Raw genomic sequence first — 144179 nt, 5'->3', positions numbered from 1 at the left:
ATGGCCTGAAGTTGCACCAGGGTAAGTTTGGGTTGGATATCAGGAAAAAATCAGGAGCATCCTCCTTGAAGCTATGTTTATATCTGTTTTTCAGTTTCTTTTTAGGAAAAGAATTCATGTTTTCACCCAAGGGAAACCTTGCTCAGCTGTCAATAGTATTAGAGTAATTTCCTCATTAAGTAAGAACATAGCCTGGTGAGGATCCTTTGTAAGTCAATAACTACTTAGCTAAAATTAAATAAGTTATTTAGTTAATATCTTAGTAAAATGTGGATTTAATATCTGAGGTGTTCAGTAATGGGATTACTGTTCATTGCAGTGCCAAACAGTTCAAGATACATGAGCAAAATTTCATCAGTGTAATGTTCAGTAAACATTACTACATAATATTTGCAGGGCATTCCAAGTTGCAGTATGATGCAGAACAGGAGAGCACTTACCAGTCCAGCAATTTGTTTTATATCTGCAGATCTAATCATGCTTTATTACTCAAGACTCAAAGTAGATGGAAAATATAAATTAAGAGATTAGAGTCTGAAGAAAACTAAAAAAAGAAAGAAAAAATAGTTGATCACAATTTATGTCCCAGAACAATAATATCCAGAGAACAGTTAGAGGAGTTATTTAAATGCATTATTCCATGAAAAAAAAAGCATAAGTAAACATTCTCTTGCACTTCTCAAACCAGTTCCTACAGCAAGCTCACTTGATGTCATTTTGGCGCAATTACCAGGAAAGCCAAGAAGGAAAGTAATATATAGATCTAAAATATTACCACTTTTTGTATTCAAAAAGCATGACTTAAAGAAGAGACACATGAGAAAATTACTGATTGCTTTTAAATACAGACATTGAATTCCGCTTCATCTCTGTTCCAAGGGAACTGAATATAGAATTAGCAAAAATGATCTTAAGTTCTCTTTTTAAAGTTTTATTCTGTGAGCTTTTTAACAGATGTTTGAACAATTCATTTATTTTTTCTTTGTGAACTTGCAGTTGGGAGGTGGTAGAATAACTTGATTATAATTTCTGCAGTATCTAATAACACATGATGCTTTTCTCTGGTACAAAATATATGTCTGTTTTCTTTATAAGTCAAAAGAAAAAAAGTCTAGTAACTGGTTGTAGCCAAGGTATGATTTACTACTCTGCCGGCATTTAACATTAAAAAATAGAAGTCATCTGTCCAAGTCTTAGAACTCATGACACTTCTGTGTTTTTGTTCATAATCCATACACTGCAAAATACTTTTATTTTGTTGCTGTTGTTTTTTTGTAATTGTTTTTAAATCCTCATCAGCACTGGTTAAAAAAAAAAAAAAAAGAAAAAAGAAAAGTTGTTAAAATGTAATACATTAAGTTAAATACTTTTTTCCTTAGCTTTTGGTGTGTATCAATTATATGGCTCAGTACAATTAACAGTTATTTTAGAAGGCAGAAAAGATTATACTACAGTGACAATTAAAAAAAAAAAAATGCAGAAAAAAAGCACAAATCGAATCTAAATGCCACTGTACAATTATATAATATAATACTTGCTTCAGGAATTTATGTTGTAAAATATTACTTTTAAAAAAGAATAATCAGCACTGCTTTTGATTAACAAATTAAGTCCAAAACCCAGTTTGCTTGCAGTACACCTCAGAAAATCAACTTTCTTGTTTTTGAGAAGCAGTTCTCTGACTTATCTTTCCACGGATGGTTTTATTTTGTTCTCATTTTCTACTGTGGTTAAAATACAATAGGAAAAACAATTTATGAGAACAAATTATAGAGACTGCAACAGCTATATTTTCCATCACCAACTGGCTTCTCTTGTCCTTATAAGTTAGACAGCAAAAAGATAAGCAATAGAATTAAAATGAATAAATCCTTTGTTGACTTCACAAAAAATATAATGATTGTATCATTATGAAAATGGTGCTTCTTTTCAAAGTGTCACACATAATTGTGCATAGCCAGAGTTAAATGAACCAGTAAATGAATTGGTGTTAATAATTATATTGAATATGCATGCAATTTCAAGTATTAACTAATAAAAATGATTGATAAGTCTTAGATAATTATATTTAAGAATATGAAAGAAGTTTTAACAAAATGTGACTCGTAGCTTTTTAGAGAAGTTAATTAAATACTTGTTAAACATAAGAATAATTTATTATATCACTGGCCTTTTATGAATAAAATAAAATAAAAAGGAAATAATCTACAATTTTTAATATGCTGGAGTGTCACAAGCCTGTAAACATAAATCTCGAGTCTTTAAAGTTGTTCCTCTCTTCAGTCTATACTATCAATCTAATTCCTGAAATATTTTATGATTTGACATTCTGTAATATACAATAACAGATTTGCCTTTAATTCTCATTACAGGCATATTAGAAGAAAGGGAAGGGAAAGGAAAGAAGGAATAACATTAATTTAAAATATGCTGGAATTCAAAACAATTTTCATGGCTTCTGACCTTTGATACTTTAATTATCCTGAGATACTTTAAAAGAGGAATGACAATTCTTTATATTGCATTTATTTATTTATTTAATAGATTTGATCTGGTAGAGAGTAGAATATTTTGATCATGTGATCATAATAAATGGGAAGGAAGGAAGGAAGGAAGGAAGGAAGGAAGGAAGGAAGGAAGGAAGGAAGGAAGGAAGGAAGGAAGGAAGGAAGGAAGGAAGGAAGGAAGGAAGGAAGGAAGGAAGGAAGGAAGGAAGGAAGGAAGGAAGGAAGGAAGGAAGGAAGGAAGGAAGGAAGGAAGGAAGGAAGGAAGGAAGGAAGGAAGGAGTAACCATAAGTTTTAGAGCTAAAAGAACACATACATTTTCTAAGTGTTCGACAATAGTTATGCCAGTAAAACCATCATCGCACATTCAGTACCATCCTGTTTACATCAATTTTGCTGACTAATAGCAATAGTACTCAAAGGCAGGCAGCAGTTCTCATCAACTTACCAAATGCAGATGAAGGAATATTTATAGAAAACTGTTCATCTCTCAGTCAGGAACTGTATTTCATCCTTTATAAATAAATAAATTTATTAATATTTATAAAAATATAATTGATATTTAGAAATATAGAAATATATTGATAGAAATTCCAAATATTGAAACGATACAGATAATCAGTTTTACACTGCGTGTCACCTCAATCAAATACCTGGAAAGGACTCAAAAATTCTCAGCACAGTATGTTTTCTCACCTTAACAGGTCTTCACGTTCTGTGAATTGTACTAAGTATTTTAAAATAACATCCATCACACAGGTTGCTGAAACAAAGATGTAGGAAAAAGAAACAAGAAAAGAAAAAAAAAAAAAAGAAGAAAGAAAAAAATAGAAAAAAAAAAAAAGAAGAAAAAAGAAAGAAACAAGAAACAAGAAACAAGAAACAAGAAAAAAGAAAAAAGAAAAAAGAAAAAAGAAAAAAGAAAAAAGAAAAAAGAAAAAAGAAAAAAGAAAAAAGAAAAAAGAAAAAAGAAAAAGAGTCGACAGCAGTTAATCAGTCAAAAAGAGCAACTCAGACTTACTGGAAAGCAGTAGTAAGGATGAGCAAAACAGTAAAGAGGATTTGCCAGAAGATGCCCTGGTAACAGAATTTTTTTGTAACCTGTAGGATATTTCAGATTTGAAGACAGTAACAGAATGGTAAATCATGAAATGTGATAAACACACCAATAATTAAATTCATAGAGACTCAGTGTCCCCTAGTCTCTTTTCTTTTTTGGAGAATGAATCTGTTCTTTAATTAGACCTGGAATTTATGTTCTGTCAAACAGATAGCTAACAAGGGTACCACTTTAGTAATGTATATTAGTATGTATGTAGAATATATATATAATGCATATAACAAAATATGTTTTTATATACATATATACATATGACAAAATAAATATATAAAATATATAGTATGTGTAAAATATATAGTACAGTAAAAGTATTCTATTATTCTTACTCATTAACATATATCTAGATTGCAGCAACTAATTGCGTACATATCTTGGGCAAGTTACATATGGATGGATAACAAAACTGTTTTATCTCATCAATCAACAAAAAGCCTGTGCCACTGAGTTTAGTGGAACTATTTCAAATGTGACAGCTCAGAGGATTGAAAGCACTTCAAGTAATTTTAGCATTCAACAGTTCTCTCCTGTTTAACTGTATGCATTTAGAAGAAAGGCAAAAAAAATTGTAGTTCATTTAAACCAATAAAACTTTTAATAACTTTACATATGTATAAACTAAGTTGACCTGATCAGGTATTTTTGTATAAACTTACACAATGTCTATTGTAGTTCCATTTATCTGATAATGTCTTTGTTATATATCTTTGTAGTTTACATTGTTATTATTTACTATTTACAGTACAAGGCCACAGATCCTTCATTTTATTACGTGCTCTACAGAACATAAATTGAAATAATAATATTGTTGTTTTATGATAGTTTGTATCCTAAGCAAGCCCAGTATTTTTTAACAGAAATAGCTGTACAGATTCTGTAAAGAGGTTATATACCATATGGACTGAAGGGAAATTTGTTGCTCTTAGAATAAACTCTGAACAACGGCATGAAAACGTATTTATCATTTTGAAGTAAGATCAAGGACAGCTCTGTGGAGAACATTTTTTTCTTTTCTCATAGCAGTGCATAATGAAAAGGATTTGCATTGTTAGTGTATGAAATGTCTCTACAAATCAGCTTGAGAGCAGATCTCCATACAAGTCACAAACAAAATGCAGGTTAAGGAACTGTAGGTACTGTAAAAACTTTTCAGGCCTGTGCTTTGACCTATAAAAAGTATCTGACCTTAAAATTTACCAGCATTATAAATGAATTATTGCCAGAATTATGTCATTAAGCAAAGTGTTGACATATGACCATATTTAACTTTCAACAGACTTCTCACTGTGCAGTTTTTGCTTTTACTTTTCCTTTTCTTCCCTCTTACTTTGACAAAGCATGAGAGTGAAATGTTAACATGAGTCTTGGAAGTTCAATTTCCACCTTGTATAATGGTTTTGGCTCAGTGGTGACATATACTTGGCACTATTCTACTTACTCAGTGTTAATCATATTTTCCTTCAGCTTATCTTCAAAGATTTCATCTGTCTTATACGTTTAATATTTCTGGTTTCAAAGTCATTTTTATTGTCTTATTTTTTAAGTTCTTCGTTGTTGGTTACTTAATTTTTTAACATGGTTAAACAGGATTTTAGAAAGCATATCCCAAAAGAAAGCTAATCTGTATAGTATGAAGTTCACCTTCAAAGTATATTTGATTACACTGTACTTCTTGTCACAGAACATAAAGAATTAAGGTCAAAATGACTAAATTGTATTCCAATCAGGATTCCTGATATAAAGTCCATCATCATTTCTAGAAGTAGTTAGCAAAGCAAAGAGGAATTCAGAAAGGCAACTTTCAGACAAAGCCTTTTATGAAGTACTGTACCAGTAGAGTGCAGAGTAATTTTGATCTCACCCAGGATCCTATAGGAAATTAAGTACCTTTAATTTTGACATGATGCATGATCGTTTGAAATAGAGTGCAGAAATTCTTAAGTATCTATGCACATAGCACTTTGTAAACAAGAAGTATAGCCAGAAAGTCTGGTCTGTTTCTGGAAACAATCTCCAGGCTCATTGTTTGTCTGAATTTCAACCACTACAAAGAAAGCACATTTATTATTAAGTAACACCCCATTGAATTCCAGATTCAAGGATGCCTACTGCGTATAAAAATCATGAAAATTAGATATAGAGACAAAGGAATATATAATTCACATTGGAAAATGACAAGAGGATCACATGTAACTAATAAATAATCATATGTACATAGGCAAAGGAATATTTCACTCATGGTACGCAAAATAATTATTTGCCAATAATTTAGCATCAGTATGCCAGAAATCTAGGTGCCTCCTTATTTGTGTTTGAAACATATAGTTTTCTTCATTAAAGATGAAAAAGAGCCTGCACACTCCACTTGGAAAGAACTGCACCAGCAGATGTGGTCCACTTTTTCACAGATGCTATAGCAGCATTGTTCCTAGGAAAATGTTGACCATACATTGCATCTTTTATCTACCCAAACAGAAGGCACCAAATCTGAACTACAGTGTGGGTGTTGTGGGACAGTCCAGCCAAGACTGGCAATGTGCTTTATAGTCTTCAGGCTGGTATGATTCCTGGGATTACCATATTGCAAGAGAAAGGTTGTCTTATTCTCTGGTCTGACAGGGGAAGTGCAAGACTTCAGTTTAGCCAGCATTGCTACATAGAAGTCAGAGTTGATGGTCTGGAATCCAGAAGGATCACTTTCCTAACTAAAAGTGTGTGTCACTTTACCTGCTAAGGGCTATGTCTTAAACTTTTTCTTTGATGGGGAATTCATGTTGCCACTCCACTGACTGCCATTTTGACTCTGGCTTATAGTTGTATCAGTACATCTCATCACTGGTAATGATGCAATCCAGAAAACTGTCACCTTCATTGTCGTATTTGTTCAATAAGTTCTGATAAACTTGCATATGGTCTTCTTTATGTTCCTCTATGAGCATTCATGGGACCCACTGGAACAAACTGCATCATTCCAACATTGTCACCATTGACTCCAAAGCACTGAAGCCAAAATTCAGCCCCATACACTATTCCCTGGTCATAATCCACTGATTGAGAAAGATTGGGAAGAGCTGATTGAGATGTTCTTCATTTGATTGTGTGACAGCTGTGTATTTCCATCTGGAATGTAGTTTGTCTTTCACATCGCTATTGGCACTGCTGGAACACACCACCATCTCATTGTGCTCACATCCATTTTTTGGTTTTGTAGGGAAAGAAATGTTGGTTTTGCATAATAGTAAGATGTTATAACTGTAGAAAGTCCAAAGAGGTACCGTGGACCTCTGATACCAGATAAACTTCTGCTTGCAGAAATGAAGATATGCATTTTTGAGTAACATAAGAAGATCATAGAATCATAGAATCACTTAGGTTGGAAAAGACCTTAAAGATCATCAAAGTCCAGCCATGACCTAACCATACTACCCTAACCAACAACCCTCTACTAAATCATGTCTCTGAGCAACTAACAACTCTCTGCTAAAACATGTCCCTAAGCAAATCATGTCTCTGAGATGTATTGGTACAAACTGGTTCTGCGGTTTGAATGATATCCAGAGGGGAAGGTTAACTATGAGAGCTTATAGCAGCATACCATAAAAAAAAAGCTAAAAGGAAACGGGGAGAATAGGGTGGGGTTAACCAAGCAGTAAACAGAGGCAGTACATCTGCTAAGAGAATTAGAAGCTTTAGTCAAACACAGGAACAAGCTGCTAAGATCTATGATTGATGCCCCATACCTGTGTCCAAGTGTCCAAGACACAGCTGGACAGTGTCAATAATAATAATAATCTTTAATGTTTGGTTAGATCTGAAGAGGCCAGGCATTTGGACTAGATGATCTTCATAGCAGTCTTCCAAATGAACTATTCTATGCTGTTATAGAAACAAAAATCACCATTTTAGTCCATTTTACATTTTCCAAATCTGCCACTGAAAAGAATGTAGAAGGTAGATCATAGACAATAATGACAGAATACAATATAAGGCAGTGCTAAATTTTGATCACTGTGATTTGTAGGATCTAAGTCATTATTCAGCCAAGTGATTGGTACCTACAAAAATGTCAGTAAATCCCAAAAATTTCATCTATTTTTCTTAAAAAAAAAGAATATATGGTTTGTAGCCAGCAGTTGCTAGTGTTTTATTTTTAAATCTTTGGTTAAAATCATTCAGACAGGAATCTGGCAGTGCAAGTAATATTGTTTAATTTGCATCAGTATTGTATCTTTTTACTACTTTTCTTTCTCTTAAAACTTCTCAATTCAAAAATGTATCAACTATTTAATTATATTATGGCCACAGATGCAACTTTTTTAATAATTTGGAGGCATGTGAGAACAATACCAGCTATCAGAAAATCAAGATGTGAGATTAAAAAAAATTCCCTGCGATACATTTCACTCACAAAACTTTTTCTGTTAGGCAGTCTCAGGGTTTAGAATTCTAAAACAATCTGTCCAACTGTGCACCATTTATAGAGCAATCATATTGCTGTTTTCTCTAACAGTGCCTCATGATACTTCTTTAATTACAGGTCTGTAAATGTGTTTGGGACCAATCAACTGACAGCAATCTTAGGTGGATAACTCAGAATTAAAAAGACAATGTAATACATATTCTGTTACGTTTTATTCAGACAAGTCATTATATCAGGTGGTAAGTACTGAATATCATGCAAAATCTACTCTGACACTGCCCAGACAAATAAAAAAGTCATGACAAAAATGAAGTAATAAATGAAGCACCGTTCATTTATTGCATTATATACATTAATAGCTCCATTTATATAACATACAAGGCCAAGCTTATCGGATAATGTCACTCATCTTCTGAATTCATTTGGCAAAAGATATATGTATTTTTCAATTTTGACATATTTTCATCAGTTCTACATGTAGAAAAAGAGAGAAGTGTTTGAAAATAGCAGATGGACTTTCTTTATGGAGTGGTTCATGCATATGTGAATCAATGATATGTATATAATCACACATTCTATAGATCTTTTACCAACCTTTCAGTGCTTTACAAAATATTTTGGATCAAGTTAATTCTAGGAATGACTGTGTTAATATCCAGAGTCACATCTAGGTTGAACTGACCCTTTCTACTCTCCCCAGCACCAGTCATTTGAAATCTTAAGAAGCTATTTTCCTAATCTCAGAGCTCTTTGAATCCTGTATGTGACTCCATTTCTCAGAGTAATTGTATCATATTCCACTGACTAATATTCTTTGTAATGATTGTTGTTATATAGTAAGTCCAATAATCCCTTGGTAATTGTATATGGTACTGTAATTCACTTAGTCACAAATGTACTTGTTTCACTGTAATAAATAAAAAATTTACATGGCTCGTATGTGTGGAAGATACTTAAATAGTTCAGCTTTGTGCCACTCTAATCCGTATTTGACCAAAAATATTCACCTACAACTTCTTTGCACACAAACAAGGAATTATTTCCCCAAAAGCCTATTTAAAAGGACCACATTGACCAGGATTATAAAACAAGCTATTCTTTTGAATGAAAAATCTGAAACTTTTAACAGTCTTTCTATTTGAGCTACTCCCCAGAAAACAGACATTTCACTATAATTATAACTTATTTGAAAGTCCTTTCAAATCCAACTAGACAAGCTGAAAAACAGTTACAGCCTTGATCTAAGTCTACGAAGTAATGCTTCATGAAATATAATTTTACTGTTTTGTGCTGACTTTGATCCCTTGCCAGCCATGTCTTTCCTGACCTGTGAACTCCATTTTTTGCATGTGTGTTTGCATGTGTGTTGCCAGAAATAGAGAGAGAGAGAGAGAAGAAGAGAAAGATTAAGAAAGCAATACATCAAGAGGAAATGTGGGGGGGCAAGGAGGGAAGAAGAATAAAAATGCACCCATTGAAATTCGCAGAGAAAGAGGCAGTTATTAGTGATGTGTTCTACAGGAAACTGTGTGGAGATGGTCATGGGCAATATATTCTAAGGGGCTTTACTTGAGTAGGGGGCTTGAAACTCAACCATTCTGTAATTCTGTAATCCTTTTTCTACCTCAGTACTTATGTTATCAAGAAATTGTCCTGGGAAATCCTCCACAGGAGGTGTTCTTGTTGTGTGCTCAGGTCTTCATAGTATTTTTTGAAGTATTAATTTGCTACATGCAGTATTTCCCATTTTATACATATGTTTGGTTAAAAAAACCACAGTTACTGTTAGTGTCAGCTAACAGTAAGGAACTATATAAGTTATATATTCAGGTAAAAGATGAAAAAAATCCAAAAATAAAACATAAGCAGAAATTAGTTGAAGAATCAATTGCTATTCTAGAAGGTATGATCTGTATCTCTCTACAGGGCAGTAAAGGAAAACAAGAAAAATATTTAAATTATTGCCTAATTGGTTATTTATAATGGCCTCAAATCCCAATAGTTGTATAATTTCTGAAGAATTATGGGATATTTATAACTTGTTTAGCTTTAAGACTTGAAAGATTCCTACATAGTTTTTTTGTTGCTTTTTTTTTTTTTTTTTCAAGGCAAAAGATATCTTATAGCTCTACGTTACCAGAGAACTTTGTAAAGGAAAGGGAATGTTCTAGTTTGACCTGTTAAAGAATCATTATGAAGTTCTCAGATTTTAATTTTGTTTTTATGAAGGAAACATTTCAGAAAGTATGAAGGGTTCACTTGTCTCTCTATAAAGAAAATCTTCTTAAGACAGAACAAAAGGTTTGCTGTATAAGAGTACAGAATGTCCTACTCTCCACCCCATTGACTTTAACTAAAACCACTTCAGTTTCTGAAACCTTGGGAAAAGGATTTTTATTACAACTATGCTTCCTCTTTAACTTTTTGCGTTCTCCAATTATCATGTCTATTTGTGCATGAAAATAATTTAAATAAATCAAAGTCTTGGATCTAATTGCCATCTTCAACTACTTAGTGGTGAGTTACAAAGTTTTCAGAGAAGCGTCATGAAGAACAAAAGGCAACGATTTGTTGAAAAGGCAACTGAAGCAAAATAATTTCCACTAAATACAAGGAAAAGAAATTTCCTTCTGGAAATTCTTAAGCACTAGGATGGAACAAGTTGCCCAACGAGGTTGTAAAATATCCATCCTGAGGTGGAGGTATTGAGCAATTTGATCTATTTATAAAATGAATAGTACTTTGATGAGTTCCCTTCCAACCTAAAACCTTCAGTGCATTAATGAGAATCAACAGTCTAAATAACCCTAGTGGCCATTTTGCTAATATTCTCATAAAAATGTTGCCTTCCTTCACTTATAAGACTGCAAGAGCTCAGTCCTACTCCTAAGGAGGAATAACCACATGCATCACTGCAGGTCAGGGGATGACCTAATGGAAAAGAGCTCTCCAGAGAAGAACCTAGGAATACTGGTAGAAAAAAGGTTGGCCATGAGTCAATGGTATACTGTGGACATGAAGGTCAATGGAATCCTGCGGTGCAATACAAGAATTACATCACTGAATTTATTGTCTTTTTTTTTTTTTTCTTTTTACATAAACCACATTTCTATTCATGTCCCATATCATCAAATGTTAGATGTAATTATTTCCATGTCATTCTTTTAGTAACATAGCCTATGCAAACTTAGTTAACTCAGTAAAAGACAAAGACAGAAATCATTCAGCTTATCAAGTAACCATTGATACAGTAACACAGCTAGTATAAGTAGGTTTCCCAGACTTTACGCTTGTATAGCATTACTTCATTCTGAAATAACACTGTTATGTTCAACATTATAAAAATCCCTACAACAGACAACATGTCAGAATAATTTGTACCTAAGATTTGTATTTATTTCTCACGGGAAGCCTGGTTGACTATACCAGAGGCTTTGAAAATCTGCTCTATTCTCCACATTTTGATATCAATGCTGAAATTCATATTAATGTTTTAGTTCAGACCATTTTAAGAATCTATATGCTAAACCTTGATTGAAAACATTTCGTTGAAAGAACTGTGAGACTCAACAGCAGTTCACAAGGCTACTTGTGATTAAACATCTGTCAGTCATGCACCATCTTAAAAGCTGTCTAATAAAAGTGTATCCCAGAGAAATCTAGAAACAAAGGCAGCACTTTCCTCTTGTTCTAGGTACGGCACAATGGCTGAAGTGAGAAACGTGGCCTTATGCCCAGAAGAGTTATTTTTCCATATCTTATACCTTCAGAATACAATTCCATAAGCATCTTCCAAGTCTGGCTTATTGATGCAATTCCCTGCATAACAGCAATCAAGAGGATTCAACCTCATGTTAGAGCTGGACGGTGGCAAGAATATGCATATAATACGTAGACAAAACATATTTCATTTAGGGAAAACAAATATAGAGAAATTTGTGGTTTTGCTTTATGAGCTGTTGTTTTTTGTTTTTTTCTTTCACAAGAAGCAAATTCCTAATGAAAAGAAATCTCAATTTTCTTGTATACTGAGTTATAGATGAACAACATGGCTCTGGTAGTGGATATTAATATGGAGCTGGACTGGAAAGTTCATCAACTTTTGCCTTCTTCGTACTCCAGGTATTCCAGATGGAATAGTAATAATCTTTACCTTTTAAATTCTGTCATTCCAATCTTCTGAAGTTTTCAAATTCAAAACTAATTCAGGCAAATAAACTTTCATAAGATTGTTTAATCCTGAAACAGCAATGGCTATCCGCCATCAAGAAAGGAGTTTTGCAAGTATAAGACATTTCCAGAAGAATCCTTGCAGCCTTTGAATTTTAGAGTAATGGATAAGTTTAGTTATTGAAGAAATGTAAAGTATAGGGAGAGGGGGAAGGAAAAGAAGAATCTTATTGTGTGGAAGACAACTTCATAAAACACAGAATACAAATTCAAGCTTGAAAGGATGACCACTAGCTGCAATTCAGTGACAGACAGGAATGGCTTGAGAATGCAAACAAAACAAAACAAAACAAACAAAAAAACTTGGGTACAATAAGGTTATAACGGTATCATGGAATCATATGATTGCTTGGGTTGGAAAAGACCATAAAGCCAAATAAGTTTCAGCCCCTGCTGTGGGTAAGGCTGTAGCCCACTACATCAGGTTGTTCTCATCCAACCTGGCCTTGAACACCTCCAGAGATGGGGGTCAAACACAGCTTCTCTTGACAATCTGCTCCAGTGTCTCACCATCCTCTAAGTGAAGAATTTGCTTCCTAATATCTAACCTAAATCTCTCCTGATTTAGTCTTATCACTACCAATCTGTGCAAAAAGTCTTCCTCCCTCCTGTTTATAAGCTCCTTTTAAATACTAAAATGCTGTAACGAGGTCTTCCCAAAGCCTTTTCATCTCCTAGCTGAACAAAACCAAGTTAATCAGATCTTCTTCATAAGAAAGGTTCTTCCATGACTCTCCTCTGCACCCACTCTAACAGCTCCACATAATTCTTGTCCTGGGTCCTCCTTACCTGGATGCAGTACTCCAGTGGGGCCTTACAAGGGCAAAGTAGAAGAGACAATCATCTCCTTCAACCTGTTGGTCACCTCTCATCTTATGCAGCCTAAGTTTACACATTATAGAGAAAAATTATAAACAGAGAAAAATGTTATTTAAAGGAAAATTACTAAGTAATAAGAGTTATAAGAATCAGTCATCATTCTAAGAAAGAAGAAACTCAAATGAAACAGACTTTTACCTCACAGACAAAATAATAATAATAATCAAAGCTATCTAATACCAACAGCTAAATGATTGCTGAAGGATTTTGGCATCTTGGCCTTGCCCAAGCTCGTAAGAATCAGTAAAACATTCCCAGAGGAAAAAAAAAAAATTATGAAAGGTAAATCCCACATAAAAAGGAGGAAATAAGGCAGAATGTGGGAAGCAAAGAGAAGCATAGCAACTGTAGGTTTGCTGATGATGTGGTCTGAACAGATATGTACTTCTTTGGGCAAGGAACTGGCTACAGGGCTGTGCCCAGCAGGTCATGGTGAATGGAGTGAAGTCCAGCTGGCAATCCGTTTCAAGTGGTGTCCCCCAAGGGTCGGTACTGGGGCCCATCCTGTTTAATATCTTTATTGATGACCTAGATGAGGGCATTGAGTGCACCCTCAGTAAGTTTGCAGATGACACCAAGCTGGGAGGTGGTGTCAATCTGCCTGAGGGTAGGGAGGCCCTTCAGAGGGATTTAGACAGGCTGGACCACTGGGCTAAGGTGAATGGGATGAGGTTCAACAAGGCCAAGTGTCGGGTCCTGCACTTTGGGCACAACAACCCCATTCAGCGTTATAGGCTTGGGGATGAGTGGCTGGATGAGAGTGAAGAAGAGAAGGACCTGGGGGCATTGGTTGATGCTCGGCTGAACATGAGCCAACAGTGTGCCCAGGTGGCCAAGAGGGCCAACGGCATCCTGGCCTGTATTAGAAACAGTGTGGCCAGCAGGAGCAGGGAGGTGATCATCCCCCTCTATTCAGCACTGGTGAGACCGCACCTCGAGTACTGTGTTCAGGTTTGAGCTCCTCACTACAGGAAAGATGTTGAGGTCCTGGAGCATGTCCAGAGAAGGGCAACAAAACTGGTGAGGGGTCTGGAGCACAAGTCTTATGAGGAGCAGCTGAGGGAGCTGGGATTGTTCAGTCTGGAGAAGAGGAGGCTCAGGGGAGACCTCATTGCACTCTACAACTTCCTGAAGGGAGGTTGTGGTGAAGAGGGATTTGGCCTCTTCTCCCATGCAACACGGGGTAATGGCCACAAGTTGTATCAGAGGAGGTTTAGATTAGACATAAGGAAGAACTGTTTCTCTCAGAGAGCAGTCAGGCACTGGAATGGCCTGCCCAGAGAGGTGGTGGAGTCGCCGTCCCTGGCAGTGTTCAAGAGGCGTCTGGACGACGTGCTGCATGATATGGTTTAGTGCTTGTGGTGGCAATGGTGATAAGGAGACGGTTGGACTAGATGATCTTGTAGATCGTTTCCAACCTTGTGATTCTATGATTCTATGATATAATCTTATAAATAAAAGACTGTCATGCTTGAAGGTTAAATACACTAGTTCTATGCTCAAATTATGCTTATGATATAATCAGAACTACTAGTAAGTGTCAGATACTGTATTTCACAGAGGGTCACACCAGTATGTCAGGCACTGACAAAGCACAAAACTAAAGGTGTGATGTGACCATGTCCTGACACTGCGCTATGCTGATAATCAGTGAAGAATCATATCCTCTCTGACTTACCCCTTCATATCCACATTTCTCTCCACTATAACTCTAAATAAACTTGGATTTGTAGAAGAAAGGGGAACTACAGTGCAGTTTCACAAAATCTGAGGTATGGACCATCAGTAGATCAGGACATTCTAGTGAGAAAAAGATCAATTTATCTGTTCCCTAGAATTAGTAGATTTCAGTGAGATCTCTGATTGAGCATTTAAAAGCCCTGTTAAAAGAAAGGAGAAGTTTAAAATGTAATGATTCATTTTGTTTCAGCAAGCCATAGTTGTATCTGGAAAAAGCAGAAAAATAATGATGATAACAGCTGGTGTTGAAACATTTAATGTTTGCAGTAGTTCTCAGTTCATTCAGGTAGATGAGGCTTAGGCAGGGGAGGATAACCACAGAGATACAATACAGAGATTTGAGAAGTGCTGCTCATTACATAGAAATGAAACATCAGCAATGCGTTTCTAAGCAGAGAGCATAGCAAACAGAAAATATAGAAGTGCTCATGTGTGAAGAGCTAATGTAACAATTCAGGGACAAACTGAATTCTTGATAGCATCAGATCATGATTAGAATCTGGAACAAAACAGCCAAAAGGTGAAATTAATGTAAGATTCTGATTTAACTCCTGACCAGCAATTACAATTTGTCTGGCAAAGTTACATAGATTAGACAAACTCGTGGACTTCAGACTGTGCCTGGAGAGTTACAGACATGACAGAGAATCCAAAATACTGCAAGTAAGGACACCTGAGGCAGAAAAGCATCCAAAGGTCAAAGTCAGAATCTATTGAAACTAGAACATGATGTTTCACACGCTGTGGTAAACAGCTGGAGTCAGCTGAAACAACTAAGCCCCAGGATATGGCAAAACCAGAACTAATAGACTTACTGCCATCTGACAGCAGTTATCTTTATTTTTCAAAGGAACCACCCTCCTCACTCCCACATTGTCCCAGGACTGCATGCAGGGCATCTCTAAGATTAAATCTCACATTCCTATTTGGTTGTAATTGGCTTCTGGGTCATGCAGATTTTAATTTTTACATTGTGCTAAGTTATATGTTAACTACTGGGTTGCTAGATGTTTAGCTAGAAACAAAAGGTAGAGGAGAATGCATAATGGAGAAGTTCTTATGCAAGCTAGATAAAACTAGTTTTTAATGTGGTATCAATTCAGAAAAGACAAAGCAGTTACAATTTACTTCCTGAAAAATCCCAGATTTAACTGCTTTAATTCTCAGTGAGTTGATTGCTTTCTATTCATGTAACTGAAGGGGAAATTTTTCCTATAAAGAAAGTGAGGTGTTGCATAATGGGCAGAACTGGATGGAATGTGTTAGTAGAGCATTTTTAGGGTCCCTGTCTGGAGAACTAAAATATCTATATTAATTGGCTAGTCTCTATCCTTGAACCTTCTACTCCTTCAAGAATCTCAGAACATCCTATCAAAGCTGTGAGTTGAAAGGATCCATTTAAGTAATTTCCTTTAGGATGTTGCATTCAGAATTCACAAAGAATGTGAAAACTTTGACTTTGATTCTCATTTTAAAAAAAAAAAAAAAAAAAAAAAAAGGAAAATTGAACTCCCAAGTTTCCCATTTCCCAAGAAAATGCTGAAGTGTTTAAATGACTTGGCCACAGCAGAAAAGGTAGAAGAACAATACAGTTTCAGCGTATATTTCTCACACGATATCACCATGTGACAGTAGGATGTACTTAGATCTGTAAAACAGCCAGATCAGATAGGTTTTTAAAAACCAGGAAAGGCATACACTGACAAAAATTCCCTTTGATAGTCCAGGAGGATTGCTTGCATACCTTTTTCTTTTTCTTCTTCCTGCAATCATATTTGAAATGAAATGGGTATCTGAGTAAACTTAGAAGTACTGAAGGTCTTCCTTCAATCCTGTGTAAATTCTTGAAGCCTGAGATCTGTCAAATTTTCTATGGGCATGATGAGGAATATTACATAGAATAATAAATTCTCATGCAAGGCACACAGCATTATAAATATTCTTGAGCAGTATAAACACATATAGTCAATCTATTTGTCTTCCAAATAGCTTATAGACTTTGATATGTATTGGAAATCACAGTAATTTTTTTTTTTTTTTTTTTTTTTTTTTTTTTTTTTTTTTTGCTATTATATTACAGTATTTGGAGAAAGACAAAACATTTAAAAATATGACCTCTCTAAATAGATACAAATTCATTTCTAAAAAAAATTAGAAAGCTGTTATAGGAAGACAAGACTATATATGAAAAGTAAATATATCATAATAGTTATACATATCAATTACAAGATGTATGAGGAAGCTACAGTCTTTATGCAAAAGAGATACTCTGCTCTATAGTTTCAAAACGAGTACATTTTTAACTTTCATTTTGGATAGCTTTTATCATATTCACACTTCCCTACATTGCTCAGAAATAATGAATAACTTCAAAAGGTTATATTTTTAGTTGAAAAGACTTTCAAGTGAATTTAAATGTGAAAGAAAAAAAGAAAGGAAAAAAAAAAAGAAGTGAGAAAGAGAAAATTGTAGAAAAGAGGAAAATGTATAGCAAAACTAAAACAGAATTGCCTCTAGCAAATGCTTGTTTTCTAATATGGTATACAATGCACAAAGGTATACAACAGCAGTTTTGATACCTACGAAAACTGCACAGAAGTATAGTAAACACCACATAATAGAAAAAGAACCAGTAGCAACTGGAGTTGTCAGCTGACACAAAGAAACAAAACAACACTTACTAGTGTCTCAGAAGAGTAGATAGCTTGAGTCAAATACCAAGAAACATGTTTCCCCATAAGCAAATTTCAGACAGTCGAATCCACACTCCTGATGCCAGTTTACAGTTGCTTTTAGATTTGTTTCCATTATTAAAACAGACCATTTTTACACAGTCTTGGTCTCTCATAAATTATTCCTACAAACACACATTAACAATTTTGAGTTATTTGCATAGTAATACCCTATACATAAATAATTATTTGCAAGGTCAGACCACTGAACTAGGTTAGAACATTACCCTCTGCTCACAAGCAGAAACTTAGCATACTACAAAGAGTTAAATGAGCTCGTCATTTGTGAAGAATAATGTCTCAAATCCACATGTAATACAGAAAATCCTCTTAATATTACTAAGTATGTCTGCTTACATGTTTTCATGTATATATCTAAAGCACTATGTATACTTTTTAACTTCTGGGTAACATAATCCTGATCACAAGATTGATTGCTTGAACAACACTAGTATTGGAAATCAGCATGGCCTACAGTGAATAATTTGTGGTCAATCTGAGATGTGAAATGACAGGATTTAAAGAGCAACCATTTAAAAATCAAGAACTGCATGAAGAAATATTTTGAAGTTAACATTTTTATGTCCTACAATTAAGTACAGGGGAATAATGAAAGAGTAATTTTTCAGATAGTTGAATTATTGCTAATGCTTTGTTCTCTAAAGTTTTGCTGATTTACTTATTTTCAGACAGAATAATAAAAAGTGCAGGGGTTGGAAGGGACGGGAAGAAATCATGAAGCTCAACCCCCTCCTGAAGCAGATTCCCTCGTATATTCAGTGCAAAATATTTTGGGGAGTTTTTTACTCTAATAAAAATGAAAGGCATAATTTCACTTGAGTGTGCTTAAAGAATAAACACAGAATGTCTGTTCAAGCATGGAAAGTGACAAAAATAGAAAGAAAATTTTAATAAGTCTCACAGATAGGCATGTAGACTGGTCTTGAGTATCTCCATAGGAGACTCCACAACTTCTTTGGGCAACCTGTTCCAATACTCCATTACTCTTAACGTAAATAAGTTCTTCTGCATATTTGTATGGAACTTACTATGTACAAGTTCTAGGCCATTACTCCTTGTCCTGTCACTACACTGAGAAGAGCCTGGCCTCATCCATTTGCCTCCCACCTCCATTTAGTTATTTGTAAGCAAGAATAAGATCCCCTCTCTTTCTTCTTTACTCCAGGCTGAACAGACCCAGGTTACTCAGCCTTTCCTCACAAGGAGATGTTCTCCAGGTCCTTTATCATCTTTGTGGGCCTTCATTGGACTCCTTCCAGGAGATCTCTGTCTTTTTTGAACTGAATCCTAGGATTTTTCTCCGATGGGTGTAGCATAGTAGCAAACTTAAAACTGTCAAAAGGTCTGCAGAACTTTTGAACCAGGTCTGTCTGAAAGCAGACCACCATATAAAACAAACTAAATAGATTTTCGTCTATGCTTAATTACCTGAAGGAAGACAGAACAGATGAATTTTAACAAGGAACATGATTTCAACAAAGAAAATTATGTTTCTTCACTATGGAACCAAGGTATAATTAAAATAAGGAAGGTACTACAAGTTGTAACAAAATAAATCAAATTGCATGTAGCTGCAGATATGTGTATAACATCTCCCATAGTGTTACCAAAACAGTGTTCTTTGGGTCAGATGGATGCGAACAGGACAGGATGTGGCCCTCCAAGTTCAAGCAGAAAAATATTGCAGACCTGTTGCTGTAAATTGTAACTAGCAATAAAAGCAGCAGACCTGTCCAGGCTAGAGAAGAAATTACCTATAAAAGTCTGCTAAAATGTCTGGAAAACACAGAACCATATTTTTCACAGCAAGGAAAATACAATGAAATATAGACAACATTCTACAAATTTCTTCAGGAATGTGTCTTGAGTGTCAAACCATAGCACTTTTTGGCAATTCATTATTTAGTAAGAAACAACTAATCATGAATAAGTGCTGAATATGTGATCCTGAAACTGGCTGTAAATTGTAGCTCTTTGGTGTCATGACAATACCAAACGCTTCCAGTAACAGCAACCAGCTATATCATTTAGTGATATTTCTAGACCGTGGGATAAAATTCTTCTTTTGCACTGATGACCTGCATAAGTCTGCACATACCCTCTACTTTGAGCTCTTTTTTTTAGAGCATTTTGTCCTGAGCTTACCACTGAAGTACTAATTACAAAGAAGAGATACTTTCCACTATGTTATTCATCTATTAGCCTTGGACATAAACTAAAGTCACCACCTGACAGACCACTTTTTAGTCACTGCTATAATTGGTGATTTTCTGTTTTGCCTGCTGCACGGTTCAATTAGATTGTTACTGTTATTACTCCATTGTAAAGGCAGTACTGCTCTTTCACTTGCAAGACACATCATGCTTTATTCTTGAAACTTTTATGTAATGTGAAAAAAAAATTTACCTTTCCTTTTTGTTTGTTTCTATGTTCAGGATAGTTTTCCAGTAGTGAAGGTTGCTTGCTTTGTTTAAATATAACCCTGACCACTGACTAATGCAAATGAATATATAAAGAGAGACACAAATTCAAGAAATAAACTCTATGACAGCAGCATACTGATAGACAGTTTCAGATACTCAGAAATTTGTTGACTCTGCATCTAAGGATAGGTAGTTTTATTCATGATAAAAGTATGCATGATTCATCCAAGGATACAATTGCTCCAGTAAAAAGGGGCCAAAGACTTTTAAGAATTGTACCTCTAGTTCACAGATTTTTAGGATGTGATTGAGTTCTTTCTAAAATGAGTAATCTATTCCTCTATCCTGGCCTGAGATAGTGGATATTTTCTCCTACAAAATATGAGGTAGAATTACTGAAACCATTTGTATTCATATGAGGTCTATCTTACCTTTTATTTAGCTCATGAACTTCTAGTTGTTGCTGACATTAAAAAGCCAGAAGAGGTAATGTTTTTAGGCCAATAAGTGTAATTATCACTCGGATCATAAAATGTAGTGATAGATGATACAAACTAAAAAATAAAAATCATTTTCTCCTACTGTCTGTCAAGGATTCTGAGGAATAACATTCATTACAACTTAGAATTCTCAGGAATTTGGAGATTCATGATTCTGAAGTGATATAGGACAGAAACCATTACAGTATATTCTTATACACATTATACTGCATTTGATGTGTATGTAAACATTTTCTTTTTTTCATAACAGAATAGTGTTACTGCAGCATTACAGATCTGAGTGATTTTTTCTGCTACAATGAAGACTGTTTCTACAAATGTGATTTTTTATAGTGTCTTATCTAAACATGCATTTACATAGCTATTTTATTTAAGTAGTTCCTTAGGTAAGTATACAATATTAAAAAGAATATTCAGAATGGAAAAGTGTTAAATATTCTTGCTATCTAAAAATCAGAGATAGAAGCAGTCACTGTTCCAAATGTTGGAAGGCAATAAGATTACAAAAATGATCACATATTTCTGTTTAGTAATTACTGTACTTTCCTGAAAAGAATATGTTGCAGAGGTAATGCTGGACAGTTTCAATGGCATGCCTCGATTTCCACTGTTACTCTCTTTTATGTAGTACAATGTTGATGATATCAATTTATCAGAAGAGGATGATGATACATTTTCTAAAATATTACATACATTCCAAAACCTGATCTATGATGAAATACATTGGGATCTTCTAATGAAAAGGTGAAAAGAAAAGTTACACAAATACCCACTGGGATGATACACTGTGTGTGATAATAGCATAAGCCTTGGTCTCAGGGACACTGCTGAGCATTTCTTGTGAATCTAACATAAAATCAGCATCATTCATATCAATGGCAGTAGGCTCTGGACTTACAACCTCAAGTGTTACAACCTCACAGCTATGACCAGAGAAATAGATAATTTTCTTCTACTATCTGCTAACATAATTAAATGAGACATAAAGCCTGCTTAGGTTCGGGTTCATGCTGGGGATGGCCATGCGCTATAGACACATTGCCATTCATGTGTATAATACAGGACCAGGGAACTCTTCTTAATTCCCAGATCTGCATGTTTCCATGCTGTTTCCAGTGCCCAGCTGGTTTGGTACTGGTGCAGATCTCCATCTCCCATCCATTATCCTACATTCATAATGAGAGCTTCAAGTTCTGATTTCCACAGAGCAATAAATAAGTGAGTGGAGAAGTGGGACCTGTGGCAAGATCTGAACAGATGCAGGATATGGAGAGGGGGTATCCCACTGCCATACATCCCAGTGCATTCCTGTAACTAGATTCAGATTATCTTGGGTATCCTTTCATTGTATTAAGCACTGTTCATTAAATTCCCATTGAAGTTGTAAACAACCTGTCACATCTAAATGGTTATCATTCTCTTTGTTATTACCCTAAAATAACAGCTTAGAAAACCCAGAAACTGATGAAAATTAATCATTGTTAAAGTTCAGTTTTGGATATCTACCTCAGCTAAGTCAAATTTATATTATCCTAGTCTGTATGTACAAACTGGAGAACCAGATTATTTTTTCCTCTCTGGTATATTGGAAAGGATTGTCAAACTATTGTAAAAAGAGGAGATAATGTTCTCATAGGTTTAATGATTCTTCCAGTGTATATCTCATTTTAGACAAGGTTGGATTTTCTGTTGTTGTATATAAACATAGACATAATAATAATAATAATTTTAAAAAACAGATTATGTTTTCTAATTTCTCATCTATTTGATGCAATTATTTACAAGCTTCAGAGTTTATATCAGAACTGTAGCATAAAAGTCACCAGGCATATATTCTTGTGTTTATATAAATAAGCACACGCACGTATATATTAGAAAAATAGAACAGGGAAATAGATAAGTGTAATGAGTTTATAATGATTTTACTTTTAGTGTACATTATTCCTTGTTTACGTACATAGTTAACACAATATCTTCACAGATCTCAATGATTTTGTATATTTTAGCACATCATTTTTTTCAGTTTATTAATCTTTACTATTTCTTTTCTTTTTTTTTTTTTTTTTTAATTAGTAAAGCTCATTTCACTCCCTCAAGGAACATGAGTGCATTTCAAGTGACCAGTCACAATAATTATAGCTAGCAATCCAGAGAAGTATATATATCTTGTTCACACAGTGACATGATAAATTAGAAATTAGTAGCTCTTTGGGTATGTATGATGTCCCAGATTCTATTACTTTAGAGATGCTACAGTGTAGGTATCTACATCTGTTTCCCATTACAGCCAATGAGAGAGAAACACTGATTTAAGATGCAGCACAACTGACCTGTTTTAGGTAACTAGCTCAGGACAGTGCTTTGAAATACTCCTTAGAAATTCCCATTTCTTCTGGATGATTCACGCTATCTTGCACATTCTCACATTTAATTAGTTGGATTTCACTCTAAGGTATTCCCTACACAGTGTCTGCAGTGCAAAACAGCCATAAACTCTAAAGCAGATGTCCCCGTGATAATGATCCTTTTCCCAAGCAGTACAGAAACACACAACTTCTCCATAATTTTCTCAGCATCATGGGAATGGCTAGGTGAAGCAGGTATGACTAGTTAATGACTAGACCATTAGTATTATGTTCAGTGGGGACTGTAGTTCTTTCTAACCAACTGTTTAGATTTTTGGCATGCCAAAATTAATCTTTATAAAATTACATGATAAAATCGGTAAGTTTTTTAACCTCTCAATAGAACATCCCAAGAATTATGGTCTACAAGATGTACTATTCCTCATACTTTTCTATTCCTGTCTCCATAGATCTTTAAACCTCCATTTAACATGATAACAACAGGATGTTGTTAAACTTACACTATATATAAGCCTGAAGGAAAGGAGTAGAGCTGAGAGTTTGGCTCTTTCAGGCGCAAAGAAAACCATTCTGAGCCTAGAGAATTCACAATTTGCTAACACTTATTAGACAATCCTACAATATTGGGCAATTATGGAACCAGTTCCATTACAATGTGGAGATTCCCTTCTCATTCTTTGACAGAGGATTTGTAGCAATTTACCTTCTCAGAAGTGTCCATTGTAAGTGATCATAAGGGTCTGGAGATATCTTCTGATGTGTTTTCAGTCAGACAGTGGATTTCAGAGATGGTCAGGCTGTCAAATATACACCCATCTACAGCAATTCCCGTGCTTACATAAAGATAGATCCTCAGGTGGCAAAAAGGTCTTCTGGATTCAGCTGAGTCTCTTAGCTATCTCTACATCCTAAGAGACAAATCTCACTCTGAATTCTGAGTCCCACTTCATGTTCATTAAGGGAAGACACAGTGGAAATTTATGGAATTCTTAACTTCAATCTATCTCATTCTCCCCATGTCTTGATACACTATAATTTATTCCTACAACATAAGATAATCATTGGCAAGGCTGGTTGAGTAATGTAAATTTTTATTTCCATTATTTGAGAATATCTGGATGGAAAGGCAATCAAGAAAGAAGCAGCTTTTATTCCTGGTTTATCGGGTCTCTTAAAATTTGAATATTTGCTCTTGATGGAAGATGTTTAAATTAAGAAAAAATATTTTAAAAATATACCTATTCAGCACAAATTTTTCATAGAAAGAACTGTTACAAGATCATGAACGCAAAAGTAGTTGTCTTTAATCTGGAATTCCATGTTTTACGTTCCTGTAGGTAAAAGGGTTAAATATACTTGTCCTCCACTTATGAATGAGTAATTTATATGGCTTTCCAGTCTCTTATGGGGGATGACATGAGGATATGATAAATACTCAACATAAACTCAACATTCCCCAAAACAGGAAAAGATAAAAATCCAAATTGAAACTATCTGCACTACCAAGTGCCTTGAGTCTTAAGAAACAAGAGGAGATCCTAAGGATTACAATGATCTCTTTTTCGGATGTATTCGAGATAATGAAAGGAAATATTACTTACAGTTGTTTTTTTTGTGTTTTTTTTTTTTTTGTTTTTTTAAAGAAAGAAGTAAAGAACTTTGCTGAGGACAATTCTGCAGATAAATTTATTGGGGAAAGAAAAAAGGAAAAAAAAAAAAAAAAGGAAAATAAGAACTTAAGAACAAAAGAAGTGCTTTGTTGTTGTTCTTGTTCGTGCATTTGTTCTTAGAGTAAAATTATAACTGTGAGAAAATAGAACAAAATATATCTGTGTAACTGGGGCAAAAACATGATGAAGTCCAAAAAGCTAAAAGGCCAAAACATAGAAGAAAGAAAGAAATATACAAAGATGTTGTCAGATAAAGGAAAGCTATTTCTGCAATATCACCAGGACTGTGCTCAAAAATCAGTTGAGACACTGTGAGAAATGATAAGAGATGCAAGAATAGCTATGGGTTGCTGATTGGAGAAGTGTCAAATGAGGCAGGAGTGATGAAATGTACTTCTATTGGTAATGAAGAAGAGACAAACTCTTATTTTCAAGCTTCTGATGAGAAATAACGGAAAAGTATTATGATAAGATACAGCAGCACTCCCTTAAAGCACAGAGTAATTCAGTCAGATTCCTCTCTGGAATACATTTCTGTTGAGTCAAACCATGATCTCTGCAAAATTTTCTTATTTCTTTATTTTATGGAAAAATCCCCGATCTGTGTATGATTTGTGAAAGGATACTGATGATTTTTTGATTACCTTCTGTGAGTTTAAGACAGCAATGGGACATAGGGTTAGCCAAATATATTCCACTTTGATCAGACTCCTAGTTAACAACACAAAAGGTCTGAATAATATAAGAAAGCTTTAATTCTCTACATAGACAGTTTTTGGACAAAACATAAAGTTACCTCACTATTAATCTACTATAATGATTTGACATCTTAGGGTTATTTTAAGTTTCATAAAATGAGGGAAATTGTAGGCATTAGAAACTCTAATGCTTTGCAAATGTATGAAAGAGTACAAAATGGCACAATATATGCTGCTTTCAGTATTTCTTACCCATACAGACTGTCCATGAAGTATGCTGACCTATCCAGATGCTCCCCAATCCTGACATAATAATTCTAAGTAGACTTGCAGAAGAATGGAAAAGAGCCAATTTAAATCATTTTTATTCCTAGATCGCACAATTTTTCTTAGTTGTTGTAATGTCCCATCCAAATTGAGGTCACATATCCTAGAGAATTACTGCAGCATGATAACAGGTTACATCAGCTAATTTCTGTCTTAAATCATAACTCATGATATTGTGGGTTTTACTAGGGTAACCACAAAGAACTCTGCTGAAAGGAACACTTAAAAGAGGAGAATCTTTAGCTTTGTTCTTCTGTATGATATTTTCTAGACAAATCCAGTGGAATTTATTCATATGGTGTGTGAAGCAATCTGTAGAGAGTCTTTTTGTCGTCTTTGATAAGTTACATGTTCGAAATAGAATATCAAGTAGTTTGTTGGGATCGTTGATCAGTGACAAGGTATCTTTTTTTTCTGCTTGGAGCCCTAATTTCTACCAGATAATAAAAGAGATGCACTCTTAACACTCCCTCCTACAAATTCTGTCTTTGAGTTCATAAATCTACATAGACTAAGCTGAGTGGATTTTGCTATATCAGGGAAAAGGTGAATTATTTGGCCTTGAAACATTACTTTTTCTTTCTTGTTTGCCTGCAGAGAGAATAGTGTCACTTCATGAGGACAGTACAAAAGAAATAATTTCGGGAGACACCTTGTCATTTACAAGTAGAAGAACTCACACTTAGTTTAGCTGCAGGTCACAGTGTCTCTGTTGAAATCCCTAATACATTAGATACAAAAGCACCTCTCCATCAATTACCTACCAGATTACTCCATGCCTCTCTTCAACATCAGCAGCAGGTAATTGAATATTTCCCGCTTTTAAAATAATTTCCCAGTTATTTATTTTAAAAGGCAAAAAGACATTTACTTTTTATATTTGCTCAGTTTTTTTTTTGAAGACAATGGAAGTTACGCTCACCTACACAAATGTTAAATTTGAGATCTTCAGATTTCTAAGATTTTTACACTTGCTCTTTTCAAGACACACATGCAATGTAATTAAAATTTACTGATTCAAGAGAATTCATACATTTTTTCTTTTTCAACTTGTACTTTCATTTGTGTTCCTAGCCAAACTTTGTCAAAATTAAATGTCTTTTTTACTTGTAGAAGAGATATTAGACTACACAGGAAAGGGATAAGTTTATGTAGAATGAAATCATCTCCTGTCAGGTCTCATCAACTCCAGACTATAGACAAGGCTTGTACAGGACCATTGACCAATCAAGTATATTTTGGATAAGACTGTCTTTTCTTGGAGCTGTGTGACTAATCTATTTCTCCTAAATACAGAAGAACACTATTTCATCTTTGAAATCTCTCCTTGCTATCGTGTTTCTATTCACTGTGAATTGGTGGGTAAGAAGCTGGACGTGAGCCAGCAGTGTGTACTTGCAGCCCTGAAGGCCAACTATATCCTGGGCTGCGTTAAAAAAGAGGTGGCCAGCAGAGAGAGGGAGGTGATTTTCCTCTCTACTCAGCTCTTGTGAGGCCTCATCTGGAGTACTGCATCCAGGCCTGGGATCCCCAGCACAAGGAAGATGCAGAGCTCTTGGAATGGGTCCAGAGGAGGGCCACTAAGATGATCAGAGAGGTGGAGCATCTCTCCTATGAGGAAAGCTTGAGGGAACAGGGCTTATCTAGCTTAGAAAAGAGAAGGCTCCAGGGAGACCTCATTGGGGCCTTCCAATACTTGAAGGAAGTATATAAACAGGAGGGGGAATAGCTGTTTACGAGGATGGATAGTGATAGGACGTAGGAGAATGGTTTTAAACTGGGACAGGGTAGATTTAGGTTAGAAATTAGGAGGAAGTTTTTCACCCAGAGGATGATGAAGCACTGAAACAGTTTGCCCAAGGAGGTTATGGATGCTCCATCCCTGGAGGTGTTCAAGGCCAGACTGGATGTAGCTCTGGGCAGCCTGGTCTGGTGGTTGGTGACCCTTCCATGGCAGGGGGGTTGAAACTAGATGATGTTTGAAGTCCTTTTTAACCCAGGCTGTTCTATGATTCTATGAATCACAAGAGGCAAAATAAACAAACGTTTAATTAGCTACCACTTCTTAATCCTCTGTGCAATCTGCACTATATTTTCACTACTTTATCCAGAAGCATTCCATTTGAAATCCATCTTACTTAATAAATAAAAATGTAAGTACTTGCTTTGGAAATTTCTCTCTATCAATTTTGAAAAGTAGAAAAGACTGCAATCCTTAGCTTTTTTATAGGGCTCAACTGAACAGCCCCCTGATCCAGAAATAATAATCATGACAGATTGCTTAGAGTGCCATCCTGTATTTCTTGTTTCTTTTTCGTTGTTGTTTTTTTTTTGTTTTGTTTTTATACTGCCTCAGTTTTACTGTTTTCATTCCCTTTTGTGCAAATGGACAGAAAAAACATTTCATTGATGCTTGTCACTCTTGCAAAGCTGCGGTTTTGTTCACTGGCATAAGAATTCACAAATATATTTTAGTTTTTTTGTACCCTTTGGACTACCTGTCACTGTCAGCAGAACAAATAGAAACAAGGATAAAATGCAAAACAAACTTCAGTATATAGATAAAACAGGTGGGATAAAGCCAGAAATCTCTACTTTTGCAACAGGACTGAAGTGTAACTTAGTTCTCAGAATTAAAACGATAACATTAAGTCTGGATCTGTCATAAATTTAATTGTTACCGCAAGAGAGGAATCTTGTAATCTCTTCTTAAAAGAGCTCACAGACTATTCTAACCTCTGCTGTTTGTATAGTTCCATGTGTAGTAAGACATCTTTCTCCACGGTCAAGCTAAGAGTTGAGCTAGGTTGTGGAAATTGCCTGAATGGAAAAAATAACCCTTCAAAAGTAAAAAGCAGGTAAGACTGAAGGTGGGACTAGAAGCAATTTCCACCGTTGTTACTACTGAAGATCAGTATGTTACCATTTAGAAGAAATGGAAGATCATACTCTAATGAAGTCCAGAAATGAAAAAAAAAAAAAAAAAAGGATACATTTATGTATCTTCAGTAGAATATGAGAAACACTAAGCTGAAGTAACTCTATCAATCTCCATCTCCAACTGCTGTTTACTGTTATTACGAATATGACCAGATGGAGAATCTACTCATACACTCATACAGAAATGAATTGTAGCTGAAAGTGAGGGCAAAATCCTTCCCTAAGGAAAAAAAAAACAAAAAAAAACAGAAGCTATTTCCGACTTTTTCTAAGATTTCCTAAGATAAAGATCCTATTAATTATGTTTTTTCTTAGCTGAGCCGTTATCATTTGGGCATTTTACTTGTTTGAACTTTGTCTCACTATTTAAACAATTAAAATGAAGAGGACTTTCCTCAGTTTTGAATTTTCTTACACATATCCTCTGCCTTAAGCAGGGAATGAAAATAAATATATAATAACTTGGCTTAAACCCAAGTCAAGAGATTTTTTCTTGCTCTTTCAGTCGTGGTTTTATGCATTTTCCTTTACTGCTAATATTTCTAAAGCCCAGGACAGGTACAATTCTGTGGCTGAGTAAAAGACCCCCTACAGTACTTAGGGATGCAATGAAAATGTAATGGGATTTCTCTAAAACTGTCAAGTTATACACCTCACTGACATATTAACAAGGATCAACCTTTTTCTGCATTGGTAGACAGCTAACTGCATTATTACTTCATTACGAGGCAAAGGAGAAAGTAACAGTTTAAAGTTTGGGGTCAAGTGAAATCTATCTGAGGTTCTACGGGTAATTAGATTAGGTTACAAGAGTCAAGCGAATACTCATTAGTTGCAGGATGAATACTCAGCATGTATGTAGAAATGCACATTTCTGATAGTTCCAAACTTGACCAGTATTGATGTACCAATCACATTACAGTTACTACCAAGGAATAATTGATTTGTAATAATCTTTAAAATATACCATCAAAACTTTCTGAAGTAACTCCTTTAGAAATCTAATAGAATTAACCCTACTTTCTGCCTGTGTTATTGCTGACCTTTCCCTGACATTTTTTTTTAAACTATTTACATTACATTACTGAAATCTGTAATAGTTGACATAATCTTATTATGTAACATCATTCAATTTTGTACAGTGCATGATTGGCATATATATGTCTGCAACCTTTATATCTCAACTCTGAATCATAAGACTTTTAGAAGTCTGAAAGGGATTTTCCAGAACACTGCATAATACATTGTTGTAATTTCTACTGGATTGCATTTACTTAGCATCAGACATTTCTCATCTCTCCCAGTCATTATCATTTTGTACCAAATGCTTATACAGATTTCATGTTATATGACAAAATTTCCCTCCTTTACATAGTGTCTTATGTAAAGAATTCAGAACCAAATAGTACAGAAATGGCTGCATAAAATTAAATAGAAATGACCGTGTAGATAAGATAGGTTTTCCTTTTTCAGGAGTTGGAAATAGATTAATCAGTTCCATAGTCATTGCTGACTTCAGCAGTCTCTTGTCGAGTTCCAGTCATTTTCATGGGCTGCCTAGCCCTTCACACATGCTAAGCCAAAGTAATAATTAAAAAAGTCTTCTTAATGCTTAGAAGACATGTGGACATCCCTTCAACTCTTCTTACCAATTGATGGAACTGAATGAAAATGTAGTCTCACCACAAAGCCAGATCTTTTCCCATTGTTTTAGACAGCAACAAAATAAAATGGAATAGATGTTTTTGTTTCCCATTCTTTCTTAGGAGTTCCATTTTAAATCTTCAGATTTTTTCTAGCTTTACATATGTAGAAAACTACTTCTGAATTTGAATGTACATGTAATCAAATACACGTTGTGAAATTCCATTCCATTGAAGCCAATTAAGGTTTAGTCATAGAATTCCATAAGACCAGCATTTTCCCTTCATCTTAACAGCAGAGGATTAATATAATTCCATCAAATATGCAGGTTAAATTTCTTTGAAGATTTAATTAAATTATGCTTTTTTAAAAAGCTATTACAATTTAAGACACAGTCATTGTTGTAAATTTTTTTTTTTTTTTTTTTTTTTAATTCCAGATCCCTTTTATTTCTTCTTTCAAATTTCTAGTACTAAAATTCTATGATTCTATGAAAAGAATTAACAATATTGGCAATCTTCTGCAGAAAAGCTTTTCTGTCTGGAAAGATGATAGACAGAAATGTTCACCTGGCCATTTTGTTCATACAGGAACCAGATGCTGAAAATTTCTTGAATATGAAAGAAGAAAAGAGGTTTGAGAAGGTAAAGTTATTTTCAAATTCCATTTCATTAAGTGAGCACATTGCATCAGAAATAAGAAGGTTGAAGGACATTTTGGAATACAAAAAAAAGAGGTCTTTTCAGTAAGGACTTTGAAAAATACATGATTCATACATTCTGGAGCAAGATATTAGCTATACATGGAAATTTTCATGTTTAGGACTATCTACAATTTTGACAGCATATTACGGTTATGAACATCATCTTGCGTCCAAGTGGTCTGTGACCAACAACTACAAGGTTAGAAATAAAGTGTCTTGGGAACAGACATACCAAATTTCAGCAACTGGATGTCAGAAAACTGTTTGCAAAATATGCCAGGAAGACAATAAATCCACTGTACAATTTTCTTTCCTACAATCTGGATGGAACCTAGCTCCTTCAAAAACTGACTCAACACAAGTTTCCTTATGTAGAAGAAGAGAAGAATCTAAGCTACCCTTTAAGTTCCTTGATTGCCTTATTTAACATACCAAAACTTTATCATTGCCTCTTAAAACAAGTTATCAATCCAGAGTTTTCAACATACCCTGCTTCAGCTACTGAAAAACAGGTCATCCACTCAGGGAGTAATGCCCTGTACAACTTGCTGCCCACATATATAGATCAATTAGCAAATTCTAAATGCTGAACACATATATCAATTCCTGTATACTCCCATTTCTTTATTATTTGAGTATCTCAAAAGAAATTATTTAGCCTCAGAATCTGTCAACATGACCTACACAAACAGTACTGTCACCATTATACTAAATGACTAATACAAAAAGAAAAGTCACATAGGATTCACCCTGGATCATGGAGACAATTACTGCACAGTAGCTTACATCTCTGCCTTTTTCCTTTTTTTTTCCCCAGATAATTAATATCCTCACATATCAATGAAATAAAAGCACAATGTGACTTTTTCTTTGTGATCAAATTTATTTTCTTTAGGTACTACAGACCCATATCAGGATGAGAAAAGTAGTCACTTTTGGTATCTGAATCAAGCTTCAAAAGAGTCCTTATTAAGAGAATGTCCTCTTCTGAGCCATGCACTTCCCATGCAGAATCCCAGCAAAGCCATAATAGAGCCCTGTTGGAGTAGAAGATATTCAGCAGCTCCTCAGGCTTCCTACTGGAGTTAATAATTTGAGACAGCATTGGTAGTACATAAAGGCATAAGAAATCCAGTATTCTCAAAGCAACTGAAAGGCCTAGAGCATGATATTGCTCCTTGTAGCCAATTAGAATATTTTTAGGGGAGAAAATAGAGATTTTAAACTCATGTTAGATTATTTATTAAAAGCAATATTTGAACTTGCACAAACATTTCTTTATATCCTATCAGTTCTTGAAATTAATTTCTTAAAATCTTTTACTCTGTGAAATAGTGGAGCTTCTTTTCGTTGTACATTGGAGTAACTGATAACCAGATCAGTCTTGTTGTCTTTATTGTAAGCAAGTCATAAATGACCATTCTTCATGGTCACATAAAATGATACATGGATATTGGCAGAAAAAGAGGTCTCTTGGCACAATCATTACTTTTTCCATTTTCTGTAGATAAACAAACCCATAAAAAAGAACTGACAGATGTTATAACCCAGGAAAATGAAAGAAAACCCCATAGTATACAAAAACTAAAGACATTTCAAATAAAGTCATACCAGGGCAATCTCTTGGAATTCACCTGTTTGTATTTCAAGATATGAAAGAAAAAAGAGCCACAGAAAAAAGTTACAGCAATAACAACTGTCCGCTAGATCAGACTGCTATCTGGTATAACAAAAGATCCAGAACACTTATTTGGGTTATACAATAAGTTTTTCTTCCATTTGAGATGCCACATTCATATAAATCAGTTCATACTAATGTCTCTTAGCTTGTAAATTACTGTTTTTTCTTTTGTTTTCTGATTTTTGCAATAGCCTACCATGTGTTTGAATTACATCCACCACTCCCTCCAAAAAAGTACACTTTTCCATACTCTGAACATGCTGTGATTTAAAATTAATTTTAAAATAACTGAAAGACTCAGGAACTGAAAGTTTTATTCTTTGTTGAAACTATGACCTCAAATTCAGCCTCAGCCACATCTGACTGTAGTTTGAAACTTCTGAAGTATCAGCACTCAGGCTGAAGCCGCTCTCAATCCAGAAGAAAAAAAAAGGCATTTCTTTGAAAATAAGCCTTTTCACAGACACATGCGCAGGCAAGGGAGATTTACCAGATTCTCTGATTTGAGAGTGGTTTCAAAAGTAGAGATTTCAAAGGCCTCATTTAATAGATACTACAGCTCAGGCTGAGGTTGAAAGTGCTGGTTTCTACATTGCTAGATATTTTAGGAACGTAAGAATTAATAATGGATTGCACTGAATAAAACACAAACAGAGAGGTTTTCCTACTTTTCCCCTGTCCTGCAGCACATGCAACTAAGGGAAACAAATGTAACTCAAATTCCTACCAATTAATTAATGTCTCATAACTTGACAACATCAAATCTTGCCATGAAGATGGAAGCTGACTTTCAGTAGTTTAAGATAAAATCTTCAAGTTCTGCAATTCTACAGTTTTCTGACTCTTGAAATCTTCAACTGAAGTGATATTTTGAAAAAGAAATATGTATGTACTTACGTATATACATTTTTTGCCTGTTTGTGCACCTCGCTCTTCTCCAATACTTCTGTCTGCCTATCAGAGCAGTAAAAGTATTCGGAAACTGACAATATGAAAATGTATTTGCAAACATAGAACTCAACAAGCAAGTTGCCTCATCCTTGTGCAGATTCCTACTGAAGCATAAAACAAATATAAATACTTTCCCTGTAAAATACACACGGTGTTATTGTAAGGTTCAATTAATGTCTTTTAAGTGTGTTAGAATGTTGAATAAATTGAACGTAAGCATAGAAGAAATGATACATACATGTTTATATGTGTTTAAAATCTCTCTCTACAGCTTTTAAACTTGACATGTTCTGGATACTTTGCAATACTTGAGCAATACAAAAGACCCATAAACCTGACTTAACCAACCAGTTAAACTATGCTAATAGGTAATTTGTAACATTGTGGTGGATGTCTTGGGTCATCAGATTAATTCAAAACTGTTGGAGTACAGAAGGGAAGACAGCCTATGAAGTAGTTGAGATCCCTTAGAACCTGATCCACAACCGACATTGGTAGTAAGATTCCTATTTGTCTTAAACTGCTGATGATAATTAGTCTAATTTAATGGAATGCATCAGCCATTTTACTTTGTACTTTAGTCTATGTATTGACCTGAAAATTTGTTTTTGTTAGCCTTTTTTTTTAAATTTATTTATTTAACAACTGGAAACTTCTGTGTGATTGTTCAATGGCACAAATTCTCACTTTTTTATCTGAATTGCTAAGACAGGGGACCTTAGCTACCACAGATTTTAAAGGTAAAGATAAAATTATGTTTTTCTTGTTGCTAACATTTCTGCAATAATGTTGTCAGGCATGTCATTGGTTACTTGCAACGATTAATGCTGCTTGAGTGATTCTCTGTTACTGATTATATACCTTGATTGATTGGAGTTTTGCAGTAGTTTCAGTGCCAAAAAGCAAAATTTTTTCCTTTCTAGTTCTTTTTTTGGTCTCTGTGTGTTGTACTAGCAACAACATCCTTTGTATAGGCATGAAAAAGCTTAGTGAAGTTGATACTGTTCTCTTCTTCCACTTATTAATCACTGGAATCCAAAAACTTCTTCAGATTACCATAGATATTACAAGACATAAGCACGCAGAATTTGTCATTCTGGTTAGGTTTTCATAGACTTCAAAAAATCAAAATTATGTTTTCTTTAATGATAACACCCATGTTCTAGCACCTCGTGTCTAATGTGTTCCCCTTATGCACATCACCTTTCTCACTTTCTCACTTTCTTCCTGCTTGTTTGATATACCTTATGTCTGCTCTGAAACTGAAGCTGACAAGTTTTGTATACTATTTGTTAACTTAGTGACACATGACTCTAACTTCATTAAAAAGGTAAATCCAACTGTCATAGCACTACTAACTTGAAGATTTTATATACGTGTGTGTGTATATATATGTGTAGGTATATATGTGTATATATAAATATACATAAAATTAAAGATACAAAACAGTGTATGTATATAGATAAATGTTATAGAAAAGCCAGACAACTGCTTGGCAGTGTTAGCTTTTAAAAAATAGTGGGGTTTTGTTTTAGTTCTGGGCAGTTGCTCAGCTGTCAATCAAAAATCTTGTTATACATGAATCTGATGTCAGATCAATATTTGACAAGAGTTTTGACTGGCAGGACAAATTGTTGGACATGGATGTAGTGCCATATCCATGTATAACAAGGTCCACGTAGAACAGCTGCCACTGATAGAATCCTGTCATTCATATACTATCATAACTGTTAGAACAGCTCTCTGAGATTTAATGCATTAAGTAAGTACATCAGAGCCTGAATTTCATACGAAACCCTAACCAAAACCCACTAAAATTTGGGAGTTCAGTTGAAGAAGTCAATCATTCTGGAGTGTCGTTGCTTTTTGGTTTATCATTACTAGAAATTATATTTATTTCTCCACTAGTATCTCTGCAATATAGAAATATGCATGTTCTGTCTTGTTCCTGTTTTAAGACATGGAAACGTGTGGAGTTTCTTTTATTGAGCTTAACCACTGAAATAATCAGCTGATTGCTATCAGTGTAGGAGGTATGGTAGCAAGAACTGAAAGGAGGATGAAAGGGATGTAAGTATCTTACATCCTCTTAAATCCTAAGTCAAATCACCGTGAAGACATGCACAAAGAACATTTAAAGTTCATCAGCTATAAAGAAACTATATGTTATGCCACATCCACTGGGTTATGTCATAATTCTATAGAATTATAGATTTCATTTATCTACCTGAGGCTTTTCCACACTACCTATCCCTATGACAACTTATCAAAGACTGTATTCTTTCTCTGAGCACAGCCCATGAAATGCTAATATCAAACTCAGCCCAATCTGCAAACATTTACATCACGCTATTAATATCTCAAACTTCCAGTGATAATGTATTCAAGCAGAATGATTTCTCAGCATGTGTATATTCAGCACACACATACAACTCTTTTCTGGTGTTAATATTGAAGTTGGTACTTTAGCCTTAAATGTGGTCTCCTTAAATTAGGCAACCTTACATCTCTCTCAGAGGCAGGACTAGTTATCTTCTGTTTCAGGTACATTTGAAATTCCCACAGCAGCTAGTGAAGTATAGTGGTATGAAAAAAAAAAGGAAACTTTTATTATCTCACGACAATACTACAAAGATTTGGATGAGAAATGAAGTATTCTTTATCTAAGCAATATTCTGAAATATATTTGGGTGCACAAATATTACTTCTGGCTCTAGAAATAAGACAATTTTGTAACACCTCTACTTTTATAGAACATTTTATTGTGACAATTATGAATTTGATCCTGAATCTTCCCATATTCTAAGACTTTAGAACTGAACTTCATCTGTGCTTCATTTCATTAAGAATACGACTGACTACACATTGTTTCCTGATGCCAAGATTTTGTTAAAAGCTGAATTGGAAAAAAGTCTTCCTTTTCATCAAAAATATGAGGATTTTCTCTGGAGTTCCTGCAAGTAACCACAGATCCTGTCAAATCTTGAAGTCTCTCACTGTACAAGGAAGCATGGCTACCAAAGTCCTATGACAAAACTAGTTCTGACTTGATGCAAGGACACTACAATGTGAGATAAAGAGAACAAGGCAATGAAAATGCTGTGATTCCATAAAGATAAAATATACAAAGCCACGTATGCCACTACATTGTGACTTTCAGTGTCAAGCCCAGATGCACTTGTATAGAAACCTCTCTGCTTTCAAAACAAAAAGAACAGGGAATTAACCTGTTACATACAATTTTCCTTAGTAGAGACCTACAGTTCTTTGTAGGATTACTTAACAGTAGCAGCAAATTCCTTGTTTATCCATATTTCTAAATTATACAATTTAACACATTCATTTTATTACCCTACTAAATTGTGGAAGATACATTGATAATCTTGTTTTCAGTTACCATACTTTGTACTTTTTCTATTTTGCTGACAGTATATTCTATTTTATGAATTGCTTTAAGTCATCTGAGCTCTATGATCCAGAGATGTTCATATTTCTTTCCTTCCCTGGTGGTAAAGTACTTTCTCTTTTTTTTTTTTTTTTTTAAATTAGTCTAGAGCTTTGCCTCTATACTCATTTGTCATTCCCTCCTGTTAGACATATCACTCCACAGGGCTCGTAACATCACCAGTAACTCAAGTTTTAAAAAAGCTATCAAAACAGATAGGCTCACAAGCCAACTCTTTGGACAATGTGATTGTAAATGGGAAAATGGCAATGAGAGGAAAACCTCCAACCTCATCTTTCTGTATTTCTGCAGGCGATTGTTTACTGCTCAACAAATATAAGACAAAATCAGTGATTTCAGTGAGAAATTTCAGCTAATCATTTCATTTATGTTAATGTTGTCCTTTGTTTGTTATTATACTAAATATTCATTACAATATTTTAAAGTAAGGATTGTTCTTCTGGTTCTAAGCTCTTGTATATTAATGGGTTTTCAGATGACTTTGAAGAGCCTGTCACTGTCCATTTCTTCTCATATAAGTTATTCTCTGGTCATGATTTAGAGCTTTGTAGTCCCTCTACTCCGTGCTGATGAGACTTCACCTGGAATACTGTGTAGAGTTCTCAGTTCAGGAAAAATGTGGAATTACTGGACTGCATTCAGAAAGGACCACAAAAATGATCCAAGGGATAGATCACCTCCTCTGCAAGAACAGGCTGGAGAAGGGAAGGCTCTTGGGGAGACCTGATAGTGGCCTTTCCGTATCTAAAGGGGACCTACAGAAAAGAAGGGGACAGGCTCTTTAGCAGTGTCTTTTTGATAAAACAAGGGGAAATTGTTTCAAAAGAAAGGAGGAGTAGTTTAGATGAGATATAAAGAATTTTTTTTTACAGTAAGGATGGTGAGGTACTGCAGCAGGTTGCCCAAGCTGGTGGTGGATACCTTGTCCTTCAAGGCATTCAATGTCCTTCAAGGCATTCAAGGGATCTGAGCAACCCGATCTAGCTGTAGATGTTTCTGTTCATTGCTGGGGATTTGGATTAGGTGACCTTGAACTGTTCATTTCTACTCAAAAGACTCTATGATTCCATGAAATGGGGAGGTTAGAATCTTCTCTCTGATGTACTAGTGAAAAAATATAGATGAAGCAAATTGTTATTAAATATATTAATATTTTTTGCTAATTTTTAACATGTTCTGGAGTGCACTAAGCGTTCCTTCAAGTAATTGAAGCCCTATTAACATGTTGAAAATTATAAAATCACAGGTGTTTGCAAACAAGCAATTGCTAAGCTAATGTATGATATTACATAGTCTTAAGAAATCAACTTTCTCATCACAAAACAGCTTCAGCTCTTCTGAATTCAAGCAACTTAATCTAACAGGAATTTCCAATTCTAAGATGTGTGATTATGACTATTTACAGAATCTGAGCCTTTTTTGAAAGCAGAAGGAATGCCTGCAGTTGCTGAAAATGAGTGTGTGAGCTTATCCTACATGTTCATAGCTTGTATGTTCCAAATAACTATGGAAAGATCCAGAAATAGTTTTTCCTCTTTACATTTTTAAGGTTACTTTTTTAGATATTTATAACCATATTCAGAGAATGGAATTCACATCATTTTACATATATAAAATGTAAATTGTCAATTCTGAACTAGACTCATACTAGAGGTGCTAAAGAGAACTTTTATTTTTGAGGTGTGAGTTAAATGTAGGCAGGCTGAGATGAATTAATCTTACGAGTAAGTATTTTTTCTCCACTGACTTTACAAACATCCTAAGCTTTTCAACCAAGACTATCAAAGGAATCCTTCCCAGACACAGAGTACCATAACGCACTGGAAAAGTGAAAGCTTAATACCAACAGGATCACATAAGCAGATAAAATTAGGTATTTAGCTTATAGTCCTTTCTTTTACCTTGTAATAACATAAAGGTTTGATTTATGCTGATCAAGATGCCTCAAAGAAAGAATCACTTATGAACAAGCTATGATTGAACAGTTGCCTTTTTGTGAGATGCAAACATCTGATTTGTTCTCATAAAATTTGTGTTCTATTTTCCTTCAAACTACAGACTTTGTTTTGATTTCTGGACTCCTACGTTCTCAATAGCTCTAACTAGGTAACTTCATTCATACATTCCCTACACTTAATCTTTGAAATCTTTAGTGGATTGGAATTACGAGCTTCAGGATGTCTAGGACTCATGTCTCTCACTTGGTGGTCATTGCTCCAGCCACTGAACTATCATGCAGACCAACAGAAGCAAGCAGCTGCTCTACTGCTAATTGTGTTTTGAAAAACTGGACTGCTCTGCCATCTTTGCGTGTCAGGCACATTCTTTTTGGTCCAACTGCTCCAAGAACATAAGCAAGGCTAAGCAGCTTCTCTAATAAGATGAATCATAAACACCTATTTCCACATAACAGTGTACTTCTGGTTGTTCATAGAAACTACATATTAGCTTACATGGTTATAAGTGTACCTAGCCAGTTACATAAGCTCAATTTTTTTTTTTAATTTTTTTTTTTTCTGATACTGAGTCCAAGAAACAGAGAAATATTAGTTAAAATCTTCATTTTCCCAAAAGAGTATGACTGATTCTGGACTGTTTACTAGGAATGATCATAGCCTCTCTTCAATTCTTAAAAAGTCTGAAAATTGTACAGGATAACATAATACAGTTTAGGAAATATTAACTATAAGTAAATAATAATAATAATAATAAGTTATTTAAACAATTATAGTGTGCTCAGGAGTCAATATCAACAGATCACAAAAGACGTTTTTGTTGTTAAATGAGGTATTGAACATGTGCACTTTTGTGATTAGATATTTTCAAAAGACAATTTTATGAGCCACCCCCTTAACTATTTTTGTATATTTTCCTGGGTAGAAAGCCAATTCCTACAGAAAAAAATTTCAAATCTCATTTCAATCAGTAGATCCAGCCCTGGAGGAGATATCAAGGCACATGTATCAGACAATATAAGACTTAAGAGCACCTATGAAGAAACTGATAATTCTTTATGATCTTAAGTCCAGTTGAAAGCCAATTGTTTTTTGACTGCTAAATTGTTTAGTTCAGCCACGGACATCTGCACACAGCCCTGAGCAGTCTGCTCTAGCTGGCACTACTTGAGCAAGTGGACTGAACTAGATGATCTCCAGAGGTCCCTTTTAAGTGATTCATTCTGTGATTCTGTGCACACTGAAGTCGGGAGGAGACATTATCAGGAAGATGAATGCAACATCAAGATTAGAAGATTCAGGATTGTGGTAAAGTCTATCATCTGAGAAGTATAGAGAATACTAACACAGTATTCAATGGGATTAATCTTAATTCAACGAGATTCAGCAGCAGCACATGACAGGAGTACAAATTTGTGTTGCTATCTCTAATTCTGTATTCCGTGTTTGTCTTATTATATTATAGGCTCTTTGGAACAAACAGCAGGTCAGTTGCCAGCAAGTTGAATATGAGTCAGCCAAAAGGGTGAACAATACTCTGGTGTGCATCAGGTCCAGCACTGCCAGAGGGGGACGGAAGAGGTTGTCCCATCCTGCTCTGCAGTGTGGCACTTCTGTTTCACCACAATATAAGAAAGACACAAAACTATTACAGAGTATCCAAAGGAGGCTTAAAAAGATGGTGATGGAGCTGGAGGGCAAGATGTATGAGGAGGGGCCTAAGTACATTGGTTCATTCAGCCTAGAGAAGAAGAGACTGAGGGGAGACCGCCTGGTGTCCTATATCTTCCTCATGAAGGGAGCAGAAGGACAAGTAGTAGTTGCTCTCTTCATTCATGATCAGTGACAGGACCAGAGGGAATGATGAGAAGCTTTGCCTATAGCTTTGTCAAGGGATGTTCAGGTCTGATATTAGAAAAACTATCTTCATTGAGATGGTGGTCAGACAGTGGGACAGATTCTTCAGATCACAGCATCAACTTGCCAGAGTTCAAGAAGCATTTTGACAATTCTCTCGGACATAGAGCTTGAATTTTGGGCGATTCTGTGTGGAGACAGAAGTTGGGTTCAGTGATTCTTGTGGGTCTCTTCCAAATTAGGATATTCTTTGATTCTCTGATTCTGACTTTGTCTTTCGGCACTACTATGATTAACACAAGTAACAGTATATTCAGATACTGAGCTTTCCAGAAAATAGACTACTTCGGTGTGATTAAAGACAGAAGACACAATTTTAAAGTCATCTGAATACTTACATTTTATTAGATGCTTTGCCAATCAATACCAGAAAAGATTTTCAACACAAGATAAACAATTTTTAGCTTCAAGTTACATTTTCAGCCAAATTTATTGTCATTGTCATGCAATATGATTACCATAGATGTTGTTACTTAGTCCATGTTTATGTCAGAACAGAGTTCTAGGACATTTTATGCAATTTGATATGTTCAATATTCAGCTGAATGGGGTTTCCAAGTTGCAGAATCTGAGACAGAATCCCTCAAAACCTGGGAAGTTTCTGATAGGTAAGTCCTTCAAAAATTTATAAACAATACTGGTGGTCTTTCCATCCCTGAAGCAAGAAGACACAACAGAAAATATCTTAGTTTCTTCTTTCAGCATCACGGTAAGTATTTTATGTACCTTCCTACAGAAAAGTATAGAATTTCATCTCAAAGGCCTGAGAAGATAAAGATAGGGGGATATTTGTTATGAAAATGAAGTATGGTATATAAAGTCCTTATCAGAGTTGTGTAAAACCTTGGAAGAAGTATGACAATACCATCCTTCTTCCTTTATCTTCAATGTTGTAAACATTTTTCAGGAATAATATTGCACAGTGGACACGGGGAATAGCAACATATTTAAGTGCAACTCATTTAAATCTATTCCACTAGGTTCTCATAGGAGCTTTAATGACCTCCACTTACACAAATGGACTGCTTAATGCAGAAGAAATTATTGTTAGCATGAATGTAAAGGAGGTTTTGACAGGCAGAGCCGTTCACAGATTCACCAGGTGACTAATAAAAATCACCTTTGTATCTGCTCTTTTGTGAGTTACCAGTGTTGCTGGAGTCAGAACAAATTAGCAGGTCATGAGGACAGAAATTCAAGCCCTAATGAAGAAATAACATTACTTCTAATATCGTACTGAGCAATGGCCTTTTTCTTGTCTATTTTCCTTGTGCAGACAAAAACAGCTGGCACCATATTTTCTCCAGGATTTTCTCCCTAACTTTTTCAGCTTTGTATTGCTTTTATCAGTAAGGCCAAAGCCTGGCACTAAGTAACTTCTCTGGAGGTGAGGAGAGATTAAAGTATATAAGAACAAAAAGGGAAATAAGATTTCTAAACATATGCACATTTTTATATATCATTTTGAACAGTCTTTGGACATAGAAATGCCTATTAACTGGGAAGAATAGGCAAAGAAGTAGACTGAATCTGAGAGAAGGAGTGAGAGAAGACAAAAACATTAAAGAGAGAGAGGAAGGAAAGAAGGAAAAGTAGATTAAAAGAGATGGAAGGGAGGGAAGGGATAGAAGAAAGGGAAGGAAAGGGAAGGAAAGGAAAAGGAAAGAAAGAGAAAGCAAATTTAGCAAAAAGAAAATGATAGTGCAATCTTAACAGCCCCAAGCACTAAAGAATTTTTTATCAATTTTAAAAAAAATTGCAGTTAAACATGGAAAGTTCAAATTAAATATTTAATGAAAAGAATATTACTTTGCTGACTGGAAAAAACTAGATAGCACAGTTAAAAATCAAAGCCCTGCTGCCTACTTATGCTTTGTCATTGCCTTAAGACTACCCACAGAGAGTATTGCTGAACTTAGATTTTGCAGGTTTTATCTTTAACTGTGAATTTCCATCCTTTGAGGCCAGTCAACCTGCTTTTCATGTTGCTTTTTAGGTGAATATTTCTAAAGCCAAACCTGCTTTTAATGGAAATGATGATAGTGTTTCTGCAGTAGCAAACAAACCGTTGCAGATAGCAGAGCACCCTTGCAAGGATGACAAGAACACATGGAAAGCAGCCAACCCAATGATCCACATGCACCTGTTAAAACTACTGAATAGAAGATAAGCAGGGAAGCAGAGCAGAGCATGGGAAATCAGCAGGTTTCCAAAAAGGTTGAAGAATACAAGCATCTTTTTCTTCTTCCTGTTTTGTTTTTTTCTTTTTTTTTTTTTTAATTTTATATTCTCTCTCAGATGTTAATAGTAACTTCAGGGAGAAAAATAATACATCAAAACTAAAGATTTCTTATATTTCACTCAGTCTGATATTTTACCTGAGGCAATGCATAGGTTGTGTGTTTTGAATGAGGCTATTATTTGACATAAGAATTGGGATTGTCCCACACAATCCTCTTTCTGATATACCTTTTTTTTTTAAAGAACAATTGTGCTGAGATATAAAATCAACATCAAAAAAGATTCCAACAGCTCTTATTCCAAAAAGAATTAGGTCCCTCCATATACTATAGTAGTGGGACTAAAGACACTATTCTGTTTTCAGAGAGCAAAACTAATCCTTGAGCCTCATCAGAGACTGGAAACCTTTGCTGTTCAAACAGTAAGCACGGAAGCAATAACCTGATGATATGAAAAAGACAATTAACTCATTAAGAACTTGGATATATGCTAGGATGTTGAAAATAACCACGAACAAAGTCTACTTTATTCTTTTAATGGAATACATATAAATGTAACCAGGAACTTCTTCTGAATGGATGCCATTTTCTTTGCAAGAAATAATATTTTGAAGATCTTCCTCTTAAATATTTTTTCACTTTATTTTTTGTTTTCCTATTTGTTTATTATCTAAATTTATTTTAAACACTTTCTCCTTCTGGACTCTGATTCCCATTCCTGGAATTTGAAGTCACTGTAGGTAATAACATGATAGCTATGGCAGTTTATTTTTTATTTCAAAAAATGTAAGTATGTGCAGTCTACTGAACAACTAAATTCCTTACAACTTTTAATGAGGAAAATGAAATGGAAAGGCAAGTAAGATAAAACTGAAGTTATTTTAATTTTGAAAAGGTTATCCAAAAATAAGTGTTCAAAACTTGCGGTTTAAAGCAATTATGAGAGGAAGCAAATGTAGTCATCTAATTGTCTTACTGCACCTACTATTTTTAATTAAAATTAGATAATTCTTATATATTTATTCTTTAAAAACAACATTATTTTCCCTCACTGCAAATGCTGAGAAATCAGTCTTTAAAAATATGTATTTTGCTTATATCCACGCTAGTAAAAAACAACCAAAGAAATGAAAAACAACAACAAAAAAAAACTGGGTTAGATCATTAGTTCAAATGTTGGCCTTCAGTTACTCTTATTTTTTAATGATAAGCATCCCTCTGGCTATGCTGACTGTCCTAGTTAATGTTCAGGCACAGGGTAGGGAACAGCACATGCCAGTAACATTTTCCATTATGGATCTAGATAGGATATTTGTTTTGCCTTGTGGATGTAATACCATGCCACTTGGGCCATACTTTATTTACTTAGAGGCAATAAATATTCCTTTGCTGCCATTCCAGAATCTGTCCTCCTACTCTCTTGTCATCTACAATACACAAATATTAATTCATCCAGTCACAACCTACCCCATCAGCTAGCTTTTGAACAAAATTTCTGGTGGAATCTGAGAGACTTGATTGCTCCAGGAACAGCCTCCAGAAAGTACAGTGGAACAAGCTCTGAATTCCTCCACTTCAAAAAGTCTGCTGGCACCATAGCAGAAGGTTCATATCTGCGAATAAACTCGTATTTTATGTACCATGCCATAAGGGATGTGTAAAATGCATCACTTCATGGCATAAAAACAAAACAAAAAATCATGTTCTGCAGGCTGAACCATAGCCATTATGCCTCCAACCTTCTTGCTCATGCACACATGCACACATGCACACATATACACACAAAAGTTTTTTATTAGATCCAAGTAATACAAGGGCAAAGTGCTTCACAGAAAGAACACTTCAGATTGCTCAAGAAAAGGCTGAATGTGAATAGAGTGAATACATCACAGAACATCATCTGATACAGAAGGCAAAAATCATTCCATGAGAACCAAGGTTTTAACACCATAGTTGTATCCTGTGCCCCCTCTTGGACTTTTTACTGTCGCAATGGGGAAGGATCACATTGCAGTGAGTGGATGTAAGCTCTTTTTTTCCTTCTGTTTTCCTTCTTTTTTTTTTTTTTTTTTTTTTCCCCCTTTGGAAAGAAGTCTTATTCTACTAAAGTAAGGAAAATCTTGTGTGCTAGATGGAAATGAGTTTCATTCACTACTAGTCCAAATTTCAACAACAATCCTAGTGCAGTGATAATTGATAAGCAATGAGAGTAAAAAAGTTCATGAAATTATTATTATTTTTTTTCAGTATGTATAGAGTCACATCAGCATTGGATATTTTTAAAATGCTGTCAGATAGATATTGACCTATTATCAGTCTTCTGAGAATTTCTCACAGCTTTTCTAATGTAGAGCACAATGTCATAATGCAAATTAATCTATCACCAGCTGGTTCTTCTTTGAAGTACCAAGTAGTTCTATAGAAAGAAGAAATAATAAAGCCTGCCATTAATGAATTTGTGTATCAATATGTTTGATTTTTTAACTTCTTCTATAATCATAGGACTTAAACTCAGTCTTTGTTAGATTTTTTAGTCTTCAGGTGACAAAACTGAGTATAATACTGAAAATTCTAATGCTTATTAATACATTATATATGAATAACTATTCTTACATAGGCTAGGGCATTTACAGAGTCTCTCTCCTTCATCATTAAGAAAACATATACGTATGTGTCAAGAAAATCTTCAACTTTTTACTGTTTTCCTCAGGACTAACTTAAGTAGAAACTCTTTCCTGAACACAGTTGATGCTGAAAAAAAAATTTTTTTTAATGTAAAATATGTTTTAAAAGACCAGGAGACTTATAAGTTAGGCAGGCAGAATGAAAGTTTTACCAATAAGGAAGTACTAGAGCTGCTCCAAAAGTAATTCCTTCTATTATATTATGTTGGCCCAGGATGTCAGAGGATGGATGTTCATGGTGTGTCAGTAGAGGCTGAACTTTCCCACAAATATTCCATTAATTTTTTTTTTTTTTTTTTTTTTTTTTGCTGTGCGACAGAAGGCAGCTGAATGGCAGCCTGATAAAATGGGATCTGACATGGAAGTGCATATGATGCAAAGGTGTATTACTGAATTTCTGAAAACTGGAACCCATTCATGTTCATCAACACTTGCTGAATACTTACGTGAGCTCAGTGAGGTGGTGCATTTCAGCAGTGGCAACTGCAACATGAAAGACAAGCCACATGCCAGACAGATTTTTATGAGCACAACATACAGGTTCACTGCTGCTAAAAACGCATGATTAATGGCGGTGGCTATGTTGAAAAATAGAGTTTAGTAGCTGAGAATTTGATCTATCAAATACTGTTATTGTATATATTGCATCTATTGCAATTCCCACAGAAATAAGTAGTAGACACTAATTTCAGAGTAGCATAGGTATACTATGCTTGTGTCCTGTTTCTTTGTTTCTCTCTTTGTTTATTCATGCCAAGAGCTGAATCCCATAAGGTTCAGTTAGGAAATATGGAAAAAAGGATAATAGTTCTATCTGTCAGAGCACTTTACTAGCATTTCTAGCTTGCAAATCCAATAAATTGTGCTAGAAACTTCATTCAAGGGGAAAAATAAGTATGGATAGCATTAATGAAAGGACTGTATTTGCTAATATCCTGAGAAATAGTAAATGCCTTAACTACATTTTCAGAGATAATATAAAATATTGATCCAGCCTTTTATAAGACCATAAAATGGTGTTTATTCACATATACACAGAAAACTGAGTTATCTGAGGGAAAACTATAAACATGATTTGATGTTCAGATGTGAACATAAGAATCCAAAGATTTTAAGGCTTTATATCCAGTTTTCCAGTTCTCAAGGGAATTCAGGTATGGAAAGATAACCTTGGGAAAGGAGATCAGATATTGTGGTGGAAGGAAGCTTCAGAAGGATTAAATCAATCTCACTAAAGTGCTTCAGCTGAGATACTAAAATGGATTAGCAGAGGCCTGCAATCAACACGTTTTGAGGTGTACTCTACCTAAACTATTTTAGCTTCATCTTATCTGTCAGTCATTGCTCCTTAAAGCCATGTTTTGTCTTCTAAGAACCATCCCAGTAGAGAATTTAAGATAATGAATAAAACCACAGTTTAAATTATTCTTAAACTAGCATGAAATTAAAGAAGTTATCAACTCATTTGTACCTTAGCAATATCCACTCTCACCTGTGTGCAGTCTTTCTCAAAGTTCTGAAATACCTTGCACTCCTATGAAAATGTATTAGACTAGTTTGCCTTATATTGTCCACTGCTCCAATTCGTTGCAGATGTGAAAGTACCTTGCTCATTGTGCACCACCTGCAATATTTTTGCCTTCCAGAGATGTTATAAGCTTCATGACTAAAATTTACTTTTGCACATAGACGGTTTACTGATCTTGTTTTTTGTTATCTTTTTTATCACATCCTATGCATTTCCTTCATGATTTTTTTCCTCAGCCTAGCTGGCATTTCTTGAATATTTCATTGACCATTCTTAGCATTGTCAATAACAGTTCTACTATTTCCTTTGCAAAGGAGGTTTCTATCTCCATTCACCTCTTCATTTTCTTTTCTGGAAGTTATAATAAGAAGAATTAATTTGCACTAAGATACACTATGGTTTGGTTTCCTTCCAATCTGTTTGCATGACTTTTCTTTTATCTCCTCAGATCCACTGTACTGATCACTAAAGGCACTACTGAAGTAATTCTCACATCTCTGTGAGAAGCAGAAAAGCGCTGTTCCACAACCATAGGGGCAGAGGTAAGGAAAAAGAGTACTGAATACAGTCTTCCTGATGCTTCAAGTTGGTGATAGATACAGCTGCTCTTCTTTCCTCCGACACGAATGTTTCTAGCCAATAACACCATATTCTTTTATATCTTTCAGGTTGGGGATCAGGCTGAAAGTAGGTAATATGAAAATAAATAAGGTAAGATGAAATAAAGCTGGAAAAAATAATGAATGAGTCATTTATAGTTTGAGTTGTTAGGATTGAGAATTGAACATACTGAGATAAGTATTCACATTTTCAATAGAAACTGTCCACAATTTGAGAACAAGTGAGGTTACACATGTACATTATGTAGATATATCTAATTTGGAATTATATTTGCTACCTTCATTAGTAATATATAGCTGTGGTCATTAAGCAAATGGGACACCCAACTATTTGCCCTCCAAATCATGTTTTCTGAAACCCTCTATTAAATTTTATTTGATCACAGTTATCCCAGCAAAAGCATGTATGAGAACAAGGCTGCAGAAAGGCTGATCATGTCTGTACAAGTTGCTGTCACACTAATGATCACATTCTGTAAGCTTATTAGCTTTGCCATCTCAGCAGTGACTCCAAACTGAGATAGATAAACCTCAGAACTGATACAGTGGACTCCTTCTAAGTGCAAACTCCCCTTAAAAAAAAAAAAAAAAAAAAAGACAAAATTTTCCTGATTAATGTAACAAAGATCTACCTTTTTACACTTTTAATCAATGAAATTAGAAATTAGATCATAGTGAAATTAAATCAAGACAATACAAATGAGGCCCAGATTATGTTAGTGTTAAAACACCAAACACAGGCACATATTCAGTAATCAGTATTCTGAGTCTGCTAGGACTCCAGGATTACATTTATCAAAGACAAATGGATCGTAATGATATAGAGAAAAAGAGGCAGACAGGAAGGTGATGAACTTCAGTTCACTCTTAAGTTCCCTATAAAATACAATAGGAGAACTTGTCAGCTCATACTGGGATATTCAACACCCATGACCTGCAACATAGAGAAAACTAACTGGTTTTAAATGATATGAGAAATGTATATTAAAATATAGTCCATACTCTGGAACCGCATTCACCACGAGAAGTTTGGGAGAAGGAACATACTGCATTTTGAAATACTTGCCTGGTTCATTCTGTTTAAAACAAAGTACTCGGAGACAAAAAGGTAAACAAAAGGCAGATGGAAAAGAAAAAACTCCGCTCTTCAATACAAAACAAGATAAAATAGGGGAGACTATGCACCTTCCGTGGTTTGCAGGCTATATGCTAGTATCTTTTGCCTTTTCACAAGTTCATAGGAACTTGCAGGAAGGAAATGAATTTTTTACTCTGATTAGTGAAGCCATTAATCTCTGGGGAACAAACACACAAACAAACAAAACAAAGCATGATTCATTGAACTACAGAGAAGGAGTAAAACACTTAAGCCTGTGTTAGTGCATTAAATCATGGGTCCTCATCCCTGTTCCATGGACTGGACCTGTATTTTAACCAATGTGCATTTAATGTAGAAGGCACATTGACTGACAGTGCTGAGATGTGTAGCACTCATTGTGGAAAATACCTCAAAAAAAAATTATAGAATATAAAAAGGCTCCAGAGCCCGGAAATGGGAAGGAAATTCATGACAAGCATTAAATTGTCTTCTCCTTCATCTGCTATTTGTCTGAGGGAAAACAAACAAGGAAATAGTAAAGAAATTATGTAAATTCAAGAGACTAAATGCATAAGCAAAGTAAAAATTGTTTATTTCCAACTAGTAACTAGTTCACTGTTTTCAGTATTTGCTGTTAAGTGTTTCACCTACCTCCTTTGGGATTTGCTTCCTGTAGACAAGCCATTGTCCATTATTAGACACAAGAAAGAATAATCTTCCACTCCTAGGTCAGATTCCAAATCCTGACCTCATTTCTGAGATCAATGCATTTATTTTTTATGAAATTGAATGGAATATTTTTGCTGTTAGTTCTTAGTTTCATTCTCTCTCTCTTAGAATTTGAATTTGTCAGAAAAAGGTTGACATAATCATGAATAATTCCCACTGGGAGAACTACTGACATTCACTATGGCTTTCTATTCTAAGAGACTTTTCCCTTTTTCTTTTCATTGTTAAAAAAATAAAAATAAAAAATAAAAAAGTATCCTTTTTATCCCAAGAGATGCTTATTTGATTGGTGTATTCAAGAAAGGGTTGCAAATAACTGCCCACAGAAGCTCCATCTCTCACAAATGAGAGATTTTTGTATTACGTAAATATGTAGTGTGATGTTGAATCTTATTTGTGGTTGGATATTGCCAATTGTTATGAAACTTCTTTTTAAAAAATTTGAAAAAGTCTCCCAGAGGTTACGATTTTGAAGATTCAGTATTAATGAATTTTGACAGACCCCTGGTTATAGAAGACTGTTGCTTTTTCCTGTTATGTTGAACAAAAATAATAGAGTATGTTGACAATTTAGACATGAGGAGTTAAAATCAGCTTGCGTAAAAATTGGTGGGGATCAGCAGAAAGAATAACTTCTGCTACAACACAAGAGAAACTCAGTGGGGCTAATACAACATAATTTCCTTCTACTTATATAGCCTTTTTTTTTGTCCTTTAATGCTATTTTCCATACAAATTGGTGTTAACTTTGAGATGCCCTTACTTTTCACAATGGGCACTGGAAAAACTAGCTACTGGCAGTTTTGGTAACAGCACAAGGACACACGGATGAGAAGAATAATCAAAAATGCCACCACTCTAATTAGACTGAATAGAAAATACTTCTGCAGGCCAGAAAGGTTGGAAATAACTTTCTAGAAAGTTTCAGAAAATGTAGTCAATTTAACTTCATAAAAAACTAATGCATGTATCTACTCATGCTTCATCTATACAAGTAAATAAAACACAATAAAACATAATATTGTATGGCACAGGGGGGGCAACTGGCATGAAATAGTCCACAACCACACTAATAAACTTGTTTGTTCTCTAAAATAGGGTGCCCATATGCAAACTGTGTATTGGAGCTTGGGTCATTGGCTCATAATGATTCCCCCAGTCTTCATTTAAAAACTGTCAGTACAGTTGAAAATCTCACCAAGACCTTTTCAATAATTCAGTAGAACAGGCAGTCAAGAATATTTTCATGAAACTGTGTAATTTACTTGCTTATATACTTACCCTACTGGACAAAAGCCCTGAAGTGGTCTTGGTGGCATAAACAACAAGGTAATTTTTTCTAATTCTGGGCACTGCTTCGATAATTTCTGGAGTAGGATCAATATTTAATGAAACTTTTGTGTCTATCTGCTGCCACCAGTCTGTTCCTGGAAAACAGTTCCTGACAAAAGCCGCCTATGAACCTCTCATGTACCCCACAATGATCATAGAATCATAGAATCATAGAATCATAGAATCATAGAATGGCCTGGATTGAAAAGGACCGCAATGATCATCTAGTTTCAACCCCCCTGCTATGTGCAGGGTCACCAACCATCAGACCAGGCTGCCTAGAGCCACATCCAGCCTGGCCTTGAATGCCTCTAGGGGTGGGGCATCCACAGTCTCCTTGGGCAACCTGTTCTAGTGCGTCACCACCCTATTTGTGAAAAACTTCCTTCTCATAGCCAACCTAAACCTCCCCTGTCGCAGTTTAAGACCATTCCCCCTTGTCCTATCACTATCCTCCCTTGTAAACAGCCGTTCCCCTTTCAGTTTATACACTCCCTTCAAGAATTGGAAGGCCACAATGAGGTCTCCCTGGAGCCTTCCTTTCTCCAAGCTAAACAATCCCAGTTCCCTCAAGCTTTCCTCATAGGAGAGATGCTCCAGCCCTCTGATCATCTTAGTGGCCCTCTTCTGGACCTACTTCAAGAACTTCATGTCTTTCCTGTACTGGGGTCCCCAGGTCTGGATGCAATACTCCAGATGGGGCTTCGCAAGAGCTGAGTGGAAGGGGACAAATCACTACCATCTTCCTGCTGGCCATCCCTTTTTTAATGGAGCCCAGAACACAGTTGTCCTTCCAGGCTACAAGTGCACACTGCTGGCTCACATCCAGCTTGTCATCTACCAGGATGATCTCTCAAGGAGGTTTTCCCCCATTTTGTATAAATACCTGGAATTGCCGCAACCCAAATGCAGCACCTTGCACTTGGCCTTACTGAACCTCATTAGGTTTTCACGGGCCCACTTCTCCAGCCTGTCCAGATCCCTTTGGATGGCTTCCCTTCCTTCCAATGTATTGACTGCACCACTCAGCTTGGTGTGATCCGCAAACTTACTGAGGGTGCACTCAATGCCATCATCTATGTCACTGATGGAGATGTTGAAGAGCACCAGTCCCAAGACCGACCCCTGAGGGATACCGCTTGTGACTGGCCTCCACCCTGACTGAGAACTGTTAAGCACAACCCTTTGGCTGTGTCCATTCAGCCAATTCCTAATGATTTACTCAGTGGGCTTTGTCAGTACAAGAGTAAATTTTTTTCCAAGCATTAATCCTCATGGAATTTTCTAAACCAACATCACTTACAGAAATAAGCACTTTGAGAATTTCATTCAACTGAAAGGCAGATATTCAAAAACTAATGTGGTCCAGAAGTAGCACATCCAGAAGGTGACTGGCTCAAAAACAGATGATGTATGTATCTAAAATTATGACGCAAATATCTAAAATTAAGTGACATCTGTCTTATTACAACTATTTCTATAGGAGAGGAAATGCTGTGGAGAATGTGTGGCAAGTTGTGATATCCATCTACCTATCATTAGAGCTGACAGGCAGAAATTTTAGTAAAACCAAGAATTAAGGCTTGAAAGAGAAGAAAATGTTACCAGTGAACAAGTACTCAAAGTTAGGCAACAAACAAGGGGATTTCACTTTGCACTCCCCTAGGTGTGAAGTGTGACATCAACTTACAGGCAACAGTGGTGATGTATGCATGCATATGCCTTATATTGCTGTGTACACCACTGCAAACTTCTACCTGTAGAATTACACTTTCAACGAATGCAACCAGCAACAACAAAATGAGAACCAATGGATGTTAGGGTTCTTCCTTTTTTTTTTTTTTTTTCTTTTTTCATCTTCCTCTGATGTTTCTTGGATCAGCAAGTTTTCAGACAACACCAAGCTGTATGATGTGATTGAAAAACTGGGGGGGAAGTGGTGCCATCCAGAAGGACCTTGACAGTCTTGAGAGGTTGGCTCATGCAAAACACATAAAATTCCAAAAGGCCGAGTGTAAACAAAGTGGTGTACCTTAGCTGAGGCAGTCCCAAGCACAAGTACTGGAAAGTACTGAGAGCAACCCTGTGGAGAAGGACTTGGGGGTGTTGGTGGATGAGAAACTCGACAATGCGCACTTGCTGCCCGGAAAAACAATCATATTCTGGGCTGCATCTGAAGAATCATGACCAGCAAGCTGAAGGAGGTGATTCTGCCTCTTCTTTCTAATCTTGTGAGAATCCGCCTGGAGTACTGTGAAGGAAACAGACTTCTTGGAGTGAATCCAGAGGAGGGCCAGGAGGATGATTAGAGGGCTGGAGGACTTCTCCTTTGAAGACAGGCTGAGAGAGCTGAAGAAAATTCCATAGTGATTTTATTGCAGCCTTCAAGGGGGACTACAGGAAACATGGAGAGGGACTCCTGCTATTAGGAGGTGTATAGGACCAGCAGCAATGGTTTTATAATGAAAGAGTGTACAATGAGATTAGATACAAAGAAGAAATTTTTCACTATGAGAGAGGAGAAGAACTGGAACAGGCTGCCCATAGAAGTTGAGGATGCCTTGTCCCTGAAGATGTTTAAGGCCAGGTTGTATGGGACTTAGGCAACCTAATTTAGTTGAAAGTGATCCTGCCAATGGCAGGAGGATTGGAACTAGGTGATCTTTAAGGTTGTTTCCCACCCAGACTATTCTTTGATTCTGTGATTATTTTGTATAGGTTTTCTTTAGATAGGGCTGTGTATCAACAGTTCTCCATTGCTTCTGAAAAAAAAAAAATGGATTTAATAACTGGGTATAAAAAACATAATACAATTTAAGGAATTTGCTTCTTTGTCAAAATGACTAACCTCTGTAAATAACAAGATAACAAAAAAAGACTTCAAGAGGCTGCATTGGCATTGTGTTAATAGCTGTTATATGCTAACCTGCTTTTGGTATGCAATTACTCATGGGAAAGAGAACAGAACAGTGTTCCACTGATGTACAGTAGTGGAAGAGCAAACAAAGAAATGTGTGATGATACCATGAAACACAAGATTAAACTAGTTCATCAGTTCTTTCCTGACTGTAAGTGGGGTAGCCCAAAGCAGTAACATCTTGTCATTTAAACCTTAATTATTCACATTTTACTCTAAAATTATAACTCCTTTTCGTTTCTTCTTGGAAACGATCACTTTTCATTTGACAATACAGAGAAACTGTGATTCACTGTATGCCATCAATAGTTTGAAACATCTTTATAAGCTTAATAGAAATAATAGGAATACAGCAATTACATTTTTCTGTAGTGCAAAACAATAGTTCTAGGAGTGAGCATAACTGGAACTAATGAACTTGCAAGCTTATTCTTTAAAATAATTAATGGTGGATTTCAGATTTCATCAGCCATGAAAATCTTGTCATACACCAGTGAGTGCATCATGCATCAAATGTGAGCAGAAGGAGAAGGAGATCTTAACACAGAATAATGCAAATATTCCACGCTTTTACTAGCAAGAGGCAATCCAGCTGTCTTCTATCCATGCTTCTTTGCTCCATGATTGTGCAAGGAAGTACATCAGGAGGATGGCATCAGTTAAGTCATCTTATTGTTCACTGCAAGTTACCATAACTGCTAGGCTGTCATGAAACTTAACACAGAGACACTGACCATACCCTTCTTCTAAATGAAAGTGCCAGTCTCAGCTACATTTGTGCCATAACCAGTCTTCTCAGTCTGTTATGCATGCATACTCTGTGAATGCAACCTATATTTAATGCCTTTGCAATCTAGAAGAAAGAATGTGAAAATATGGGCTTCATCTCAACTACTTCCAATGTATTCATCTGAAATATCTGATTAGATTCCCTGTACAGTGAAGAGAGAAAATTATATAAATTTATGGCATGATTCGTTTAATCTATTTGGATTGTTTAATATAAAATGAGATTAATCTCACCCTGGACTTACCTATTTTATAGTAGTACTTTGGTAGACCATATAGGGAATCTGTCATGATTAGTTCAGATGTTGACTCTGTACTATATTTGGCTAAAGCCAATTGGAAGTAAACTTTATTGTGATTTCTGAATATCATTCAGGTTGTACTGTGCAGATTAGTCAGTTCAGTGTCCTCCTAGGTCCATGTAATGCCATGTGCCTAAGCACTGTCAAAGATAATGACACCATTTATACATGAAATTTAAATGTCACAAGCATCAGACAACAGATGACCATGAGTTTCCGGTTCTTGTATTCTGGTATCCACTTGTTACCTGTTCCATATAGTGAGCCAGACACTGACTTTTCTTCAAGATCTGGAATGCCATCAATAGGCTGTCATTTTCAAAATCCTATGAGGAAGTGTTCAAAAGATAGGTAGAAATGTTTTAATTTCCTCTGTGGCCTACAAATGTTAAAGTTACTTCAAATCAAACGTGACCACTGAAGGTGCTCTGAATAATTGAGTGTTGACTGAGTGCTGCACAAATGAGGGTAACTGTACAACACTTGATCACTAAGCCTTCAGCTAACAAGAATAACAGAAGAATGTGGTTTATCCCTGTCATGAACCTCTGCAAGAGAGAAAAGGATGTGACATAACACTTATTAGTTTTTCAGAGAATACCAAAGGAGAATTGGAAGTAAGGGCCCTAATCCAAGTGCCAAATGTAGTCCTACATTACACTGTAACTAAAATCTCCATTCTATATATATTGCACAAGATTGGTTGATGGAAAAAAGCTCATGAAGTAGAGAGAAAAGGTAGTGACAGGTTCAAGGCAGTGTTACTTAGCATAATCTCACTGTTTCTCTAACATTACTCTATGTCCAAAAAAGTAATTTCAGACCTAACTTGTCTACTTGGGTTAATTTAATTCTAACAAAAGCTCAAGATTCTTTGTCTTTTGCAGCAAGTCTAGAAAAATATATTCAGACTAGCACTTACAGAAAAGACAGAGTGTGAAGAACATGTCTTTGTATCTCTTTTCTTCACCTGAGAATGAGGACGTCATGAAAGAGGCAGCTCCCCAGGCAATTTTCAGACCTGCTTTTTCAGTAAGAACTATTTCTCGTAATTCTGGACATGCTAGCTTGACTGTGTTGAGCATTCTTCTCTGTTACAATGTGTTTTTCACTCAGTTCCAAGGAACTCATTAGTTTCTTCTCTTTTTTTCTCATATGAAGATAACACTGAACAGGCGGTTATAAAAATGTTATAAATCTATCTGTTGCCTGTTAATTTACAGGAGAATGAAAGATGAAGGTGCATAACAAAACCCCTGTATATACTTACAGTCAGGTAAGACATCCTCTAAGTACTTTATCTTCTAGCAGACTGTATTTCTCTTTCCCAAGTTAACAGAACAAAGACGTATTTTTTTATTTTATTATTAATAGCAAAGTTCAATCCACAAATGTGAGAGTGTTAAACTAGATGAATTTCGAGAAACAAGATATAATTCTTACTTTTGATGAGTCATACATTTCAAGAGAATAAGTTGCCTGTAGCTGGAATAGAACTTATCCAATGGGCCTTTTAATTTATGGCTTACATCTTATTTTTACACCTGGAAAAAGTGATCTGACCTCTAAAAAGCACATTTTCAGTATGTCCCATAAAACAGCAGGAAAGAATGCAGATTGAGAAAGCAGTTCCAGCACCTTGCTTTTTTAAAAAGCTTTTAAAGCCTGTCTTATTCATTCATCTCTTAACAATGCACACAACAGATTTTATCCTAGTTTGACTGGGAAGGCAGGAATAATGTTAAATCAATGTCAAAGTGATTGTGAATGAAATTGGAACAAAAGTTCTGATCACCTAGGATGGATTATGCTGTCTGAAATATTGAAAAAAAGAAATTACTTTAGGAAATAAATAATTGGAAAAAATAGAATTTTGTCCCTCAGTCAATTAATGCACTTCACTAGTAGCATCAACCAAATTTTACTCACTGATGAAATACCTGGAGAAAGAAAAGCAGGAGAGGAGAATATGACCACTGTGGAATTACAAAGGAATTACATTTTTGATTACGTAGCAGTACCCTAAATATTTGGCTGCCAAGGAGAAAGACAAAGGGGAGGAACAAACATTCTTAGCTAATGAATATCTATACCTATAGAGTGCTAACACTTAAATTGCTGTGAATGTCTTAAACTTTTCACAAAAGATTTGCATTTTGTTCAAGACAATCTCAAAGATGTGTACAGAATGGGAAAATAACTCATTGAGAGCAGCTCTGAAGGGAAGTACTTGGGGATTACAGTGAATGAAAAACTTAAAATACGCCAGAAGTGTGTACTTGTCACCCAGAAGGCTAACTGTACACTGCATCAAAAGAAGGGTGGCCAGCAGGGCAAGGTTTGTCCCAGGGCAAGGTTTGTCAAGATTGTCCCCCTCTACTTTACCCTCATGAGGCCCCATCTGGAGTACTGTATCCAGGCCTGCTGCTCACAGTAAAGGAAGGAAGCAGAGCTGTTGAAGTGGGCCCAGAGGAGGGTGACAAAGAAGACAAAGTGCTGAAGCACCTCTTGCATAAAGAAAAGTTGAGGGGGTTGGTCTTGTTTAGCTTGGAGAAGTGAAGACTCTGGGAGATGGGAGTAGTGGCTGACACACCAGAAGGCTGTGTTACCACTCATCAAGGCCTGAAGAAACTGGAGAGTTGGGCAAGGAGGAATCTGATGAGGTTTAACAAGAGCAAGTGTAGAGCCTTGCACCTGGGGAGGAATAATCACATGCATCAGTACAGGTTAAGGAATGACCTGCTGGAGAGGAGCTCTGCGGAGAAGGACCTGGGGGTCCTAATGGATAACGGGCTGGCCATGAGCATTGTGCCCTCATGATCAAGAAGGACAGTGGTATCCTGCAGTTCATTAAAGAGAGAGTGGCCAGCAAGTCAAGGGAGGTGATCCTCCCTTTCTACTCTGCCCTGGTGAGGCCACATTTAGAATACTGTGTTGTTATGGGCTCCCCAGTTCTAAAAAGACAGGGATCTCCTAGAAGTAGTCCAGCAGAGGGCCACGAAGATGACTAATGGCCTGGAGTATCTTCTGTATGGAGAAAGGTGAGTAATCTGGGCCTGTTCAGTCTGAGGAAAAGAAGACTGAGAGGAAATTTAATACATGTTTATAAATATCTAAAGGGAGGTGGGAGGCAAATGGATGTAGCCAGGCTCTTCTCAGTGGTGCATAGTGACAGAACAAGGAACAATAGCCTAAAACATGTACATAGGAAGTTCCATACAAATATGCAGAAGAACTTCTTTACAGAGAAGCTGATGGAGCACTGGAACAGATTGACCAAAGAGATTATGTAGTCTCCTATGGAAATATCCAAGACCTATTTGGATTCCTGCCTGTATTGTAGGGAACCTGTTTTAGCACAGGATTTGAACTTGATGATCTCATGTGGTCCTTTCCAGCCCCTGCAAGTCTGTGATTCTGTGTGATTCTGTAAGACCTCATTGTGGCCTTCCAGTACTTACACAGAGCTCATAAGCAGAAAAGAGACTGAGTTTTTACATGGTCTGATAGTGACAGGAGAAAGGGAAAAGTTTTTAATCTAAAGAAAGAAGATTTAGGATAGATATTATAAAGAAAATTTTGACTCTGAGGGTGGTGTGGCATTGGAACGTGTTGTTCAGAGGAGTTGCAGATGCTCCATCCCTGGAGGCATTCAAGTCCAGTTTGGATGATGCCCTGATCAACTGGGTGGCAACTCTGCCCCTGTCAGGGGACTGAAACCTGTTGGATTTTAAGGTCCCTTCCAAAATAAGCAGCTTTATGATTCTATGATTCTATGAATTTATATTGATTTTAGCTAGTGGGACAGTTAATGACTATATCAAAAAGACGTACAATGAAAATAATGAAATGCTTCCAAAATGTGATAAGTAAGACTTATTAGGATTTTAAAGTGTGTTAACTATTAGAATAGACAACAAGAAAAATTGTATTAATACGATTACCCTACTATCTACTACTTGTAAGCCTTATTTTATACCCTAAACAGACGTAGAAACAATTAAATATCATACTCCTTGCACCACTTACCTGAATAAGACTTGCATAATTCCCTGTAATATCAATGAAGGTCATTATCACGTATCAAAGATTCTCACAGTTTTTAGATTTCATGGTAGAAATGCCTATGGAATATTAAACATCCAAATCTTTCAACAGAAATTATCCTTATTTAATAAAACCTTTATTACCTATATCTTACGTATAAAAGAAATTACAAGCACCAAGACACATCCATAGCATAAATCCACAGCTGTACCTGCCTTCTGCAAGAGAATATTAATCAAGAAAAGTTTTAACTTTATCAAATGGAATAATGAAGAGGCCTTTTCCATTATCAATTACACAAAGCTGAACAGTGTGAATAAGACAAAATCTTAAGTCTTCAGATTTAATCAGATGTATTATTTCTCCAAGTTCATAACACTTCTGAAATACCTTAAGTTTCAAATCAAGGAACATACATTTTAAATTAGATTTACAAAATAAAATTAACATATGCCTGAATTTTCCATGTGACTGGAAAGCCATACTGACATGGCTTGTCTTAAAATATGAGTTGGAGTTATTTATGAAACAAGTCAATTTTGAGATAGTTATTCTAGTGCTATTAGTATTCAGTAAATCACATTAAAATGAACATATCAGCACATTTTGTATGAGATTTGATCTATATGTTTTCGGAAATGTGGAGTGCAATAAATGCATGCATGTACAGAAACAGGATTTAGGCCTTACAATCAAAGCAAAGAATTTTAAGAGAAAAATTTAATCCGATTTCCATTTGACATGAATTCTACCAGGCTACGCTCCTTCAGAAAAGTAACATTCATTTTGTGAATCTGGCTCTTAGAACAGTTGTAAGGGCATATCTTAGTAAAGCATTGTATTAAACCAAATTTCAAAATTCAAACTACAGTCCAGAGAACTTTAGGACAGGCTGTTTTATGAACAACTATGAATGCACATTTAACAAGCACAACACATACATAATATGGCCAAAGGCAAGTTATGCAATGCTTATTTTTACCTTGTCACAGAATATTTTAAAAAATAGCTGGACAATACTAGATCAAGATGTAGCCACATCCATACTCCATGCCATATCTGAAAAAGCACAAGAGTTTAAAGTAGATCTCATTAGAGTGCATGGCAGGCTTCTTCCCTCCCTCTTCTCATGATGCCCAGTGTTTTGCACATGCATTTTCTTCTCTAATATTGCATCTGAAATTTGAACATAATGAACAAAAATGTCCTATTCATGCAATGGATTTTCAGGGAAAATTTGCTGTCAAAGACATAAACAGGAATATACAAGCAGATCAAAGAATATAATAGCTCAGAAATGCACACTTCCAACAAGCATGTATCATTACCTAATTAGTAAAGGGAAAGAAATCCCATTGCTTTTCCTAAGATTGTCGAAACTTCCTAAGTATAGATCTTCAGGAAACAAAACACTACATAATACATTTCTACACAAAAAATATTTTTGATAGCTACGTAAAGTAGCCTAGAGACAGGATCAGCAGTGGAGCCCCAGTTAATCTTGTGTGATGGCACTAGATCCACAGCCAATTTGGAAGGAAATTATCCCTTAAAATTTGAGTCACAAATTATGCTGGCATATATCCCATGGCCACAGGAGAGATGAAGCTAAAATTTGACCACAACTGTTTATGAAACAAGCAATATCTTATCTATCCAGAATGGGCAGCTGTGAAATCATTGTGCTAGAAACCTACTGGAAATATCAAATGGTAGTGAATTAGATGCGATTTCAAAACAAGATGCATTGCCAAAGGTGCTGATCTCAAGTATGTTCCAAGATTTGGAAATGGACAACTTCTGGGCTTCAGGCCCAATCCAACTAGTGTCTGAGCATGAGTATTTGTGAGTCAGCACAGAGTTGCCATACAAAGAGGAAAAGGTAAGGAAAATGAAACCAGAATGAGATTCCACTCACTCAGTAAAAGATCTCACAAATTGGTACAAGTAAACATGATTGTGTGAGACACACTGTGGCTTATGGAGTTTTTTGTCATGGCAGAGAACAGTACGGAAAATCCTTACATTTTCTGGAGAAGGAATGGAGGAAGGAACCAAGGTAGCAAGGTGTCCATCATCAGTGACAAAAGTAAATACTCTAACAAAAGGAGAACCATGGAATCTGCAAATTCTAAGAATGTGTCAACCTTTGTTTGGCACATCACTACAAAACTAATGATTAGCAGCTGTTCTGGCTTGTCTTACAAGGGTAAACAGTGGTTTATAAACAAGATAGGCTTTCTGAGAGAACAGATTTAACATAGGTTAATTCTTTTATAAAATCATAGATAAAATCATAGATTAAATTTCTCAGGAACAAACCTTTGTTTAGACCTTTACTTAGAGCTACTCTATCTTTAAACCATAACAGAGATTCAATCTCCAAATTCTATCTCATAAGTTCAACACTAACATACATCCTTCATCTCCTGAAAAAACTCTTAAAGAATGAGCCTAAGTATCTCCTGTACTGACTGGAGGACAGAAATATTTAGGCAGTCTTTTGTCCTAGCCCTAAATGTTCCTACTGAATTTTTCTTTGATAATGAAGAAGCAGTAAGAAAGAGAATTATTGAAAAAAAGTCAATGTAAATAAAAATGATTTCCACATCTCGCTCTGTTCATTCTTTATTCTTTTTCCACTTTTTCTTTATGGGATATAAGAATACCTTCCCATTCCTTTTATCTGCTGCCCAGAAAGTCTCAGTTCTAAGGATTCTGTTTAGTTACCTTATTAATTTATTTAGATGTGTTGTGTTGTGTTTTGTTTTGTTTTGTTTTTTAATTTGACTTTATTTCCACAGAACAGAGAGTACTCATTATGATGCCCCATATGAAAATACAAACCATGATTTTGCTCCTGCTAGGTACGATTCTTTTCCTGTAGTTTTATGTGTATGAAAATACAGGTTTTCTAAAGGTACCATTTTCCCATAGGGTGATTTTAGCAGCAAAGTCAGCTAAAGATGTTTGTTCCCTCTACCATTAGTTCTCACGTCTACCCCAAAGTCTGTACACGCTCAGCCCTGTGAAGATTCATTGTTGTGGGGCCATATCATAGCACAACCAGTTTAATGATGTACAGATTTTATGTCAGCAAAAGGAATATATTTAAAGCACATTTTATTACCAAGATTTGAAAGTTCTCAGTCTTTATTTGCAGTAATTATATTATAACCTAGTTAACAATATTATTGCACTTTAAAAAAACCATACTATATTAAACATAGGCATTCTCTGTAAAACAGTGACTACTCTCAGAACTCTAGAAAACAAAATATAAAATTAGGTTTTTCCTTTATTTACACTGTTTTAATTAAGATTGTTTAGAACTAAGAACATTTGTTCTTGAACATCCAAGCACAAAAACCTGTGCATTTTGAAACAACTTTGATGACCAGAGTTCATGACTACTCTGAAGAAGCTGAACATACAAGATTGACAGCTCTGGGGGTACTGATGGATGGGAAGTTTGACATGAGCCAGCAGTGTGTCCTCAGAGCAAAGAAAGCCAACCATATCTTGATCTGCACCAAAAGAAGCGTGGCCAGCAGAGCAAGGGAGGAGATCCTGCCCCTCCACTCTGAGCTGGTGAGGCCCCACCAGGAATACTGCATCCAGATGTGAAGTCCTCAGCGTGGGAAAGTGTGAAAGACAAAACTGTTTTTGTCTCAAAGATTGTGAGGCCTCTCTGGTGATAAGACTCTGAGTGACAACTGCAGAATATCTAGGGGGTGAGTGGTGGGTCATCGTGCCACAGTATCTCTGCTCATGATTGTAAAGATACGAAGAAGAAGGACAAGCAGTCTTTTTTCAGGGGTGTGGTTTGAAGTAGCTGACCACTGGAAGAGGCAATAATACTTGTACATGGCAAAGAAGGCACCACTCCCTTCTGGCTTATCTGTTTGGCCAGGTATGTCGCTCTAACAGAGAGAAAAGAAGACAAAAAACAGAGAAATGGGGGACAGAAGGCCCTCACTAAACTAAGGACTTTGGATAAGAACTCCCAAAGAAACCTTTGATAGAAAATTCCCTAAGGGGAAAGCCTCTTTGGAAGAACCTTCCCCGAAGCCTGCTTGCTGCAAAGCTTCCTGCCTTCCTCCCATCTCCCGCAGTGACCAGACGAGTTCCTGAGAACAAGGGACCTGCTACAAACCTCGCTGGACCCATGGTGGTGACTATATCTCTCTCTTGCTTTCTATGAAGACTCCTTGCTTTTTATTTTCTATCTCTTTTCTATTGCCCATCTCCCCCTCCCCGTATCCCTAAGCAACTAGGATTTGTAATAAACTGGTCAGGCTAACATTTTACCCATTGTGTCTTAATCTCACCATTAGGCATACATATATTAAAAAGAACCTTTTCTCCCTCCTATAAATTGGAGTGTGACAGACAGACATGGATCTTTTGGAGCACATCCAGAGGAGGGACACAGAAATGATCCAAGTGATGGAACACTTCTGTGAGGACAGGCTGAAAGTTCTGGGGCTGTTCCGCTTGGAAAAGAGAAGGATCCAAGGAGATCTGATAATGGCCTTTCAGTATCTAAAAAAGAGCTACAAGAAAGAAGGGGACAGACTCACAGGCTCTGTTGTGATAGAACAAGGGAAAATGGTTTTAAGCTTTTAGAGAGCAGATTTAAGTTAGATATAAGGAAAAAGCCTTTTAGAGTGCAAATGGTGAGAAACTGGAACAGTTTGCCCAGAGACGTGGTAGATGCCCTATCCTTGGAGACTTTCAGGACGAGGTTGGACCAGGATCTGGACAACCTGATCTAGATGTTGATGTTCCTGTTCGTTACAGAGGACTTGAACTAGATAACCTTTAAAGGTCCCTTTGAGTTCTAAGGATTCTATGATTCTGTGCTTCCATGATTCTGAGACAGGACTGATGAAATTAATCAGTTCCATCGACTCTTTGTTTTTCCCTGAGTCCTGCCAATCTCAGTGATCCCCCTCTTGTCTGACACCCCAGAATTACCAGGGAAGCCAAATGATAAAAATGGTTTTGTGCTATACTCTGTGTCTGCAGCACAGAGAGACATAGGCTTTCCAGGCTCAAACCAGCCATTAGGAAATGATCTGGTTTTAATACTTAAATTAAATAATGACTTATTCATTTATGTGAAATATATTACTTCATATTTGAGATACAAGATCTAAATTTACTTAAGCAATGTTTTATTAATTTTTAAAAATTACTTGAAAGATTAACAAATTCCACTTCCAATTTAAATAATTTAATTCTTTAACTTAGTAATTGTTTTACTTTACCTTTCAAAAGTGTAAGAAACTCAGTTATCTCATGCTGGGAAACAGCTTTTACCTTTAAAGAAACAAAACAGTGGCTTGGAAATATTTAAATGTTAAAATCACTCTGTGTGTTTGTCCCATGTGGCAACGTTTTGGTAGCAGGGGGCTACAGGGGCGGCCTTTGTAAGAAGAGTCCAGAAGCTGTTCAGTGTTAGAAAAGAGCCAGTTTCTATCAGCCCAAGAGGGGACCTGTCACTGGCCAAAGCCAAGACACTGAGCACTGTTTGTGCCTATGCGAGATTTAAGAAAAGGAGAACGTGCTGCACAAGAGCAGGTAGGAGAAAATGAAGAGAAACAGTCCTGCAGACATCAATGTCAGTGAAGGAGGAGGGCAGGAGGTGCTCCAGATACAGAGCAGATCTCCATGTACAGCCATGGAGGAGACTGCAGGACAGCAGTAGATGAGCCCCGAAGAAAATAGAGCCCATGTAGAGCACCTGTGGGAGAAGCCCTAGGCAAGAGCTGCAGCCCATGGAGAGGAGCCCGCATCGAGGCAGGAGGGCTGGGAACCTATGGGGATACATGTGGAGCAGCTCCTGAAAGATGGGCTCCATGGTGCAGAGCGATGTCAGAGCAGTTCTTGAAGAGCTGCAGCCTGCAGGAAGCCCATGCAGGATCAGCTGGGGAAGGACTGCATCCTGTGGAAAGGATCCCATGTTGGTGTAAAGGTAGAGGGTGACCAAGGACCAGCTGGTCGCAACACCCATTTCCCATTCCCCTGCAGCACTTGGAGTCGGAAAATAGAAAAGAAATAAGGCATTTACAGTTTGTTTTTAGCTCTCACTTCTCTAGTCTATTGTCAATAAGAAATAAATCACATTAATCTCTCTTATGCTGGTTTGCTTATGACAGTAATTGGTGACTGATCTCCCTGTCCTTATCTTAGCTCAAGAGCTTTTTTTCTCTGCCCATTCTTCTGAGGAAAGAAAGTAAGAGAGCAGTGTGGTGGAACTGAGCACATTCATACCAGTGTGAAACCACTGATTGTGAAACCATCTGCTGCCTGAAAACAGGGAATAACCATGCATGTATTATACATTTTTTTTCCATAAAGCTCAGTTTTTAATCATTGTCTAAACATAAACTTTTAGTTGATATGATATATCCAAATAATTAAGTTATACACCATTTTTGTCCTTCTAGTGATAACTATAACATGGAGAAATCAAGTGATACTAACTTGGAAAAGCAGCAGGTGGAACTCCTATCAGATGGAATTCTGTATGCAGTCCATAAATAAAGATGGCCTACAGGTGAAAATGGGATTAAAAATAAATAAATAAAACAAGAGATCATATCTTCCTTCCTTGGTAAAACTTGTTGCCTTGAATGCTGTTTGAGGAACCTGTCTACCCCTTGCCCACTCTTATTCTTTCCATGAGCACAGCTACACTCTCACCTCAGAAACAGGTGAGACCTGGGAAAGATTCAGCCAAGAGCAACAAGGACAATAAAAATTACAAAATAATTTCCTTAAAAGGAAATAATCCTTCTTTTAGAATGGAAAGTTCATGGAGGTCTTCAGCCCATGGGGATGTTCCTCTGTCGGAGCAGGGGAAATGCATGAGGATGAAGGAATGGCAGTGAGTAACCATACCATTATGGACTGACAGTCTCACTCACCATCCAATCTGCAGTATCTGAAAGCTGGGAAGAAGGTGGAAGGATCAGAAAAGGAGTGAATTTAAGCCTGGAAAAAGAGAAAGGATGAGGATCAGTGAAGTGATTTTAGTTGTATTGTGTTTATTTCTCACAATCCAATTATTTTAACTGGTAACATTAATTTTCCCAAAATCTGTTTTGCCCATGGTAATTGGTAAAGTGATCTCTCTATCTTTATCTTGATCTATGAGATTTTTTTCATATTATTTCTTCCCTCCTTCCTGTTGAGGAAGGAGGGTGAACGAGTGGCTTCTTGAGTGTCTGGCTGCTGGCAAAGCCCACTACATTGGCCCGGGAGCTCTCTGAGTAACTGAATACTGGCACAGTATTATATCTGTGAAAAGAATCTCATGTGGCTCATGTCTGAAATGGGAACACTAGACTAATCCATTCATACTTCCCAGTGGAATACTGGAACAACCCTATATTCTTTTAAAGTTGCTCTGCTTGGTGATATGACGCGTAGATTTAATATCAGCTGTAGTAGGTGGAAGAAAAGGTGGCTAGATTTACCTCATAAGAGGCAAAATTAGATCCCACAAGTGGTTTATCCTTCCAGTGCTTTGCATTAGCACATAAACAAAGTCAATTTCTAGAGGAAACATACTGTAAATAAATAAGTAAATAAATAATAAAATATCCTGGCCCAGCAAAAGATGTATTTGGCAAAATCATCTATACTTCTGCCCTCGCACACAGACTAAATAAATAAATAAATAAATAAATAAATAAACAGTGATTCTTCCTGCATTTTCAGAAGACACACTCAACTTCTTCTTATACAATGCAAAGGAATCAACAAAGAACAAAAACTCAGGATAAACCAGTGAAAGGCATATAGGTGCAATAAAGGGAAAGAAGATACAAATATTAAAAAATGCATGCAGAAGGATGCACATGTTTTCTAGACAGATGTGTAAATTCCTGAAGGGGAAAAATACACATATTAAGACTCTATATAATGTAAGATCTAGGGCTACATTCATTCTTAAATAATGTAATGATAATTTTATCCTATTGACTAGATATGATCTTCTGCCAAATCTGGAAATCCATTAGCTAAAGACTTTCAGGTCTGATCTTGAATATTTCAACAAATTAAACCAGATAGATCTCATTTGCTTAAGAAGCAGAGCATGCATTGACATAAGAAAAATGGCAGGTTAAATAAGGAAGGGCAGGTTAAATAAAGCCAAATAATGTAGGGTTTGCATTGTAAAGGTAGTTCAAGATAGTAATGTCATGCATACCTTGCAGTCTGCTTTCTGAACCTGCAGGTGCACCTTGTCCTGAATGCAAATAGTGTGCAAGCAAGAGCAGTACTAAGGGCTTACAAAGAAAAGAAAGTATCACAGAATCACAGAATTGTAGGGGTTGGAAGGGACCTCCTGAGATCATCGAGTCCAACCCCCCTGCCAAAGCAGGTTCCCTACACCAGGTAGCACAGGTAGGCATCCAGGCAGGTCTTGAACATCTCCAGAGAAGGAGACTCCACCACCTCCCTGGGCAGCCTGTTCCAGTGCTCCGTCACCTCACTGTAAAGAAGTTCTTGCGCATATTTGTGCAGAACTTCCTATGCTCCAATTTCTGGCCATTTCCCCTTGTCCTGTCTCCACTCACCACTGAAAAGAGTCCGGCCTCGCCATTCTGCCCCCCACACCTTAGATATTTATAGACCTGGATCAGGTCCCCTCTCAGTCTCCTTTTCTCAAGGCTGAACAGACCCAGTTCACTCAGCCTTTCCTCATAGGGGAGATGCTCCAGGCCCTGCACCATCTTTGTGGCCCTCCGCTGGACTCTTTCCAAGAGATCCCTGTCTTTTTTGTACTGGGGAGCCCAGAACTGGACACAGTACTCCAGATGAGGTCTTACCAGGGCAGAGTAGAGGGGGAGGATCACCTCCTTTGACCTGCTGGCCACGCTCTTTTTAATGCACCCCAGTAAGCCATTGGCCTTTTTGGCCACAAGGGCACACTGCTGGCTCATGGCCAACCTGTCATCCACCAGGACACCCAGGTCCCTTTCCGCAGAGCTCCCCTCCAGCAGGTCATCCCCCAACCTGTACTGGTGCATGGAATTATTCCTCCCCAGATGCAAGACTCTACACTTGCTTTTGTTAAACCTCATCCGGTTTTTTTCTGCCCAGCTCTCCAGCCTATCCAGGTCTTGCTGAATGGCAACACAGCCTTCAGGAGTGTCAGCCAATCCTCCTGAAGTATCCTTCATTATAGAATTTTTGCTATGGCAAAATTTGTGATTTTCTGCATTTCAAGTTCCATACAGTGTAAAATATAAAGCCTAAATAAAATTCTGTCTAGTACTTGTTACAGCACCTAGGCAGAAGAAAATCATTTCACTGCACAATGTCATGGAAAGTCAGAGGATTAATGTTAATAACATCACAACAGATATTCTTGAAAAATGTTTACATTATCAATCTGCTCATTTTTCACAATAAGTTCCTAAAACAACAATCGGGAAAGCATCAGCTTGGGATGAACAAATGGTAGTTGTTCTGTGTTTCTTGATGACGTTGTCTTTTGCCAGGACTTAAGAAACAAATGATATGAACAAATTATGTGCCATCATATAGCCTTCACCACCACCAGAAAGTAGTTGCTCTGGTGATGCTCTGCACCATAATTCCAAATTTAAACAAACAATTATCATGTTGAATTGTAAGTCAATTATATCCAACTAATCTCCAGTTAGCTGTCTACATTTTCTAGTTTGGTTAGGTGAAATATATAAAATCTCTAAAAAAAGCTTTGGAAAAAAAGTAATAAAAGACACTGAAGAAAGGTGTGCTTTTATGTTAAAGTCATTCCAGCGAACACCTGTGAACTGCTGAGCATAATTGGGCTACATCTGTTTCTGATTCTGTGAATTCTGACTGATTATCCATCTGTATCCTGGATTGCATTGTCTCTTCCTTCTTTCTTTCCATATTTCTTTTGGGGTACAGTTTATATAGAATGATATCTCTGGGAAATGAGCAAGTGAAAAAGCTGATAGTTGTGTACTTCTCAAAGAGAGACATTCAAAAAGCAGGCATATTAATGAATTTAGTTGTTATAGTTTCAATAAGGATAACCCTGGATTACAGTACGTGGCTGTGATGTCATTATACCGACCTCCCCAGAGATCAACAATAATGGATATTCAAAGCCATATACGATAAAAACACCAAGAAGAAATTGCACTTGCTAGGTGAAACACTCCTGCCCTGCAATGTAAAAACACAGCTCTCATTACCTTCTTCACAAAAATTTCATCTGCCACTGCAAGACAGTAAAAGGCCAGATCAAGTCTTGAAATATCTACTTATTTTATGCAACATGAGTTATACTGATTGATTGCAGCAAAAATCCTACTGACTTCCAGGATAAGACATTTACTGCATCTTTATGAGCCAGAGCAGTAGTGAATAATTATCTCAACAAATTCTGAAGAAAAGAAAAATGTAGTATCACAAAGACTGACCATGAGCAAGACTTTGAAAGCTCAGGTTTTCAACCCCGAACTCCTGTCCTGTTACCGTTAGTCCTATTAAACATTATTCTGCTCCTAGGGTTCCTAGAATTTTGCTTTTGCTCAACTCAGAACTGCTCCTTCCAGGGGTTCTCTGTCTCAGTCCCATTACAAATGCCTGGGACTCAACTAACCTGTATTCCCAGAGCACACAAACATCTGGGGAGTCAGACAACCCTTGTAATGTGGACAGTTTTGTTTAGAGAGGAAGACCAAGTCACATCTACGTACACAATTATAACCAAGTAGCTTGAACACATATATGATAGGTGAGAAATTCACATTCATTATCCTATTCCGCGCTAGGGAATTCAAACTCATGTTCCCCATATCTGTACAAAACTACCCTGATCGGTGAGATGAGAACTATACCATACGTGGTATCTCATGTGCTTCTCAAAGCAGGAGTGAAAATTGAAGAACTTGTGGTCTTTCAGGAGTGAAAATAGAAGAACTCAACGATTTACCTATGAGAAGAATGACAAAAGTGAAGGTTCAAATATAGAATAAGAATTTCAAAATCAATATTTGTTTATATCTGTGTGCACTGAACTCGAGAAGACTATTATTGCTGATATTTAATCAAAGAATGGCTTGACTTGGAAGAGACCTTAAAGATTGCCTAGTTCCAACCCCCAAGCATCACTGCATGTTTTCGAAAAGACCACTTTAACTATTTTATATATATTTATTTGAGAAAAAGTGATAGCAAGCCCTCAGGCAGACAGGAAAAGTCAGACATTACATTATGCATTATTTAAATAGGCATGTAGGAGAGAAGTGGGAAACAAAATGTTGTTGCTCTTTTCAAATGACAGCAGATCTGCAGCCTGGAGAGAGTTCAATTTTCCCCTGACAGGGGTTCAGGGGTGGGGTAGAAATTAGTCTTAAATGTCAAAATATTTTATTAGCTTTTTGTTTACAGAATGTAGATGAGTTCAGTTTATCTGGAATATAAGAAAAACAAATGCTTTTTTTTTTTTTTTCCAGAAACCTCAGCTTACATACTGTTCTCACCTGTCAACAAGAATAATCTGTCTGTTTAAATAAACTCCTTGTTTTCCCAAATGATGATTATTATTTTTTTAAATAAATCATTAATTCAAAGTTGATTTTTAAAGACTGTATTGCCTTAGTAAGTTGTTGTAGATGCTGAGGAATAGAGTTTTAACTATTTTCCAGAGCAGGAAGGATACAAAAGGAAATGGGGTGACCAAAACAAACAAACAAAAACAAAACAAAACAAAAACAAAACAAACAAACAAAAAATTTGCAATGTATCCAAAAGAGAAAAAACGAAATTGTTTTCTTTCATTTTAAAACAATATCTAATAATCGGTTTTAATTTTTTTTTTAAAATAAGTGCATTTACTGTTTGTTTCTTTTAAATTCATTAATCTAAATATGGGGAGAAAAAAGACATATTCATGTTATTATCAACAAAACAGTAGATTGAAATGATCTTTAAAATATATTTTCCACATGTTAAAAAAGAAAAATAAACAACAACAAAACAAAACAAAAATCCCCAAAAAACCCACACATTTTCACTTCCATTGCATTCATTTCTGGTCTTCTATTCTCTTTACCAAACTGGGTCAGGTCATTCTTTTCATTTTTTCTTTCACTTTTTTCTAATTGCTTCACATCTGAAACATTAACTAAAATGTGATTGTGCTGGAAAACAGAAATCTGGAAAGAAGTTGAACAACATTTCGGGGAAAAATAAGTGTTTAAAATCATATGGACCCTGTAATTACTGGTAATGTCTCCTTCCATTTCCTTTTATGGCAAAGGTCTTATCTCATTATACTATTATTACATTTCTCATAACATCTTGCTTTCCACAAGACAAAGAAAAAATTTCAAATACCAACAGTACCCACAGCTAGAGATTTCTCAAGTTAAATATAGTCTGCTATAAAATTTTAAAATAAAATTGCATATTTTTTCTGACAGAAAAGAAAGATAATAAATTTTTCAGTTTTGGTGAGGGCAAGTAAAAATCCAAGATTACCTTTTACTTGACTTAAGCAGTGGGAAGACACTGAAAACGCTAATTAGTCACTAATAAAGCTCAATTTGTTGTGTTAATACCTCAGAGAGAAAAAAAAAAAAAAAAAAGGCTGTTAACTGTTGTTATTATTTGTATAACGGTGGTGCTACAAGTCCACAGTTCAGACTCCCCTTGTGCTAGGAATTGCAGAAATACATAATAATTAAAAAAAAAAAGAAAAAAAACTACCTCTAAATATATCATAAAAATAGGCTACAGTAAGTAACATCAGTAAAGTAATGAAAATGACAGCAGTCAGAGAAAAGCTGTGTCGTACAGCTGTGTCTTATAGCACTTGTCCTGAAACCAATTATATATAAGCATTATATTCACCTTTATCTCCAAATGGATGAGTGGGTTAGTACAGTCCCAGGTCCTATGGTTTCCTTTCATTCAATTGTTTTTGGTTTTTTTGTATTCCTGTTAGTAGAAGAATCTTAATCAAATGCAAACAGAATGCTGACTAATTATAACTTGTCATAACTGAGACAGTAACCTATGTAAAAGAACTCCCAGCTGATTTATGCACATGAAGGAAATGTTAGTTTTACTTACTTATTTTACTATTACTCAGTTATGCATCTTTTTGCAGGGTTATCATCATGTGATCTATAGCTTCTGGGGATATATGTTTAGAACTACTAGTTGAAAGGTAGCCCTTATGCTTAAAAAGTTTAAACAAATAAGGAATCCAGACAAATTTGACAATCTGCATGAGAGAAAGCTGTACAGTAGAAAATAGCACAAAACAAATAAGAAAATAAGGATACAATAGCATATGTAAGGAAAGAGATTGTACAGATTTCCTGCAGCTGTACAAAATAAACCTTTTGATGAAGCAAGAACTGCTTTATTCTTTAAAATAAGAAAAAAAGCCAGTTATGTAGTATTATGAAGCTGAACAAATGGTTTTTAAGTAGTGAACAGACTGAAATGAAAACACTAAAAACAGAAGCAGCTCTTGAGACTGGAATTTGTCTTTTTGATAGACTAAGCATTAGAAACATTATATACTAAAATTATTTTAATTAAATTGTGATCATAGAGATTTACTAAAGATTTTGGATATTTTCTTACCAAGTATAGTGTTACCAACACTAAAGTTGACTCCTTAAAATGGAGTGAAATTTGCTATCCCTTCCCATTGCCAGATTTTTCTTAAAGCTATAGGGTATGTTTTTCACTGATTAGCTTTTTCAAAATGCCTCTGGCCACCTTCAGACCATGAGGCAGCTATAGTGTGGCTGATTCCCACAGATGTGTAAGATGAGTTTAAGAGTCACTGAGCAAGCCCTGATATATTGTATGATATTGTAAAGTATCTCTTCATCTATCAGCTGAGAGTTGATAGTGGTTACAAGCCTGTATCTTTCTCTGCCTCCCTACACTAATTCTGCTTCTGCATCACCAGTATCAATCCAAATCACCATCATTTTTCCACTTTGAACCTGAGTGATATCTTTTGTTGTGTTGGTTAATTCCCCTCTCTACTGTGCTGCTATAAGAAACAAGTGCTGAGTAGGGAGAAAAACAGAAACATTTAATGTTGGTTGATTCTGTTCCTGAATCTAGACTGTTTTTCTCTTGGCTTCTTTCAAAAGTACCCCCCATTAAAAAAGGAGAGGAGAGGAGAGGAGAGGAGAGGAGAGGAGAGGAGAGGAGAGGAGAGGAGAGGAGAGGAGAGGAGAGGAGAGGAGAGGAGAGGAGAGGAGAGGAGAGGAGGTGGAGGCCCACAATATTAAAAGTATAACAATAGCTTAAGTAACAATGAGGGTGTTTTGAAATTTTTATTTATGTTCAAAAATATCATAAACACAGAAGAAATACTCCTTTACAGAATTTGCATCTGGAATAGAAATAGAGATGAGATTTCAAGGCAGGAAAACAGAATAGTACCAAAGCTCAGCTCTGAGAGTTTTTTTTACCACTCATGAGAGGATGATTTTGAATGGTACTGGCTTAAGAGCTGCCTCAACTACAGTTAAAGAGAAATACTAAATTCAAGCAATCAGCAAAATATCTTCTTAACAGGTGAATATTGTTGTTAGGGGCATATACTATATATAAACATATTACTTTCATCTGATCTGGCATACTGGCTAATAGCAACTAGAAATAATTATAAACTGAGATGCTTGCGGATAGACTGTGACCTCATTAATCACTGTAATGGAGATACTGGTAGTTCCCTGCAGTGAGTCATTATAGAAGTGCATCAAATAATAAACAATGACAGCTAGCTAGTAGTGAGTGAAGTCTGACAGATGGTCAATAAATTCAAAACTGGCACATTTTTGTGACTAAAAAGTAGGTCTGAACGCTTTTGGGGTTCTGACAGTCCTTCTCCAGAGCACCAATTTGGGTCATAAAGGTTAGCATCCAGTTCAAGCCCTTTGAATGTAAAGAAAAAGATAAATCTTAATCCTCTGTAGGAGAATCAAACTGCAATATGCATGAGGTTCAAAATACAAGTGACACTAGTTTACTACCGTCAGGAATGCTGCATCGTTTCTAGTCTGCCACCACACCATGCTGTGCACCACTACAACATATTTTATGCTAATGTGATGAGACATCACACAGTTTGATATGATGTGGAACAACACAGTGGTGAAAACTTATGGACCAACATAATTACTTTCAGATAAGAATTATTAACTCAGCTGGCAGAACTCTGATCTAAATGTGCATGATCTGAAGATAAATAAATACATTAGATGGATTTACTGAGAACAATTTACAAAAATGGATATTCCATTGTGTCTGACTCTGCACACAGCTCTATTTAAAGTGGTTCTCCCTATACAATAGTACATACATGTATAAATCTCCCTCTTGATCTTTTCACAACTGCTTTTATTAATATTTGCTTGTTTTCCTGGTTTTGCCCTTTATAATTAATTAAAACAAACATTTTGGGGTGTGTTTGTTTTTTTAAGTAGCTGAATTGGCTAACATTGTGTTAATGAAATAACTCTCTTCGGAAAGAGCATTATTGAAGGACTAATCACAAAACTCGTAATTAAAAATAGATGCCTGGGTCCTCAGTGAGAGTAAAGCAGTTTTAAACTCTGGAACAGAGCCGGTTTCCTCTCCTGCAGGATTGTCCCTGGAGTGCTCATGACCCGTTTATTGAGGAAGCTACACTGGACCAAGGAAATACAGCAAAAGAAATATTGCAAAATGGGCTTGCAAATAGCCGCACTTGCCAACTAATTTGGCTCATAGTTCTTGTTAGCACTGAGGAGAGAAAGATTTTATTCAAAATTCAAAAACCAAAAACATTTAATCTGTGCAGGCATAAATATGAAAGAGGAAATAAGAATATAGGTGCTGTGCTTTCAAAATCTGAATAAAGGAAAGGAAAGGCTATATAAACGTAGGAAGCCAAAGTAAATAATGAGCATCAGTAGCAGAAGATGTAAGTCACAGAGCAAAATGTTACCACTGCAAGAATTCAAGAAAAACAGAAACACGTTTCCTGGAAGATGTTGATGATCAAAGATGCATCTAGTAATTCTGCTGATTTTCTGAATGCAGCTAAGCACTGACAGAATAGATGACCTTTTAGTTTCATCTGGTTTAGAATACTTAACAGAGCAGTAAGATGTTGTTCTCTAAAAGCCTAAAGAAGAGACCTGGAACAAATGCATCCAGAACAAGACAAAGACCACTGTGCACATTTATGCTTTTAAGAATACGGAGTAGCTGGTGACAGCATGTCACTAAGTGAAGAACACAGTATTCAATACATGCCCTTCTTTGGCAGATATATAAAAGTGACCTATTGTTTATAGGAGGGAGAAATGACACAGCAGCTTCGTAATGACTCTGGTGTTTAGATACAGAACAAAAGAGATGAAGAAAACACACATTTAGCTTCAGGTTTTGTATTAAAAATGTCCTTAGTTTGAATTACATGGTTTGAATATGACAAGAGAAAATTGAATGAAAGCTAAACAGCCAATAAATCTGTTTATGCGATCAAAAGACATTTTCTAATTTTCTGGGATCTATAGAAAAGCATATCCTGCCTTAGGCTAAGGGAAGTCAGCAAAATATTTAAAATAACCTACTGTTTCCTATGCCTGTATATTACCTCTATCTGCCATTCCCTATACTCAAAGAATAATCTTCTTAAAGTAGGCTTAATTACTAGAATCAAAACTGCATATTTTTTTCATCAGGCACATAGTTTAGAAAGCATTTTCACCCCATCCAGACCAAAAACATCACTAATAGGATGGAGGAACCATTCATGAAACTTGAAAAATTGAGAATAACTTGCAGCAAACTGTTTAGGAATGACTGAGAAGCAGCAATTTGTTCAAAGAAATTACTTATTCACCAGTTATGAGTAATAATTAATCAGTCAAAATTATTATTTGAACTCAAATAATCCAAAATCAGATAAAGAATAAATTCACTGGAAATATAACAGTCAAAATCAGAAACAAGTCTTCCGACAGCCACTTGCTACCCATTGTCATTTGCCCTCCCTGACTTCCAAAAAAAATAGAGACTTTCAAATATATCTGTTTTTGAAAAACACTTCCTTGTTTTGATTTGCATCCTTTTTTTTTTCCCCCCCCGTTTCCATTTGTTTCATTTGCAAAAGGTTTTATTAAAAAGGTACTTTTAAGAGAAGCAGTATTTCAAATCTAGAACAGACTAATGGACAGAGAACAAAATTATGTTGCTTATCATTTTTTGCTCATTAACTCCAGACTTTTCTTCTTAAAATATGTATTAAAAAAGAAAAAAAGCCCTCTTCCTCTCACCTACTCTAAGCCCTGTAATATTTTCATCAGCTGCATTGCAAAATAACTGTAAGTGATAGAGTGGTTACGGATTTCTTTAAGCAGACTGTTATGAGAATTAGTTGACCCCATCCCCTTTTGTCAATAAAATAGGATATTACAAAAAGGCAGCTCTTGCAATCACATCTGAATTGGTTTTCAGGCTTCACAGAAAGGTCGATTCAAACAGTGGCAAACATCACCTTAGTAGGCACCAGTGCCTACCTCCAATTTGGAAAAGCTTTTTATTAGCTCACATTGAAGCTGAGGGTCAGCTTTCAGTGTTCTTTTCTGAGAGACTTAGGCATGAAAACTCTTGAAATCTCCATTTACTTAATGAAAATAATATTACTGAATGAATGATAATCAAGTGATGTTTTCATTATAGCAAGTAATTTTCAGCTGTTATTTCGATTCTCCTTAGCAACACGTATCTGCAAGGGTTGCAGCCTGTAGTCTCTTTACAGTAAGTGCCTCTCACTCCTTCAAAGGACATCCTAATCAGTATGGGAGAGTTAGTTTTTTGAATGTACTAAGATAGCTATCTAGAGCTGCCTGTTGTGCAGAAATTTATTTGTCATTTCCTTTTTGCAATTTATTTCTGGAAAACACTACTCTTATTTCAGCCATTCTAAATAAACTGAACTTTTCCATCAGAGTCACTATACATCTGGATGGTCTCATTTAGAAAGCCCCACTGCTGGGTGTGGACAGGGGAGGACAGCAGGGAGCCCTGGGTGACAGCAAGGAATGGCAGTGACCTCGCTGTGAAGGGAAGCAGACCCTTAGTAAGGCGAGCTGAGTAAGTAACATGAAAGTCTAACAGCCATACAAGCCCAGAGAGAAGAGGCTGATCCAGGAATTTGAATCAATGGGTGTGCTTGCACACCTGTAATACAGCAATCAGGCAAAAACCAGGGTTGACTGCCTCACTTCAAATGCCATTCTCAAGCAAAGAGGTGCTGGGACACAGCTCTTATCCCATCAGACTCACTCGTGGTTCCAGGGGCTCCACATCAAAATGTCCAAGAGCCCTCCTTTTAGATTTCTTTTAGATGTCATTTAGAAATATATTCATTAGCATGAACACTCAGATGTAGTGCATTATGACCAAAGAAAGGTTATGTAAGATCCTAGTGATGGAAAGAGATATTTCTGTCATAGAGAGAAAGACAAATAGATACATAGAGCTAGAGGACACATACATTAATTCAAAGAGTAATGTTTGTGTCCTAATGCTGGAAAACAAACAAACAAACAAACAAAAACAGTAACACTGAAAACAAAATAGGACTTTTCATGTTTTCCACTGATTCTACTGAAAACAAGCTTTTCATTTTAGCTAATTGAAGCCATTCTGAAGCCAGGAGCTTAATTTCATTCATAGGACTTTATAAATAAGATGTCATGTCACGATCAAGAAAATTTAAGCCAACAGCAATATTTTCTTTGGAGTAACTTTATACATATATATGTGTGTGCATGTATGTATATGTAATTTTGCAGACAGCATACAGGATTGTCTCATACTTTTCTCTGGATTTTATAATACCTAATTCACACTAGTCTAGTTAAAACATAAAATACTTCATGAAACTGTTAAATAAGTATCAATGTCTATAAATTCTTAACATAATTCTGTTTCACAGTTTTAGTCTTAAGAAACAAAGGCTTATGAAGTGCTAGGTGTACTGAGAGACTAAAATTCCCTTGAGAGTTGAAGAACTAGCACAATTCTTTTGACTTTTTCAGCATATTTAAGTTTTAGAAACATTTTGCAAACTATATTAGTGTTAATCCACTCTGGGATAACAAGATATAATAGAATATGAAGAGATGCAATTATGATTTTCTGTGTACAGTTCAATAACTTCAAAATGCAAATACATCTTTCAAAGACCTAGATATGTTTTATTCCAATTGCCTTAGCGATATTTATGAACATAGATATGCACCATAATATAGGGCACAGCAATACCAATTATGGCAGTGTAATCTAATTGTGTATGTATCAAAGAAAATAATTAATGTAAACTTCTTCATTTTTTTCCAAGAAGCCAGGGCACCCTAAGAATCAACCTGGAGGTCCGGGAGAAAGCTACTTTTACTGTATAAGCTGATTTATTTAAAGCTTTCTTGGGTGCCTTTACATTATACTGAAGTCTGCAATGTGGTCATATCCACATATAATACTGTGTGGTTGGGCTGAATAAAAATTACTAGATGAGGTTAGGACTGGATTATGTTTATTAGGAAAAAGATACAACAATTTAGGAATATCACAGAAGGCTGAATAAAGTTTACAGAGGGTCAAAAAAACCTGGGTAGGTACACTGTTTACTCTAGGTAAGGATGCAAAGAAGCCTAATAAACACATACATCATTTGGAGTGTTGGTCCAGGTTTCACAGGTTTTTCTGGCTTATCACACTCAACCTTGTGATATTCATGTTCAAAATTATATATGCTACTTCTTCCAGAAATACTATCAACAAATACAGAAGTCAAGGGGTTAGGGTAACTAATATGACTGACACTCTTAATAGGACACCTCGAATGAACTCTGCAAGGAATTGGATTAATTATTTAATGGGTTAATTAGTTAATAGTATACACCCAGAAAGGTATGGAAGCATGGGTAACATATCTTAGGGATATGTAATAATTAATAATAAAGGTAGACAAGAATTAAGTTCTTCTGTAACAGTAGAAAATAATGGCTGGCAGCAAAGGTGTCACAATGAAAATGCTATCGGTAGCACTTTATTACCAGCTGTATTGCCACCACTACTGCTCACCAGCCCTGTCAGCAACTGCTTGATGCTAGGAGCCAGCCAGACCATTTTGACCAATTTCTATTGATTGCGTTGCAATGTAATTTGGTAACTAGCATGTGGCAATAAACATGGCTAGCCAGATAGGGTACAGCCCCTTTATCACAGTGCTATTAGGAGATAAGAATATTATGTGACAAAAAGAGAGCAGACTGTTCAGGGTTGCCTTGCTGCTGTCTGCTATGAAATATGTTAGCATAATGTTTTGCTTTGCAGCCTCAAAGAGATAAGTATCCCTTCTGAAACTGAATAAACAAATATTTCATTACTGCAGTCAGTTTAAATACACAGATCCTTCCACATCTATGGTTAAAGAACTGATACGAGTCTGAGGGATAAAGCTGAATTGCTTTTCAGGCTACACAAAAGCTTACAGAGAGAATTTCTTATGTAGTCAGATTGGCCACATTTTCTTCCACAGAAGAGATTGTTTTCACCATTCTCATATATTTGGGAAAACTGAAGAACTTAGGCTGAAATCTTTAAAGCAGAAATGTTTAAAACTTGATAGAATCTGATATGTGTGCTATTTTTTTTTTTCCCGTGCACATCTGTCAGGAAGCCACAGTGTGCCTCTAATAACATCAACTAGCCTCTATTTTCTCTTGTCTTTCAGTATTACGCTTAAAGTGCAGCTACCTGCTGAGACAATAAACATGACTTCCCATGACTTTTCAGTAAATGAAGCTCACTTCTGGGGCCCCAGGGTACAGTCAATCTAAAATATAGATACGAGGGCTGGAATTAGAAATTTCATGATCAGCCAAGTGTACTTATAGCAGATACATTTTGAAGGGGCATTCTTTCATCTATTAATTATATTACACTTCCCCCTCTCACCAATACTAGCGACTCATCATTTTACATATTTAATGGAACATGACTAAAAATACATCAGAAAATTAATCAGTATTCATAATGTACCAAGGAATTTTCAGAGTTACCGTTTATTTCTTTCAGACAGGCAGCTACTTCTTGGAAAATCTAGAAACAAAAGGAAAGAATTTACAAAAGAAAATATATATATATAATGACAAGATAGCTTCAGGATATAACAGAAAATCAGTGTTCTCTGTACAGCATAGTTCAATACAGAAAGTAATTTCCCAATCTTTTTCTGTATCTTTGTCTGCCTACCTCTTGCATGTCAGATATCACAATACAGATTTTGCAAAGTAGATTGCATAGTGACACTGCCAACCTCCCTATGCCTTGTCTTTGAAGTTAAAAAGATATAGAAATGAAGAGGGAGAAGTATGCAGATTTGTTTTACTGGAACATTGATTTTGTTGATCCCAGGAAGTAAAGAACAAAAAAGTAAAATCAAAACAACAGAGTTTGCTATAAGGAAATTCTACTGCAATTTTCCTGCTTGGTACATCAGAGTTTAAGCAATCTTAAAGTTAGGCAGTGTCACCCCCATGTGAGAGGATGCTATTTTAAAGTATGATACTTTAAAATGAGTATTCATTGCTAACTGGGAGGACAAAACAAGCAGTCAAAAATAAAAATAAAAATAAAAATAAAAAAATAAAAATAAAAATAAAAATAAAAAATAAAAATAAAACAAACAAACAAACAAAATAAATAAAAGTAAAAATTCATGTTTATTAACAGGGGAATGTGGATCTTTGAGGCCTTGCTCATGTACACGGGGAAAAGTAGGATTTACAATTGCCTGCACTGGAATTAAGGTTTAGGGAACATTAAAAACATCTAGAAGTTGTAGCTCTGGATTCAGCTAGGACAGAGTTGATTTTTGCTGAAATCAGGAAAATTACTCTTGGTGGACTCTCAGTTTTAGACAATAAAGTTGAGGCTGATTATTTTCAATAGAAAAAAAGCTGTGCTGATTTGTGATATCTGCACCATTTATAATTTCTGGCTAACGCTTAAAACCATGTTGATGAAATCTGCTGTATCATGAAATGCCTGTGTATATTCACCCTTGCTGAAAAGGCTACTAGCACATGTATGTCCAAATTATGGATAGTAGAAAATATTAATTATTGCTAATGGCATGTGCTCTGAAAATTGGCTACATGTGAAAGATTCTTCTTTTCCGTCTCTGCAAAGACATGTATGGAAAGGGAAGAAACAAGAGGAAAGAGAAGGGCAAGAGTAAGGGGTAGGGGGAAAGGAGATTAAGTGGTAAGGCTGAAGAGAATGTGATTGAAAATAGTACAAACTGTGTATGTGTGCACTTGCAGACCAGAAAGCGACCTATATCCTGGGTTCATCAAAAGAAGGATGCCCAGCAGATTGAGGGAGATGATTGTCCCTCTTTACTCAGCTCTTGTTAGGCTTCATCTGGAGTACTGCACCCAAGTCTGAGGCCCCCAGCTCAGGAAAGATGTCAGAGCTTTTGTAGTGGATCCAGAGGAGGGCCAAAAAATGATCAGGGGGCTGGACTATCTCTCGTACAAAAATAGATTAGGGGAACTGAACTTGTTCATCCTGGAGAAGAAAAAGGCTGCAGGGAGAATTGATATCAGCCTTCCAGTAATTAAAGGGAGATTATAAGAAGGAAGTAAGCTTTTTACGTGAGTAGGTAGTGATAGGACAAGGGGAAATAATTTTAAATTCAAAGAGGCATACATTAGATGTCAGGGTGACATTTTTCATAGAGAGGGTAATGATGAGATGAAACAGCTTGCCCATAAGAGCTGTAGATGCTTCATCCCTGGAGGTGTTCAGTATTGCATTGGATGGGGCCCTTTGCAACCTGATCTAGTCCCTGATTCAGTGAATGGCAACCCTGCCCACTGAAGGTGGGTTGGAATTACATTACTTCTGAGATCCTTTCCAACCTAAGCCATTTGATGATTCTATGATTTTCAGCCTGATAGCTAGAAAGAAATAGGCCATGTGACAAGCTGTGAGGAAAAATTAGTTTTAATTTAGTTTTAAAACCAATGAGAGTTGAAGAAAATGTGCAGAGAAAGAAGAATTCTCTGGTTTACTTAAAGAGCATGATCTCAAGATTTGCAATTATCCTGGAAGGTATGATAACTCTAATCCTATGAACACCGATTACTAGCAAGAAATAGTTATGCAGTTAAATGCATGCAAAGTAATATTTTTATTAAGTTTGTGCATCTGCTGTGTTATAAACAAGAGAGACTGTTAGAAGCCCTCTTAAGTCAGTATTTTCAATTCACTTACCTCGTAACCCAGAAGAGTTAAATCATTCCCAGAACGTGCTTTTTTTTCCTTCATCTAAAGTAACAGATGTGAGAAAAGATTATAAAAATGTTTGCTTTATTAGGAAACCTAAAGATCAAAAATCTGCAAAAGAACTAAACATATAATGACGTATAATTTGGCAAAGAGACTGAAGTTTCACCTTGATAAGCGCACTAATCCTGACATTAAACACCAATTAGTTGCCCCCTCTTGCTACCTCTAGCCCTATGAATCTTTCACTCTGCAAAGTGCAATAGCAACTAAAGCAGGAAATTAGAAGGACCTTGCCCTAGAAGCCTCAAGAGCATGATGATAAGAGGTTTGTGAAGTAGAGGTGTTTATATTCCCCAAATCTCCTAGGCAGAGAAGAACTTAAAACTCCTGTTTTCTTGGTGAGTTTCTTGGATATCTTCTCAGCTTCTGGACAAAAGGGGAAAGTTATCACACTACAATACTATATACAAATAATTTCAGGAAGGTGCTCTTCAGATGTCATGGGACTCCTCAGGAATTATCTCAGATTTATAGAACTCATTTCCAAAACCACTAGAATTTTTCAGAAATGCTGCTGCCTCTTTGCATCATTAAATATTCTACCAATAACAAAGCACATGAAACCAAGACAAATGATGAACTGATAAACAAATAAACAAAAAACAAAATGGCAGGTGACAAATGGTTTAAAGTTTTTCAAGTGTTTGAAAAATTTACTATGATCTATGATCATAGTAAAAAGCACAAGAAAGACTGGTAAACTTCTGTATAGAAACTCATGTAGAAACAAAGTATTTTAAGGACATATATAAAAGTTCATTGATCTGCTTCTGGAATCTGCATATCTGGGATGTGGCAAAGTTCTCCAGGGCAGTGCTCAAGATACAAATAACATTTTAAGCTGTGCTAACTTACACCCTTTTCAGGTAACAGCATGTAAAATATTTGATTAGAAGATGATTATCTTATAATTTATATTGCCATTATTATTATTATGGGCTCAAATGACGTAGGTTTTTAATGCTTATGATGTAAATTTCTATCAAAAAGAAACTTTTCTTTATGGGAAGCCTGGTGCATTTTTTAATTCATTGTTAAAATTTATTACAATAATATACCACAAGCTTGCTTTTTAATAGGGATAATTAAACAGAATGTCAATCTAGTTATCTATTCCTGAATTGTTTAAAGGATAATCATTAGGAAAGTTATGTGCCTAAAGTAGGTTGCACTGACAGATTCTACACAGAAAACAAAGCAATACATTATGAAACATGATTGTTCCATTTCTCCATTTAAGCATATAGCACAAAACTCACATTATCACTAAAAACTATATAAAAGCATTATTTCTGCCCTAGCAGGTAGAGGTCACAGTTCAATTTTCTGTTTCTCTTTTTTTTTATTCCAGTTACATTTCAGTGGCCCCCTTCCTCCTTGTTTCTTTAATGATATGATACTTTCTTCATAATCCCTTGTATTTCTAAACTCACCTAAAAACAGCACTGAAAGGGAAGCTGGAAACCAGAAACAGAAAAGCTGAAGCAATGCTGCCAGCATGTCTAATATGTCTATTTTTACAACTGTTGAATTAGTTGATGAGTTCACTGGTATGTTCCATTGATTAGAAAAGAAATTAACTTCTATAAATCTGAGAGACTTATGCTCAGCAATTTTTACTTTTATCTAATCTTATTTTACTTCAGAAATCTATGCTAGGAGGATTTGTGGCAATATATATATTTTTTATATTAATCCAAAATATCAATGTAAAATTCCGATAGAACTCCGAGTTTCAGCTGATAAATCCCCTAAACCATATATTCTTCTATGACATCTGCATGCACACCAAGATGATAAAGGTTTTATGTTATGTATTTTTCATGGTTTTTGTTTTGTTTTCTTTTGTTCTTTTTTTTTTTTTTTTTTTTTTTTTTTTGCATTTTTGCATTTTTATAAGAAAATTTTCATTGGTCTTTGTTTAAATGATCACTAACCTCTGTAAGTACTAAGAGAAAAATCAAATACATAATTGCTTATCCCTTTGGTACATTACAAACTCTCTAATGTAAAGTACACATCATTTAAGTGAATGAGACAAAGGTTAAGACTGAGATGCTACTGAGATGCTTTACTGAGTTATACGAGTTTCCAAAGTGCTAACATTTGACAGTAGCTGAAATTTAACTGTGACCTACTAGTATGAATACTGGCATTTAGCAAATAGTTTCACATGAGTGTATGTCAAAGATGTGAACTGTGTGAAAATATTAAAAAAAAAAAAAAAAACAAAAAAAACAAAAAAGAGCAAGAACAACAACAACAAACGGTAAGAGAGTGAAAAAGAAGAGATGGAAAGAAAAGTGGTAAATAAAAAACTAATATTTAGTTACAGGCCAAAGGCCCAAAGACCAATAAGCCCTGACAAGAGTCAACAGAAAAAGAAATGTATTTTTTAGAAATACAAATATACAATCTGATATTGCACAGAACTAGAGAAGTGAGAACCCACATTGGTCAAAATAAGCTGGTGTTCAAAAAGTTTACGAAATGGCACCTATAAAAGTGTGATGGGATTTACACTTCAAGTAAGAGCCAAAATGAAGTTGAAGTGTATGTTTCCTAGGGAAATTCGAACCAATGATATAAATATGAATTATAAAGTTGATATAAAAAAACAAAATTTCCTTGTCTATTTTTCCAGCAAATCCAGAAAACAGAGAAATTTGGTTTGTAGTCCATGAGGTACATATTTCAGTTGAGTAAACACAGTGAAAATTAGGCCTCAGAATTGACATCTTTGAGTAAGGCTTTGTTTTTCTTGCCCTATAGATAAAAACAATGAATGCTATCTTAAAAAGACCCAGCTAAACTCTTACCCTGCATAAATGCCTCTGTCTCTCTTCAATGTAGACAGGATTCATAACTGGAGCTTCACGCCCAATTACATGGGGCTGCTCCCTTGGTGTCAAGAGATCTTGTCCAGAGCTAGCATTTCAAATACTCTATTTGAATTACCATATTTCAAGTATCATGACTTGTCACACCTAAATGAGCATATTATCAATTACTTAGTAATAATTTTGCACCAATTGTGTAAATAGAAATTCCAAAAAAGAAATTATATATGTTGCCTTTGGTTAATATCCTCCAACTTATTTTCTATGAATAGAAGTCACGATCAGTGGCACTTAATGGACACTTGCTAAACAGGTATTAATGTGTATTAATTGGAGCTTATGCACATTCACTCACATATTGCCATTCAAATGAGTCACACTTCTGCAAACAGGTTTTCTGGGTCAAATTTTATTATGGCTACTTCTAATAACATTTCACTTTGTAAACTGCTTTTAAAACCATGTATATACCCACTGACATTCAATGCGGTATATAAATTAGAAAATTGCAGAAAACATTTAGTCCAATGGAAGTTTTTCTATGGTCTTAAAAAGTGTTTCTCGTTAATCATCTAATGATACTGCATTGCCTATTTTGTGTGTCTGGTTGGTCATTACTAAAGAAAAGAAATGAAGATGTTAAGAAATGTCTTTGTCAGACTCATATCAATTATCCGCAATGTGAATATTTATTTATATAGATGTTTGAATTTTTTTCATAAAATTTGCAAGCATTAATTTACTGTATTTTATCATATCGTTGAACATTTTCCCAGAGATGTTACTATTCTTGACCATTTTTCTAATTTTAGAATACAAAATTCTTCTCACTGGAACTTATACTGAGAAAAAAAATCCAAAAATGTACTTTTATGATTCTCTGTTGACAAAAGCAGTAGTTTTCACAAATAATCTCAAAGGAATGGGATAATCAAATTGGCTTTAATTGTCAGGAATTGCTTGAGATCATTTATTTGGAGGCTGATTGTATTCAAATAACTTGGAAAATAAGGGATTTTTACAAGAGGTAATAAGAAAGCATTAAAAATAACAAATGCTGTTAGCATAATAGCATAATGTTACAGACTGAAGGAATTCTACATGTTTTGTGGACTTGAAAATGGGTTGCAACACTGACAATTCCATTAACAAAATGAACAGGAACCCTAGGAACATTAACCTGCAATCTTATGTGTTTAAAAGAAGGCCTCTGGGTTTTCAGGGTTAAATCCTTTGTCAGAAAGAGACTATATTTCAGCCAACAGAAGGGGAATACAACCAATCTCTATATAAAAACACACAGCCATGTGCACTGTTACTATATAGCTGAAGATACTCACATTTCTGACTTCTGAAGCCAAGCTACTACGTAGAGAGATGCAGAGGGGTGAGAATAGGAACATGATCAGAAACAGTGGATGATGTTTCCCTAGGAGCAGAAGAAATGTGAGATCCTGCCTCCCTAAAGCCCTAGCATTTTTTATAAGATTGTAGGCAGAAGAAGTGGATGAAAGTGAACACACTAGATAATAAAAGATATCCTCCCTACAGTTTTCTTTCGCCTGAAGGATGAATTGCTCCAGTGGATGGCCTCTCTGCTTTTCATGATGAGGTCAAGAAACTTGCTGTCACTACCACTGTTATGATTAATGATCCAACTGGTAGTGACAGTAATCAAACCACAGTCTCTGGAGTATAGTTTGACTGCGCTAGTCTCCCAGTAGGTTGAGTCACTGTACTGCCAGGAGATATATCTGATTCTGCTACAGGCGTGCTCTTGTGTTCTTCTTGAAGCAATATTTCGTGCATGTGAAGGCGAAACTAGAATGAGTCATGACTGTTAAGAAGGATAAAACATTAATATTTTTTATAATACCAAATGCAAAAAATAACCTTTATAACAATTGGAAAAATACTGCATAATGAATAATTAAACTATTAATAATATAATCCTCTTAAAAACATGGAACTGCTAGTTGAGAAGCTTAAGTATATAAAAGCTTCCAGTGTAATGGAAACGGTATAAGGGAAGAAGCTGACTTTCCTGCTGCCTTTCTCCCTTCTCCTTTCCTTTGTAACTGATTTTCAGAACATTCACTTCAATTAAATTTTAATAAATGTGCAGTGGTTGATCTCTATGTAAGGATTTATAAATAAAAGTGTAGTTAACTGGTAAGGATTAAGGGGTTAACTTCTGAAACTGGGAAGATGACAAAGTCCATTGAAAACAGAAGGTAAAACAGAATACAGAGAAAAAGAGATGACAGTTGAAAAGAAAAAGGCTAATAATAATTAACAATGGTAACATCTATTAAAGCTTGCTATATTCTCAGAAAATATTTCCATCTGGTTAAACGCTGTCTAAATTAATTCTTTGAGCCACATAGAAGACATGGTACTAGAAATTCTTTCCTGGCTGTCTAAGAATAACTTTCAGTGCTGTTTTGCATTGCACAACTTAAACCTTTAATATACATAGTCAGAAAGAGATACAAATTACTAGTCTGGCAGGTAAATTTTTCAGTCATTTCAGGAGGGAGTCCAGTTGGTTGTATGAAGAAGTGAGGGAGCTGATTAGGTAAAGCAGTGTGTTTTATTTTAGGAAATACGTCAGTTTTGCCTTGATGCTTGCCTCTAGGACAGTTGCTACAATGCAGTTGTAGTTTTTGTGTAGAAGAGTGGTTGCTGTGGTAAAATCCATAAACTGCAGCTTCAGCAAGCTGTGACTCTGATCTTTTTCCTTAAGAGGATTGATTAGCTACCCATTACTATAATTATAATGATATATTTATTTACTTATTGTCACCAGAAGCAAACAAAAAAAAAAATCAAAGCAAAACAAAAAACAAAGTTCTTGCCAAAGCTTTTTTTTTTTCTTTTTTCTTTTTTTTTTTTTTTAAAGGGAATATACTCAAATCTCCCTCAAAAACAGTGAAGTTCCAATAATCAGTCCAGTACAAAAAGATCTACAAAAAAGATTTGCTAGTTACTACCGCTAAAAATGTGTGAGAGATAGATTTCACTCTAATTTTAAGCTCTTTTATTATAATTCAGAAAACAATTTTGCTCCTTCTCATAGTGTTTTACTTGAACAATCATCTATCAGATAGACATTGATTAGATTGTCATTGAGGGAAGAATGCACGTTTCACTTAAAATTAATCTAATCAGTAAAACATTCATGGAAAAGAGCTGAACCACATTTATTTGCAGCAGAGCACAAGCTCAGAGAGCTGCATTTTAAGCTCATTATAATATGACCTTCCAAAGTCCACTGTTCTGTTGCTTAGCCCTTTCTGGGATGGAGGAGAGGTTGGTTGTTGTGTTTTGTTCTTAGCTTTAACGATATTTAAGGCAGAAGATGTGCCGAGTCAAGTATTTAGTTAGCCTAAATAAAATGTGGATAGGGAGGGGAGTGAAGGAAAGAGCAGTAATAAGCTTTAATATGGATATGAACATAGCCTTCATAAAACAAGGATAAACAACACTGCAGCCTAATTTACCCCCACATAAAATGCAAAATAGAATTCAACATAATAAAACATTAGTATTTTTATTGCCAGCATAATCTTTACTAATCTTTTCTTACATTATTTCTGTAGTTACAGTAATTCATTTGCATGAAATTTGACTGAATAAGGTTAGCCTTGCAATTGAAACTAAACTGATTTTTCCCTCCTTTCTATTGTCAAAATCCTTCATTAGTATTTGCATATGCTCCTAAATCAGTCCCAGACAGGATCAGCCTCGAGCCTCCTCAGAATGTCAGCAGCCCAAAACAGTTTTCCTCTGAACATCCCCTTCCTTTGTAATACATAAATACAATCTTCTGGGGCTCTGTAATTATCCAAAATGAGCTTTACTATTGCAAATTACTTCAGCACCCCTATGATTTATCTGTCGTAAACACACTTTATAATATTTATATTCCTATTAGAACCTCTACTAATAATGAACTGACAGTACATAAATATTTACATGATCATACATGGACAAATGCTTGGTGCCCTTATATTAGTTACATTTCTTGTTCTCCCTATCATATTCTGAAAAAAGTAAACCTTGGCAATTTGCCTTGTTCACAAAAACACTTTGAAAAAGGCTCAGAACATTAACAGAGCTTCACATTTGCCACACTTTTCTTTAAAAGAATAGCATTCCTTCATACTTATGCAGCCTGGGTTATTGCTTCTTCACATTATGCATCATTACTCTGAGTAGGTGTCTTATCAGCAGCTCCAGTTGTTGTGGAGACGATTGGAATTAAGCATGGGAAGCTTTTTATTTATCTTACACGCTTTATTCCTACAAGATTTTCAGCATATAAGCTTCTTTGTTCAGCTCAGAATTGGATACATTGCCAGGCATTGTAAAATTTACATCTTTCTTTTTTTGTATTTGTTCCTAAATTGGATTGAAAACAAAGTATAGCTTTAATTAAAGCTCTACTTGACAATAGACAATTTTTTCCATGCAGTAGAATTTCTGATCAGTTGTGAGGATTTTGCAAAGACCTATGAGGTGACATTAACCACTAAGCCCCAAATATAACTGCAATATAGTTACCTGTGCTAAGTGCCTGACTGACAATATTCACACAAAGAAAACCATAATAATGCTGTTGAAGTACTGACTTAGCCAACAAAAGCCGTGGAATTTAAAGTGAAGGTTACTTTAAACTGCATATGATATGTAATAACTCACAAGTTCGAAGGATAAATATAGAGGTTTAGAGAACCAAAACAGAAGAAAGGGAAGTGAGGGATGAAAGGGATGGAAGAGAGGGAAGAAGGAAGGGATGTAAGGGAGGAAATTTGCTATTGCCTGATGAAACTGAAGATATTTGTTATTTGAAGTAATCCTTTAGAATACTGTAGTTTTTATAGACGTAATGTGTGAGAAAAATGCACATCCTGGTCTCCATGGAACTAATGGCCAATGTCTGCAGTTTTCTTGAGGGCTTTCAGGAAGATCTGAAGCATCTGTATTGATTACACACCAGTAACCTAGTGGATCAGTTTTGGAGAGCGGAGCTCTCCCTCTTTGGAAGCAGATTGAGAGAAGCAGATTTATCAGGACTCCCTGCTAAGGTGAGGGTGAGAAGATATGAAAGAAGTTAACCAAGCAAGTATTACTACAAATTGGCTAACTTTTAAGCATACTGAATTATACTACTATATCTGACACAGAAAACATATCTTGCAGATGACTCAAATTCCTACAATGGTCATTTCCATAGCTGAGTCCCTCATATACTAGAGTGGAAAATAATAGCTAAAAAGCAAGCAAAATCTTACACAAAAGGCAATGAGTTGACATAAAAGTCTATGGCAACAAAGTGTGTTGCATGAAAAGAAGAGTAAGATAATTTTTGATGTAGTGTTTTTCTTCTGTGTAACAACTGCTGTGTTGTTTTTAAGTGGGTTATATCAAGAGTTGATGCAGATGCTGTAGTAAAAAGGAACATTATCATGCTGCTGTATCAGATACTGCTCAGCAGAGACACAGCCCCACTTAAAAGCATGTCAGTGTCCAGAGAGCTGGGCTGCACAGACATCACTGCAAGACTGAGGGACAGATCATTTTGCTCTCTCTTTTACTGTTTCCACGTAAGTTTTGTGTGCTTTAGTCCTTCATTTGTGTTTCTACAGAAGAAAAAAACAAAAAAAAGCATCAACTTTATGCAAGTAGAATTACTGAGAGTTGCTGACAGATATGTAGTTTTACTACAGCTTTTTAACCCATAGTAATTCCAGAAGTATTATAAAACAAAGCAGTAATATAACTCGAGAACAGCATTTTCACTTAGTGACTGTACAAACAAAAACAAAGGTACATCAAAAAAATCAGAAATACCTAAGAATGCACGAAAGGTCTATAGCTATTTATATTATTATTTTTAATGATTAAAATATCTATACGTTTGTGTGTCAATTTTATAGTACTATGTTCATTTCTCTAAATATTTCAGGGGGTTTGTCTGTTTTCTAAAACACTCCATCCTCCCAACATCTATTTTTCCAAAGCTAGAAAAAGAGATTTACTGAAACTGTCTAAGTTTCATGTTACATTCACACAAAACACCTTGTGCTTACAGAGTGTGTCTTTTCTGGTAGATATTCTTGAAGTGCCCAAGGAATCAAGTTCTAGGAAACATAAAAATAAGAATTACAATATTCAATTAGTCTCACAGTTCATCTTGTCCTGTATCTTTTCTCCTGCAATAGCTTATCCCATAGTAAAAAGCTCTCAGAGTAGACTGATGTCATATAATGTACTATGTACTTCACGTAGATCTGTTTGAATTACAAATAGCTAGAGATCACTTTGAACCCTGAAAAAGGGGAGTGTATTGGCCATCATTCTCATACTGATGCACATACACACTCACACAGAAAAAAAAAAAAAAAAGTTGCTTTTTTTTTTCTTATGGAGTTTTCATTGGTCAAATGTAGTGAGAAAAGATTATATTATAGATAAATCAGATGCCAAATGTAATTTCTGAAATGGAGAATATTTTTAGATGGTGTGACAGAAAAAAAAAAAATATGGCTCTAAAATGGGTAATCTTCTATTTCACTAAATGTGCTCCCTGACTGAGACCTTGTACGCCAAGCTTCAGCCTGAAGCAAATTGTTATAGCCGAGCTATTAACTTCTAAAAATAGGGGGATGTAATGGAAACATTAAGAAACCCGCTATTGGGCACAACCACAATCCAGGGAAGGATGAAACAACACTCCTTATTTTTCCTTCTTTACCTCATCACATTAGTGCAGTTTGTGGCACTGAACTGTGTCTATGCCAAATGTGTTTTGTTTAGCTAGTTTTCTTCTAAACAGCAGGTTATGACGCTTATGTTTAATCTCTCTCTCCTTCCTCCTCCCTCTCCCTCCCTCTCTCTTTCTCTCTTTGTTTTTAAAGAAACTTAATAGCAGCCAAATACTTCAGGTTAGGCTCTTGCCATTTTTGACTCAATACTTTAAAAAGGTGCTACTTCCTAGGGGAAAGAACAGAGAGGCTAGAGGATTGCAAGAGAAATCTGAAATTAAACTTCTTTGCAAAAGGAGATTTTTGCATTTTCATTTAAATCTTTTTGAGAAACAGAATAGTAGAGTGCATATTTTCTAACAAAATGTACAGCAATGATTTACCTTTCTGTCCGGAAATGTGTATTCTCTGTGTTTTATTGCAGTGTACAGCATTTCTCATCACTTGCTGTTTATTTTACTTTCAATACTGTAAAACCAAAGAATCACTGACTTACGAGCCAGCAGGTGGGTACTCCTGTTCAGAGGCACTCCATGTTTTTTTGCCAAGCCATTTAGCACATCTGTAGCCTTCACTAAATCATTTTTAAAAGTAATATCAGTAATAAGAGTCAGAGAGCCTTGAAAGCTATGTATGGTATGTGTTCTGCAAGCAGACTCTCAACAAAAATCCCCAGAGCTAGGAACAACAGTAAAAATCATCTCAAAGGAGCAGTAGTGAGTGGAGAAAATGGATCTTGGTATAGAGGACATGCTATTTATGGAGGTCAATCTGCATCAGCGACATAACATTTCAGGGCTATTCAGCTATAAACACATTCTTGTGAGCCATGCAGGGTTTTAAAGAAGAGATCAAAAGATGAGCACTAAAAATGAGCATATATGAATGCTTCTACCCCAAACCCTAACAGATTGCTTTTCTACCCTGCCCACAGTGAGGCGCATTTCAATCTGGGCAAAGGAAAACTGGAGCCCAGATATTAGCATTTCAGAAGAGATAACTAAGTCATTACACACTGGTCCTATAATACGCGTTTGCAATTGCAGGAGTTTCCAGATAGTGTCAGGGAGACTTAGAATCTCATTAGTGCCCATGTTCCTAAGCCACTTGGATAATTCAAAAATCACTCCTGCTTCTCCTGCTAGGCATAGACACAGTCTGCACATGTCACTGCTGGTAGACACCTCTCTGTATACAAACAACAAGTTAAAATCAAGTTCAATTCACCTGGAGTGTATGGCAAAGGAAATTTGCCCCTAGGTACAACTGTGTGGAACTACCCAATTCAGACAAGCAAAAATCAATAAATGACTTCATAGTGCATTTTGCTTTCCTGTGGGATAAGAGATTAGTTTTTTAGAGCTTAAATATCTAATTGTATTTGAAACCCATATCCAAATTCATCTCAATCCTTTTGGTAACACTTTTCATACTTGACAAGCAAGTTAATCGCTTGTCATGGAAGACTCTCTTGTTGAATTTTTTTCAAAAGCTTTATTAGTTTCTGAAACAATGCTTTCTTGACATTTTATAGCTTTTATGAGTACTGTTCTCTAATTGCTACCACATTAAGCTTCCAATCATCTGGTCATTTCAGAAAGACTACCCCACTCCTTGGCCCAGAAGCACAATGCCTCACAGACACAGGACCAAAACAGCATGTGACAGTTGTAAAATCTGTTGATTTCTGTCAGTATAGTTTAAACGCTATTTGTAACAGCCAAAAAAGAATCTCCAATCCAGTTCATTCTCAAGAAGATGAATGTTTATTTCTCTCCAGACCCCTTCTCTTTTCAGTCACTTTTGGCACAAGGAAACTCCAAAAGAACCTAATAACAGAAAATCACTTCTTATATGGGAGTTTCACAGTTTATGCAAATATTTGTTCTTTCTTCTTTGCAGAACTATTTTCCAGAGCTTTAAATATTTCATCTCCTTGCCTGGATACTGGATTTTCAGTAAATATGCAGCCCTCCATGTCTCAGAAGGATTTTTTTCTGCAGAAGAATCTATCTTGCTTTCTATGATTTTGAATGTGGAAATAACTTTTCTTCAGTATTTTATGTTGAGGGTTTCCTCTTAACAATTAGTCCTAGGAAGTCCAGAAAACAAAGCAATTGAAACCAAGTGACTGATTGTTCTCATATGTTGAGCACTGAAATGTCAGCTCTGCCTCCTGAGCAGTAATATAATTAATAGGAGATCAGAGACATGGAGTTCATAAAATAATCCTGAAGATAAAATGTTGTGAAAAAGAGAATAAGCATGAGAAAAAAAATAGAATTCATAAATACTGGAGAAAAGCACAAGATTAACCAAAGATACCATGTTAGCATACAGGACAATTTTCCTAAGTAATGCAGACAGAATTCACATCACATCCTTTTCTTCTTTGTCTCAGCTAATACAGCAGTGGTCAGGAATATACAGAAGAGCTCCATTTGTGCACTGTTGTTCATGATCACGAAAATAAAAGGGTTCACTTCCTGCCAGCTGATTCTACTCTGGAAGCAAAACAGTAAAAAATAGTTTAAGGGAAGAAAAAAATGTTCTGAAGAGGTTGCTGGAGTAATACAATCATGAGAGAAATAAAAAACTCTTGAGTCAGGAATTTCCTTTCTGTTATTTTGAAGAGGAAATGGTATTGTTAGCCTTCTACTTGAAAGACAGAAGAGTTGACAAACTTAGAAGAATTCACTGTTACCTGGTAAACAACTAGTACTACAGCAATTTTATTGCATAGAACATTAATGACTTTATTAGCCATTATCAGATATATTTTGTTACTTCAAGTCCTCAGGCTCATAGAATCATAGAATCATAAAATCACTCAGATTGGAAAAGACATTAAAGATCATCAAGTCCAATCTGACCTAACCATACTGCCCTAACTAACAACCTTCCACTAAATCATATTCCTGAGCGCCACATCCAGTTTTTAAACACATTCAAGGATGGTGACTCAACCACCTCCCTGAGGAGCCTATTCCAGTGCTTCACAACCCCTTCTGTAAAGTGTTCCCTGATATCCAACCTAAACTTACCCTGGCACAACTTGAGGCCATTTCCCTTCGTCCTGTCACCTGTCACTGGTGAGAAGAGGCCAACCCCACTCTCACTGTAAGCACCTTTCAGATACTGGAAGAGAGCAATAAGGTCTCCCTCAGCCTCCTTTTCCCCAGACTGAATATCTCCAGTTCGTTCAGTCTCTCCTCATAGGGCATATTCTTCAAACCCTTCACAAGCCTTGTTGCCCTTCTTTGGACCTGCTCTAGTACCTCAATGTCCTTTCTGTACTGAGGTGTCCAAAACTGAACGCAGTACTTGAGGTGAGGCCTCACCAATATCAATGTGCAGGGACAGGATGACTTCCCTAGTCCATGTCCCCATGCCCCATCCCTGGAGGTGTTAAAAGCCAGGTTGGATGGATTCCTGGGCAGTCTGATCTAGGGAGTGAAAACCCTGCCCACAGCTAGGGTTGGAACTGGATTGGCTTTAAGGTTCCCTCCAACTCAGCTATTCTATGATTCTATGATTCCGCGACTCCCTTCAAAACCTTGCAGCTTCTACCATACATTTCTACACTGCAACTGTGCCACGTGTGCAATAACTAACTAACTAAATAAATAAATAATGCTACTTCCAGTCTGTGGTGTGACAAGATATACTTTCTTCCTTGCCATTATCTCCATGGAAAAGATATCAGTGAAGTACAATTGTCTCAATGTCACTGAGTATTTTAGCTATCTTCAGGAAACTCTTAAGGTGGATGAACCCCTTAAGTCTATTTGCAAACTCATACTGATGCACAAAACATACAAAATGAACATATTTCCCTTTTGGATGGTATGCAACCACTTCAGGAGCAACAGCATCTGCCTTTCCCTTTCCAGAGAATTGGCAGATTGCACCAGGTGAAGTTTATTCAAAAAGCACCAAAGTGACTTCACTGCACATGTATCACTGAAAGGGAATTAAATCTATACTTCTATTCCACATAGGCACATTTGAAAATCTCAACTCTGATAAGACTTCGTGGAAAAATGTGTCCAACTATGACTTCTGTGCCTCGTATTATACATTCAGATACTGTCTTGTGCTGTAAGCTCCTCATAGCTCAACGGTACTCATGTTTCTCCTTTGAAGTCACACTGCCTCCTACGTGGATAGGAATCTGTATGTGTTGGCTGGGTGTTTCAAAATCTCACCTGAGATTTAGGAATTCTGATTCTTTGTAGATTGTTGGGGTTCGGGAGTTGAGTTGATTTGGTTTAGGGCTTTATTTTGCATGTACTATTATTCATTAAAAAGTCAGAATAGGTCAGAGAGAAAATAATGAAATTATTAATTCTTCTAGTTTTTGTTTTATTTTTCATCTGGGCTGTAGGTAGCTGGGATTTATGTTTTTGCTCTAAGCTGTGCCACTGAGACTTGAAGATAGAGATCAGCGTTGTCCCAGTGTCTGCTGTTTTGGATATCTAAAGGTGTCAGGGAAGTCTTTGCCTGTCTCCCAGAAGAAAGTACTGGCCAAAAGTACTTAATTCTAAAAAGTTCATAGCTGACAATTTGGTAACAGAGGGATTTCCAGTGGGAAATCATTGCCTTCCAGTGTTCTGGAATATGATGTCTGACTACAATCAACTCTCAAGGCCCCTTCTTTAATTTCAGCTTCCCTGAGCAATAAGCCTGCTCAAGTAGCAGACTCCTGTTCATATATATTTTTAAAGATTATCTCATTAATGTGGTCAAGGAACATTTGTTGATTTGCAGAAATGTGAGGGTGAAGTTTATTTTTCAAAAGAATCTACTGAAATAATGGGCCTATGGATCCACACTTAGCATAAACTTGTTTTTCTTTGCAGAAATATCAAATACCTGGAATTCCTAAATGGTTGATTCTATTTTGTTACTTCTAATTTACAGTTTTATCCACAAATGTGTAGGGAAGTGTAGAAGTGTATCAGTGAACAATATTTTAACATTTGGCAGAACTCAAAAATCTATTACAGAAGAGAGACCTAGATTCCTCGGAGAATGTTGAGTGGTGAGTTCAGCCAACTTCCTGACTTCAAATTTGAAGAACAAGCAGTAGAACCTCAATAGCATTCACACCACAATAATAAGCTTAAAAGAAAATTTGGTTAGAAGTACAACACAGGCATTTAATCGTGATGTTACAGAAACAGAGAGCCTTTCATGACTGACATTACATAGCTGAAAGACAGTTTTCTAGAGGTAGCAAACTCTTAACTGCCTCAAAAGAGAATGACATTACAAACATCAGGCAGCACTACTTTTTTAATACATACTGATTCAAATCTGAATCTTTTATCTTTGAACAAAATGCCAACAAAAGGAATTGCAACTGGCAATGTTATTTCTGTTAGGATTAACAGTATTATTCTGTACACTAATATTCTAATTTGAAAAGGTTAAAAAAAATCATCATGCTAACAAGCATTTAATTCAGTACGGAAATATATCTCATTAGAATTGCATTTAAAGATTTAGTGAAGCTAAAGTTAGTAATTATTTTTCTGAAACCCCCCCAAAATACTTTTCCATTTAAAAAAAATCAACCAAAGTTATAGAATTTTAATTATCATCTCCTTCAGCATAAGAGCACCAAAGGATGGAAATCTAACACCAAATGTAATAAAAACACAACAAAAGTGTTTGGATAATATTGCAGAAGAAATCAAATATTGCTAAGCATGGAATTACACACCAGAAATCTCATATAAATTTAAATGAAAAGTTCAGATGGGAGGCCTTTTAATCTAATGAAAACATATGAATTTGCAAAGGACAATGTCTTTCATTTAAGCTATCATATTTGATAAAATACTCTCAGAAAAGTTTAGGTCTAATTGTATTTTCAAAAAATAAGAGCTGACAAATGTAATAATCTTCTTGAAGAGAGCCAACAGAAAAAAAATCAATTAAACCAGGATGCTACACCAGAGAAAATAAGGCTGAAATGATCCTTGTTTACCAGGATAGATGCACATCCAGCAAATACATAGAGAAACATCAAACTTCTCTTATTAGTATTTTTTCATCAGTGTATCAAACAGTTTAAAAGTTTACTTTTTTAAACATCTTCGTGACTTTTCAATTTGATCTATCTGTGAACACGTATATAAACCAGTGAAACACTAACAAATTATTTCCCTCTAATGCACTTCTTTCAGTGACAAATATTCATACTAGTTAATGAATTAATTAGACAGTGCTTGGTAAATTATCTGACATTATTTTTCTTAGTAGCAATGATAAATGAAACACTTTATGCTTGCAGATTTCTATACATTTGGATACTAATGTTGTTTCTTTGGGCTTTCTGGCAAGGTTAAAAACCTGTTCCCAATTTATTACTCTACTCCATGTCTTAATAAAATGAATGTAATAACTGATAATGACTGTAATACCACAATAATATTCATTATGTTTTTAAAACAAATTTATATTATTTGGTTTGTTTATAATGAGTAAAAACTGTTTGAAAAAGAGGAGTGAACGGTTTTGTATGTGTACTGCAGTAATTAAATGAATGCCTCCTTTACTTTCAAATAAAATGAAAAAATAGTTTTTCTTAGAAAAAAATAAAACTTATTTTTTAAGTAATTTTATGTGATATTTGAGTAGAGATTGTAGATATTTTATTTTTTTTTTACTAAGGATAATATTGCCTGATATGATTAAATGTATATTATTTGCTTCTAATCCAATATTATTTTGAAAACATGAAAGGAATATTTGGTTTTATAACCAAATTTGAAGAAGTACAAGCATTATTCATTCTTGCTCTCTAAACCGTCTTCAAGCTAATTTTGATTTGAAGCAGACTTCTGATACAATTAACTATATAAGGTTTGAATAGCAAAGAATATTCTATACTTATTCTCTTTGAATTATGGACTAGATCTGAAGAAAGTTTTAAAGAACTTAGCTCATTGGAAGTCATTATGCTTTTCATGGGCATTCAGAACAAATGTTATTAAAATGAATATCTCAGCGAGATTCAATTATTTATCACAGGTTTTGCTTATAATGATACCACTTTCCTTTTTTAAATCCTGACAAAAATTTGTATGAAATAATAGTTATTCACAAGCTACTATTATTTGACTTCAGTAAAGAAAAAGATTTCTTTTGCCTGAAAGATGTATATATATATTTTCTTTTGCTGTGCTTTCTAAAGAGAAATTCAGGGTTGTTTTTTTTGTGTGTGTTGAAAGGGGTTTTCAGAATTAGATTTTCAGAAGGAGACAGTAGATGCAACTAATCTGTAATTAACTCTTTCCTCCTAATCCCTAATACTGAATATACTTAGTTCAAATTTATGAAATTAACTTGAGCACTAGAGAAGAAGCATAGCCAACAAGCTCTGAGCATGCCATTATGCAAAAAGGTACCCATGCAGATTCCCAATGGCTTGTTACCCAAGGAAAATATAAGTAACTAAAGTAACCGAAAATGCTTCCTCAAATTCACTTTACGGATGTCTTACCGATATCGTTTAAGTAAAATTAGAAGATCTTTCATAAGCAGTGTTCTTACAAAGTTTTACCCACTTTTAAAAGCGATTTCCATTTTCAAATATCAAAATTAATGCTCAAATATGTTCTATAAACTGATTTGTATTCGATTGAACTTCCCAATATTTTACTAAATGTCATGATTTTTCAGCTATCTCTGCTCACCAGAAGAAAGTAGCCCACTCTTCTCAGCAGACCACATTAGAAAGAACTCAAAAGTTTCAATCTATGCAGCCTAGTTTGTTTTTCAACAAACCTAGAAAAACATATTCAACAAACCTAGAAAAACATTCATATGCAGCTGTGTAAATTGTGTAAAGCTTTTTGCAGGCATTATATCCAGAGATCGCATTCATGAGAGAAAACCCAAGACTGGGAAAAGCTGTATATTTTTATGCTACCTACTCTTCTGCAACCTTCTAGTATCCCTTTCAGATGCACATCTCCACTCCTTACTGCCATTCTTCTATTAGTTTAATCAATATTGAGATCAAGTTATTAGCACATCCACCTATTGTCTCATACCCACAAACGTGTGCTTCAGTGAAGTATACTATCTCTCCCTTTGTGGAGATAATCCCAGTGGTCTAAGTTCAGCCAAGACTAGCTGATGATACACTTTCTGTGAGATACAACATTCCATGAAGTAATGTTCCAGCAACATTTCAAGGCTTTTCAATACACAAAATTTTACATATCCTTGAGTAATTTGTGTAACGGCTTAATTTGTCTGCTTAACATTCGTATTTCTTCTTTTTGAAGAACAATATGACTGAGCAGCTGAGGATGAAGTTTACCTTTTCTTGATTTCTACATTCTTCAGCCATAGGACCATTCTGATAGGAGACTGCATATTTCCAGAAGAACTGCAGGGTAAGCGGGAGGCATAGATGTCCCATGAACAACTATTAGGAGTAAGGACCAGAATGCTGTTAAAATAAATAAATAAATGTAGTGGGTTTTTTTCACGTTGAGAAAGTTCTAGATACAAAAACCATAGTACTGGGCAGAAACATTCCAGTTTCTATTGAGATTCCTTGAACAAATCAGAGTAGAGCAGAGCTTCACAAACCAGCTTTATCTCAGGGAATCTGATCTCCACAGACTCCCACTACAGGTGATAGAGAGATAAAAGCATCTCTACAGGCAATTCAGAAGAGTATTCTATCATTCTCAGAAAAGAGATTCTGAATCTTATTTTTTATTCTATTTTGCTGTCAGGAGGAACTTATTTCTTCCTACTGATTGCCAAAGAAACCCGGGCAGATTCATCACCAAAGACAATGGGTAGTCTTCATGTTTATACCTGAAAGATTAAACTGTTTCACAGTAACTTAGATGCAACCTGATCTAAACTACAAACTCAAATGTTATCTGTATCAATTATCTTGATACATTTTTACTTACAAAATTTCATAATTTGAAATATTAAGTGGTCATTTTTCATGTTCCAATAAGCAGCGATAAATAATAAACATTTACTGTGAAAACATGCATTCATATTGGTTTCATATATGTATATGTATCTTGAATTTTGGGGTAAAATTAGATTTTAATTTTTTTTTCTTTTTTGTGACTATTTTATGACCTGTTATTAATCAAAGTGATTTAATGAAAATTATGGCTTAAGTAAAACAAGATTTACAGGTAGGTTCAATAAAATGAGAAAATAATACCTCAACCAGATTAGAATTTTTTTGCTTCCCTTTAGTTCCTTCTCTACATGAGACTGAAATACTTAATGAACACTGACAGCACTGCAGCAGTAGCAACTACAACTTAGCAACCTACATCATCGTGTTGGAAATTTGTGTCTACTTCAACAAATAAAGTAAAATTAAAACAAAAACCACAACATAGTGATAAATTTTGGCCACATGTAGCAAATACTACCAGAAATATTTTGTCATAATTGCATTCCCAGCCTTCTGTGTGAATGACAAAGCAAAAGATATCCAACATGGCAGAAGCATCCCTATGAATCACTGAGGTTAGATGCAAAAAACATCAATTAATTCTTAAACCAACCCTGTTACCAGTTGATGCAGCCTTGTTCCATAGAATACATTTTCTAGAATTCTGTCAGACACTTCAGTGTCTCAAACAAAAGTACTATCACAGTTGCCCTTTCAGGTTATCCATAGCTAGATAAAGCACTCATTGATAAATAATCTACATTTTCTTTTAATTTACTTTCTGTGGTGAATTGACCTCTGCCAGCTGCCAGATGCCTATCCAACTGCTCGCTCATTACCCATCCTCAACAGGACAGATGAGAAAATACAATGAAAACCCATGTGGGTCAAAATGAAGACAGGGAGATCACTTACCAATTACTGTCAGAGGCAAAAAAGACTAGACTACTGGGAGATCAATACAATTTATTGCCAATTAAAATAGCACACTGAAAAATAAAGCAAGAAACAAAACTAGAAACACTTCCTACCACCTCTACCCTTCCTCACACGCTCCACTTCACTGCTTCATTCCCAGTTTCCCACTCCCAGTCTTGTTGTGTGGCACAGAGGCATGGGGAAGAGGGGATTATGGTCAGAAAACTGTAATGATTTATCTCTGCCTCTCATTCCTCCCTACATTTTTCCTCAGCATGAGCCACAGACCCTTCAGGAAATATCCACCTGATTGACCTGTGGTCCACTTCAATCTGCTCCAGCGTGGGGTTCTCCAAGACCTACAGTGTAGATTTGCTCTGATACGGTCCTCTCTACAGGTTACAGGATAGCTTCTCCAAGATAGCTTCTCTGCCATGGACATCTCCACAGGTTGCAAAAGAACATCTGCTCCTGGAGTACCTTCTCCATTCCTTCTTCACTGACCTTGGCGTCTGCAGGGTTGTTTCTCATTTGTGTTTTTTAACTCCCTCCTCACTGCTGTGCAACACTACGCTCTTTCTTAAATACACCTTCCAAGTGCTGCCATCTTGGCTTCTGGGCCTAGTAATACCCTGCAGTAGGACCATTGGAGTCCTGCATAGCACAGCCCCAGACTTGCCTCACAAAGGAGCCTTGCAGTCTCTGTCACCATCACCTGGGCTCTTGTAGCCTATACAACTCTAAACATCTGACAAGAATTTAAAAAAATCTTCCTCTCCTTAGTGTATCTTTGCCCAAATAACATGCATAGTAATATTTTCATACTGCTTTTTGCATCTGGTAATTCTTTGGTTTTACTTAGTTAAGGCAAACAAATTTAGTGTTTTGAAATGTCTTTTTATGACAAGGTAAGTTCCCTTCCTTGTTCTTGCAACACCTTCATTGTTATTGTACTTATAACTTTGAATGAAAGAATGGAAATCCTTAAATGTGCAACTTGATATATTATTGTTGATCCTTATTATCTTCTGTTTATAATTAATTCCTCAGTTCTCAGTCTACAATACATCATTTCTATTGATCGCAGTTTGTTGAATAAGATTTCATGAAATTTTTATTCTTATGCTTTATTAAAATCCTAATATATCAGAGCTAGCCTTTCATCTTCATCCACTCAGCAACTTTGTCAAAAATCTTTTGTCTTCTAGCAAAGCAAATCCTTTGTATTTCAAGAATGCTCATTATCCTACACTTCAGTTAGATTTTTGTTTTTGATGTTCATTCCATAGTTTTATCAGAAGTTTCATTTTAAGAAACAGCAATTCCAAAATAAGTGGGTAGTTTCATGAGATGAGGAATGTGAGGAGCTGAACTAGAAATTCTGGAGACTAGAACTAGTAAAGTTTGAGGACAAGACTGATAAACACAGCCAAGATAGAAAACAGAGATGGAAAGAAAAGTAATCAAACTGAAAGACACAGGACTACAATTACTGCACACTTCCTTGATTAAGCTAAAGAATAGGACATCAGTTTCATAGATGGAATGGATGAGAATTAAATTCATTTGGAAAAGAAGAATAGAAAAGTTGAAGTAGAAGGATAGATTATTCATGTTTTGAACACAGCTAATTTCCCATCTGTAATGCAATGCCATCTGTAGGCAGATAAAATAGTATCCTATAAAATAAAAGAAAGAATACATTTTTTATGAATATTATGAATATGCCTAAGGAACTGCTAAAGCAAGTCAGTTTACAGAAATCCTTGAAGTTGTATTTAATAATATTTAGTAACAGGTATCAGGACTTGTGGTTCTATTCTATTTTGTTTAAATAACTCAGCAGTGAAGGTTCTTATGTGACTTGAAAGAAATGAGCAATGGTGACCACTGACAGAAAAATTGATTGAGAAGAGCAGCTACTGTCATTCTTTGGAACTCTCAGAGGGCTTAATCTAGGAAAATGTACCATGGGTACTGAAGTAGGGATTTCAGAGACAGATTTAAGGGCTACAACACACAGGAGGCACTTTACCTTTAATGAACACACACATCATTAACAACCTGTCATGTAACAGATGTAGAGCACACAAATACTACTTAGAGACACTATTCCAAGGAGAACAAGTCCCCGTATTTTTGGTCCTTTTGATATATGGCTGAAATTACTAACCTTACATTCATTTTATATGACAAATGCTGCGTAATGACCAGATCTGTTCTGGGAACAGCAATAAAGCTCTGGTAGTTGTCATTCTGTGTCTTTCAGTGTTTCACATGTAAAGATCAGGAATATAGTTGATTTTCTTAAAAATAAAACAAAGATGTGAGTTAAAGCTGACGTACAGTTTATTTTTGAATAACTAAATGTGTATTGTTGTTGGGTTTTGGTGTTTTTTTGTTTTTTTTCTTTTGTATGTCTGTTTATTTTTTGTTATTTTTGTAATGTGCTGAATGTCCCAAGTATCAAGGGTAATGGGAACAAACTTCACATAAAATAGTTGACTTGTTTAGTGTCTATGCAACATAGATCCCTAGAAATCCACACTGAAATACTCATTACCAGATGCATCAGGATATAGGAAAGAAAGTCAGTTATGCAAACAAATTTAAGTAAACAGAGGAATTTTATAATGATCAAATTCAGTATTATTTCTTATGCTTAAGAATATATAAACATAAAAGCATTGTGGCAAGTGAGTATCTTACAGAGTTCTTTTTTTGGCTGCTGAAAATTCTGAGATAAATAATCAGAACATGCAAATTCCTATTAAAAAAAAAAAAAAAACAAAAAACCAAGAAACCGAAAACAAAAAACAAAAACCAGAAACAAAGAATACAGAAACACTATTTGATAGATCAAATTCTCAGCTGAAAAACACTAGTTTTCAACATAGTCAACACTGTTAGCTATGCATTTTCACCAGTGATATACAGAAGCCTACATGCCTTACTTGTAAAAATTCTGCACGGCTACCCAGAACACGTCTTTTACATTGCTGCCTCCATGGCTGAAACACATCATCCACGATCTCACTGTGCTCACATCCACTGTTTGGTCACCATGAATGTTCAGAGAGGATTGATAAGGACCAATGGGTGCAATTTTTTCTGCATGGAGGAATTCAACGTCACACCTTCATATATACTTCCAAGTCAGATGCCATTTTGTCAGAGTACCCCTCTACTGCCAGCTGTCATATGGTAACAAAATATAATGGAATACTAGCAGGAAGATTCAATCTCTACTGACATACCTCCAACATCCTCCTCTGATATTATGGGCCAACTTAATAAAATAGGAGACATTACTTTCAGAGCAGCCCTCATATATGAGAGCAGTCTTCAGGTTTTATAATCACTTCTATTCTATCGTTACCATTTCACACAACTGATGCGGTTTTATAACTGCAGAAGAAAGAATATTTTTAAAATCATGAAAAATACCTTGCCTGTTGTCTTTTTAAATCAAGGAGTGCAGAAACATTTGTCACAAGCTTACTATAGGTTAAAAGATTTTTTTGTGTGCAAGTACAGTGCAGACATGCTTACCCTGAAGAGAGCCTCTGGCATTTAAATTCTACAGTTTAGGGACACAGTTTAAGTTTATAAATACCTTTGAGCAGAAATAGTTTACAAGGAACAAGGTTTGCACAAGGTACACTATTTTGTTTTTCATATAGCTTGACATTTTGTCTCATTACCCTTCCATCACTATGAAACTTATAGCAGTTGGCAAAGTTGCCTGCTATACAATAAGCAGGAAATAAGTATGTTAATGTTAATATATAAACCCATTCAGAAGATGTGCTGTAATAAACAGTCAAGCAGTCAGATAAGGACTTCTGTATTTCACTGCTTGCGTAATTAAAAAAGTGGACTTCACCTACAGAAAAATATAGTCTTATCAAGCTACAATATGCCCAATGCCTTTCTACCATACTTCTAATTATCCAAAGGTGATGCTCATTATGCAATCAGTACTCAGCAGCATTTTGTGCAACCTGCATACTTTGGACAAAATGTACAACTCAAAAAGAGCAATGACTGACGTTTTCCTGTTGTACAAAGTAACCTAAAACTGCCTGAATATTTAGCCCAGTAGTTTAAAATTTTGTCCATTTCTGGGATCACAGCCTTTCATTTCCAAGATCTGCGTTTACAGTTCATAGCTGAAAGCAGAGGAATCTGTGCTGTGGTCATCCAGAAACTGCTTACATGCATTATGACTAATGCTTGGTCTAGGCACCCAATGAAAATGTCTAACACCAAAATATAAACTCATAACATGAGACAATATCCTTTAAGCATATTTTCTTATGGCTCAAAATACAGACATTCTTAATCTTTCTTTTGGTGTGACAGATAATATAAGGAGTCTTCCACTGTGCAGTGGTCTCCTAATCTGTTTAGTTGATCCTGTGGTACTTTTATGGATACCCTCCAGTTCATTGTAATGGCATTTTTGAGGGGATATTGGAGAATTTTCCTACATAATTATAAGAAATTCTAGTGATATTTTAGCAATAGTAGCCTAAAGCTTCTGTTTTATGTCATGAAGAATGGAGACCCTCACTTGAAAGCTGTTTCATTTTTTTAAGATGTTCCTGAGTTTTTCAGGTACATAAGGAGTCAGTCTTCCAGTGTACAGCATGATTTGGTGATCTGATATTTGTAAATTTGTAAATTTGCTCTGTATGTCTGCTGAGATGCATTTGTGCTGTATTTGTAGCTGCTGAATTAATCGTATAAATGACTATCTTCCAAAGTATATATCTAAATTTGTCCCTAATTCAAAAAATAAAATAAAATAAAATAAAATAAAAGGATCATTCTTTTTTCACATAAGTGCAACACTTTATTATTTTGCCTAAATGACCCTTCCTAAAAGAAACATAAATGTTGATTTAACATTCCAATACTGTGAATCGTCCCCTCAGGTATCTGCTACACCAACCTGGCTATTCTTATGCTCATAAATAAGCAGTTCCAATTCTGCTTGCTTATTACCCATTCTCCTGACATCGGTGTATAAGCAATTAAAGATTAAAGAAATTCTGCTTTCTTTGTCCGTTGGTGTCTTGATTAATTTTGTTCTCAGCATCAAAATTCTGTGCTGAAAGTTCATGCTTTCTCTTTTCACTTCTTTTTTATTTGACATCATCTTAACTACTGCAGTGTACTTCTTCGGTACTTTCATGTTTTCCAGTGTTTCCCAAGGAACATTAGAAAGTTCTGGTAACATTCTGATGTCTGCATTGAAGTTAATTCTCAGAAATATTAGTCACTGTTTTAGCACAGTACAACTTAATAGGAATCCTTATTTGGTTGGCAACATAATATGCCATGCCTCTGTGCTTACTTTTGAAGAAAGCAGATAATCTGCTTCAAGATCAATGACAGTGTGCCACATTTTCTATCTTGTTTTTCAGATTAAGTTCTGGTACATCAAAATCCTTTATTGCAGCTAGGAATCTCTTAAAATTATGTTATATTGGTAACTTTTTACTAGGCTGCTAGTGGATTGTGTTGTGACGGAATTAACTAGTATCACTTCGTGACAATGAAGTTCATTGCCTAATTTTTGCAACGCGAAAACAAAATTTTTTTGTGACATGATTGCATGATTTCCTTTCATCAAGCTGGTGGGCCACAAAAGCTATGGATTCACAAAAGCAATTATTATCATAGGCAGTCATTCTTAAGCATACCTCTTTTTAATATGTATATATAAATAATTCAAAAGTGACTTTAATTAGTATTTAAATGATCAAAGAAAAATACTTGTCCTTAAACTGTGATGTGATTTTACTTAGAAAAAAAAGCAACAGCTTTACTACCACAAAAAAGAGAGAAATAAAATTCTTCCTGAGATATCTAGACAAATTCAGACACATACAAACTGACCATTATTTTTTTCTATGAGTAAACTCAATTGCTCTAGTTATACTATCTCAAGCATTTATTAACTCAGATATATGAAGGCTGTTTCAAAACTAATGCCTCCCTTTTTGTTATGTTGGCCTATGATATGAGAGGTGGATGTTGGTTGGTATCTCAACAGAGGTTGAACCTTCCCATCACTATTTCGTTAGATATTGTTGGCACACAACAGATGACAGCAGAGGGGTGGTCTAACAAAATGGCATCTCATATGGAAGTGTATATGAAGATGTTTTATTGAATTCCTCCATGCATAAAAAATTGCACCCATTGACATTTATCAATGTTCCCCTAACATTTATGGAGACCAAAGAATTAATGTAAGCATGGTGAGGTTATGGGTGGAAAATTCAGCAATGGTGACAGCAACAGTGGGTCACCTCCACTGCTGCAGACATTTATGAGTGAAAAATGTAAGCTCTTGCTCATCACTGGTGAAAACGCACAGCTAATGATAGTAACTGTGCTGAAAAATAGTGTTTTGTAGCTGAGAATTTGATCTATTTTAGTTTTTGTGGAAATAAATAGGAGACATTACTTCCAGAACAACCTATGTAAGAGTGGTTGGGAAAAGAAAAAGCAATTCAAGTTTTATATTCATAGTTAAATTTTTAATATAACGTAATCATGAACCTGTCATTCGGTCAAGCATTTCTTTAAATATCTATGCCTTAGAATTACAGGGGGGAGCGAGGGGGATGGGGAAGAGGAAGTTAGAGATGTGAAGGAAATCCTGACGGATCTAAATTTTATTTTATTTTCTGTAGGAATTAATGCATACTCTTTTTCCTCACTTTGATTATTCAATAAATAGTTTACTTTGTATTTACTTGCCTCTAAATCACCTCACTCTCTTTTCTTAACTTCTCTTAAACTTTATATCCTGTTTTCTCATTATAAGAAACTGTCCCTAAATTTAGTCTTCTGTTCATCCAAAAACTTTTTTTTTTTTAATGTATAATAAGGCATTTCAGGGTTAATTTCAATCTCAGCAATTTCAAACACATGTATAAGTGCCTTTGGGTACACAAAACCAGCCATTACAAAATTTTCCTTCAGACAGAACCAGTTTTATTCCTCCCTGATACACAATTGAATATCTCTACTCATACAAGCTCCAGAGCAGTTTATGGTATATAGGAGGAATAACACAGTATAATGTAGACATTACAGCATATGTCCTAGAAATTATACAGACTTTTCCATATTGCTGGTATCCCTATTTCCACTATTATTACATACCATTTTCCAATTGTTATAAAAATTTTAGGTATTCTGTGGAATTCTGAAATATCTGAGACAATTTCATTTATACAGATATGTTCTTTCAGTGATTATAAGCTTTTCATATCAAGTGACTCCCTCTAAAGGGCTAAAAGGATAGCAAAATAATAATGCGTACACAAATGTATAAACCATATGCTGATTATATACTGATATTTATATTTACATATAATGGGAATCAGTTCTAACCCTTCTCTGATTTTCTGTGTTGAGTGATAGAAGAGAACACTAGCAATTCACCTGAATATCAATAGAGATAGAAGATTTCAAGCCCCACAAATAACAGTTTTCTTCAATGAAATAAGATAGATATCAGCTCAAGATTCTAGAATATAGAATTGGAGTACATAAAGATGTTTACATGTGCACTAAGTGTTCCAAATGTTGTTCGTGGAGAGCTAGTCAACACAAACAGTATAGTCCACAGCATGGCTGAACAAATGCGATTAACTTACGGTGTGAAGATTTGCACTCCACTGCCGTGCTGATCAGATTTCTGTAATGAGAGATCAACAACCAGATAGCATGATGAAGGCAGAGCATTTTTAATAACAGTCTGGAACCAAGCCCTGACTCATCTGCCAACACATATGTATTTAGTACCACTGAGACAGCTAGAATATTTGTGGCATTCATTCAAAGACAGTAAACATAAGACAACAACCTGATCATAATGAAGGTCTGCAGCACTGTGAAGTATTTCAGGCAGCACTAAACAGCTGAGTTCAGACAACTGAATTGAACCTATAGTGTCCTTCTGAAAAACTTTGGCTAAAGGCATTTCTAGATCTTTATAGCTGGAGCAGAATGTCTAGAATTATTCCATCATGGTTACTGTTGATGAGAAAAACAACTACCCTTACTACCTCATCCTAACTGCTCCCCAGTATATTGTAAATCCACACAATTAGCAAATAATACACTTTACAATGAAATTCTAAAATCAGTAAAATGGCTACTAATGGATTTAACGAGGATTTTCTTTACTAGGAAGCAGATATCCCAAATGCAAGGAAATCTTTATTTCTTTCACCATAAGTATATGTTCTTGTACATTTAACAGATTCTTGCACTTGTAAAGATTCACTCCGAGCATATGGAGGCTATGAATGATAGGTAAGTAATCTAAATGAATGAACTTAGAAATATTTCAGAATGTGCAAGTATTGTTCCTGATTCACAAATTTGCAAACTAAAAGAGGTTAAAAGAGGGAAAATTGAAGAATTAAAACTAGATAAGTAATTGTTTATATTTCAGATGAATTCAACTTTTTTTTAATTGCACTGTCTTTTAATAATGCAAGAATGGTGGTTAGATGATGGTATATGCAGTGCAAGATTTTGTAGAATTAGTCTTTTTAATCCAATTTACAATGCTGGAAACAGTTTTCTATGTAGTACAAAGAAACTACTATTTATTGCATCAGACTCTAAGTTCCTTAGAAAAATCCTAAGATTTTTTCATGATAATTTTGAAGGACAAAAAAAGACAGATAGAGAACAAAAAGAAAAAAAAAAAAAAAAAAAGAACTATCCATTCTTTGTCTCACTGTGTTGTTTCGGGAGTAAGTCTTACAGAGAAAAAAGAAAGTCACTTTGCAGTCCTCCTGGAATACAGCAATCGTGTATGAATCCATAATGTCCTCTCAGCCATGCATCACTGGGGAGGGAAAAATCAAAGTACACTTTCTCTTCCAGTCCTGCAGTGTGCTTGCTTTCTTTTTTTGCTGATTACATGCTCTCTTTACCTTTGTAATCATATTAAAGCACATAATAAAAACTTAAACTGTTTGACTTAAACCATGTTGTTTGTCTTAAATAACTCATACAGAAATGGTCATCTGCCAAAAAAACTTCTAGAAAACAAACAAAATCAACAATAGGTGCCATGAATTGCCAGAGTGTTTTACATTTCCTTCAGCATAAAAGAGCGAAAAATAAATCCCATCAGTAAGTAAATGAAGTGGATCTCAGCGTAACCAATCTATGAGCTGAAAATTAGTCTAAATCCCATGATAGGAAGGTTAAAAGATTCATAGATTAGAGGGCCACTGTTGTGATCAAATTCATAAACTTATGCAGAGATTTTCAAAGGCACAGAAGACATTTGGCTACCTTATTCCCACTGACTTTCAAAAGAAGTCAGATTTTTAGTTGCAGCTTCATTTAAAAATCTCCCTTTCTAAATGTTGTGATTTCACCAATATCCAAAATCCTAAACTATAAGGCATAATAGTCAGTGTCATGGCCCATACTCCAGTTATTGGTGTCTCAACATAGTAAAAATGCAGGCAGACAAGGATTCTCCATGAGCAGATATTTTCCCTTTGATGTTACCAACAGAGAAGTTAAAAGGATCTGGATTAATAGATCTATTCAGAAACATGGAGCTGAATTTAGATTGAAATGATGGACACAAATTTTGGACTGTTTCTATTTGAAGTAAGCATATGAACATATAAAATCTTTTTGAGACCTCGTATGCAAACATGTTTCTTATTTTATCACAGAATCATAGGGTTAGAAGGGACCTTTGGAGATGAGGGAGTCCAACTCCCCTGCTAAAGCAGGTTCCATAGCGTAGATTTCAAAGGAAAGAGCTCAGGTGAGTTTTGAATATCTCCAGAGAAGGGAACTCCACAACCTCCCTGAGCAACTTGTTCCTGTGCTCTGTCACTCAGTAAAGAAGCTTTTCTTCATATTCATGTGGAATTTCTTCTGTTCCAGTTTATGTCTATTGCCCTTTGTCTTGTTGTAGGGACCACTGAAAATTGCTTGGCCCCATCCACTTGACTTTCTGCCATTAAATATTTATACGCAATGATAAGAACCCCTCTCAGCTATCTCTTCCCTGGGCTGAACAGTCCCAGGTCTCTCAGCCTTTCCCCGTAAGGGAGATGCTTCAGATCCCTAATCATCTCCGTGGCCCTCTGTGGGCTCTTTCTGGAAGTCCCCTATCTTCCTAGAACTGAAGAGCCCAGAACTGAACACGACACTCCATACATGGTTTCACCACACTGCACGTTTAACGTGCTTGATAAAATGATTATTTCTCTATGCAAGATGATCTGACTGCACTACAACATGATGATAAATTATAGATTTTCAAGCTTACTAGAGGCAAGATTTACTGCCTTCAAGTGCTAAGGGGTTCAACACATTCTAGTTGCCAAAAAGGACTATTCTTTCCCAGGAAATGGCATATTCACTGAAAACTTGAGGAGATTTTTTTGTCTTTTAGAATAAACTGTTTATTTACAGTCTGCTTCCTATATTTAAATACAGTTTATCTTAGTTTTAAAAACAGATTTAACATAACAGAGTAAGTATTATACTGGATGAGAAAATGATCCATCTATTCCTGGTATTCTTTCCTAAGAAAAATTTTAACATTCTGATCATATCTCTCTTTGTTTATGTTTCATTACATTTATTTCTTTATTTATTTGACCATGACTGGTTTTGTGTTCTGAATACTCATGAAAATCATAACTGCATGCTTTTTTTTTTTTTTTTAACTGCAACTTTGCTGTCTCTAAAGAGACCAGTTGCTACTTACATCCAGTAGCCATTCCTGTCATTCTGAAGGATTCTCCCTAGCTTCAGGATCAGAAAGAAAATACATTTAAGAGTGGGAATATTAGTAGAACTGACTTCTTAGTGAACAGATCCTACTGCTTCCAAGGTGACTGATGGTTCTGGGTTCTACTATGCTGACCACCAAAGAATAAAAGAAAAGAAACCTCTGAAAAATATTTACTGCCTAAATATGTGCAATATTGCTATAAATTCACAGGCTGAAGAGATTTCTGAAGAGTTTCTGTAAGCATTACTCAGCTCCAAATGATCTCTGGGTACTTTACTTATATGTGCATTAACAGTTAAACTCTGAAATTATACTGAAATTATACCTATCTTTTCTATCATAGAATCATAGAATCACCAAGGTTGGAAAAGACCTAAGAGATCATCCAGTCCAACCGTTCACCTATTCCCAATAGTTCCCACTAAACCATGTCCCTCAACACAACATCCAGCCTTTCCTTGAACACCCCCAGGCTCGGTGACTCCACCACCTCCCTAGGCAGTCCATTCCAGTGCCTGACCACCCTTTCTGAAAAGTAATACTTCCTTATGTCCAGACTGAATCTCCCCTGCCGTAGCTTGAAACCATTCCCCCTGGTCCTATTACTAATGACACGAGAGAAGAGGCCGACCCCCAGCTCACTACAACCTCCCTTCAGGAAGTTATAGAGAGCAATAAGGTCTCCCCTGAGCCTCCTCTTCTCCAGGCTGAACATTCCCAGCTCCTTCAGCCTCTCCTCATATGGCCTGTGTTCCAGACCCCTCACCAGCTTTGTTGCCCTCCTTTGAACACGTTCCAGGGCCTCAATGTCTTTCTTGCAGTGAGGGGCCCAAAACTGGACACAGTACTCGAGGTGCGGCCTCACTAGTGCTGAATATAGGGGAAAATGAAGATCAAATGAAGATCAGGAGGAATTTATATGATTGGTATGCCAGTGGGGAGAATGTGGTGTCATCTTTTCCTGTAGGTGTGTTTTCAACTTGAATGTCCTATCCTGAAGAAAGAATAGTCTTTACTGATTTCAACCACATATTGATGCCTGTTCTGAAAGTTCAAGCATATCCAAACTGTTTTTAAATGTTAATTAAACTATTGGGAAGAGGTGCATTTTCTTTTCTTTCTGTTCTCCAATTAGTAGTACCACCCTAGTAGACTTCACTACTGACTTAAGTAAAGCTGAAGAGACCACAGAGGGCAACAGAAAAACCTGTTCACAGACTTAGCCTTCTTACTTACTTTAGTAAGTTACTTCAGACATAGCTCTTTCTGTGAAAGACAGAAGCAGTTTTCTATCCAACCACTCTTTAAATTTTCATGCTCAAAGTTGGATAAAATATAATTTTTGAAGCTTGTGGGGATGAATTGTTCCTTATGTTCATTTTAGCTAAAATCTTTCTTTCATTTTATAAGAATATCACTAATATCTCAGAGATCATTTCATTTGAATCTCTCACCATTGATTATTAATGCATGGCTTCTGTTATACAGCCCAGATAATATCTCCCAAGCTAGATTCTCACCAAACTGCTGTCTTTGCTTTCTATTGCATAGAATTCCTGTTCTTTTATGCTTTCTTTGTCCTTTTTTTTTTTTTTTTTTTTTTTTTTCAAATTTCCACTTTCTAAACACAGCTCTGTGTACATTCTTCTTCATGGAAATGAGATGTAATGGACCTGCTGCCCTACTTCTCCCTTTGTCCCATCTCTCTCTACATTGGCCAATGTTGAGTTTCTATGGATGCTCATCTGCGTTAAGTATCCATTTTCTGAGATCATGTCACGGAGTTGACCACATCATTCTATGTCCATGTCAGGGGCAACAGGCCTCTGCCCTCCCCCCCCCAACCCAGTCCCACAAAAATGGGAAGGAAGGAAGGGAGGAAAAGAGCAGCGGCAACAATCTATGGAGGAAAACTTGTTTTACTATAATATTGGAATACAAGATAACAAAATATAATACAATTTAATTGAAATTGGGATTAATAAATCAGACAAGATGAGAGAGAGAGTTCCCGGGACCGAGTCAAACCTGAAAAGCTTGGAACGGCTAGGAAAGCAGCCTCCAGCACCCACTGCCAGGCAGCAAGAGAGCGCCCCCCCCCACCCGGAAGGGCCAGATCCCGTGACGTCTGTAATGTACAGGGATAGGTACCTGGAATTGGGGCAGTGACTCTTTAATGCCCCGTACACTACATGATGTTTTGATGTGGAATACTGAAACCATAAAAAAAACAAGACAAAAAACAAAAACATAGAACCATGACAGATCATCAGACATGTGTCAGAAAAACCTCATTTTTCAGTCTGCACTTTAACTATTTCAAAGACACAAGTCTAAAGAAAATTTTAAAAGGCATTCCCTGATTCTATGATTCTATTTCTTTATTGCTTTTGGCCCTTAGACAATTCTGTTGCTCAAAGTCTTCTGACTTACCTCTGCTGAGACAAATTGCGGGTAGTAATATTCTCTATTGACCTTGAACTGTTTACAGACATCAGGATTTGTCCAAGATAGCGGCAGTTCCACCAACATTACACAAACCACAGAAAAATTCAGTTCCTAAAACTATCCAATTTTACAATACTAATACCATTTACATCTATAAACTGATATTAGCAAGTGTCAGATATCACACCGATCTTCACAAAGTGACCTCAAAAGCCCCTGTTCTCTAAGTCATGAGAACTGAGAACGAAGTTCACTTAATTAGAAAATAGTTTTACTACACAAGTACTTTGGAAGTAGGAGAAAGTAGTTGGTAGTATAGGTACCTCTTGTGATTACGCATACCTTGGATAAAAGGTTACTGTGCTATATGTGTATAGGTTCCCTCCCTTTATACAGATGCTGAAACTTTATTTGGCAGGCATTGTTTAAGATCACCATGTACATAGTTTGTTGTTGATTGTCCAACTGGTTTTCTGAATAATCTTAATTTTTCTTGCTTGCTTCCTGTGATGAAGTATCAAGGATGACTGCTGTGCTTACTCAACAAGAGAATATTGTCATTGGAATTAATTTATAGAAGAGCCACGAATAATCAGAGTTACTAAAAATGTTCCATTTGGATGCAAATCCAATTTTTTGAAATGGGTTAGTCCAGAAAATAGACTTCTTATGATTATTACTTAGCATATTCATTTGTAGAAATCTGGGATAAGAACTTACAGTGGTAGAAAACATTACCTATTTTTTTAATACTGAAAGATGATCAAAATCACAGACACATCAAGGAGAGAACATCCTCTGATTAGGAAAAAAAAAAAAAAAAAAGAAGCAATGATGTGCATCATGTTTTTAAATAAAAATACATCATGTTACAGTTCTTACCATTTTGCATGAGTATGAAATAGGGTGCAGTGTTTTAAGAGCTGTAGTTGACTGCAAATATGAAATGCTAGGAATAACAGCCAATTGATTATGTTTTAGTAAGCAATTTACATATTGTTTATATTGGTGCATATAAATATATAAAAAAATATAATTACTGAGATTAGTTCACCATAATGCAATTTTTCTTTGTTGATGTAATTCCACTTCTCCTCGTTCAAGCCATGATCCTCCTTTTTAGATGTCCAAGAGAAAAGATTCAAAACACGAGAGAAATTTTAAGATCTTCATAATCATTTAAATACGTACCGCTTTTAGATCATAATTATTGTACAATAATTCTTAGAAAACTGTAAGTTTTAATGTGTTGAAAGTTGGATGAATTGATCAAATGAAAGGAAAATTTTAGGCATTTGTGTAAAAACTATCTAGAAAAGTATATTTTTAAGAAGTGTTACATTAATTTTAAAGCCTTCTTTGATATCAGAGTACTGAAGCAGATTTTCCAGAGCAGGATCAATGTCATGCCAAGCAGAGCTAGTCTGTATTTTGAGTTAGTACATCTTTGATACTGCCTTGGTCACAAGTGAGTGAATATGGGTGATTATGGTAGATTTCAGATTTTGTTATTTAATGTATAGGTAGTGTGCTTATTAAAGTGGTGTAAGAGAGTTGAAAAAGGTATATATATAAAAGGTTAAAATGAGGAAAACTTCACCTGATTACTTTGCTGAGGTATAGCAAAGAAAGCGCATCTTTCCCATTTAAGATGAAGTAATTCAGGAGATCTTTTTGAAATACAACTGCCTTTGTTTGGTTTAAGATCTCCTAGTAAGTAGATTTAGAAATGCCTCTTGCTTTTATGAATCTAAAGAAGTTATTCTTTCACACAATAAGATTTTTTTCCACCCAGATGAATTATTAAGAGTTTGTACAAAGATTTCAGTCTCCCGTGAAGCTAATTTGTTCATCTTTGTTCATCTTCAAGCATACACAAGGAAGTGATAACCTAATATTTTTAATGTAAAAATATGCAGAAAATGCACTTAAAAATACCATGGGGACATTTAACACAGAAAAAAAGAAACTGGAAAGACACATCTGCATTTTGTTTGCCTCTCACTTGAGGCATTCTTGGAAATGGTGGCTTGAATATTGCCCATGTGACATTTCAAATACTTTATATCTTGTTAATGAAGTTTGTCTCAGAGATTTTCCTCTACATTGTGTCTGCCAGTACACAGGCCATCATGAATGCACCTATTAAATAGCATCTTTCATACATTCCTCTATTTTTTTTTTATTACTAATGTGTTTCAGAGAATGGGTTGTGAATGCAACTATCTCTACTTTTCATGGACAGAAATACTGTTCCTGGAGTTGTCAGCTCCAGCTGCGCGAAAGAAATCTAAAAATAAATTGAAATACTGCAACCTGGAGAGACTGTTATACTCCTGTGGTGCTCATTCTTGCTCCTCAGTGAGTTACACTAGTTCATCAGGTCTAGTCCAAGGGAAGTTCCGCCCTGCTCTTATGTATCTGTAGAGAAAGGTTTTGAAGTAGTAGCCTCTTTCTTGGGAATGGGGAGAATCTTGTCTGTTCTTGTTAAGCATATAATAAAGCACACTGAAGATCCTTTCAAGTCTGCAGCAGTTCTGAAATCACACGGTGCCTGCAGCACATGCTTTATTCCTGCACAGACCTAGATTCTGAAGTAATATGTAATCAATGCATTTCTACAAATCAGTTGAATAAAAATCATTCATTAAAAACACTGCTTTTCCCTCAAACTATGTACCTTCTGTTTTCTATTCATACTCATTAATCTACTTACTGTATACATGAAAATTATCCAGGCTTTGAATACAATCACTGATGTGCTTACGTAGCTTTTCTCTTTTAGAGCAGCCTTCCGTAAGCATTTTTGGTATTTTCTCCAAACGGTGTAGCATCTTAATGTGACTTTTTCCTGTCTGAGGAAAACAGCTACACCTTGAAAAAAAATCAAAGCCACATCTTCAGAATGAAGAAAATTAGCATCAAATATAAATATAAAAATATAAAATAAGAGTACACTAGATGTCACCTCCCTGCAAATTAAAAAAAAAAAAAAAAAAAAAGAGTGTTTTAAATATTTTCAGAATAGGCAGTGAAGTTAAAATTAAGTATTAAATTCAGTCTCTGTAACAAAGGCAGAGAAAGCAGACAGTACCAGTTGTTTTTCTAGAAAAAAAATGTTCATTACTAATAACCATCAGAAGCTGCAGTCCACTTCACCCCCTAAAAAAAAGTAAAAAAGAAACACAAGTTCCATCAAATGCTGACAAACAGGAAATTGGAAGTAGCTTCAGGATTTAAAAATTTTGTAGCTAATAAAAATAAAAGGCATTATGTACACTATCACTTCAGTGATTTGGCTTCAGCTGTAGCTACAGCAAAGCAAGAGGCCGAGGTTAAAGAATAGCCAGAATACTTTGGGACCAGAAGTGTTGAGAAGGATCTGTCCATGTGGATTCAGGGAAGGGAGGAGGTGCAGCTCATTCTTCCCTGGCACATTTCCCCAGCAGCCTCCAAGTAGATGTCTAGCTACAGCAATGAAAACAGTAATTATAACCTGAAAGACTGTAGAATCGCTGAAATCATGAGGGCCAGTATGAAAAAACTGAAGAATCCTGAGGAGCTATTGCAGACCCTCAGGAATGTGAAGAGTATGTATAAGATTCAAGTCTGCTTGCTTTAGCATTTTGCCTTAACAGTGACAAAAAGAATTTAAGACAGCAGGTACAAAAACACGCATTGTTGGAAACTAAGAGAGAGGAAAGGAAAAATGTGAATCATCATTAGTCATTATAAGGAAATAAAAGGATGTGCTCTGAATACAGATGAAGCCCTTGACAGATGAAATGACAGCTACTGAAAAGACAACAGAGCTCTCAAGCCTCCCTTATAATGATGGCAATACAATTGGATTTTACATGAAGTATAGTCTGCTTGCTCCTTAGCCGTCATTTCTGAATCATCTAGGGCCTGACACATCACTGCTCTAACAAATAGCTTATCATTGAGCTTACAAAAGGTTAAAGTTCTTCTTATTTATAGATCACAAGAGTAGAGCAGCAGTGAGAGACGGTACTCAAATATTCAAGTCCCTTCCTGGCAATTGTTTCCCTAAAAGCTGAACTATGGCACAGGATTTTAGTGAAGGATGTTGTAAGTACTAATTCACTGTGGTGACTGTGCAAAAGTGTGCTGAAAACTTTTCGTATTGCTGCTTCCTACAAAGTTCATATTTGCCTCAGATTTCACATATAAGTTAGACTGTAAGAAATTAGTTCCAAAGTCTCATCACATTTCCAAGTGTAATGGTCACAAACCTTTTTAGGTGAGTCTTGTGGCTCCCTATTCCCATCCTGTCTCTTGTTTTTCTCCCCACCAACTTCTCGCCTTCCTGGATTCCTGTTTTCATGCATGGATGAAAGATTACTTCCTGTCTCCCTCTGGAATCCAACCCAGCTTCTGGACTTCTCCAGTCTCTGCAGAAATCACAGAGTCAACTGTCTTTTTCACATGTAAACAAAATAGGCCATAATGAAGTTTTTAACACTCTCAGGACAGTAGCAGACACTGAAATCTCTTGCCAAGAGACTTCAGAGTGTGGGGCTTCACAGAAGCTGTGTAGGTAATAATCCTTTTTAATTGTATCACAGCATAAGACCAGGAGGAATCATTAGATTGTTTTGTTCAGCATCTCATATATCAGAAACCATCACAACTTAGAACATTACACTGCGTCTCATTTATGCCTTTACAGAGATCAATAAATTCCATTTGATTAAAACAGACCCAGAAAATTATCAGGAAGAAACAAGGAAATGTATAATTTCTCACTTCCCTCAGTAGTTTGTTCTACTAGTGAACCAATAATGAAAATCAGTCTTATAGACAAGTATCTATTTCCAGTTTACTCTGCTCTTACTAAGGTTTCTTGCTACCAGTTCTTTTCTTTTCCACTACAGGATAAGAAAGCCCTTTCATTTATGAGGTGTTCTCACAAAAAGATATTTAATAACTGGAATCAAACTGCCTGCAAACCTACATTTTGACAGATTAAACTAACGGAATATCTCACTGGAAAACATCTCTCAAAAATGCTTAAATCATTCTTGTGCCTCTTTTCTGTACTACCTACAGTTTTTTAACATCTTCTTCAAAATACATAAGTTCAAACTGTATCCCTCTGAAGTACCATATTTTTCACTGTAATGTCTAGAAGTTAATACAGAAACAAACAAAAAAAAACACAGACATGGAAGAAATATAGGTAACAGTCCCTATACGTGAGAGAGGCAAGATGCTTTTACAGGTAACATACAGAATGGGAATTCAAATGTCTGGGGCTTAGTTCTCATTGTATTGAAGAATGTTATGCAAATTCAGGTAATTATTTTGCAAAATTTTCTGTTTTTTTTTTTACACCTGATGTATAAAACTGTAAGTAGGATCTTCTCAAGGGTGTTGCAACATTTTGTTCTTTATGCACTCCAAGTGCTTTGGGATCCCCATCTGAAATCACTCTTACTATTAATATTCATTACCTCACCACAGTTTTGTTAAAGTGACATCAGTAAATGTATTCTAGAAATTATGGTCACATTTTTATAAAGTTCTTCTTTGTGATCTGAAAGAATATTCAATAAAATTGTAGAGATAAAAGCAATTTTTGGATTTCATGTCTGACAATTGAAGGTTTTAAATACAGAAACAATCCTTCAAAAATTTCACATTCACCTTTATCAAGGAATTCCAATATATTTATGCATCTCTACTTGTTCAGTATAATTATTCTATGTACACAAACAGAAATACATATTTATGTGCAAAGTTTAATCCTAAGGTTGGGAGGCGTAATGGAATCTAATTTTATTATACCAGGTATTTTTCCTAGAGGTGCATATTGATTTCACACTGTCAAACAAACTGCAAAATACATTATAACAAAACAATTAAAAGTGCTGATAATTATTACAATTAACTCGCTGCTTCATGCTAATGGAATGTTCAAGCATCCGAGAATTTCTGATTATCAGAAACTAATGGATGTTCGGAAGAGGATGTCATTTTCTGTTGCAATTTGTTCTTGGCCGATTTAATGTTCCCTCAAAACAGTTTTCCATTCCCAAATGTCTCATTTGTGGCTTTGCAGAGGAAAAGATCGTGACAGTATTTTTTCTGTTCTTATTTTGTCTTCGGAATGCTTAGGGCTTTTCATTTTGCTGTTATGCTAGGAGCATATAGTCTAAAATAACAAAATAAAATAGAAGACTTCTACCATTCCATGCATTCATTTCTTAAGTATAACTGGAAATTTCTCATTTACAGCAATGTTAAATGTGAACTGGTGCTACTGATGTGTATATACTTCTGGCTGAAAGGACACTGAAATCTGGTCCATTTTATACAGCAGTATTTCTGTGTCATGAGTGCTACTCTGGTGGCATGAAATCTCTTTATTATAAAGCCCTTGATCCCTGTTGTGCTGCTGTAACTCTTGTGATGTTGTTCCAGTGTCTGACAGTGACGCTGCTCTAGCATTGCAAGAACAAGCATCCAAATGGAGTTTAGTGATTCAAATCCAGACAGTGCCTGCAGTAGCTCTTTGATAGAAAGAGCAAGTTGGGAACAGCAAGGGACAATCCCTCCAAGCTTAATTCTGTCCACATGCATTTTTTGCACTTGCATGCCAGCTGCACATCAATTAAATGTTGCCTTGAAATGGTATCTTTACTGCAGGGAGTCATACAGCTGATCTGGCAACCTCTGTATTGTGCTACTTTAAAAACTCATGATACAACAATTTAATCCGAAACGCTGTTATGTATTTTTCAATACAGAGCACTGAGATCAAGGATGGCATGAACTCTATAGGACATCTGTTTTGCAGAACAAAACTTCTCCAGTGACTAATATCTTGAGAAAACGCATGTCATGCAAAAGCATGAGACAATTAAACTCCTCTCTGAGATTTATATTTCCAGTATCTTCATTTTGTTCTTTGGAGAAATAGTGTAATTAACAAGGACAAGAAAGTACTATTAATTATTTCTTCAGCATCATCCATGTGTTTTTGTGTATTGAACCTACAAGATAACATGATTTGTGATGTAAGGATCTCATGGTCTTTTACAAGTAAATAATATCATCCAAATAAATAAACCATCACAGCCTCATGAATTTCCCCACAGAAAGCAAGAGTGTGAGAAAAAAAAACTTGATATTCCTTCATTAATTATGTTTGAGATATTATATGTTTTGAAGAATAACAGCCTGTGTTTGAATTTTAAAATAAAATTCTCAATAAGGAGGAGAAAAATTTCCAAGGATTACTTTAAGATCTTTAATCTTTTTTTAAAGCAGGAAATACATTAGTGCTTTGCTGATTTTTAAAGCAGGAAATGTACCACTGCTTTGCTGAATCAGGGCCTAAAAGAGCAATCCAGTCACACTCTGGGACAAAAATATCTCAGTGTGTAAAATATCCATAATGTGATTAAAAAGAAAAAGGTCATTTTTGAAGCTTAAAAAATTTTAAGAGTTGAAGCTTTGAAATGTTTTCACACATAGGGAAAGCAACACACAACTTCACTAATATGTTCACCTAATAACATAGCTTAGCTAATTACATAGCTTGAACAGTTTTGTGACACTAGGGATAGAGATAAGAAGCAGGTAAGACCCTTCTGGAGTTAAACGGCAGAAAAATAGTTGTTATAAAATGGCTATTACATAAGCATGAAAGTGCAGAGTACATTGCTGCAGGATAAATGCAAATGTCAGCTATTGCTTATTGATCACTGAACCTAATTTTGCCTGTCTGAAACAAAAGGGAACCAAAAGCAGTGACACTGCCTGAGTGAAAGCACATGCAAATGTTCTATTCTTGGCACTGTAGTACAGTGAAGATGTCATAGCTGACAAATACTAAAGCCAGATATCTTCATAATGGAATGCTTCGAACCTGGAGGTGGAAAAAAACTAAGTATCTCGACATGACTACTGTAAATATTAAGTTTCAGGGTCAGGATTGAATAAGGAAATATTTGGAAGAAAGTGAACAAATAATTCACCTGTTACTGAAGCTTAACTGCACCTAGTGAAAGAATGCTTGATTTTTTGTAAATAAGCAGGGCAACAAGAAAGAAATACCTGTCTCTGTCATGAACTTCTAATAAGAAGATTCCATAATATCTCAAACACGGGTTATAGATCATAAAATGGTATATTTCTGCCAGGTTGAATGGAGAACACCTACTAATTATTACAACCAATATGAGTCTCCACATCCACGATGTTAATTTAGAGCCCAGTGTGCCAATTGAAATCACCACCTTTTTGTGTCATGTTTTTAGCTGTCTATATATTTACATTGCATTTAGCCAGTGCAGCCTTGATTTTGACTAGGAACTGTAGGTACTGTCACAGTATAAAAGAAAAATTTCTTTCCTGATTCATCCTAACTTTAAACAGCAAACTCAAGCAAAATGCAGGTAATGTAATTGTATAATACAAAAGTCTTGTTAGCTTCTTTTTCTGAAAACATAAATGTGGGTTAACATCTGTAGCAAGTATCTGAGAACAGCTGAATTATACTACAATTTCTAGCACAGTGTTCTTTTACGATCTTTTTTTAGCTGCAGTCTTATCCCTCCCACCCCTTTTTCACACTCTGCAGCCAGGCTGTCATAAAGAGTTGCTTAGACTTCATTCATATTTTAAGATTACTATGGATATGTAAAACATGAATTAGTATTAGCAGGAGAATTCGAATGTAGAGCAAAAAATAATAATAATAATTAAAAAATATATATTTTCAAGTTCATTTTAGCTTCAGCACCATGTTCAGCTCTTGGGTTTTCATGTTTCATGGAAATAGCACACAGAACAGCACTGCAGATTGGGACTCCACAATGTGTGTCTTTCTCTGCAGAGTTCAATTAGGTATATCCCAGTTTCACCAACTTGGCAGGCTTGACAATTTATATGTGTCTTTAAAGCAATCTTTTTTTTTTTCTTATTTTATTCTTTCCTCAAATGAAACTTTCACAAATGTTTGCATGAATCAAAGTCTGCAAATGTAAAGCATCACATCTCAGTACTGACATCTCAGTACCCTTCTCAGACCTAAAGGTCATTATCACACCCAAGGTTCTGCAATGCATGCAACGCGCATTCAAATTCTGGCAATGTGAAGAACAAGGCAGGAGCTAACGAATAAAGACATGTGTCATCACAGATCCCTGGAAAAACAGCAGGAGGTATTGATGGTAAACACATTAAAAACATGCCCCGAACCTAGCTGTATTTCAGTGGAAAAATGAGAAAATGAACAAAGATATTTGAAGTCCCAGCCAAGTCATATTACACCATTAAGTGCAGAGAAAAACTTTCAGTTGAAATCAACATTATTAGATAAGTTTATAATTATTCATTGTTCACAGCAGAATGCACCTCCTTAAAAACTCAAAACTGTTGGCAGCCTAAGCTAAAAAAAAAAATAAAATTGCTAACTACTGATAACTGGGAAAAACTCTTTAATTTAAGAATTTCTGAAGGACAAAATAAAATGAAGAAAGACAGCTGAATGACTTCTTGCCTCCTGCAGTGAATTTTAAATACACAGAGAAATAAAAGGCTGTCATCACCTCAAGCAGTTTATGGCCAGACTTGTAGATGGGCTGAAGTAGTGAGAGTGTGGGGCCAAGAGAAAGAGTCAAACTCAAGCTTTTTGCTTCCCTGCTGAACAGAGGCTCAAACAGGTCACAGAGGTGAATCACACAGAGCTTTTGATAGAGTGTTTAAAACAGGGAAGTGTTTTCCATTGTTCACCTCACTTCTGTAGGCGCACAGAAAGCGTATTTGTGTTGCCAGTGGGAAAAGACTTGCCTTTTTACCACAGGAGCATTCATCTGCCATTTTTCCCTGACCAAAATACTGACATTAACTCATCACAAAACAAATGCGATAGATACAAGAGTAATCAAGCAATGACTGAGTCTGATGAGTGCATTTCACATCTGAGACTTGTTTCCCCTTTTCCATCCCAGGCTGAAGAAGCTGTGAATTATTTTAATTAATCTGCCACAGAATGTCATAGTCTAAATGAGTTCAAAAGATTTCGATACAATCCACAGCTCATCACAAATATCACCTTCAGCTACAGCCATTTCAGTAGTCTTAAATCTGAGACATGCAGATATGATGACAGGTGTAGCATAAAAGGATAAAATATAGTAGAAATCAATTACAGTCAAGTCATTTTTCTTCCTTAAGCAAAATTTTATTATAAAAAAGAAATTACTACAACAAAAGTGGCTGTAATTTCCTTAATAATTGAAAGATCTACATATATTCTATAAAAACTAAATTTCACGCTTGCAGAGTAACTTATAAATAAATTGTCTAGTACGTCATGATTGCTGTAGTTCATCATATTGGAAAGTGTACCACCTGCACTGAGACACAGATCCAGTAACTCATGTCCTAAGCAATCAGATGTAGTTAATATGATAGTCTAAATTAATGTGATGTTCTCACATCTAAGATGAAGCAGGCAGATGGGGACAAGAGTTTCTCACGCATCTGGTACCCAATAATAGGATAAGAATTTTTTTTTCCCTTGGCTTGCTGTTTACATATTTGACTAAGTACAAAGAGATTTTATCTGTGATAAGGTTAGAGATCAAGACATGCCATAAAAATTTTAGCATGGCAGTCTTTCAGATGTAAAATTTAAATATATAGTGCATGTAGTCTATTATTTTCCTGTCTTAAGAAGGGAACCATCCATTTCAAGGCATGTTAAAAATGCCATTCTCAGAAATGTAATAATTTACATACCTAGGAGTAAGAATCCTTTGTGAAAGTACAGGTCCAGTGAAGAAATGAAACAGACAATGAATGAATTTCCTATTTTTTTTTTCTTTTTTTTTCTCCCCGGTCTAAATCTCTAAGTCCCAGCGAGTTTTACTGGGATAATAGCTATGCTATCAGCATTAGTTACCACGGATTGTCCCTCCACCCTTTCTGAAAACAGCTTTCACAGAACTCTGTAGCAATTCTGCATCCTCTCTAAGAGCATCCTTTCTATATTTCTTGGGTTACATCTATTATACCTGTAGCCTACACCAGTAGCATATATATCTGCTGCATGGGAATTGTTGGGATGCAATCTGAAGTCCAGGGAGAAATTAGTCCACTCCCTGCACTCAAGGATGTGCCAACAGGAAAATGCTGAGTCTGAGATGTAGTAGCAATCCTGCCCCTTCCCCAGTTAGACCTCTAAGTCATGGCTGGTGTGAAACTCTTCCACCAAGGCTAGAAAGCACAGAACCTAATAAGTAGTTAGTTGAAAAAGAAACAAAAAAAGCAAAAACAAAACAAAACAAAAAAACAAGATCTTTATAAAAAGCAGATTATTTATATGCCTTTCATGAAATAGTCTCTCAATTCAAATGTTCACATGAAATACTGGATTCCCAGCCAATTTTGACACAAGAATAAACCTTTAATAATCCTTAAAGCCAGAGTCCTCAGCTCCAGACTACAGCCTAGTAGCAGTAGAGAAGACAAAAAAAAAAAAATAAAAAAAGAAAAGAAATTGCTCTCCAGTATATTTAAAGACACTGAGCTTTTGTGAATCAAGAATTTAGGTGTTAATATGACAAAAACAAGGATATTCCTAGTTTCTGCTCAATTATTAAAATATAAAATGTAGTATGTAAATCATATTGGGGAAAAAACAAACAAACAAACAAACAAAACACCTGTGCCAAAATGATTACAGTATTATCATCAAATTGTTGGAAAAAATATAAGGAGTAGTGTGGAAGGAAAAAGAGAAAGGGACTGCAAAATATCATCTTTCCAGCAGAAAGAGAAACAATTAATCCTGTTCCACAGATCTGAGGCAAGATATTAGCTCATTCAATTTTATGCAACAAGTATGTGGCAGAGCAATTATTAGAAGTTTCATTCCAGCTACACCGAAGAGACAAACCTGATTCTAAAGTACCTACAGCTAAAGTCACCTAAAGACAACATGATTCTCTCAAAAACCTTAAATAACATCAGAAAAAATTCCAGGACTTTTTCCCCTTAAGGACACGAGAAGTGCAAACAGCAATTTTGGACAGCCTCAGGCTGTTACATTTCTGAACCCGTCTTAATTCATAAAGCCATTGGAAGATGAAGTAGTAGCTACAAGTCTTTATATAAGCAGGTTGGTTTTGTTTGTTTGCTGTTAGTTTTTTGGGGAGGTAGATTTTTTGATCTTTCATGATATGTAAAAGATAAAATCCATCCTGTAAATTCAGTTCCTGCACATTTTGACTCTTTCATGAAAGCCGCTCTTTTTCATTCGAATTGTTCTCCCTTTCATAGAATAATTAGCATTGGATTAAAGCAGCTGTCATAGTGACCCTACTCTTCTGCTAGCTTTGAGTTAGAGGACTCAAGCTAAGATTTACTCCTAGATGTTAAATAACTTAGTCTCTTCTTTCATGAACACTGTCTATACAATTACGTTATTTTCTTCTAATTAGTACTTTAAGACATAATAAAATACATGTTATGTGCTGGTTTACCAGTAGTTATTTGCAGTCTGCCTTGATAATGCAGATAGTGCAGTAGCAGTAATCCTCCACTATTACTTGATGATTTTCCTTCAGCTGCAGTGTCATGTCCAAAATTTATCACTTATTATTTTCTGATTTCTTCCCTCCACTCCCCACCTCCATAGGCCATTCCTGCAAACAGGAAATAGAGTCGTCAGTCTTGGAACAGAAATGCATCTTTTCAAAGTTATCCTTCTATATAGAAGGAGTGACTGTCTACTTGTGATAAATCCATGTGAATTCATATTTATTATATTTACTGCTAGGAATTCTATGACAGTAGAGACTCAGATGAGGCACTACTATTAAAAACTCTTTATCAAGTGGTTGTAAGTGGTGTAACCCTGGATTAAGTGGTTATGAGTGACTCGGCTGAAATGAAGGGGAACCAAATAAAAGCACCTTGATAATTAAGGTTTAAAATTCAGAAGAGAAGTCTTGCAGGAGTGGAATTGAATGTGGCAGAGGCTTAGAATCTGACTTAGTCGAAAGTACAGGAATTTTCTTCAATTTTCATTACCAGCAAAGTAGAGGAGACTTATAGAAAAGAGCCTCAGATCTAAGAGGATGAATAGTATCTTCAAAAGTGAGAAAAGCAGTAAGGCTGCACGAAAAAGAAAAGGGTTTAATCAGAAGTGAGAGCTATGTGTTACAGGTCAATATGTTTAGAGAAGTGAGAACTGAAAAAGCCAAGATAAATTAGATCTTGCAAAGGATATTAAAACAAATACTGAAAAGTTCCTTATCCACATAATTAAAAATAGATCAAGGAAAGAAATTAAATATATCTAGATATGGCCCCAAAACTGAATTAATATTTTGCCTCAGTTTTCAGTAAAGTTGGAGGCATTAAGCATAATAAAAGACACAAGCTAGTTTAGATATCAGGGTCTGCAAATGTAAATTACCATAAATAAGTTGAAAAAAATCCCTCTAGTGCACTCAAGTCAGGAGACAGGATAATCCCTATCAGAAAGATGAAATGATACACTGTGTAATTTTAACTCTTTCAGAAAGGTATGTCTGTTGTTTTCAAGCTGTATAGTACAATTAGGGTTGAGGAAAAAAAAAAAAACTATTTGAATAATTAGTGCTATGCAATGATTTGGAGTTAATTTGAAGGAAAGCATGAGTTAAGTAAAGACAAAATAAGACATTAAAAAAAAGCATGAGCTCATTAAAATTATGATAGCCGGGCTAATAGACTAGCCAGATATTATTCTTCATAGATGATTTTAAATAATGAGCAAATAAAGGAAATGAGGGAGAAGTGACAGACACAGGCCACAATAAAGAATTTAATTTACTAAATTATACTAACAGAAATTAAAGTGAATAGTGTAGAGTACAATACCATTTAATTTGGGACTAATAACAATACATCTTGATATCAAATGGAAGTTCATCCATTTGGAAACAAAAAAGGGAAAAAACTGCATTCAGTTGATCATAAGATGACTTTGGTCTGTGGAAGTGATGTACTTGCAAAACAGGCAATCTTTGGATCCATTAGGCCAGGAAAAGAAAGAAATCATGAACACCATCGTATAGTACATTAGTAAAGATCTATTTGCACTATTGTGCAAGATTGTTGACATTCACATTAAAAAAATATTCATTCAGACTAAAACAAATACAAATTTTTATCTTAACAAAATGAAAGCCAGAGGACGCTATGGCCATTCCCTTTAAATACGAGGGATAAACACCAGGGAGAGATAAGAAGTACTTAAACTAAAGGATGATCTTGGCACAAGAACAAATGGCTATGAATATATTTCATTTGGAAACCAAGAATGGGTTTCTAACTCAGAAGGTTCAGTTTGTGCAACAACTTTTCAACAGGAATGAGGGCAAAACAGATTTTTTGAACAGATGCATGCATGAAAGTGTCATTAGGACAAAGTTGGCTCTGTCAGTTGCAAAGGTCACATTTGTGTTCTTATATTCAGTGCTCCTAATAACTATTAATTTAATCTGATTCTTAATGTGATTATACATCTTTTGTTAAATGAGAAATTTCATGTTGACTATGATACTTTTTAGAAATAAAATTCCCCATCATGCAGACAGACTTGCACTCCACAGAAAATGGCACAACTCAAAACCAAATACCCTAATAATGGCACATTAAAAGGAACACAAAGACACATACACAGATTAAAAAGAATGCTACAGCAATAGTTGAACATAAATGAGTTTGGCATTGATGATAATTTTTCTTTTGATTAAGCTATATGCACTATTTCCCATATGTAGATATTTAGATATTTAGATAGAGTAATGAGAACAGTAAGATTCTAAGTAAATAAACATTTGATTGAATGATAACTTCAGATCAAATTTCTGTCTAAAATACAAAAGAACACAATCTCTGCTGTGAAGTGCTCAACCCATGCTTCAATTCAAAATTACACTAAAGAATGTTACGTGGAAATAGTGTCAAAGCTTGAAAGATAAAGAAATTGCCTTGAATGTTTGTCAGATTTGTTGGCCTTATGTTTCCTTCTTAGGACAAAATATACCATGCATATCATATATGCTTCTACTTTCACATTTAACAGTTGATTTTGTATTTCAATAAAACTATTAAGAGAAAAAAAAAAAATTTCAGAGTATAAATCCTCAAAATAGCATTTATCAGCATTTAGCTGAACAAACAAGTGACACAGTCAACGAAATAAAAGCCACGGAATAGAGGGAGCTGCACTGTAATTATTTGCTAAGAAATATTTCACAAGTTAACATTTTCATTGACAATCCCTCCCAGGTGCAACATAGCAAAGAACATTCGGTTAAAATCAACACCCAAAGGCACTTTCAATTTCTAGAATACGAAACTGAAGAAAAGTGAAAAATCTTCCAGTTTTTTCATGTCTTAGGTTTTACAGCCAGTTTATGGAAACCAGAGGTATACTTGTTTATATTAGTATATTAATCAAAAATTAAAAGATCTCATTTTGATAAAATTTTGAAAAGGAAAGACTATTTAGTAGTTCAGTAAATATTATAAAATTTAGAAGAACTAATTGAACAGCATAGAGATGTTATGTATAACTTCAAATATTTCTGTAAATATAATCCATTATTTCTATTTTGCCTATTGAGCTATTGATTTGTATCCTGCATGACACAATCCCCTTTCTGCAAGCATCTAATTCAAAACCTTTTGAGGTTCTCAAATTGTTAGGAATGAACATAATAAGATAAATGTCAGTCTGGAATAAAATTTCACAGTTTTTCATGAAAAAAAAATTACTTTTTTTTTCTATTGTTCAAAATGTTCTATTCAAGCCAATTTGTTTATGTATGTGGATAAAGGAAGTAATTTATGTCTCACAAGAAGAGTTCCTACAGCTTTTACAGGCTTCCATAGATTAATCATAGGCTAGCTTTTTTGGTAGTAAGTTTTACTTAAAATTAAATTTATCTACAGAGTCTCTCTCACAATAGCAGTTTGCCAAGCAACGATATTAGCAGTACCCATATAAATGAACAAAAGCGCAATATCAACGTTGTTTGGAAGCAATATATCATCTCTCACTCTAAATTAAACAATGAAATTATATGCCTTAGTGACATGATTGAGGAACACACTTTCAAATTCTTATTTTGAAAATGGTATGACTAAAATAAAGAATTCTTCTGTGATACCACCACCTGTATCCTTCTTTTTATAAGCCTCACTGCTAAATAGTTACTTCAGTGTTTCAAGCATCTAGAATAATTCACTATCTTGACATGATAAACCATTCATAGTGAATTCATGTCCCCTGCTACAAACCCTGAAAAAGGTACTTAAAATGACAAAGCTTTTTCTTGTTTTATTTGACAGAAATCTCTTTAAGAGTAATATCCTTTCTTTAGGAAAAATTCTTTAGACTTTATATTTTCTTCAAGTTCCCTGATGCTACTGCCTGCATGATCTAAAGAGCAACTCAGTGCAAGTTACAGCAATTTTGAAGGAAAACACAAAATATCATTAGAGTTCACGGAGTACCATTCCAGTCAAAACTGTTTATCTGATGTACTCCATTTTTGTACACTGCAGGCTATATATAGATTAGTAATACTATTAATTACATAAAACTAAACAGTTCACAAATATACAATTTTCAATGGGAAACACTGAAGTTTCCTTTCCCCATTCAACTCAATATGCAAAGGTTCGTATTTATTGCAAATCAAAAGAAATGTTTGTAAAATAAAACAATGTAATCATTGCAGCTAGGGAGTTGGTGGGAATATTGTCTTTGATTTCAGTCAGGTCAAGATTTCAACCGTGATAAGAGTGTTTGGAAGAGGAAACAGCTGTAATAAATGCTGCCAGGTGACTTAATATCACTTTGCAGAACACTTGCTACAAAGGACCCTGCCCTGGGCAAGGAAACTCTAATTTTATGTTGTGACATGAATACTGTGTAGAGACTACTCAGATTCTTTTGACATATATAATACTGGTGATTTTTTCTTAATTGGAGTAAAGGTCTGATTATCCTCAGAGACACCTCACTGTATTTCTTCAGATCTGATTTTAATCCTTCTGCTGATCCATCATTTCTTGACTGTTTCATTTGACAAGACCTTGATCAAAGCCACACTCCAAAATTCTCTAATCAAAAGCATGTAATTGATTGCTAAAGAACAAGTCCAAGACCTGTGCCCCCGCCAGTGAACTATAGGTCATGAATCATGGCATCGTAATAAACCTTGATTGCAGTCAAAAAGCTCTCAGATCACATTTCAGATCAGCACATAACTAGACACACTACTTAAACTGCATACACAGTATTATCATCTGTTAAATAAAATCTATTTGACCTTGACTGTGTTCTAACTGAAGTGTGGATATAGTACAAACGTGGAAAAAAATGAGCATAAACATGTTGGTTGCCTTCAAGATAAGATTTATTTCTACTTTCTAGGCACAATGTACTCCACCCAGGAAAGGAAAGGAAAGGAAATCCCAAATTGCAGTTTTCTACTTCCTCTGCCTGAGTTCTTTTATAACTTTTCTTCTATCTCAGAATGCTCCAAGTACCCTTTTGGTCAAGAATGCTACTAGAGACTGCAGAATAATTCTTTAATATAAACGCAACATTTAATATCATCTTCTTTCTCTGCACTGATAATGTTGACTGTTGACTTTCAGTTTTTTCCACTGTGCCATGGGGCTTGTTGAATTTAGTAAAATTTATAAATATAAGTTGTAAAATGAGTTTGAATAGCCAAATAGCAGGAACAGACCCACCTGTTTTTCTGATTCAGGCTGTATTTGGAGCTTTTTTGTTGTTGTTGTTTTAACAAGTAGTTGATGTGGTATTACAAAAGTATATAATATTAGATTACATATGTTCATATACGAGGAACTAGTTTCAGTGAAACTGAGCATTCTCTCTATTGCACACAAGTGTTGCATTGTATTTTTCCATGGTAGTTACATTTTCAGTATCATTCTATGCCTTAATTCTATCCCTGATTAAATTGCTGTGAAATTGCATACATCACCTGGTTTGTTGTGCGCCTTGAGCCTGTATTGCTTAATAAAAAATAAAAACAAATTATTAAAAAGCCAGTGAATTTCTCTGCCGCAGTCATGCCACCATTTCAGAATCCCTCACTGCAGGGGCTTGCGTTCTCTCCTTGCTCTACCCGCAATCTCTCCTCACTAGGACCACTGCAACACAGACACCAATATGGGGAATGCTGCAAAATGGCATTTATTGAAATCCAACAGAATCTTATATACCCTCCGGAGTCCACTTGTCAGAATCTTATTGGTGGGTATCAGTCCAGGCTGCCCAGCACCAATCCTACCACTGGCCCTTCATTGTTACATTGTTCCATGGTGGCCATCTGCAGGTGGTGTCCATCTTCTTGTTCCTTATCTTCGTCCTTCAGTTCCTTCTTCCTCGCTTAATTTCTTCCTCAAGGCCAATGGACGTACTATTCCAAGCACCTACCACAATGCTGAATAACTCCCATATGTGCTTATCATGAGACAGTCCAGCTGCCTGCACCGTGACAGCCCGAATCCCCAGTTAGTCGCCTAATAACAAACCCAACATTTCTCTTATATTTTCACGGGAGATCCATTTTGTGTTTATGCTGCTCTAGATCTTCTGATGACTAGCAGCCAATGCGACTACTGTATACATGGTGTATCGTTTCCAACCTTGTGATTCTGTGATTCTGTGTGATTCTGTGTAAAAGCTGAAATCACTTTAATATTCAGGGTATACTTCCCATGAAACACTACTGCTATAGGTAAAAAAGATTTACTGGAAGAATGCATTCTGTGATTCTGTTGCAGATTATTTCTCAGTCCTGAAGTATAAAAGGTAATTTCTCAAGGAAAAAAATATAATTAGAGACATTGAGCTAAGGTCAAAATGATGTTGATCTGATCTCATTTACACTGATTTTACATTTATAAATCAGTGAAGCTACTTTCATTGTCATTCTTCATGGATTAGCATTGTGCTTCCCTTTTTGAAGTATTTCTCTTGGACTTTTTTCCTTGGCTATGTTGTTTTCATTCACTAATGACAACTTCAATCTATTATCAGTTTATGAGGAAGATGTCAAAAGAATGCGTCATAATTGAATGCAGAGATCTTCAACAATTGAGTTCCCAAACCTGGAAAAATCAGGATACTAATATTTAAATACAAATTCCTTCATTTGACAAAGGCAATCTGGCAGTCTTTTACCTGCCAGGATAAATGAACTCACAGTCTAACACAATGAGCCTTTTGCGTTGCCAGGAGTTAAATCAAGCTGCCAGGAAAACCAGGGGAGAGGATCTGACTCCCAGATGCCTGTGCTAGAGAAATTAATCCTGGAGTTTAGCATTTGGATCCTTCAACTGCCAAGCTTGCCCCAGTCGTCTGTTTCATCACTGGGCCAGATTAAAAAAGAATGATGAGCAGGAGCAGGTTCTGCACCATCAGTGACAAGAAAAGAAAAAAAAAAAGTGAGAAAAAAAAAAAAAGCAGAAATAAAAAAAAAACCTTGAAATCAAGCATGTCTTGCCATTTCATGTGCATACTAATGAACTCTGAAACAATGCCCTGCTTTAAAGCTGTCAAGAAAAGCCAGTCAGGTCTGTCGGTTTGTTTTTGCGAACAGTGGGAAAGTTAGAGGTGGCAAATTTGTGCAGGTTCAAACTCCTATTAGAGTGCTACCTGTCAAGTTTTTCTATGTGCACATGCCTTCATAAAATGTATTTTGTTACAGGGCGGTACAACTAGTATCAGGAATTGTACTCTCACAGGCACTTTACATAGTTCATATAATGCGATTTCAATATACAGGTGGATTCTACCAGCTTAACTCAAATTTTGATCTGGACGCATTTCCCCAAACCAAGTTCAGACACGTATTTTGGGGATTTGAATTAGTCTCATCATAGTTTGAACAACTGCAAAGTTGGATATGCATTCAGATTCTAAAATCTCCATTTTTTAACTCACTTTAAGATGCACATATTTTCATTCAAATAAGAATACGGTACTGAGGAGAGAATTTTAATTTTTTGTCTATCTATTCTTCAAGAAAAAAAAAAATCTTTTTAACTCCACTATTGCACCATTTTGTAATCTATCATTTATAAACCTCAGAAAAAATGTCCTTTGCTTTTTCTCTTCTCAAAACAGACTTTGAGAGCTTCAGTCACATCACGAGGAGATAAAAAACAGTTTGAAGCATTACTGATCTTTTCACCATATTGATGACAGAGATGGAGTGTATCAGCAAGGTGAGATCCAATATAACAAAACTCTCAAAGGGCCCTCAAAGATAATGAGTTCCCTGCTGATTTGTCTTTCCTTCAGAGGAAGAAAAATTAATCCAGCTCCATAGTTTTAGTAAGATAGCTGGAGTTTTGTGCTTCAAAATGACTCTGTGTATGTTACATCTGAGGAAGATGCTGTCTTGGTAGGAAATGTATCTTTCTGAATAGCTGCAGTCTACTAAGGGAAAGAATAATTTATTTGTCTGCTTATAGAGAGGCCAAAGCACACTGAAGTTGGTGGTAAGAAGGAATAAGCTCTGGAAGAAGTAGTCAGATGAGAAGCCTGTAAATACCATTCCGCTACTCTTGGTACTGCTGCTGAAGTCAGCATATAAAGGAGCAAGTAGAAGATAACTAAGCGTATGAAGGTTTGTTGGGGTGCAGTGGACAGTAAATACCCTTCTTTCATTGAGAAAGTTCAAACATCAGAGCACTTTATTCCAACTCTTGCAGTACAAATCTATATGTAGATGTTCCATTCAAAACATGTTGTCTTGATTATACCATTCAAAGTTTTCTTGATTACTGGCTTGTTCTTAAGACAATGCATACAAAAAAATGCCATTTTAGAGAGACATAAATAGATATTTTTAAACACAGATTTAATTTTCTTAAATGGGAAAGTAGAAGAATTGTGTTATTCAAAAAGCTATTAGCTTTGAAAAGACTAGATCACTCTACTGATTCTTGCCATTTACATATAACACTGGTATAGCTTATATGGATTATTGCTACAATGGAGATGCATTCGATTAAAAAAAATTGGGATAACAAATGTAAATGTTCCTACATGCAGAAAAAGTGATTTATACAGAAGAAAAAAAAAATGTAGTAGAATTCTCTTAAATATGGATATATTTTTTTAATCTTTTCAGAATTTTTTTTATTTGCAGGTTCTTGGAAGAAAAAACAGCTACCTTTCACAAAAAAAAAAATATTCTCCAATATTTTTTGGCAATGTGTATCTATGTATGTATTTTATATCATAGAACAAATCTAGGCTCTAAAGACACAGTGATCACAAATGATCAGAAGTAATGCAAATGAAAATGAACTGATTTGTAGGTAATTGTGAACTGTTCTAACAAAAAGTACAATGCTATTCATTTGTTATAGCTTACTATGCGAATATAATTGTATTTGTAAATAATTGAAGTTGCTAGGACTAAGGGAGGAAGTTCCCCTTACGCTTTGTTATGCTAGTTTTATTCTGGACCAGATGGATCCCTGCCCCAGAAGACTTGGCCTTTTCTCAAAAGCAACCGTGCAAGCTCCACTGGAAGAAATATCTGAGCAACACAGTAGAGCAGGCAGATAAAAACATAAAAAATTGAGCACTTTAAATACAAATGAAGCCAAGCAACTTTTGAGAGAAATAATGAATCTTGCCATATCAGACATGAATGAGAATGATGTAGAACATATTGAAATTATTCAGTTTAAAACTTGTTTTGTGAAAAGCAAGACAAATATTTTTCCTAGATTGTGTTTTTTATTTGATTGTGCTTTTGTTATAATTGTGACAACGCAGATTCAATGATTCAAAGATATAGATTAATTTTTGTGTCTTTAAGTATGCTATCTGTAAAGAAAGAATGGAGCAGTTCCACTCTATGGCCTTTGCTGCCTGGTGTTCTATCACAACACTTTTATAAGCTCCTTAAAGAAAGCACAAAAGAAGCTAGCATGGTATGGCCTATCTGACTGTAGAGTGGGAAAAAAATTACAGAAATTATTCATCAAAGAAAGAAAATTTGAACCTTTCCATGATGATGTTAAAACTAGACTTGATAATATGGGAAACCTAGAAGTTTCAAAATGGAACAAACTGTAATTGGTGTTAATTCTTGAATGTTAATTGAAAAATCTTAAGTATGGATTCATATTGTTAAATCATGCAATTTAAATCAAGATTTGAAATTTATTAGTGGATGAGAAATGTTGAAAAAGTGGCAGAAAAGCTCTGAGAATAAAACCTGTTTCCTAAATCAGATCAAAAACACATATTCTACAAAGCAGATGAGTCAAACTGCAATTTAATAATTTCAAATGCACAAATTGGATATTACGAATCACAATTTCAAAAGAGGTGGCCGTTATCTAAATTCACAGGATATTGTATTATCTATTCCATACCATTTATTTTTCCCCATATCCCATCCTGGCAGAATCTGGCATGATTTCTCACATTCTATCCAGTGGAGACCCACAGAACCTGAGCAAGAGAGGCATTCATCCTTCTTCCATTTTGTATTCTTGCCTTAATTAGGCAAAGTTTTGCTAGGAGGTTAAAAGAGGTGATCCTTCCCTTTAGATGTTGCTGAACAGGAGAGCCGGCCAATGCTTTATCTTTATACTGACTCATGGGTGGAGGCAAATGCCTTATGGGAGTAGTTACATCAGTGGGAACAAAACTGGCACAGAAGGGGTAAACCTACTTGGACTGCTGAACTATGGAAAGACATTGCTGCCTGAACAACAAATATGGTTATAAAGGTGCGTCACGTAGATGCTCATGTGCTCAAGGGTTGAGCTACTGAAGAACAGCAAAATAACCATCAGGTAGATCGAGCTGCCAGAATTGAGGTGGCTCAAGTAGATTTGGACTGGCAACATAAGAGTGAATTATTTCTAGCTCGGTGGGTCCAAGAGACTTCAGGCCATCAAGAAAGAGATGAACATATGAGTGGGCGAGGGACCGAAGGATGGACTTAACTATGGACGCTATTGCACAGGCTATTCATGACTGTGACCTATGTGCCACAATTAAATAAACCAAGAGGATGAAAACTCTCTGGGGGAAAGGGCAGTGGAAAAGTATAAATATGGGGAGGCATGGCAGGTTGACTATATCACCTTGCCATGATCTTACAATGATAAGCGTTATGTGCTTACCATAGTGGAAGCAACCATGAATATAAATTAATTTTGCCTCTTGGTGTCTCAAGGTCATTAGTGTGCACCATGCACCAGTGTCCACCAGGACCTTATATTTCTGTGGTTCTGATGTGCCAGGCCATCTAATCCACACAGTCCAATACACTCTGTTATCTCTTTCCTCCCCCCCAGCTGTGGGCAGGGCCCTTCTATTTGTTACCTCTGTTGTTCTTATGGCTATTGCTGTGTTCCACAACTGGAGCTATCACCTTTTTGGAGAAGTTCACCTTGATGGTTGATCTGTCTTGTAATTCTTTTACCCATGCTTGAAGCACAGGAGTGGGTTTTTTATGCCACTTCTTCATATCTTCTCCAGGTCATGTAGGTGACGCCACAAGGAAAAACACAACGTAATCTTACTGTCATCACTTGCTCAAGCAGAAGGACGTCTTTTGATAGCTGCGATATCGGATGATCAGGCTGGGAGGAAATCAAGTTGATCAGCCCCTCCAGTAGGTTGTTTTGGGAATTCTGGTCCCCATTGGAGGTATCTGGTACCACCATGGATCCATCAGCATTAAGAACAGTAGACAGTTCATCTATTACATCTTCTTGATTGCTCTCCATTCTGTAAAGCTTTTCAGCTACTTTTATAATGGCTGGAACACAAGCTCATAGAGGGGTTAAATGTAACTCAAAGTCTGGAAGTTTATTCATCAGTTCATTTACAAGGAGTCTTCTTCCCTTCTGCCATACATTGCTACAAATGTACTGGCATACTTTTCTGGCGCAGTCTTTGTGAATATACGCCACATATTTGGTGTACAACTGACTCTCTCAGGATCATGCTCTTGGTCTGGCTCATTTGGAATGAAAGTGGGGTTATGTAACATTTCCACCACAGCATATTCTTTCAAATAATGGGTGCTTTTTTTCCATATCAATCCAATTCTTCTTCTCAGTCTCAATTCTTCAGATTGTTTTTGAAGGGGTTTCTTTCTTTTACAGCTAACAACATCCACTTCCAGAGGGTGAAGGACCCATTCTGGCATGTACTAATACCTCTGTCAATGGCTGCGTCCCTAGCAATGTCACCCAGTTGGTGAGCTTCTCTTCTATCTAGCCACACACTGTTGGCCCCATTGTCCCAGCATCGAAGTAACCAAGTAGCAATAGGCTCATTTTGGTGGCGTGAGTCTTTTCTCAGACTTTGAATTTCATTCATTTTCAGAGATCGATCAACAATGGTAACAATGACTTGCTCACCTCTTTCCCTTTCAGGACTTCTTGTTGCTCTCCTAGGAGTTATTGACTGCAGTCTTATTGAGGGCCCCTCCCCTGGCCTCAGAGGCTCTTCCCCTGGATCTCAGAGACACTCCTCTGGACATCTTTCCTTCCTTCTCTTACAGTAACTGCTTCATCTACTTTCCCCTCCTCCTCCTTCTTCTGTTCTGAGTCGAGATTCGTTTCATTATCTGTCCTCTTACAGAGACAATTGACATAAATTCTGGTGCCTCCTGTAGTTGATCAGGTTGGTCAGTTCCAATGCTCTCATTCTCCAGCTCGGCTCAGAGTCTGTCTCGTTTGATTATGAGGATATTTAGTTCAGATTCAAGAATGGCTTGATGAGAGTGAATTCTGTTTAGTTCAATTTGGAGACTGAATTTTGCATGCTTGAAGGCATCTTGCTCAGTTCGGAGTACATCCCATTCAGACTGGAGGGTGTCTTGCTCGGACTGGAAGGTATCTCGCTTGGACTGGAGAGAGTCTTGTTGAAATTGAAGATTTTCAAATTTGAGCGTCTCTTTTGGATTGGAAGGCTTCCTGTTCAGACTGGAGGGTGTCCTGTTGAGATTGGAGACTGTCGAGTTTGGATTGCAGGGAGTCTCTCTCGGATCAGAGGGAGTCCTGCTCAGATTGGAGGTCTTTTCTCTCTACTAGGAAACTCTTTCTGGACCTGGAGATTCTCCCTATCAGCTCTGAGACACACTCTTTCTGTATAGAGACTCTCTCAATTTCAGAAACTTTCTCCCTCTCTGGGATAGTACTGAATAAGGCCCACTAAGCTTTAGTGAGGCCCCAAATCATTTGTTCCTCGTCAGATCTGCCTGAGCTGCAACATCTCTGTCTCAAATATCTGTTTAGGCTTTCAGGGTCCTGTCCTTCAAGTGTTCAGGAGTACAGTTCCATGACACCGAAGATGTCCATCTCTCTAAAGTTTCTCCCAAGACTCTCCACACTCCCTGACATTGAGTATTCACTGGTTCTGGGGAAGGCTTCCTCAGAATATGATAAATACAAATGCTGAATGAAATGATGAACAGTACATTCAGAGAGAATGAGCATTCAAAAAATGCATAAAGGATTCAAAGGAGAGACTGGGAACCTGTTTAAGAATCACCAGTTCTTTCAAATTAGCAGCTCCCTCTGCAAACAGGTTTCAAAGAGAAACTGGAATCATTTTTTTTTCTCTTTACAGAAGCAAGACAGCAGTGCTCAGAATTTACAAATATCCCAGAATATTGGCAGTCCACCTGGACTTTCAATGTCAAGTTTTCAGTGAGCACCTGTGATTCTGTGATTCTGTGATTCTGTGAAAGTGATAAACTTTCGCAACGAAGATCTCTGAGAGCAGAGACAGAGATTTGTTCTAAAAAGCTAAAAAGCAGCTAATGCCTGCATTCTCCAACACGGGCAGGTTCATGGACAATGTATACAAATACCTGAAAGGAGAATGAAAACAAGACAGAACCTGACTCTAATCAGTGGTACCAAAGGAGAGGATGAGAGGCAGTGGGAACAAAGTAAAACAGGAGGTTCCTTCTGAACACCAGAAAACACTGCTTTATTCTGAGAGTGACCAAGCACTGACACAGTTGCTAGGAGAGGTGTGGAGTCTCTCTCATTGGAGATCTTTAAAAGCCACCTGGACATGGTCCTGGTCTACCAGCTCTTGTTGGCACTTTTTGACAAAGGAATTGGGCCTAATGACTGCTAGAAATCCCTTCAACCACTCTGATTCCCTGATTCAGAGTGAAAATAATTAAAAAGTGGCAAGAATTAAAAAATGCTTTTTACTTTTACCACATGGTGAAATTAGCAAAATTGATTTATTGTTAACTCAGGAATGCAAAGTTAGTTGTTAAATTACATACTTTTCAACATGAAGCCAGTTTAAAGAGAGCTACAGGAAAGAAGATGTTTTTAAAATATCTATGGAAAATAGTCACAAAAGTAGCAAAAATGCATTACAAAATATGTTGCTATTAATTGTCTAGGGTTTGCATTTAAGTGTTGGAGACCTGTGTGTCTTGCTCCAATTTATAGGAGGGAGAGGAGGTTCTTTTATTATCTATATACCCAGCATGAGATTAAGAAGCAACGGTTCAAATGTTGGTCCGACCAGTTTATTACAAATCTTAATCAGGGGAAATGGGGAAGGGGAGGACGGACACTATTATGAATTAGGGTAATGGGGAAGGGAAGGAGGACAATAGAAAAGATAGAAGAGAAGAAGCAAGGAGTCTTTATAGGCAGCAAGAGGGACATAGTCACCACCATGGATCCAGCGAGGTTCATAGTTCCGTCTTTGATCCTCAGTAGTGGTGGGTTGTCGGGCAGAGTTGTTCTGTTGATGACGACGGCGACGGACAGCCATGGCAATGATGGCCCTTTTTCAATGCTTCAAAGTGGTTGAGTCAGCTGTCTTTGGAGTGACAGCGCAAATCCAAAGTGGTCGAGTCAGCTCTCCTTTGAGTGACAGCTCAAACCCAAGGTGGTTGAGTCAGTTCTCCTTGCAGTGGCAGCTTCTGGCTCTGGGACCTCAGCAGGAACCTCCTTTGTTCTTATCTTCCTGGCCTTGCCAGCAGATAAGAGGAAGCAGGGAGGCACCAACTTGTATCTTGCCTTTGCAGGATACAATGCTATTATCCCCCAGCCTTCCATAGCAAACAGGAGTTATTTGGTCACAGGCTAGATCTTCTGCCAGTAAACAGTCCTGAGCACTATCTTCCGAAGGCAAACAGCTCCAAAGATGTAAAATTGTCCACACAGCGATGTTGATTGTCACCCAACACCCATCACTTGCCTCCTCAACAAAATACCTAAGGAAGCAAGCTTTGAGCCTAAAAAACAAAGAAGGATTCTCACACTGTGTACTACTGAATTGTATCTTGGATGGTTATCCATATACCTCAAAAATAACCTAATAGTAATAAAATAGTTCCAATAGTAGTTTATCTTATTTCTGTATTTTTTTAATTTTGAGTATTGGTTTCAAACAATGAGGAATCAGACCCTGTACCCTGATCAGCTACAAGTCACATTCTTTTTCTATATGAGTCTGTTAGTGAGATTCATGAACAGAATTGTGTAGAAAAAATTTCATGATTACATCAGTGTAGTGGTAAGGTTCTAATGGCAAAGACTGAAGTCCCATTTTGCATGAGAGCAAAATAATAGTTTTAGAAGATGTAATGAGAAAAGAGAAGGATGATACATTCTGAGATCCTTAGGAAAAAAATAAATGAATATTTCACAATAAAAGTGCATTTTCCACATCTATATAGTTACTGATATAAATAAATAAGTAAATAAATACAATTGAAAAATGGAAAAAGGTATTTTAGTCAGAGAAATACCAGTGCAAAGCAAACATGGCAGATCACTGAGTCTTATAGAAATATTTTTTAAGAACCCGCCCCAGATCACATCGAAGTAGAATCACAAAGACCATCATCTATTAATAGAGTAAGGTATTAGGAAATCAGGTTTTAATTTAATTTGTTGCATAAATATATGTAGGTCTCTATGATGACAAGATTTATAAAAGCTGTAAGTATGATTACTTTATTGATTAGTCAATTCATCAACAAAAAATCAAAATAAGTGAGTAAAAAAAAGTACTACCTAAATGGTTTGTTAGGAGTCAAACAGAAAAGTTTTTGAATAGCACTAGTAGCTGCCACACTATGATGTAACTCTGAAGAGACTGGATGAGCAATGTGCAGAGTTCATCCTGGAAGTCTCAAAAGTCACAAGATATATTCCAGGTGGCTTCATGCACTAGTGCTTTATAAAACAGCAAAAGTACAATCAGAATAGAAAGGACTATTCCTACATGTATATGAATCAGCAGTTAATTTAGGAACCACTTTGAGCTGCACTGTTGTGTCCCTTCTGTGATTTAAACTGGGATAGGTCTGTTATTTCAATTCACTTATTTCATCTGCATTATGCAGCCATCAAAGTGAAGAAAATCAGTAATGAGACAGGCAACTGTTTCCAAAATTCTTTGGGGACATTATATATCTGTTCATTCCTCTTCCTTCCTCTTCTAACCAGTAACTGCCATTTTCTTTCTTTGTCTTTACACTTCTCCATCAATGCTTCCTGTGCCTTTTGCAAACTCCTTGTTGCATTGTGGTGTTAAACTGCTTCCATTAAGGCCAATGCAACAATAGACATTCATTTTAATGGACCAGTGCTAAGGCCTAATTTACTAATTTTTCTGGATTACTCTATCTCTGTTTTTCTACTTTACTTTTGTTTGTTTGTTTGTCTACTTCTCTGTGTTAGTTTACGAATGAATACATCCATTAGAAAAT

Source organism: Lagopus muta, chromosome 1 (genome assembly GCF_023343835.1).
Source record: "Lagopus muta isolate bLagMut1 chromosome 1, bLagMut1 primary, whole genome shotgun sequence".
Classification (NCBI taxonomy): Eukaryota; Metazoa; Chordata; class Aves; order Galliformes; family Phasianidae; genus Lagopus; species Lagopus muta.
Note: the sequence above shows the minus strand (reverse complement) of the source record.